We start from the raw sequence: 144179 nt of genomic DNA, 5'->3' as shown, positions 1-144179 counted from the left end.
AATGTTCTTGCTCACTATTCTGTTAATGGGGATTGTGTACTCATGGCCCTCTGCCTCCCAGCTTCTGAGTCTAGTGTGTTCTGTATGTCATATGTTTTGCTCTACATCACCTGAGACATGAAAATCAACGTTTTTAGTGGTTTCCAAGCCAAAAATAAAACCACTCATATAAAGATTTTCATTTTTGCTTTTACACTTTTAATTGCTAAGCATCCTTTTTGTTCTCTGAATTTTCCTTTTTTTCCCAGCATTTTAAACCATATTCTTAGGGTGAAATATATTCTCTTATCACTCAGAGAATATTAATGATGTTATTTTCTATTTGTTTTATGGGCTTGCTTCTGCTCATTTTCAAGTGTTAGCACTTACAAGCTAATCAAAGGCTGTGTGGTTGTTCTCCATGTGTCTCTGCAGAACCATATTTCACCCTTTCGGCCCCTTGGAAGCTGAGTGCTGGGGATCATTGGGATCCCTAGCTCCCTAGCTTCCTGGTAAGTTCAACCAATGGAGGCATTGGCAGGAGATCAAGATGTAGTGAGAGAGGGAGACTAGCCATCTATTCTGGTTCACTCTCTGCCCAGCCTTTGTTGTCAGCAGCTGTGTTCTTCCATCACCAGGATTTCTTAACCTCAGCATGTTGACCTTTGGTGCCAGGGAGTTCTTTGTTGTAGAGTCTGTGCTGTGCATTGCAAGATGTTTAGTGTCATCCCTGGCCTGTACCTTCTAGATACCAGTAGCAACCTCCCCACTGCCAACATCTTCACATCAAAAAATGTTTCCAGACATTGCCAATGTCCCCAGGGTCGGGGAGGGAGGGAATTTGCCCCCAGTTGAGAACAACTGTTCTATTGCTGTGGCTGGTATAGCTCATCTTCCACAGTTCTAGCTCTGACTGGACTCTGGTAATACCATTCTCTCCTCTTGTACTTTCAGGTTTTCACACTCATGCTCTTCCCTGGGCTGGTCACCATTCTTTTTTGGTTCCTTTAAATCTTCTCACCCCTCTATAAGGAATCCCTTCATTAAAGTCTCTTTAGTGAATTCTTTTAGCATGTGCCATCTGTTTTCAGCTGAGACATGATTGTTCCAAAATTTCTGTGCAAACATGTGTGTTGTGTTGAGCATGATCTTCATTGGAGGGTAATCTGGATGAGCCACTGCCTTAGGAACCCAAATCTCAGTAACTTTAGGCATTTTGGGAGGGCTGGTCAGGGTCCTCAGAACACTTTTCTGATCTCCTGCTTGGAAGGTATATGCTTGATTACCAGTATTCTGGGAGTCTGGTAAGGGAAAAGGACTAAATTTCTCAGTATTCAGTATGGAAACTTTCACTTAATCTTTGTTTATTTATGATATCCTTGCTGCGAACTGTGCCCAGTGTTTTCAAGTCCAGAGACCTTCTGTTTTCACTCTCACCAGAGAACAAAGTTGATGTCTTCTGCACCAGTCTTCTTTATTTTAGCCCTAACTACCTTTATGCGCGCTCCCAAAGACATCTGGGATTACCAATTCTGGCTGGTTCCTTTAGGTCTCTGTTTAGAAATCTCTTCCTCTAAGAGCGTTTCCTGACCATCTAAGACAGTGCTAGGTACCAATTTTACCACCCTCTGCTTACCCGTTCTGTATATTCTTTCCTGTGTCCCCACCAACATTGCATACATTCTAAATCACTTACTAATATGAGTGTGTCAAATTTCTCAGGCTTTGGGGAAGAAAAATAATTAAGAACTACCTGTCCATGTAGTATTTAGAACAAGGTATCCTTACGACCCTCTTATACTGTCTCCTTCAATAAACTGGGTCTCCATGAGAGCAGGGACTGTGTCCTGATCACCACCGGATCCCCAGAGTTTAGCACAGTCCCTGCCACATAAATATACGTGAATGGATGAATGTTCAGTTACTACTGACTTCATGCTGACTATTCACTCATTACCACACAGCAAGTTCTGATTAAACGATGAGTCTTCCCAAGAAGTCAGATTTTTCTGGCTGATCTGACGACTGAGGGTCAAACAGGAGGAGAGCAACCCACAAGTCCAAGCTGAGATCCAGGTGGGTCCCCAGAGATTGGAGGTGTTTGGAATCATCCTTTTTGAGTCTGTCATCTTTCCCATTGTTCTGGGACTGCTCCATGCCTTTGAGATAATGCTTGGCTATTTGGATTAACACATAAGAAAAGAAGGTTTACAGGCAGGTAATAAAAGAAAAAAGTAATTTACTGACTATTGTCACCCCATTTTTGCGAATTTTGCAAATGAACAATTATGATAAATCTGTTTTGAGACGGTTTTGTGTGGCTTGTAGTTAAGGGAAAATCAAGACCTACGTAGATTGTATTTTTTTTTTCTATGAATTGCTGTCATTGAGGTGATCGGGAGAGATTTGACAATTAGTGTCAGCAAAACGTTTGACAAGAAGTTCAGAAACCAGGCCTTATTTAACCTAAGCCCAAATTCCAGTTGACTTTTCTAGGTGGAAAGTGGTATTTTCAGCATTCAATCAATGTGTCTGACTCTGGAAAGATGGCCTCAAAGACTCTTACATAAGGCATCCCTACTGGACACCATATGTCACAGAGATTTTCCCCCATCCCTAGCCTGGGGGCTGAGGCCATATATCACCTTCCAGACTGTGGACTTCTTAAAGACATTACCCAAACCAACCATTTTTCAGATGATAGATTTTACCTTCTGCTTTCTAACATTGGAGATTCTGTGCTTATGCCACGTTTAAACCCAGTCACAATTATCATTTTCCCCACTGACTCCACACAGGGTGATCGCATCCATGTTGCAGGTAGGATCCAGGTTGCTCTTCCTTTTAGCCAGATGCCACTCCTGCCGTGGTATCTTCCTCCACCTTTGCCAGCAACTCTGCTGGAGATGGCTGCAGCTCAGCTTCTTTGATGACATTTCTATCACTCTGTCTATGAAGATATATGCCAAGACCTTCCAGAAAGAGGGCCAAGAGAAAATACCTTGTGTTCAAAATATAACCTTCTCAACCGTGTTGGAAGGATTTCCAGGACAGATGGTCCATTCATGAGATATTGATCTTTCTGCTCTCATGGTCCCATTCTTACTGCAGTCATGAAGTCTGTCTCGAGTCTTCTGTGCAGTTTCTTTCTCCTCATTGCCATGCCTATATATCTCATCTGAATCACTTGTGTTTCTTATCCTCCATACCAAGCTGTTACTGTGCTCTTGCTGCCTCTTGAGAGAAACCACAGCAACACAGCCACTTGTGTTTGCTGCTTGCCTGGTTGCAACAATCTGCTGAAATGTTAGCTTCATGTGGCTTCTCCCTCTGCTCTGCCACTTCTGCACAGAACAGGCTGACATGATAAGAGCCCCATAGACTGCACAGCTGGCAAGACTCATTTCAGGGACACCAATCTCTTTGAAGCCTTCAATATAAATTTAAAATGAAAGAAATTAAGAAATGCAATTATCTTTTACCATAGATTCTCTAAAAGTTACAAAGAAAATAAAGGAAGAAAATTAAAGAAATTATTTTAGGTAAAAATGACCAAATCTATGACAAACATTTAAATGTTTCCTGTATCAGCCTTTTTGTCCGTCAAATGGCTCCCGGACAGGATGGCAAAGCAATCTTTCCAGAGCCAGAAATCTCTCCCAGATAGTTGGACTTAAGTTCTTTGCAAAAAGATTGGGATTCACCACTCTGAATAGCAAACAGTAAACATGGAATTGTTAGGATATAAATTAGGTGCAAAGCTCATTTATAGGCAATCCCTGCCAAACCTTCCACTTTCCATGTAAACCTTTACAAACTGGATAAAGAGCTGAAGTTCAACAGCCTCAGGATTTGCTAAAAGTGAGACTCTTTAATGGACTAAAAACTACTGACTCCCCCAATCCCCAGAGCTTACTTCACACCAAGAACATGTAAGCACTGCTCTTCACCACGGCCCTGCTTAACAGACTTACCTCCGAAAGGCAGCTTAAATCGCCAAGGAGAATACAAGAAATATATTCCCAGCAGAAGCAGGCAATTTAATTTTAGTCTTCCGTTAGTGAAAACAGCAGGATCTCAAACAAGGAACTTTTTGCAACTCAGGTAAGAATAGACCCTATTTTAAAAAGATGATGCATTTTGTTAATTGTGCTGTTAACTTTCTCTTGCTCTGCAAAGTGTTCTTATGTCAAATGCCACCCCCACACCCAAGTGAAAATAACTGCTGGTGGCAGCCTGTGAGGTCACACAGGATCCCTGCAGAGCTTCAAGCCAAGGCACTTGGTTTCAATGAGCAAGATAAGCAATCTCTTCCTGCCCTACGTGAAGTGAATGTCATTTGCTGAATGTCATGAAAGTCAGTAATATTCAGAGCAGCCTACCAATAATCATTCCAGTTTCCCTGAGCACAGTGCTGGGAAAAGCATGGTTGACTAGGCCTCTCACCTGCTCCTGTTAGCACAGAAGGACAGGTGTGGTTGTCAAATTTAATATCCTGTGAGGGGAAACGTCCAAGGCAAGAATCACATTGGAAAAAAGCATTGGCCTCTATATGGAAATAAGATAGTCCTAAAGGAAAACCAGCACATGAACTCAACAACAGGGCACATGTTTCGTGTTTTTCGTTCCCCTTTTGTCCTGTTTTCCTGGAATTCTTTGGTAGAGAATCAGGTGACTCAGTGCATTTGGCCACTGTTACATCTCTTAGATAGAAGAAGAGTTGGCTGGGTGCCAGCTGGCATTAATGTCACCAGTGTTGTAGCCTAAATACTGCTGGAAAATTATTCACAAGAAAAGGATTCATATCCCTATGTTAGAGTTCCAAGATTCTCTTTCGTTTCCTGGAAGGCTTATATACTTCTTACAAGGACCAAGAATTTTCATTGTTGGAATTTTAAGTCATTAGGTTCTGCTGCTATGACTAAGTCTCTGTCCAAGTGAGTAGGTCTTGGGCGGCAATGGTGAGCTGGAGCAGGAGTGGCTGGGAGAGCAGGCTCTGAAGCCCACCTCTCTGGGCTTAATCTCATTGCACTGCTCTCTCTCTACCTGAGTGACTTTGAACAATCTCTTTATGGTTCTATTTTCTCATCTATAATGTGGAAAAAAAAATAATAGTGCCTATTATTCATAGGGTTGTTGTGCAGATAACTTTTCCTCCAAAGATCGTTGACTCCCACATTTTTCTCAATCTTAGCAAATGGCACCCTATCCTTTAAGTTGTTCAAGCTAGAAGCCAGGAAGTCACCCTTCATCATTCTGTCATTCCCACTCCCTAGCCAACTTGTGATGAAGTCTGTCAATTCTACCTCTGTAACAAATCCACCGTCTCCTTACAGCTCTTATATCTTAGCCAATGATGCTTGCATTTTATTCCTCTAGGTCCACCTCTACTCCTCTACCATGGCACTAATCTAGGCTCTGTTACCTCTGGGCTGGTCTATGTAGGAGCCACCCTCACATGTCTCCCTGCTTCTACTCCTGCCTCCCTAAGCTACTCACTATGAAACAGCCCAAGTGATAGTCTAGAAACAGAAATTAGGTCACTGCCCTGCTTAGGAACTGCCTGTAACTCCCACTGCAGTTAATCCATGCCATGCTCTTCACTTTGGCCCTTGCCCCACCTCTAAGCTTATCTTGCTCACATCAGCCCTTCCCCATTCCTGGAGCATGCAAGGGTTGCTCCCTTCTTAGGGCCTTCACATCAATGTTTCCCTCTTTGGTCCCTGTCTTAGTTCATTCAGGCTGCTATAACAAAAATACCATAGACTGGGAGGTTTATAAACAACAAAAAATTCTTACAGTTCTGGAGTCTAGGGGTCCAAGACAAAAGTGTTGGCAGATTCCATCTGATGAAGACCTGCTTCCTGGTTCTCCCTGTGTCCTCACATGGCAGAGGGGGCAAAGGAGTTCTCTAGGGTCTCTTTTATAAGGGCATTAATCCCATTCATGAGGGCTCCACCTCATGACCTAATCACCTCTCAAAGGCTCCCACCTCCAAATACCATCACATTAGGGATTAGGTTTCAATATATGGATTTGGGAGAGACACAAATGTTCAATATACAGCAGTTGCTCAGACCTGACATGTCACTGCATAATTCAGATCTCAGCTCAAATACTGTCTTCTAAGAGAAGCCTTCCCTGACTACACTGTCTAAAGTAGAGCATCATGATTTCTCTTGCTTTATTTGATTCATGGTATTTATCAGAATCCAGATTCATCTTGTTTACTTATCCCATTACCCATTATCTGCTCTTGCAGTAGAAGATGGTGCTCTGTGAGAACAGCAATCCCATCAGTATTGTTCAATAGCATCCCTTCCAGAGCCCAAAACAGTGGCTAGAGGCCCTCCATAAATATTTGTTGAATGAGTAGCTAGAAAGTGGTTTGTATACAAGAAGTACTTAACAAACGTGAGTTGATTTTATGATGATTAAAAAGAAATACTCCTTTTGTCCTGGTCATTTGTGTTGGCAAAAGTTTAAATTTAAAGTCAATTTCATATATTTTCTAATAATAACATTAGCAGTTTGAGGTAGAGGGGAGGCAAGAAGAAGCCCACTGAGAGAGGTTGGAGCCTTTGTAGCAAGTCCTAAAGGTTCCAGTGTCACTGTTTTGCAAAGAGCATTTATATCAAGACTTGTCACTTGAGAAACAGTGCTTGAGTGGGGACAGCGTGTACCAGTCTTGGAAGGCATCCCAAGTGTAGTCCCAACCAGAAGTGTAGGCAGGGTTGGCCTAAATTTTAGAAACAATAACCAGCAGTATATCATTTATAGCTGTTTATCTAGACGAGTGTTTCTTTGGTATTCATCTGTCCTCTTGACTACCAGCTCAGATTTTCTCTAATTTTGGCAGCACAAGACACTTAAATGCCCCTTGGCATTCTATCCTACTCTTAGCTCTTGGGTCTTAGAAAGAGATAATTCAAGGAATTTTTGTTGAGTCGTTTACCAGCCAAGCATCATGTCAGCCTTGCTCATGACCACAGCATCAATTTCTCTGCTCCTGCTGGCACTGCGAGTCCCTCAGGGTACAGGTTTTCTCTCTTGAACTTCAGTTTCTCAGTAGGGGGTCTCCAGTCCCACTATTCGACACTCCAGGCTTTGTGCACCTTCATGGTCTCTGTCCATTATTTGGCCTAGTTGGCTTGGATAGATGTCTAAGGTCTTGGACACACTTTTGCCTGTTGCTTAGTAGTGCTTGCATCTTACCATTCTTTACTATGCCTGGAGCATCAGTGGTGTTCAGTAATGGCTACCATTTGAGCCACTCTTATCACATGCTCTGTACGATGTGCTGTATGTGCATCATCATTAATCCTTCAAACAACACTCCAAGCTGTTTATTATTTGTCCCTTTGCTTCAGAGGGTCTCAGTCCTTCTCCCACTTTTCCAATGTTTGCTAACTTTCCCCAGTTCTCTCTCCTTAGATTTGGTGCTTGTACTCCTTCTCAAAAAGCATTGTACTTCAAATCCTTCCTTGGAGAACCTGGAAACTTAACCTTCCTTAAAATCCTGTAGGGTAGGAATCATTAACCACGTTTTTCTAGAAAAAATAAAATAAGGCTTAATTCAGGTTAACCAAACAAATGCTTTAATTTGCATCCTTGATTCACTTAAAAAATAAAATTTATTATATCAAAATACCCTTTCATTATAGAGATTAAAAACAATAAAATTGAATCCCTCAAAACTACCATTATCATTTTTGTTTACATCCTTCCAAGCTTTTCCCTATACATATAGAATGGAGCTTTTGGTATTTCAGTAGTGTAGCTTGTTGTAATGAAATGTAATTACATTTTTTTAGGTCCTTCCACTTAAGTTTCAAAACTTCAAAGGAGGTCACACAGGAACAAAAGGAGGAGAAAGGGTTCAAACCCTTATCTTCTGTTCTCACTTGCCCTGCTTTTTGCATGATATCATGCAATGACAAGGAAAGGCTCACAGGAGGCAAACTCTGCAGTGTGATGTATGAATTTAGCATCTGTGAACTGGTGCCTTACGCTCTTCGCTATTATCTGGTGGTTTATTTGTTTTTTACTGTAAGAGAGATTCTTCCTTTCTTATCTACAAAAATCTTCTACATCACTTTTTGTGTGTGTGTGAGCAAGATTGGCCCTGTGCTAACATCCGTTGCCAATCTTCCTCTTTTTGCTTGGGGAAGATTGTCCCTGAGCCAACATCTATGCCAATGTTCCCTCATTTTATATGTGGGATGCTGCCACGGCTTGATGAACGGTATGTAGGTCTGTGCCCCGGATCCGAATCAGGGAATCCTGGTCATGTAAGCAGAGTATGCAAACTCAACCACCTCACCACCAGGCTGGCCCTGCTCCATCACTTTTTAGATTCATCTAAGCCCCAAAACACAACATAGGATAGATAGGCTAATGTCTTGCAAGAAAATTGGAGTAGACAATGAAATGTGGCTTTTAGCTACAGACTCCTGTCTCTCTCATTTTTCAGCAGTGTGATCTTGCACGAGTTCCTTTCCTTTTCCAAGCCTCAGTTCTACTACGTGAAAATGGAGGTAATCGTACCTATGTTGAAGACAGTTTGTGGAGATGAAATGAGAAGTATAAAAGAGCATCTAGTGGAGTGTCAGACACAAGGGAGGCCTTAATAAAAGGCAGGTATTGTTTTTATACAATTCCATTCATCTCAGATTAAGACAAAGAGAAAATCCAGCATAAAATGTGGTATTCAGCAAGATTTAATCATTCGGGCACTTAGTTCTAAATTCTGGACATGTTCAAGTTAGATTCTTTGGATATAGAGAAAATCAACATCAACTTCTCTACTTTCTCCAGTATACAAGTCATCCTGTTTCTTATAGAGTTGGCCATGAAAATACCATTCTTTGGAGACTAAGGCTTTAACCAGGATTTCTTGGTGAGAAAAGCTGATATTTGCATTAATAAGTTAAACTCTGTGGTTCTCTGTAAATAGGGAAGCAATCTGATTTAATGAATTCGAATAGAGAATTGAACTCTATTAATCCTTTTATCCAGAAAATTTTCCCAACAGATTCTTTTGCACGACTGCTACATCAAGCTATTTCCATGGCACAAAACTCATCTCTCTATATAGTTGGAAACCGAGTGATCTAGCCAGTGACTCTGTGTCAATGTAACTTTGCTGAAAAGGATTTCAACTTACAGTATATATAAGCGTAGTTCTACCCTTTCTTCATAATCCAAGCTCAACATTCCATAAATGACTGGGGAGCCTACTGGAAGAATTGCATCTTACCAATTCCAAGGATAGAGCGATCTCCTTTAAAAGAATGCTAAAGAAAGAGATTTAGAACATTTCTCAACATCTTATGGTACTTGACTAGTAAATTTGTTCATTCAATTACAAATATATATATATATATATGTATGTGTATGTGTGTATGTATAGATACAAATATATGTGTGTGTGTATATGAGTGTATGTATAATATATATTATTGTATCTATTATAGACATCTTATCTGTATGTGTGTGTATATGTATATATAGTATACATACAAATAAAACATGTTCCTGTCATCAAGGAGCTTACAAGCTACTGAGAGACAAACATACAAATGTCATTTGAAGAATAAAAATGTTACTTAAAATCAATCGGTATGACTCCCAGTAAAAGAAGTGTAGACATTAAAATTGGCCTCAAGGAAGTCTTCACAGAGAACAAAATGTGAGCTGAGACTTGACTGATAAAGAGCATGGAGAGAGGATGGTGTCTCGAAACTGAGCAATGTGTTTGAGGGGTGGTACACTAAACAAAGTGGTAAGGGCCAGCACACAAAGGATTTATGTTATCTACAAAGGTGTGTAGGCTTTTATTTTAGGCAAATAGGAACATTAAACTGAAAAGCATTGACATGAACAGATTTCCATTTAGGAACAGTGCTGTCCAATAAAACTTCCTATGATAATGAAAATTGTTCTATATCTGCACTGTTCAATATGGTGGCCACTAGCCACATGTGGCTATTGACTGCCTGAAATGTGGCTAGTGACACTGAGAAAATTAATTTTAAATTTCAATTAAATGTATGTTTACATAGCCACATATGGCTAGGGGCTATCGTTTTGGGCAGTGCAGTTTTTGAAAGATCCATCTTGGCCCTATCTGAGGATAGATTGCAGATATGACCTAAATAGAGAAACCCCGAAGGAGGTTGTTTTAAAAGTCCAGGAGGCTGGACTATTGAAGGCTAGAGCAGGGTAGTAGCAGCTGAGAAGTAAAGGATGGGCGCCTTGAGGGAGAGCCTTGCACCCCCAATTCCTGGCTCAAAGACTAACACAGTTGATATAAGAAATTAGAGTTGAATGGATTGATTGGATATGAATAAAAAATTGCTCAAAATTAAACTTCTCCTGGGCTGATTAATATCACATTTTCCTCTCTTCAAAGTACACAGGTAAGGGAGAGGAAAATGTCAAGTTGCTCTCTAAACATTTGCATGCTTGGTCTCCAAAGGTTGGGAGCAGGAGGAAAGGGGGCCCGTTGAAAGAAGAAAACAGTTGACAGCCTCCTCTGAGACTGTAAAGGGCACAGAGATAGGGGTTGCGTGGGGCCCACAAGTCAAGCACTCGGTTCCCACTCTTTCAAAGCTCTCTGGAGAGCAGCAGGGCTTCAGATGCAGAGATGATAGTGTGTCCAGGGAGGTGGACATCAGGCCCCAGTGCTCTCAGCTTCGATAATGACCCCTGTTCCCAAGTTTGGTATAGATGTCCAAAATAGGTTGGCACGACTGCATTCTTTCTGGAGGTCTCAGGTGAGAATCCATTTCCTTGCTTTTTCCAGCCTCTAGAGGCGACCCTCATTCCTTGGCTTGTGGCCAGAAGTCTAACATCTTCAAACCTCTCACTCTTTCTCGCTCTTTCTCTGCTGCTATTGTTGTATCTTCTCTTCTTACTTTCACCCTCTTGCCTCCCTCTTGTAAGGACTCTTGTGATTACATTGGGCCCATGCAGTTAATAATTATCTAGGATAATCTCCCCATCTCAAGATCCTTAACATTTGCAAAGTTGCTTTTACCCTGTAAGATAACATCTCGCAGATTCTGTTTTCAGGATGTAAACATCTTTAGGGGGGCTATTATTCTGTCCACCACACCAACCTACACAGGTAAAATTTTATTTTAATGACATATAAGAAAACCTGCAGATTTTGCATTGTATTAAAATTAAATTGTATCAATACAACTTGAAGTAAATAAACCATTTTCTATGACTTGAATATTCTTTAAGAGCTAAAGAGTTTTAAGAGTTTTAAAAGTTTAGTTTAAGCTAAAGTCTTAGTTTAAGCTAAGAGTTTAAGAGTTTTATCAATATTTATTATGTTGGCATTTGACTTATAATGCCCAACTATTTCTTTTCCCTTCAAGTTGTGTGACCTTGAAGAGGTCGGACTTTTAAGAGCCTCAGTTTCCTCGTGTATAAGACAAAGGAGTTGGGTTGGCCCATCTCTGAGGTCCCATTCAGCTAGGATATTATCTATACTCTATTCTATTATTCTATTTTACTTCAGAATTACATTTTAAAAACCAGCGGAAGTTCTGGTTTCTCCCCAGAGCAGCAAAGGCCAGACTGTCTTTGATATGGTTTTTGCTCTGTTCTGTGTGCCTAAAGCAGCTGAGTTTGTCGTTTGGGACTAGAAAAACAATGCATAACTCAATTTTACCCATATAGGCTCATAAATAATTGGCACAACCTTTGTAACTAGCCTTGATAAATAACAGCTCTCTGGGGCTGTTTTCATAGCAAATAATGCTGCACCTATCACTTATGGTGGGTAATAAGAGATGCTATACTTGCATAAATCCTAAGGGTATGAATTATCATCCAAAATGTTTTATTGTTTCTCTGTTTTCCATAATGTCATATTTCATAGGAAATATTAAATTTCAAGTGAATGTTCAGTATCTTATACTTCCTGGAAACCATTTAAAATGAAATACTAAAGGAGGCAAACTTTTAAAAGGTAGTGTTTTTGTTTTTGTTTTATTGGGCAAGGGACTCAAGCAGAGAAAAATACCATTTTGGGGTACTTGCTATTTGAAATCTCAAGTTACTAGTCTAAAACTGGTAAGTAGACCTCAGAATTCATTGCATCCACTAAACTTATTCTTTTGGTTTTAGTGTGCTCTATCCTCAACTTAACTTTATTTGGAATATGTCTAACAAAATCTGATAATATGTTGCACAAGAAATCTGATCATGAATTTAACTAGTTGCCCTGAGCACAATGTGAAGATATTGGTACTCTGTTGTATCTTCTTTCTCGTTTATATTACCTATTGGCAGCCAAAGGTCATTGTGAGATTGTGATTTATAATAAGAAATATATATTTGGTCTTTGTCCATTTTTCCTGGCATAGAGGTCCTAAAACCCTTGCAATTTCCTAGGTGGTAAGAACCACGTTTTATTATGTTAATGAGGTAAAATTTGGAACTTGCCTAAGGATGGGGGCTGGTTGCCAGGAGAACCAACCATATGATTAGAGGATTGGAACTTTCAGTCCCACCCCCTTGACCTCCAGGGATGGGAGAGAGACTAGAGGTTAAATCAATTGTCATGGCCAATGATTTAATCAATGACGCCTATGTAATGAAGCCTCCATAAAAACTGAACAAGATGGGTTTGAGAGAGCTTGCAAGTTGGTGAACCAGAAGCTTTCAAGTGCCAGCGTTCTGGGTCCCAAACTCCACCAGTGCAGAAGCTCCTTTGTCCGAGAATTCACCCTATGCATCTCTTCATCTGGCTGTTTATTTGTATCTTTTAATGTCATTTGTAATAAACTGGTAGTCTAGTGTGTACACTGCTTTCTGATTTCTGTGAACCACTCTAGCAAATTAATCGAACTCAAGGAAGGGGGTCATGGGAATTTCTAATTTATAGTCAGTTGGTCAGGATTACAAGTAACAACCTGGACTTGTGATTGGCATCTGAAGTGGAGGGCAGTCTTGTGGGATGGAGCCTTAAGCTGTGAGATCTGATGCTACTGCTGGGTGGATAGTGTCAGAATTGAGTTGAATTGTAAGACACCCAGTTGGTGTCCAAGAATTGTTTGGTGGTGAGAGGAAAACCCCCCACATGTTGGAATCGGTAGCCAGAATCTTAGCCATTAACATCCTTCTAAGAAAAGTTACTATGTTTGCTTAGAATTCACAATTTAAACAACCAAATTGTAACAATTCTTCTCTCTCCAGGAAGACCCAATACCAAGTGTTCTGCTTCATTATCTTCCGTGATTGAGAAGGAAGGAAGAGGGAGGGGGAAAGTAGGGGTCTGCGACTGGATGATCATTGTACAGCAAATCATTGAACAGTTCCCTCGCAGCAGTGTTTCACTATAGATTATTTGTTTATATTGCTGTGATATTTAAATACCTTTAATATTCATTGCATGTGATCACCTTCTTATTAAGTTCTCATTATTCACTTAAATATTTATTGAATACCTACTTTGTGTCAGACTGTGCTAAGCTCTGGAGATTCAATGGTGGGCAAATGGGGTAGAGCCCTGTTCTTGCGGCTCTCACATTTTGGTGGGAGAGACAGAGATATTAACCCTGGAATTACACAATTGCATTTAAAATTGCTTTATCATGCTAAGATCAATATGTTAAACCAAGATAACGATGAAAGAAAACAGGATTTTTATGACATATCAATTTATATCGGTAATATAAATCATTTCATAAACACTAGGTCTTGGGTGTCCATGTGACTACACTCAGAGTTTTTCCTCTAAATTATTTTATTGCAAAGGGAATTTGGCATAACAGAGAAAATTCAACATCTTTAGAAGCAGCACAGGAAAATAATGATTAGTAAAACAATCTTTGCCCAAGATTTCAGATTCGTTAAGTAGTGATATGTGGCACATTCTAATTAACATCCTGAAATCGAAACTTCTAATCAGGTATAATAGAACAATAAATGTTAAATGCTGCCAGATATTTTATTGGACATACAGAGCAATTATAGAGATGTCTCATTTTCCTACCTACATGTTTGTTTTATGTAAAGTGTTTATATCTGTTACCAAAGTGGCCTTTGTCTAAATCCATTTGGTTAGCTCCAGGCAGCACTGTAAATCATTTTTGTTGGGACTACTTTTCTTTCTTTCTGTATGTCATAAGATAAAAAGCCTGAGTTGTTATTTGGACAAGGTCAGACTTATGCATACAAGATACTGGTGGGACCTTCTGTGTGTTCTAGGAGAAGAACAATTGTATTTGTGTCCAAGCTTGAACTAAATCATTAGTACTTTTCATATATATATATATATATATATATATATATATATATATATATGAAAAAAAATCTACGGTAGTAGGTAGAGTCTGTGTTTTCACTGTGAATCCATTCTTATTCTTTTCTTAGCTTCCTAGAGATTTAAGGATAAATTCTTTTCTAGCCACAATTCCTAACCTCCCACCTCCAATCATAGCAGAACTTGCCATCTTATTGACAAGTGCAAGCACCTTAACTGAATTTGTTGAGAGAATAAGAGGAAAAGGAGGAAGCCCTGAAATTTTTACTAAAGCTTCTTAAGAAACTTTACTCTGAGCATACAGATCCTAAATAGGTAACTGAAGGACCCCCTCACACCTCTTTTCTGTAAGCCCTATGCTCTTTCAAAGCACATCTCAAATTCTACTTCCTACAAGAAACGTTTTCTCTCCTCCCCAGTGAGAGCATTGGCCTGTCTTGTGAACTCATGTATCATTCATTGTTTATACCTCTTTTATGGGTACACAGTATGTGCTACCTGCACTTTCTTTTTAGAAAAATAATTATAAATTCTAAAATGACAAACACCCTTGATCTATAGCCCAGCTAGAATATAAGCTTTTCTAAGTCAAGAGTCATGTTTTTAAAGTTTCTCTCCCCAGCTAACAAAACATGGCCCTGGATATGACAAGTGTTCAGAAAGATATTTGTGTTTCTTGATTAGGAGGAAGAGGAGAGGGAGGAGGTAGATGAGAGGAGAAGAAGGGGAAAAAGAAGAAAAAGAAGAAAAGATAGAGAAAGAATAAAAGAAACAAGAGCGAGGAGGGAGCTGATATGTGGACAAATACATATAATCTGCTCACCCAGAGCCCAGCTTTGGCCTCTACCACCACATCCTATGTGAGCCATAGTGTGTTCTCACTTAGCTTCCCTTCCTCTATCTGTGAATGGGGATAATGGTATTGTCTACACCACAGACTCCTGTAAGGATTAAATAAGTCACCAAATCATGGTGCCCAGCACATTGCATTCAATCAATGCTAGGGTTTTTCTATTATTTTGATTTGATTCTTTATAAATTAATGGTATTGTTAATCATATGAGCCAAACATGTCTATATTTTAAGGATTTTGGAAAAGATTTACCAAAAAAGTATAGGGCCAGAAGGAAGTTGGTGAATGATAGAGAAGACTAAGGTAGAACATTAAACGAAGAGAGAAAATGTATTTAAGCATTGGGAGCAAAATATTTCCAGCTTACAGTATTTGGTTTATTATTATTACTATTTATTTCTAGGTGGGCAGGAATCAGAGCTGGGATGAGGAGATGGCACAGGAAGTCACTTATAGGGCTACTTAGTTATGCCCTGTTACTACGGAAACCAAGTGGATAGAATAGTTGTCAGCACCACGGACACACGTGGTCATTAAATGTGTTTCTGCATGGGTTGTGAAAGAGCACCTTTAGGCAGGACTAGTGACACAGGGGACTGGCAGAATGGAGTAGAATTTGCACCTAGTGCTGTGTGTTAGTCAGGATGTCAACAGTATGCACGTTGCACAATCAAATTATGAAAATCAGAGGAGGGTTTATTTACAAAGGAGCTATTTTGAAGGTGTGAACAAGGAACTCTGGGCTAGGGAGAGGGGAGCAATTACCACCAACCATAGGCCTGAAGAAATTGGAAGGAACTAGAAGGCAAGAGCCATGTAGAGAGGACCACTAGGAGAAGAGCAGGGAGAAGATGATGGGAGATATCCAACATGTGCTGCCAGGGATTGGTTCCTTCCTTCATCATATTTACCTCTGTTAAATCTGTGAACATGCTCAACCACTATCCCAGCCTGCTTCCAACTCTCCTGTCTGAGCCTGGCAATGAACAACTGAATTCAGTGGTCTTTGTCTCATCTGTCCCCAGCCATACTGTGCTTCACAGAAGCTCCAGATTAAACTTCCTCTCTTCTACTCAGTTTCTATAACCCATCTCTTGAGAGCCTTCCCTTAACTTCTTCGGATTGAATCACTTCTTATTCCCATTCTGTCCCACAGATCTGGGATGCAATTAAGAGAGAAAGGAGACAATGATGTAGAACAAAGGCTCTGGAATTGGATTGCCAAATTTTGAAACCCATCTTTGGTTACTTCTTAGCTATATGACCTTGGGCAAGTTTCCTCATTTGTAAAATGGAGATAATACCAGTACCTATCTCACTTGGTTGCAAATAGAATAGAAAAGAATTTAGGCCTGGCCTAATGTAAGAACTCAATAAACATTAGCTGCTATTACTACTCCTCATCCTCTACGCCAACTACTACCACCATTAGCATTCCTGCTCCATTTCTCATTTTTAACTATATTTGGTGAGACTTTGGAGGGCAGGGCCATGCCTTATGCATCTTTGAACGGTATTTGCTTTCTCTCACTCCTCCTGCTCAATGTGGTCTCTTTCCTGAGAATTTCATAGTCTGGTGGAGTTCATTACCACCACCATTGCACCATCTTAGAAGCAATGCAGGTGCTATGAAAACTTACACTCCTCCCCTTTCTCATATCCCCTGGCTCACTGCTCTGCTCATTAGTTAAAAGCTATCACCTGAGAATGATGACGGTGCTGAGAGCAGTGGTTTTCCATCCTGGTTCCACATTTGCATCACCTGGGGAGCTTTTTAAATACTGACACCCAAGCCCCACTCAGAAAGCTCCCCGGATATTATCCATGAGCAGCCACGGTCGAGAACTACCAAATGAAGAGGGCAGGAATATTTTAGTCTGGAAAGACATCTTGGATGTATGTCTGCAAAAGACGTGGAAGTCACAGTGGTGACCATTTGTAGTCACCACCCCTACGGCCACATGCTGAGGATCGTGTTGCAATTTTTCTGCATGGTTCTGCCATTGTGCAGACACATTTTTACCTCTGTTGGCAGCCACATCTCTCATGTCATTGTTTTCTCATGAGGATTATTCACCCAGTTTGCGCGTATAATTCTTTTTAGAAACATCTCAAATATCAAAGTTGGTTTTACTCATTTTTCAGGTGGAAAATTCTGATGCTGATTTATGTAGATAGCCTACTGCCAAGGAGTTGGTGCATAACCCCCTACTCCTGAAGTGTGGGCTGCCCACAGTGATATTCTTTCAAAGAATACGGTATGGAAAGGGAGGAAAAAGAGTAACTTCATGGTGGGGAAAGCTGACAAACACTACCTCAGCCAGGGGATCAAAGTTAACATCATCAATCATAAGTCATGTTGGTAGTTTGTACCCTTGAGGTGAAATGATGAGAATGTAACTTTATCTCTGGTCTTCGTCCCCCAAATCCGTAACTCCAGTCTCATCATGAGAAAAACATCAGACAATTCCTAATTGACAGAAATTCTACTAATACCCAACCAGTACCCCTCAAAACAGTCAAGTCCACCAAAAACAAGGGAAGTCTGAGAAACCATCACAGCCGAGAGGAGCTAAGGAGACCCAATGACTAAATGGAATGTGGGATTGGAGGACAGAAAAAAGACGTTAGGCAAAATCTAAGGAAATATGGATAATGCATAGGCTTTAGTTAATTAATAATGTGCCAATATAGGTTCCTTAATTGCGACAACTCTACGATACTAATGCGAAATGTTAACAGTACGGGAAACGGGGTGGAGTGTGTGGGAACTCTGTGTACCATCTTTGCAACGTATTCTAGGTATACAACTGTTCTAAAATAAAAGGCTCATTGAAAAAATCTGGTGCTGTTTTGAAAGTCATGGACTAGTCCTTTTAAGTGGCAGATGTTTCTACTTAACTTCAGATTCAGTCCGCCACTGTTATACCAGTGGTTTCAAACTTGCTTGGGTATTACAATCATCTGGAGGGTTTGTTAAACAGCTTACTGGATCCCACCTCACCCCTAGAGGTCCTTACTTGGAGGTCTGAGGTGGGGCTTGAGCATTTGCATTTCTAACAAATTCCCAGGTGACACTTACATCACTGGTCCACGGAGCAAACCCACTGCTATATAAAGGCAGTCTCAGAATTCAAATACAAGCTTCTGCTTGTCCCTCTTCATCAGCAAACAAGGTCAAGTGGTTTTATTGGAATGTATTTCCTCCTGTGGTACTCAGAGTTGATGCTATAAAACTGATGTGTAGGGGGGGCCAGCCCCATGGCTTAGCGGTTGGGTGCAGCATGGTCTGCTGCGGCAGCCCAGGTTTGGATCCTGGGCATGGACCTATACCACTCATTAAGCCATGTTATAGCAGTGACTCACATACGAAATAGAGGAGGCCTGGCACAGATGTTAGCTCAGGGCTAATCTTCCTCAAGCAAAAAAGAGAAAAGAAAATGAGGAAGATTGGCAACAGATATTAGCTCAGAGTCAAACTTTCTCACCAAGAAAACCACAAAAAACTGGTGTATAATAATTTTAGCATAATTCCAGTTGATTTCGTGTGCACATTTTTGGTAATTGGTAAATGCTGTTGTTATTATCTAGTTTGGCTTTTGAGTTATTTGTGACCGACAAATGGGAATTTCCCAATGAAGTGCAGCTTTACCTGCAAGTCTTCAAGAATGCAGTAAGAATTATAAAGAGAATTTGCAATTTGTCATCTGAAGAGTGCATGCCCTTAAACTAAAAAGTTGGGAAGAAGTCCGTATTTGGATGCTTTTGCTTGCAATTTTTGTCTGTCAGGATGAACTCAGGAGAGTGCGGGAGGGCTTATCCGTTGACAGATGTTGGAAGGTTCACAGCAAAGACCTGGATTTGGCTTGTTGGTGAATTGGCTTGTGGGGGACGGGAGCTCAGGATGAATACCTGCGAAAGACAGCTTCAGAGAGCCAGCATGAAGCCACCGATGTCCTGATTTGAAGCATCTTCCAGAACTATTTACTCAAAGACTTAGGGAATAATAACATCCATATCATTTCTTTAAATGGATTATGCAGTTGTGGGAGATGGTTTCAAAAAGGGAATTTCAGGTTAAATAAAGGAAAACCTGAGCTTTTTTTGAAGCTTCACATTTCAAAATACACTGGATTTAGTGAAGATAGATCATTGAAAACTTTTGACAGGTCTGTAAGTTCTTTTGTGAGCACAGTATCATTCCATTTCAGATCTTTACTAAAATGTTTTGAAATTTAGTGACTTTAGTAATTATAGGGTAGAATCCAGTATGACACTGTTTGTTATTACACTGATCTAGATCCTCCATAAAAAACGTTTAAGCCCACAAGCCAGGTACTAGTCCTTGCTCTCAAAAGCCAGGGTAGTAAAAAGCTCCCCTGCTGTTTGTTTGATTCTAGGGTTTGTTGCCAGTTTCTTGCAGTAATGGTCTATATTCAAACACCACGTTACTTTAGCCTGCAGCCCGCCATTCCTACTCATGCCACGTGCGAACTCTGCCCCTGACCTCTCTTTCAGCAGGACTGTGGTTTCCTCCCCCGGGGCTGCAGCAATTGCTTCCCCAGAGCAGCAGCTCCAGTGTGAGGAGGGAGCAGTCACACTGCGGGGGTGGAGCCACTCAGCTCATTCACCTACAAAAGGAGATGCTGGGAAGGAATGAAATAGCAATGGGAAAAAATAGCAACTGTCGACAGAGGGACTGACAGCTAGGATTGTCAAAAGTCCTCCCCCAGCCCTTCTTACACAAGTTTACTTTAATAATAATACAGAAAGCAGTGGTGAAATAGGCTCCATCTTTCAGGAGAATTGCTCCATCGTACCAAATACTTCTTGTCTTTTCCTGAGCTTCCAGGGTTCAACTCACCTTGCTTTTGTTCTTACTGCCCCTCTCCACTCTACTTTGCTTCTTTTCCTCTTTGGTGCCATATCCCTAAACCAGAAGAATAACAGGAGTATATAATAGTATGCGTTTAGCAACTTATTTTCTTCTTTTATACGTTGTTGCTATGATTAATGATCCAGGTTCAATTTTTAAGTATCTATTCTGGTCCCTTCTGTTGTCTGTTGTCCTTTTTTACTCTATATACAGTTGTGTGTGTCTACCACCCTTACTGTGCTTTCTGGCCCTCCACTGGTTTTCTCTGACCCTCATGACTACCAATGTATCATTAGACTCCTATCCAGGCACTCTAGCTAACCCCTCTACACTCCCCCCACCTTTTTCTCTATTTCTGTGCACCTGTGTCTACTTTTTATTATAGCATTAGAGTTACTGATGTTACAGGATTTAGTATAGTCCATTTCCCACTTTTTTTTAACTTTAGCAACTAAGTCCAGCTACTGCTTGCTGGTGAAGAACAACTTTCTAGTCATTTTTTCAGGTTGTACTAATTGCCCTGGAAATAGGACGATGGCACTGGGAAATGCCATCTCTCAGGAAGCAGAGGTGAAAACTTGAGAAATTTCTTTGCGTATTTATTTAGTGAGCAACATACAGAACAGAAGCATCCTAATATTAGAGGAACAATTTGGGCTCAGAATCAGAAAAAGAGGTTTCTAATCCTGGTCTTTCCATTTCCTAGCCATGCAACGTAAGTCGTATTTCCCAACCTTTTAGAAACTTCATGTTTTTTTCCATCTGAAAAATGGAACTGGTGTTTGTCCTACTTTCCTCCTAAAGTTGCTATGCAGATCAAATAAGATTTTGTATGTAAAAACAACTTGCTAACTGCAATTGCTTTTGTCAGTATAAACTGTACGGAAGCAAACTTTGTTCTTTTTTTTCTTAAACCAGACAGAGGTTACACGAGTTCCCAACTTTTCGTGCGTGTGTGTGAGGAAGATTGGCCCTGAATAACATCTGTTGCCAATCTCCCTCTTTTTCTTTTTTCTTTTTTTCTCCCAAAAGCCCCAGTACGTGGTTGTATATCCTAGCTGTAAGTCATTCTAGTTCTTCTATGTGGGACACTGCCACAGCATGGCTTCATGAGCGACGCATAGGTCCATGCCTAGGATCCAAACCAGTGAACCCCAGGCCATGGAGGTGGAATGTGCAAACTTAATCACTCGGCCATGGAGCTGGCCCCAAACTTGTTTTTTTAACCAAGAGCCAGCTAGCCTGTATTTGATCATGTTATGAGAGTTGTAACACTTTTCCATGATACCTGCTTTCTCCACTGCTATGATGCCAGGACACCCGGCTGGGTGTCTCTGGGTGCACACACACTGCAGCTTCTCCCCTCCCAAGAGAAAAATACGAGGTCACTGAACACACTCTTCAGGGCCCATTGGCCCATGTCTAGATAAGAGCACAGCCTTCGGGACCAGACACACCTGGGCTTGAATCCCAACTTGCCACAGCTGTGTGATCTTGGGCCAGTGCCCCAACTTCTCCAAGTTTGAGTTCTCTCACCTGTAAAACTGAGGCAACTGTTCCTTTAGGCTTCTTGACAGACACTGTTTCCAACTTCTAGTAAGCATTCCGTAGCCACAATATTGAACAATTAATAACACTGTTGCCTTGTTTTATACATGGAAACGACGAGCAAATAATAGTGAGAAGTGAGGCTGGGAATGAGGCCCCGAAGGCAGGTAGGAAGCATTACTTGCTGCAAACCTTGTTCAATTAATCAGAAAATGTATTTCAAGCCCTAATGTTTAAGCTTCTGATCCCTTTCTGTCCAGGGCTGACTGTTTATCAAGGTTCCCTGTCCTCCTTTGAGACGGGCATTCCCAGGCCTTAAGCTTGAGATACCCCCTTGTTGACAGTAGGAAAGATTTGACAGGTGGTGTTGCAGCGTTGAACAGTTCTGGGGTCACGAGCTGGGATTTTCCACGTCTTTCAATGCAGAGGCAACTCTGAAAGCTTGACAGATGCCTGCCACTGCTGTTACCATAGAGAGCTCCAACCCTGCTTTGTAACAATGGAGTCGAGATGTGAATTGTTACACGGTGAAACAAAGAGATGGTTTGAGGTGACAAATGTGTGAGAAGAGCTGTGCTCTACACTGCTCTTAATCAACAGGGACAAAAGGCCAATGATGGAAATACTCTGAGGGAGACACTGACAGTGCAGAGTAAGCCTCTTTGACAAGTCTTGCTCTGTCAGTTTTAGACAAATTAGCAAGTTCAAATAGGTGGCAACGAATCCTGTCTTTCCAGCTATGGTGAGGCTCGGGCTCAGTGTGATAATTTTAACTGCTCACCTGATCAAAATGCCTGAAAGCCGCGTCCATTCCTCCAGAGGAGCGTTTAAAGGAGTGGAAATGTATCCGCTGGGGCCTGCCAATCTTCCCCGTCACGTGCTACCTTTGACTGGCATGTGACATTCTTCTTCACAGTAAGTGGGATGCTGAGAACTAGCTTCTGGTCCTTAAAGGAAATGTGAAGAGCCCAAGACATTTTAAAAAGAAGCCATTTTTCTAAATAAGAGAGCCTGCTACTTGCTCTTACTTCTCAATTTCAGTATGTTCCTGGAACACTCAGTACCAGATTTCCGAAACTTTTGAGTTACTCTTGGGTAAATAGCATCCTATGTTTCCTCTGCCTTGGGTATATTCATCCGAGACTGTAGAAACGAAATACAGAGAATTAAATTTCTTATGTCAGCCTTGGCTCTTACTGCTGGTAACTTGATGGCTGAGAAATATCCTTTAGTTTATTCATTACCTCATCATTTCCTCTTTGGGTCCCAGCCAGTGCTTGACTGCCTGTCTCATGAATACAGCGCTTGGATTTCTGTGTGGATGACACTGCTGTGAGTTGTGGAATGAGACTTATGAGTAGAAACAAAAAGAAGCCCTTCTTTTTGGACTTTGCAATAGTAAATGCTTGTCTGTACACTGAAATAAATAATGACTTGATCTTTGCATTGAGGTTATGCAACACATACAAAAAAGGGTTCGGAACTAGCCAAGTCCCAGATTGGTTGATGCTTTTGTAGACTTTCTTCACTCTGGTTCCAGAACAGTTGATCGACTCCATTAAGAACTCAAACTGCTGCTCTGGGTGTTTTCATCCCTAGCTGACCCCACTATGACTCTTCTAAGATATCTCCACTTCCTTCTGTCCTTTATCTACATTTCTTAACAGATACCCTAACCTCCTACTTTACTGAAAAGTCAAACAAAGCCTTTCATTTCTTTCACTTCTATCAAGTAAGATGACAGTGCACTTATTCTTCTTCCTTGCTGATCCCCTAAAAGAAAAGAGTCAGCAAGAGATGGCCCATGGGCCAAACAATCTGGCCTGCCACTCATTTTTATAAAGTTTTATTAGAAAATAGTCATGTTTGTTCATTTATGTATTGGCTATGTCTGCTTTTGTGATACAATAGCAGAACTGAATAGTTGGGACAGAGAACATGTGGCCAGCAAAGCCTGAAATATTTACCATCTGGCCCTTGACAGAACAAGTTTGCCAACCGCTGCTCTAAAGAAACAGAGATGGTCTTCCTTACAGGGACCCCCATCCCAGTCCACAGATCCCACCTCCTCCTGATGCCTCTGTTATCTGTCACCATCCATCCCCTCTCTTCTCATATCTTCAATTTCTTCTTTCTATTCATTCTTCTTCCAGTGTTCATCCTGAGTTGCTCTCATTAAAGATGCTGGTTCAGTTCCTAACAGTGACATAACAGTTTCTGGTGGAACAGTGTCTGCAGAATAGAATAACCTCAGGTTGTCTCCAAGAGCCAGCGTTCTGCAGAGCCCCTCCAGTCCAGGTAGTCCGCCCTGGTGCTGAGGTGCCCAAGATGCTCCCACCCTCGAGCCAAATGGAATAATACTCCGACACCTCCATGCTGTCACTTAGGACAATGACCTGAAATAGCCTCTTCCCATTTATTTGTTTGCTCTCCTAATCCTACCTATCTTCCAAAATTGAGCTGAAATAACACCTTTTCACACACAATATTTTAACTCTTTAAATCTAATCCCTCTCATCTAATACAACCACTTACAAGCATTTTACTGGTACCTCACATATTTATCACATTCTACTTTGTGTTTCAGTTGTCTATTTTCTCCTCCCTCTCCTCACTAAGCAATGGCAGAATCTTTGCCTTATTTATCCTTGATTCTTTACAATACATAGTGCTATTTAGATCCTACCTAGATCTGTTGCATTAGTTTGGATTTCCCTTACCAGAAATGAGCAACCTTTGTGAATAAAGGATTTGGGGCTTCCTAAGCCATTTTCTCTGAAATAACATGTATGAAAACCTTAAGAATAGACGCCATGCATATCTCAGGTTTTGTCTTTTGAGTATTATGTCAGCTTTTACAAATTTCAGTATCTGTTTATGGTATTTGAAAAAATATGATAATCCTGCTTGATTTTTCATGTCAGTCCTGTTATTCTATAAATCTGTGTCTTACGTGGAAATGCCAGGATGGTTATATACAACTGAACATTTTTCTTTACAACTGTAGAGTTTTAAGGCCGAATTTGCATGATAATGTCTACGGAATTTCATTTATCTTTCCTGGTGAGTGCATCAGTTTAAGTTTTGAATTGATAATGAGCACTGCCTCTTCAAGGGAATCAGCTGGAGAAAATACCGACGTATGCCAGCGTTGAGGTTTTGTTTTTTTTTTTTTCTGATTTCAGAACGATGGTTGTAAATGCCCTTTAGAGGTTATTCTTGATGGCATATTTTGTATGAAATTTAGCTCGTCAGCTTGAATCTCTCCTTAGATCCGCCATCTCTGCTTTGGGTTGTTAAGTAATTTAATGCCTCCTGATGGTTGGGCTTTAACTTAGCGGGTGGCAGTCTGGTCTTTGGAAGCCAGAGTCACAGCTCCAGTCCTCACGGAGGGCAGCACGCTTCTGTTTCATGGCCACAGCCTGAGCCATAACCCTGAACAGCTGTCCGGAAACATGGGCAATCTAAAATACGGAAAGCTGGTCAGCAGTGGGGCTGGGTCTCTACAAATTATTTTTTGGGGGGGAAAAACACCCCCACTTGAGACGTATTTATCACTCTCAACATTATTAAGGAAGGTGGAAGACAAACATCTGGTATCTTAAAAGAAATATTTGTTAAATTCTACCTTAGTGACAGTTTCTTTTGGGAGGGTTCTTGAACTTCTGATTTGGGTCTACTATCATTTAAATATGGTTAAATCAGTCTAGATAATTTAGATAAAAGCAGAATGGAGACATAGGGGCCCAAAGTGACACTTCTTTTTTAAAACGCTAATGTGCACCTAATCAAAGAAGCAGTGATATAAGCACTACTTGGCATCAAATCATAGTTTTAAGCTGGAATCAACTAGAGAGATCAACTCTCCTTTAAGCCCAAAGGGATGAGTTGCTTGATTCCAGGTAACAGAACTGGCAACAGCCCAGTATTAAACCCAGACTTCTTTCCTCCAAGTCCAGGGCTCTTCCTGTTAGGCCATAGGACACTTCCCCAGCCCTTGGAGAGTTTCTTTGTGTTCCACGAGAATGAGGTCTGATCTACAAATTGAAGGCGTGACTCTACCATGTTTCCCTGGAATCTTCCTATAAATATCTTTTAAATACCACATGGGGATCATCGTCATTCTTGGGTATTTACACCGTCAATCCAAAATAGCTGACATTTACTGAGTGCTGACTATGAGGCAGGAGGCCCTGTTCTAAGAACTTATGCATACTAACTCATTTAATCCTCAGAAAAGCCAATGCCACAGGCATGGTTATTATCTCTGTCCCATAAATAAAGAAGGCTTGGCAGACTCTGGCAATCTGACACTACACCCATACTGCCTGTCACGTGATATTGCAGCAAGTACACCCACCTCATCAGGAGCTCCACAGAACCGTGTGGGCTGATCCTGCCCATTGTGTGGCCATGCACTAAGTTCTTATTCTTTCTCAAGGGCCATTAAAAGTGTTGCTCTGGGGGGCCAGCCCCATGGTCAAGTGGTTAAATTTCCACACACTCACTTCCGTGGCCCTGGGTTCACAGGTTCAGATCCTATGTGCAGACCTACTCCACTCATCAGCCATGCTGTGGAGGCATCCCACATACAAAGCAGAGGAAGGTTGGCAACGGATCTTAGCTCAGGGAGAATCTTCCTCACACATACACACAAAAAATGTTGCTCTGAGCCTGTCACCTCCTTGCTTGCATGTGGAAACTCAGATTGTCCCAAAGCGCGGTTGCTAGTGGCCACCAGATTAGAATTCCTTCACCTTCAAGAGGGATTCTCTCTGCCTGTTAATTCAAAGTGACATAAGTATGTCATCAGATATCCTCCAATCCCTGTGCTGCAATAAATTTGTCTAAAACAGTCAGATTGTTCCCAGTCAGATATCAGTGTCTTTGTGTGGAAGCTTAAGTATAAATGTACAAAGGTGTAAGATGATTCAAGAATGTCCGTCCAGTCTGTCTGTCCCTGTCCTGAACTCTCAGGAGGATTAACTTGTTTCACAATTATTTCTATCTAGATTTTCTAGAAGCAAATGAATTTCTCCAAAGAATTCTGCAATCACCTAAACTGGCACCTTCCTTGGGCATTAGGAAGGTTTTTTGTATTTGGGTTTTTTTTGCATTGTGATACAGTCTTAGCAGGAGGAAGGCCTTAGGGCAGTGGGAGCAGATGGCTGTGTTGATGTTTGCTCAGGAAGGTTGAGAGTTTCTATAAATGAAGGTGAACTGGAGGGTGGGAGAAACAGCGGAAGTAGACATGGCAGAGGCAGGCTACAGACCTAACATGGATTGGGATAGAACTGAAGGTTCCCACTGAGTGAGTGGCTGTCAGTACGACACGGGCAGAAACTCTCAAGCTCATGGATGTGATAGAGCGTATCATAGCTTAGAGTCACACAACCAGAGTCCTGAGTTTCAGAGGTTGATAAAATGTTTTAATTTTCTCCAAATCACATCTGTTTATTAATTCCTAAATCAAACTGCAATTTGTGTGCTTTTTTTCTAGGCTGGAAATGTATGCTTTGAGACCAATTCAAGTAAATTATCCTGTACCACCCCATTCCTGGAAAACAAATAGAACTACATTTGGATAGATGTTTTGCCTCAATTTTATTTGGTCTTAAACCTGCTTGTTTGTGTTCTTACGTGGCCGACTCTTCATAGGAAATCCCAGTTAGTCCACAGATTCTTCTTAAGTGCTTTCTCTTCCCTCCTCCCTCCCACAGATCCAAAATTTCTCAGAGGAAAATTCAACAACTATAGCTGGTGTGGAAGGGATTGAAAACTCCAAAAACATGCTCTCTCAGAACTGGGAACAATTTCAGAGGTCACTTGCTGACAGCAAAGCTCGTGAGGATCTTCATGAAATGGTTTAGATTAGTGGCCAGTAGAAGTAGCCCACCCTGGGAAAGATTAGCAACTACGTACCAGATGTTATTAACAATACTTCCAAATTTATTGAGAGACTAGCGTGCCTTCCAAAGTCAAGCTATCTGTGCATATTTGGAGAGAGAGAGAATGAACAAAGGAAAGATGGAAGGAATATGGAAAACTTTTTTCTTAGCAGTTAGAATAGGACGCTCCCTTCTGGAAAAGATCCTCTCTGACTAGTTTTATAAACTCACTTCTGTTGGAGGCTGAGCCCTCAAGGGGCCTATAGAATGGGCTGGTGCTCAGATTGAGAGCCCAGGTGAGCTACACTGAGTGAGAGGCCTAGTCTTGTAAGGTGAGCAATGGTGGGAGAAGGGAGAGAGATGAAAGCCCCAGGGCAGTGCAGAGAGGGAACTGGACAAGGAGAGGTGTCTAAAGGGGATTCCACAATTGCTTTTGGTATGGGAAATTTTCAAATACATGTGGGAGAGTAGCTTCATGTACCCTCAGGTAACCATCACCTAGCTTCAACGATTATCAACACATGGCCAATCTAAACTCTGACTCCCCCACCTTGTCCCTCACTTTTTAAAGCAAATGCCAGCAGCACATTTCATCCATAAATATTTCAAGATGCATTTCCAAAATATACAGCTTTTTTTAACCAAAACCCAGTATTATCAACAGAGAAAACTCCTAGCAATTCCCTACTATCATCAAATATAAATCTTCAGACTGTCTCATCAATGTAACTTTTATTGCATAACAGAGAGAGATGCACCAATAACAAGTTTACAGCTTGATGAATTCTCACAAGTGAATACATTTACGTGACTAGGACCCTGATGAAGAAGCAGACTATCACCAGCAGCCAAGAAGCAGGACCCCCTCCAACGACTATCGCACGCAAAGGTAAGCCCTATCCTGATTTTGGATTTTATATAAGTGGAATCATGCAGTATGTACTCTGTGTTCAGTTCAACATTATGTTTGTAAGACTAAATTTTTTAAAATGTATTTGAGAATGTTCCATGTGCACTTGAGAAGAACATGTATTCAGCTTCTAAGGATGGAATATTCTACAAATGTCTGTTAGGTCCATTTGGTCTAGTGTATGGTTCAAGTCCATTGTTTTCTTATTAGTCTTTCTGTCTGGATGATCTATCCATTGCTGAAAGTGGGGTATTGAAGTCCCCTACCATTACTGTATTGTCCTGCATTGCTCCCTTCAGATCTGTCACCATTTGCTTAATATATTTAGGTGTTCCAATGTTGAGTGTGTATATATTTACAATTGTTAGATCTTCTTGATGAATTGACCTTCTTGATTACATAATGACCTTCTTTGTCTCTTGTTATCATTTTTAGCTTAAAGTCTATTTGTATGATCTAAATATAGCTAGTCCTGCTTTCTTTTAGTTTCCACTTGGATAGAACGTATTTTTCCAACCTCTTCACTTTGAGCTTCTGTGTGTCTTTAAAGCCAAAGTGAGTCTCTTGTAGGCAGCATTAATTGGGTCTAAAAAGAATAGCCATCCAGTCATGCTGTGCTTTGTGATTGGTGAGTTCAATCCATTGACATTTAGAGTTATTATTGATATGTGAGGAATTACTAATGCCATCTTATTAATTGCTTTCTGGCTGTTTTGTATTTCCATTGTTTCTTTTTCCCTGTCTCTGCCTACCTTTGTAACCTGATGATTTCCCATGATGGTCTGCTCTGTTTTCCCTTTCTTTTGTGCATCTGCTCTAGGTTTTTGCTTTGTGGTTACCAAGAGGCTTACCTTACGTAAAACATCTCGAAGTATATTTGAAATAAGATCCATGAATGGTACTTGGTCGATATACCTCTTACATTGCTTTTCATTTATGTTTCCCCTACTTTACTTGTTAAATTTACCATTTGCTTGTTGAAACTGAGACATCTGTCTCATAGAATTTTTTACATGCTGGAATTTGCTGATTCCTTCTCTGGTGGTAAACATGTTTCCCTATATCTGTATCTCATGAAAAGTGAGTTAGAACCAGAGTCTTGATCTGAATCAGGTTTGACTTTTTAGCAAGAATGTAAAGAATTTCAAAAGTGGTTCCTCTCTCTCTCTCTCTCTTAAAAGACCATCAATAAATTTTACATCATTCTTTAATCCAGGTGGACAAGTAGATCCTTTACTTGGGGAAGCTCAGGGAGGAGGATGCGAATAGAGCCAATATCTGGGATACACATATATAAAAGAAAAAAAGATCATATAAAAATGTTAGTGGTGTGTTAAAGTGAAGACATTATGGATGTGTCATCAATGTGGTTATATTTTATAGTGGAAACATTTAAAAACCAATAAAAACTGTCATGCTTAAGGAAGAAGTTTTCCTGGCTTGCTTCTCCCTGTCAGCCATATTTCCACAGAGGGAGAGAGAGCACCGGCTGGTGGGGCATCCTGGTCCGCCCATCAGGCCATCCATCTCCTTCACCTTCACTGTGTTTCCCATGCAAATTTCTGTCTTCATTTGGTTTCCCAAATTGGCTATCCTGTGGGGAGAGGACAGAATTCTAATCCACTTGACTGATATATTTCGAACATTCTGTAATGTGTTACTCTGTCTTTGTGGAATATATGCCTAATTTTCTGGGGTCTGACATCCTTGGGTGAACTGATAAAAGTGATTTTATGAAACTCTACCACTGAGCTCCAGACTCTGAGCTGGGGGTTCTACAGCAAAGTGCTGAAAGGCTGAGAGTTTTCTTCCAAAAGGTCCATCAGCCTCTCTCTTTTTCACATCTTCACTGGAAAAATGACAGGCATTCAAGTTTAGGAGCCATATGATGAAAGATACCATGTTTCCTGTCTGGAAACATCTGCTGGAGGCATCTAAATTAATTATTAGTACAACTTTTCCTAATCAGAAGCTTTGGACAAGAATATACAAACAAGAGGTCTTTGTTTCTGGAAATTCCCATAAATAGTATATGCTAGCTATGAAAGTCAGTGGTACTTGACCTATTTAGATGCTGGTCTAATAAGAGAGGTTAAGTAATAAACACTTGTTTGTTCACCGTGTGTGTTTTGGTTTGTTTTTTTCTCATAGCAAATCATTGTTTTGGGTATAAATCAGGTATCCTGCAGGTAAGGGTCTTTATGTAGGATAACTGAGGGAGTTGATGCTATAGATATATTGTAACTAATAGGCAAATTGTACAAAGTTTTATTTGCATGTATATTTTTCTGGGAAAAGCATAGATTTCCTCAGGTTTTCAACGGGGCTCGTAATCAAAAAAGATTAAGAACAGAAATTTTGGGTGCTCCTAGGTCAATGATATATAAAATGAGGTTTGGATGGTAGAGGGGTGATGACCCTAGAAAATGAGAATCAATGTGACTGTATTCACCCCTAATCAAGGTCTGTGAGGATATTAGGTTTAGAGCTTGTTTGAGAAGCTTTGCACAGACATAGAAGCTGTGACTTGCCCTGAAGGGAGTCACTAATGAGAATCCAGTAGGTGAACTCATGCTCACCTACATGAGCACCACTCCCAGATCCTTCTTTCTAGCTTTCCTCCCATGTGGTCTCCTGACTCTGCTATCTTAAGTCTCATCTCTTTTTATGCGAAAGTAGTCTGCATTACTCTTGGAAGAGACCATTTATTGCCTCCCTACTACTGGGAAGTATTGAACAAGAAATAAAGTAAAGAAAGAGATGAAAATGGCTCTACCAAAGGTAATGATTTTGTAACCAAGGTGAATTTTATAATCTAATGGAGAGAAAATGACTTTTGAACAGGAAGTCAAGATAGCAAATGTTTATTTAGCTTTCTGCCCTTAGCCAGCAAGTTTAGATTTAGGTCTCAGCAAATATATTCATCGCGTAGTTTAAAGGGCTGTGAAATTCCTGGACACTAGCCATATTCAGATGGAGTCAGGGTCTAAAACAGAGGGTGCAAAATGACCAACCTTGGACTGAGCCCAAGCCCACAGACTTGGGAAGGGGGGTAAAGCATCATATGTTCATATTTAATAAGTTTGAAGATAGCATATAAATGCAGCTTCTCTCAAAAAATAGAAGACTTCTTAGCACTGATATGGCAATAAGCGACGCGAGCTGGGGATGCCAGTGTGCCACAATCTACTCCTATCCAGCCTGCATTTCTCGTTGTGTTACCTGGGTTTTAAATTAAACATTTGGGACCAATTAGGACTTTGTGTGCAAAACGTGGATTTTATTCTGGAGGCAAGGGGGAGTTATGAAAGTATTTTAATTGAAAAAAGTGGCATGATGCAGTTCATGGAGAATGGACTAGAGGGAAGTAAAACAGGAGGTAGGAAAATCAATTGAGGAGATTACTGTAGTAATCCAGACAGGAAACCATGAGAATCGAACTGAGGCACAGTTGCTTGAACTAGAGAGGAGACACTATTGAGAGCTGTTAGGGAGGTAGAAGCTACGGGACTTAGTATCTAGATGGAGGATTGATTAGGGGTTCAATCCAGGAGGACTTGAGTGACAAGTGGGAAGGTTCAGACATGCAGTATTATAGGTAATATAGACTGAAACATTTGGAGAGCATTACCCATTCTACCTTTTGAAATGAGAAGACACTTCCAAATAAATGTAGCTAGAGTGTGTTGTACAAAGCCAAGGAGAAAGGTTATGTAATGACTTGAATACACTTTTGATCTAGGTTCCAACAGCCAATGCTGGTCTGCAGACTACTTCTCAGGCTATGTGGAAGGTTAAACTAACCATCATCATTACCTTCATTATCTTTCAAACTTTCAAAGAGGTATCATACTCTGGGGACTTACAGCATCGATTATCCAATAGAAGGGTGAATCAGACTCCTCGGTTGTTTTCAAAAATCAGAGATGCCCAGACTCTCTGAATCAGCATCTCCAGGGAGGGCCTGGACGTGTGCCTCACCCAAGAGCTCCTCGGGTGGTTATTATTGCTTGTGTGCCTACCCTCTACTAATCTTTTATCTGACCTACTGCCCTTTTGTTTGTTGCTGCCAAGTTACAATTATTGAGTATTACTCGATGTCAACTTAGAATACCTTCTTCTTCCCTACTTGAAGTATTTTCATTCTCATTATCCCTCTCACCTATTTATAAGAATCTTTTTCTGTTTGTGGAATATCAACTCCCCCCAAGGAAAGAATAAAATGTATTCTTTTCAATTTTTATTGTTCAATTAATAATTTGTTAAGCATTGACAAAGGAAATCAGAATTGTGGGGGGAAAATCCATTGGCAAGTTTAGTTTGATACTCATCTGCAGTGAATTGTTCTTGGCACATTTCTTTCCTGTTCTTCTCAAGCTGAGCAGAAGAGTATGTAATAGAAGAAGGAACATGACTCACTGCTGATATAATTTAAAACAGGATGCAAAATGAGATGAGAGAACCCTTGTTTTATTTCAGCTCAGATACAGCTCCGCGAATACCTTCCTGCCACCATTGATTTTGTATTATAGGTAGAGAGGCACCTTTTGGTATTTTAACTCAGCCTTAACATAGTGAACAGAAGCAGAAAAATGACAAAACTGTCTGCTTACACAGTGTCCTGCTCCCAGAGACAGCTAATCTTGGACACATCATGAAATCATCGGTGACCACATAGCAGGTTATATGATGCATTTGCTCATGGGTCCAGCTTCTCTTGGGTTAGAAAGAATTCCTCAGTAGACTAAAGAGTATGGTTAGCTATTTGTGTTCATTAGATTCTCTTTACACGTATTTGAAGTATTTGATCCTGAAACTCTTTTTCACTACATGGAGAGTATTTACTTGGGAGAAGACTGAAAACCTGAGCACATCTAAGACTCCCTCCAGACTTTTAATGGCATCTCAAAAAGTGTTTATGCAAAGATTGTTTGTATGTGGAATATACAAATAATCCTCTCACACTGTCTCAAACACTAAGCCCAGCACTCCTCACTTCTTTCTGGAAAAAGAAAAGGGAAATGTGCTCCCATCTCCAGGAGTAGCAGAGGAAACATTCACAGTTCGACCAACTGGTTCTTCACTGTCTTCCCTCAGTAGGCTTTCATTTCTTAGTTCTGAAGCCTTGTAATTACTGAAGCAGCAGGAAGTCTACTGACTGATGGCATCTGGCTGTCTGAAGGAATGCTACGGCCTCTGAAAAGGGAGGACTGAGGAGGAAATGATTTTCTGTGCTTAATCTGCATGCTTCCAAGAAGTATGCCAAAGCTGCTGATGACAGGTGAAATACTGAGCATCACTTTCTTTTGTGAGGGGAAAAAGAGGCTCTGGTTGTGAAAGGGCATTTTGACTAGTTACTACTACTTGATGCCCCGTTGAGCCTGGTTTCTGTCCTGCATACTCCTTTACAAGGAAGCGTTCTCCACTAGTGTCCATGAGCTAAACTGAATGGCTTGTCACCCTGGGGGTGTGTGTTTGTGTGAGAGATGTTGTAAAAGAAGATGTGAATTTTGGCTTATTCAATGTGCTATCTTATTTGAGATAAGAATACTAGCATTTCCCCATATTTTTACCTTTGGAACTCTAACCAGGCATATGATGATCAGATTGAACCTGTCTGAGGCAGAATGGATAGCAATTGAAGAGCCCAGGATCTGGAACCAAACTTCCTGGTTCCTAATCCTGTCTCCACTGCCTACTACCTCTGTGGCCTTGGTCAAGTTACATAATATCTCTTTGCTTTTATTTCCTCATCAATAAACAGGTATGATGGTAAATACAAATCCCATAAAATTGTGGTGAGCACTGCATACATTACTACATGTAGTAAAAAGCATGTAATTGGCACATAGTGAATATTCAATAAACTTTAGCTCTTATTAGAGTTCAGACAGTCAAAAATGAAGGGTAGCAGTCATTCATAAATCAGGAAGTAAGACCAAAAATGATTACTCTCACATAAGAATGCTTAGGTTTATGGAAGCCAAAATTTAAGTGATGTGACATAAAATATTCTGCAGATTGTTTCAGTCAGGCTCTTCAAAATCCTTTAAAATTGAGTGTTAAAATGTCCCTGGAAATCATCTACGTGATTCTCATTTTAGAGCTAAGGAAACTGGATTTCAGAGAGGTAGAATAACTTGGGTCAAATGACAGCACCAAACATCCCCCGAGGAGACTACTGAACAACAGAAGGGAAGGTGGGATTATGAGCGAAACAGCTTTCCACCCCTCACTCAGCCTAACTCTTTAGGACACCAGCTGAATGTAACCAGAGCCAGCAGAAGCAGGACTGGAAATCCAACCAGCAAGAAAGAGGAGCCAGGAACTTGAGGAAATCCAATTAGAATATAAAGATTTTATGGGACTGGGTTTGTTCATTCCACAAACACTTACTAGCCACCCAATATACATGTTGTGTTTTGATGAGAAAGCTCGGGGTCACTTCTCTTATATACATGAAGTCTTGAGCCTCAGATCCCTTCTGTCTCCATTCATGTCTTAGGGCACATAGCAGTAATCACTGATTAAAAGGATCTCCCCCTACAACAGTGTGACACTGGAGGAAAATACGGAGTTTCAAGTCTCCAGATATGTCTCAGCTCTGCCACATATAGCTGTTTAATCTTGACATAAACCTTTATCCCTTCATTTTCTTTGTTTATAAAGTAGGGACAATGTAAAATGGGCTCTCAGAGGATAGAGAGTTGAGGTGAGATATTCTGAGAATCCATTTCAAGGGGCCCTACCAGTCTGGTTTATTCTTCACTCCTCAAGTTCTTCTGATGGGAGTCTTTAGGCTGAATAACAGCTGACCTGAAACCATTTGTTTTCTCAGCTCACATTCTGGGTATCCAAGGCACTCTCCTGCCCATTGCCCTGGGTACTCTTATAGTCTTTTTTGTTGCTAGGGTACAGTCATTAGAGATTGAGCCCTCTAGCTTTTCCCTGTTGCTGTGTGGGCTGTGTCCCACTCTGGTGCTCCTCACATTTGGATGCTGGGATACTAGGCAACAGAAGACGCCTATGAATTTGAAGAGGGAAATCTTCAGAACTGAGATTCCAGAAGCACCCAGAGCCATCTGGGGACATTTATAATACTGACTCTCCAGAACAACTGTTCCAAGAGACTACACACAGAAATTAAGAGAGCACTGGATGAGACTATAGAAAGGAAAAATCAAAACTGTCCTTTACCTCTCTAGAATTTTCCGACTATTTTGTGATGTGAGTTGTTATGGTAACAAGAGCAGAAATTAGAGAAGATATGGAAAAGAAGGAAGGGCACCTGGCTTTATAAATGTCTGATAAATGTACTTTTTCACCCAGAGTTTGAGCCGTTTCACATGTTCAAATGATGCATGCCTGTTAGGCATCATGAGACGAAAAAAGTTTCCTAAGACTCTGATTGGAGTTTCTCTGTTACTCCTAGAACAACAGGGAAGCCAAGGCCACTAAAAGAAGTAGGACTGGAGGGGAGAGGAAGAATACTACCTACCTCACTAGGCGATTTTGAAGATTAAATAATGAAAGAGAAAGCACTGGAAAAACTATAAGTACTTCATGAATACGACTTGGTATGAAAACCATGAAAGACTCAAAGACAATACATGGATTAAAAAACGTATTATATATACTAAATATTTTAAGATTAGGTATGTAATGTAACATAAATTGTAGGTGCTTGTTGTAGTTACCTTCTAAAATTTCCTATTTTTGGTCAGCCATTTCATGTAATGTATAGATAAACGATTTAGTGATTTTACCATACTTTTATACTTTTTGTTATACTTATTGAGAGAGATGCTCATTAAGGCTAAACTTATTTTTTTGCTGAATAGCATGGAATTCTATTTCTCACTTATTTTCTGGGTGATGGGTTACTTTTGGACACATTATATAACTTGATCCCTGTTAGAATTTGTGAGATATTCAGGACAGATGGCATTGTCCCCAGTTTGGTGACAAGGAAATCAAGGTTCACAGAGGATGAGGTGCAAGTCACTTGCCCAGAATTGATGAAGTTCGTAAGAAGTGGGGTTGGAATTTGTATACAGACTTTCTAACTCCAAATTCAGAATTCTTTCTACTACATTATGCTCATCTTGGTAACTTCTCCTTGGTAAATAAAAATTTTGCACCTTCTGGGCTGCACAGTAATCCATTGGTCTGAATGAAGCTGGACAGATTGACAATCCATAATTCTGAAGCTGTTTATGCTATGTGTGATTCAATAAATTGTCACCATTGTCATTAAGAGTTCTGTACATGAAGAAGCACTCACTTCCCAGGAAAATTCAAGTGATATAATTACAAAAGAACATTCACTTACCTAAAGCTATACTATAATCTCACGGTTCTCAAAGTGTGATACCCAGACCAGCCACATGAACATCAACTGGGAGCTTGTTAGAAGTGCAAATCCTCAGGCCCCACCCCAGATGTGCCTAATCAGATGCTCTGAGTGTGGGGCCCAGCAATCGGTGTTTTCACAAGCTTTCAGGTAGTTCTGGTGCAGACTCAAATTTGGGAATCACTTCCATAATCAAAGGGAAGATTGGCATTCTATAACTAAAGAAATGATGCCCCAGCATTTTCACCCCCAGCCAACGTTTGGATATAGGTGTGTATCCATTGAGTGTCATACTTTGTAACAAGCAAATGCTGAGGGAAGGGAGGAAATGGAATTTGGTGGCTGTATCCACCTGCCCATATCCATTCATATGTTAAATATATATATATTTTTTAAGGCGATAGTTCCCATATTAAAGAGCTTTCTTATTATTTGGGCTATTAAAGGACTTTTTTCCTCTATTCTTACTCTTCTTCACTTAAAATTTTGAAACATTCTCTGGATTTTGCCTGAAATCCACAAAGCAAATCCCAGATAGTGATGACAAAGTATTCCTCCTTCGCTTCCTCTAGGAAGTGAAGCTACTTCACGGATGCAGCTAGCTATAATTTAGCAATCCAGGGGTTGCTGACCACCCCTTTCCCCACACTCCTTTTTCAACAGCAGAACCAGGGTGAGTTGTTTCAAAGTATCAGGAAAGGTGTTTGAAATCACACCTCCAAGCCCATGGCTACGAGGCCATCTTTGTTCAGTTGACTCGCCATGAGTAGAAGCTAGAAGCTCCTTTACATCATCTCACTTTTCTTTTGGAAAATTTCATCTTCCTGAGGGCTTAAAAGGATCGTTTAACATTTATATCCTCATTTCTGAAAAAGTTGTGAAACAACCTTAATCTTAGTGAATTTCATTTTTTCACTGTTATTTTCTTTATTTCTGTGTAACTCGGATTGCAAAAATGAGTTCTTCATTGCTAATTATTAAAACATTAGTATAAATTGTTTAGCAACTATGCATTGCTCTCTGATACCTTAAATGTAAATCTCATTCATTAAATGTGCCAGGAATATGCCATAACTTTAAAACAAGAAACAATATTTAAATTGTCTACTGTTAGGCTTCACTTCCAAGAAAAATGGGCTTTGGTCTTCATTTTAATTTGAAGCTCTCAATATTTCAGAAGCTAGGCTGCGTGTCACAGTCATATCCCTGACCATAAATGGGAGTAGATGCATCGTGATTCTGCTATGCAATTATGGTCCCATTATGTTCCATTACAGCAGGAACAGTGCCAATTTTAGTATCAGCGAATAAAACAAGTAATGAGTGTACATCCTAAGAGCCTATATGTGTCCTGCCTCATGACGTAAGCTGGGGCCCAAGATTGAGACAGAGAGAAAGAAAAATATGCCACGTGCAAATGAACAATTAGGGTGAGTATGTATGTATGTATGTGTAATGAGGCTAGTTATCCAAGCTCTGCCACAACCTAGACAGGAGCTGAAAAAGTGCTGTACTTGGAGACAGAAAATTTAAGTTCAAATTTCAGCTCTTCAGTTTCTTAGATGTGTAACCTTGGGCAACTTCCTCAACGATTTGGAACCCTGAGGGTCAATGGAGAGTACTGACTTCCTTAGAGATTTATTAGGAGAAAGATACTAGCTCATGGAGAAGAATGACCTTCACCAGCTTTCTAAGAGCTCAACACGCTGTGGCAGATATTGCACAATGGCTCTCTGTGCTCCACTCCAAGCTCTTTGTCTTGCTTTATCACATGCTACAAACGAGAATGTTCTAGTCAACTTCCCCAGACTCTTACAGCTCTAGTTCTGCAGGTGACCCAGTTACTGCCCTGAACAGAAATACCTGAACAAGATTGGGAAGGTAGAAAACAGAGGTTGAACTGCTGCTTCTCTTTCTGCTGCCAAGTACACCATGAAGGCATATGCTTTCTCTCCAGCAGCTATAACAGAAATTTCAGCATTCAGACCCCAGTTTGATGGGTTTCAAGGGGTAGCAAATGAAACCATTTTGATGCCACAGATCACAGAAGAGTTCATCCTAGAGCCAAGAGTTATAGCCAATTCTCTGGCTTCCTGAGAGTAGCGGTGGCATCGATCTTTCGATGGCTCAGTTCAGTGGTGACGTGGTCACTCCACACCAAAGCTCTACTGAGAGTCTGCCCTCTAACCCTCACAATGGCTCTGTAAGCACTTAATCTCTAATTAAATCGCATTCTGCTTACACTAGCTGGAATGGTTTCTCTTTTTACGGCTAAGCTCTGATGCATATAAGACAGTAAAGTTTTAAGGAAAATGATTTTTTAGCTTTATTGAATAATTGACAAAATTATACATATTTAAAGTGTACAATGTGATTTCATATACATGTACATCATGAAATGATCATCACAACCCATAACATATCCATCACCTCACGTAGTTAACTCTCTTGTGTGCATAGTAAGAAAGCTTAAGGTCTACTGTCAGCAAATTTCAAGTACACAATACTTATTAATTATAGTCACCATGCTGTACATTAGAACCTTGGAAGTTATTTATCTTATAACTGTAAGTTTCTACCCTTTGACCTATACTTTCCCACTTCCCCTCCCCTCTAGCCTCTGGAAACCACCATTCTACTCTGTTTCTATGAAATCAACTCTTTTTTTTTTTTTTTTAAGATTTCACATACAAGTGATAAGTGACACCATAGATTATTTGTCTCTATCTGCTCTGTGTAGTTTATTTCACTTAGCATAATGCCCTCCAGGTTCATCCATGTTGTTGCAAATGGTAGGATTTGCTTCTTTTTATGGCTGAAAGATATTCCATTGTGTGTGCCTGTATCTATCTATCTATCTATCTATCTGTCTATCTATCTATCTATATATATGATATATCTATATTAGTACGTATATATCAAATTTTCTTTATTCATGAGAAGACAACCTACAGAATGGGAGAAAATATTTGCAAACCATATGTCTGATAAGGGGTTAATATCTACAATATACAACGAACTCTTACAACTCAGTAGCAAAAAAACAAATAATATCATTCAAAACTGGGCATGAGATCTGAATAGACATTTTTCCAAAGACATAAAAATGGCCCATGGGTACATCAAAGGTGCTTGGCATCACTAATCATCAAGGAAATGCAAATCAAAACCACAGTGAGACAATACCTCACACCTGTTAGAATGGCTCTTATCAAAAAGACAGGAGGTAACAAATGTTGGTGAAGATATGGAGAAAAGCAAACCCTTGTGCACTGTTGGTAGGAATGTAAATTAGTAAAGCCATTGTGGAAAACAGTGTGGAGCCTCCTAAAAAATATTCAAAATAGAACTACCATATGCTCCAGCAATCCCACTACTGGGTATATATCTGAGGGAAATTAATTCAGTATTTCAAAGAGATTTCTGCACTCCCATGTTCATGGCAGCATTATCCAAAATAACCAAGATATGGAAACAACCTACGTGTCTGTCGACAGATGAAAATAAGTTTTAATAACAAGTATTAGAACCATCTTTTGCTGGAGAATATATAAGATTTGTTATTTATAAGTTACATTTCTGGCTATTTGTTTTGTCCAGTATCTTCTGATTACCTTCTCTGCATTTTGATACATTCTCACATCGTGAATCTGTCTTTCCAAGGAAGAATTAAAAACAAAAATTTCCACAGAATCTCTTGTAGTGAGGGTTGTGAGTATGCAACGTAGGTTCCAGTCATTAGGTGTGCCTGCAGGAGACATGGATGCAGAAGAGAGGAACATGAGGAGGTAGCTGAGCCCAGTGAGAGCTATCATTTGGCAAGTGCAGAAGCATCTGTCCTTCTGGGGCTTATGGTGTCCAGTGCCAAGCATGACCAGCATCTAGCAGCAGATAGCGGCAGAGCTGATGCTTTCACTATAACCATCCAGCAGTATATCTAGTTGAATGTTCTTTCCAGCTATGTGGTTCCTTGTCAAGCAGCAACTACACCTGCTTTTCAGGCTCTCCCAGAGATTCATCAAGCTACCTAACATCCTTTGATAAATTTTGTTCAGCCTGAGCTAGCCAGTGTGAATTCTGTTCTTTGCAATGGAAAATCCTGATTTATAGAAAGGGTCAATATGCAGTCTTTTTGTCTTGTGATTCTTACCCAGCTTATCTCTGTGCTAGATTCTATAGCATTTTTCCATGGCTCATAGAATTAAAAAATTTTGGGCTAGAAGAAATCTTAGAAAAACCATCCAGTAACCACCTCACTTACAGATGTGGAATCTTAAGTCAAGAAAGATGAATTGGCTTGAAGAATAGTAGGTATGAATTCAGAGCCCAAACCAAAGTCTCTTTGGTACCAATCTGGTGTTCATTCCACTATGCAACACTCTCTACCAGACAGAATATGCTGAGTTGCACAGGAGAGGATATATGCCAGAGAACTCGATATGAGACCATTCAGGGGTCTTCATTTAAGAATGCTTTAAGTAAAGCATCCTCAGAGAAGAATATAAATTACACTGTCTCGGTCCAGTGCTATCTCAGCTTCAATATTTTAACAAGCACTCTTTCTTAGTACATCTTACCCCAGAACTCTCAAAATTTTGAATCAGAAACCTACAACTTTAACAATGGCAAGTGACAGCTTATAAAGGGTAGCAACCTGTAATCATCTCTGAAATTACGTATGGTTTTCCAAATTAAACTCTGTAGTGCATTCATGCTATGTTTAAAGGATATATCGTGACCAATTGATAAATTTCTGGTGGCAAATCTTATCTGCAGACTCATTCCAAGTTAACAGTTAAACTACTTAACTATTTAGTAATTTGTATTGTACACAACTCAATATTCTCCTATTTACATTTAAGAAAATTTTATTATAAAATTACCACATTCTCATTGTTAAAAATTATGGAAATATAAAAAGCAAAAATATTAAAGCCATCCTGCTGTATAATCTCAGTTCTCAGGCTGGTATGGCTCTTTCCTGGCAATATATAATCTCCACCACCTGCATATCCGCTGTATGGTGGAGTTAGCCCCTTTCTGGGCTCCTCTAAAGGTTGTGCTCCTCTGAGATATTCGGGCAGATAACTCACTTCTCCACTGAGCCCTACTTTGTACTTGCACTAGCTCCTAACATTCATCTTCTACTTTGCCATGGCCCTCCATTCACTTTGGGCCTGGAGCGCTCCCACCTTCCCTTGTATGAGATGGTTACTGCCGTTCCAGTCTCAGAGAAGCAGGACAGGGAAGACCACGCTTCTCCTCTCTCCCCAGTCCTAGCCTTTAATCCCCACTCTACCAGTGGCACAAGGGTGTCATGTATGATGGACTTTTTGAAAGTTTTGGGACAACTCAAAGGGATTACATTATAGGGAGAAAATCCCTTAAAACTAGATATTAAACATGATTGTTCCCAGAGTCGGAAAAGATGTGAACTTTCTAAGAGGGTCATCTCGTGGGCACCCCAGTGTTGCTTTCCTGCCTTGATTCATAGTCTCTCTCTCTCTCTGTGTCTCTCTGTCTCTCTGCATGTGTCTCACTCTCTCTGTCTCTCTCTGTCCATTTCTGTGTGTGTGTGTGTGTGTGTGTCTTTCTCTCTCTCTCTCACACACACACACACACACAGAGGAGACACTCAAGCTCTCAACTGACTTTGCCCAGAAGGGACTGTTATCTCATTCCATCACATTTCATTGGCCCTAACCAGCCATATGTCCCGGGATCTAATGGTAAGGGAAGCTGCAAAACATAATCTTCCTTTGGGTCCAGGAAGAGGAGCTGGTGTTATGACCTCTGCCATTCATGTTAAGAAGGAAAAGAAAGTGCTTCCAAAGTCAACATAACCTGCAAAGATTTTTCTTGCCCAAATATACCTTTTTACATTATTATACACAAAGATTTCAGTTCTTTTGTCCCCTTTCTACTTCCAGATTATATCCAGGGCCCTACACCTAATAGTACTTTTTTTTTTTTTAAATATAACCTCTAGGAGGGAAGGAATTTTTTTCCTGCTTTTCTTTTTCTTCCCACTACTGAATCTTCAGTGTCTAGAATGCTGCTTAGCAAGTGGTAGGATTTCAAGAACTGTTTCTTGTTAAATGAATATAGAATAAGGCCCATTAAAGCCATCTTGATAAAATAACCTCAGAATGCAGAACAGATAAAAAACAGCTATTATTTTTTTTAAATATTTCTTGCTAAACATAAGTTTGAACTTTATAAAATTACTAATTTTCAATTATTTTTGAACTATAAAACTTGCAACTTTATATAGTTCAACTCATATTTATATGCATATGGTATTTGAATTATGTTTTAAACGTACTTGTGTGTGACATGTAGTGTCATGAACTATTATCCCATATCAGTACATGTATCAATTACCTTATCGTTTTGAGGGCAGCATTATATTTGGTTGTATAAATATGCCGTAATTTAATCAATGTTCCTGTTAAGGACCAGTTAAGTAGTTTACTATTTTTCACTATTAGAAATAATGGTGTAATAAAAATCTTTGTATGTGTAAGTGTGAGAGAGTGCTTCTGTGCCACTTATAGGTATGTCCTCTGAGAAGGAACCATTAACCACCTCCCCTGTCATAGTGAAGGTCTGAGAGGGGACACATCAGCTTGGGTTAATCCTTTGAACCCTCTTGAGAGCAGTGTTTTCTTGGCTTATCCAAGCATACCAGCTGGCCACACTCCAGCTTCTCCATGTCAGTGTAAACGCTGAATAAAGGCTAACACACCTGAAATCTAGAGGATTTTGTACTCATACTAAGTAGTAGATGAGCAGAAAAATCTCCAGAGGTTCCAGATGCTGCTGGAAATTACAGTCAAGGCTGGTGGCTCCAACAGGAAACAACATAATCAGCTGTAGAGGCTTCATGTCCAGGAGCACATTTTGCAGATGGCAACCTTAAGACTAGAACATTCAGGACACACTTGAGTCTCACTCCAGTTGGGAGAGACCAACAGAAGGCAGCCAGTAAAATGTGATCAGATCTCATGTGTTGCCCTGCTGAATGCAGTTGACAAGGGCAGATCGTATCTCAGGGTGAAGCTTAGTAGTTACAAGCTTGGGCTCTAGGGGCAGATTGTCTGGGTATAAAATCTGGCTCTCTTGTTTACTAGCTATTCATGACCCGGGAAAGTTACTCAGCTCTTTGTGTCTGTTCCATCATCAACTGTAAAATGAAGATAATAATAGTTCTTACTTCATAGGGTTATTGTAGGAATCAGATGTGATCTTTCCTCTAAAGTGCTTAGAGCAGTGCCTGGTGCCTTGGGGTCAGTAAATGTTATCTACTTTAGTTAATGGTGTGGTGTATTCCTTGGATGCTTAACACACAATAATGCAGAAGGAAGAAAACTTTTCATCCTTTTCATGTTGGTGTTCCAATTAAATTCTCCTAATGAGGAACGCCAATAATCTAAATGATAAGAGCAAGAATATTTGAGCAGGCATAAAACACTGACAGGTGGACAATACGCAGTCTGCATCCACATCCTCCCCCTCCTCCATCCGCCACTTATTTGTTTCTAAAAACAAAGCTTTGTTAATTTGCCTTTGAGGTGCTTGTCCTACCTTACCTTGTACTCTTTCTAACACAGATGTAAACAAATATGTAGTATGTGGAGGACCATGGGAAGAAATATTTTAAAAGAAAAACACACTAAATTTTGCTTCCTGTAGCCTATGCCTTTTTCCAGAAGGCACATAGGCTATATTTTATCTATTTGACACTCGCTTGTTAACTGCCTACCATGTGCCACGTCCAGTGCTCGTCACCTAGACGGAAGAGGAATACTGCTAAGATTTAGTCTCTGCCCTCAAAGGAGCTCACAGTTTGGTGAAGAAGGCAAATAAGGACACAAACAACATGAAAGAATTCAACGAAGGGAGTTGGGGCCTCAGAATTGGGAGTGGTCGGGGTAGGCTGAGCCTAGAGCTGTAGTCTAGTTCTTCTCCGAGGGGGCCACCTGTCAGTGCATCCAGTGGTCGTGGTCAGTGATGACAATTTTGCTTGGGCTTGAAAATGGAAGAATATGTCTAATGGAGAAATTGGTTAAAAATAAGTATTTATTTTTGCTTGTAATTATAGTAGATTTCATGACTACAGTGGAAAATTTAGAAGGAAAAAAAGATGTAAAAATAGCCATTAATCTCATTTCAGAGGTAACCACGGATCACACCTTGATGTATTCTCTAAATTTTTAATGTCTGTGTACACACACATACCTTACAAATTATCTTTAAATCCCTTATGCTGAAGAATAGAAGGGCTAATTTTACGGGCAACACAATATATGTGTTATTTTGTGTGTGTGTCTGCATGTGTGAGGAAGATTGGCCTTGAGCTAACATCTGTTGACAATCTTCCACTTTTTGCTCGAGGAAGATCGTTGCTGAGCCTAAAGTTTGCATATTTTAAAGTCAAATTTTGACTTATTTGAGAAGCCATTTTTTTTATTGTGGCAAGATATACATAACAAAATTTATCATTTTAACAATTTTTTTAATCGAGATAACATAGGTTTATAACATTCTATAAATATCAGGTGTACATCATTATATTTCAGTTCCTGTGTAGACTACATCACATTCACCACACAAAGACGAATTACCATCCATCACCACGCACATGTGCTCTGTCACCCGTTTCGTCCTCCTTCCTTACCTCTCCCCCACTTCCCCTCTGGTAACCACCAATCTAATTTCTGTCCCTATGTGTTTGTTTGTTGTTGTTTTTGTTTTAATCTTCTATTTATGAGTGAAATCATGTGGTATTTGACTTTCTCGCTCTGACCTATTTTGCTTAGCATAATATCCTCAAGGTCTATCCATGTTGTCACGAATGGCAAGATTTCATCTTCTTTTTATAGCTCGTTAGTATTCCATTGTGTATATATACTACTTCTTCTTTGTCCATTCATCCATTGATGGGCACCTTGGTTGTTTACAAGTCTTGGCTATTGTGAATAATGCTGCAAAGAACATAGGGGTGTGTGTATCTTTACACATTTGTATTGTTGTGTTCTTTGGATAAATACCCAGAAGTGGAATAGTTAGATCATATGGTAGTTCTATTCTTAATTTTTTGAGAAATCTCCATACTGTTTTCCATAGTGGCTGCACCAGTTTACATTCCCACCAGCAGTGTATGAGAGTACGTTTTTCTCCACACCTTCTCCAACACTTGTGATTTCTTGTCTTATAGATATAAGTTAGTTATATAGTTAGTTATAGCCATTCTGATGGGCATGAGGTGATATCTCATTGTAGTTTTGATTTGCATTTCCCTAATAATTAGTGATGCTGAACATCTTTTCATGTGCCTGTTGGCCAGCTGTATATCTTCTTTGCAAAAGTGTCTGTTCAGATCTTTTGCCCATTTTTTAATTGGGTTGTTTTTTGTTGTTGAGATATATGAGTTATTCATGTATTTTTGGATATTAACCTTATCAGATATATGGTTTTCAAATATCTTCTCTCAATTGTTAACTTGCCGTTTCATCTTATTGATGGTTTCCTTTGCTATGCAAAAGTTTTTAGTTTGATGTAGTCCCATTTATTAGTTTTTTCTTTTGTTTCACTTGCCTGGTGAGATGTGAATAAATTTAGTCAAAGAGTGAAAGACCTGTACACTGAAAATTATAAAACATCATTTAAAGAAATCAAAGAAGAAACAAAGAAATGAAAAGATATTCCAAGCTCATGGATTGGAAGAATTAACATAGTTAAAATGTCCATACTTCCTATAATAATCTACAGATTCAGTACAATCCCTATCAAAGTCCCAATGATATTTTTCACAGAAATAGAAGAAAGAATCTTAAAATTTATAAGGATCAACAAAAGACCCTGAATAGCCAGAGAAATTCTGGAAAAAAAGAAAAAAGCTAGAGGTATCACACTCCCTGACTTCAAAAAACATTACAAAGCTATAATAATCAAAACAGCATGGTACTGGCACAAAAACAGACACACAGATCAATGGAACAGAATTGAGATCCAGAAATAAATCCATCTAACTACGGACAACTAATTTTCGACAAGGGAGACAGGAACGTACAATGAAGAAAAGAAAGTCTCTTCAATAAATGGTATTGGGAAAACCGAACAGCCACATGCAAAAGAATGAAAGTAGACCATTATTTTACAAAATATACAAAAATTAACTCAAAATGGATTAAAGACTTGAATGTAAGACCTGAAACCATAAAACTTCTAGAAGAAAACATAGGCAATATGCTCTTTGACATTGTTCTTAGCAGCATCTTTTCAAATATCATTTAAACAATTTTTAAGTGTACAGTTTAGTGGCATTAAGGATATTCACATTGTTGTGCAACCATCACCATCATCCATCTCCAGAACTTTTCACCATCCCAAAGAGAAACTCTGTACACATTAAACAATAATTTAATTTTCCTTTCCCCACTGAGCCCCCGGTAACCTCTATCCTACTTTATGTCTTTATAAATTTGCCTATTCTAGGTATCTTATATAAGTGGAATCATATAATGTCCTTTTCTGTCTGGCTTGTTTCATTTAACATAATATTTTCAAGGTTCATCCATGTTGTAGCATGAATCAGAGTTTCATTCCTTCTTAAGAACAAATTATATTCCATCGTATGTATAGACCACATTTTGTTTATCCATCCATCTGTGGATGGGCATTTGTATCGTTGAGTAGACACTTTTAAACCCATGTGGACTCACTGAACTGATATAGGTCCACTTTTGTCAGTTGTGTTTTGTCAGAGCCTGCTTCATCTGTGTTTATTTATTTATTTTTTTGAGGAAGATTAGCCCTGAGCTAACAACTGCCAATCCTCCTCTTTTTGCTGAGGAAGGCCGGCCCTGAGCCCATGCCCATCTTCCTCTGCTTTATACATGGGATGCCTACCACAGCATGGCTTTTGCCAAGCAGTGCCACGTCCACACCTGGGATCCAAACCGGCGAACCCCGGGCCACCGAGAAGCGGAACGTGCGAACTTAACCGCTGCGCCACCGGGCCGGCCCCCATCTGTGTTTAGATGAAAGGGAAAAGAGCTGTCAAGACTTAAGTCAGTATGGAGGCGAGCCAATTACTGCGAATCGACACATGAAGGAATTTTTTTAAAAGCCACTTGACCCAAGTATAAACCAAGCTCTCTTTAAGGATTTAGAAAAATAGCCTGATGAAGAGAGCATTATTGATGATATTTGATTGAATTAGGGGAAATATACAGCTCTTTACCAGAAGAATGATGTGTGTTTTGGTATATTTCAGATATTGCGCATTTCATAGATGTCTACTGGAGCCAAATCAATTTTGATAGGAACTAAAAATTTAGCTTGAATCAAAAAAACCAGTACACTCTTTTGATTTAAAGCTACTAGAAATATTTGGATATATAATAACCCTCTTCAAAAGCCTTCAATAAACAACGCTAGCAAAATGTTGACAGTTGTTAAGTAACAGATATATAAGGAGTTCGTTGTACTATTCTCTACTTTTGTGTATGTTTGAAAATTTTCATAATTAAATTTTTTTTAAAAGAGTCAAAATAAATTTACATGGCCTTGGGCAATATACCAATACCACCTTGGTGGGAAAACAATGGAATGTGTTGATTTTTTGGAAAAACTGTGTTGCAGCAGTCTTCTTACTGTGCCAGAGAACTTTGCTGTAATTCTGGCTTGGTATCCAAGTCTTTTTCTTTTCTATGTCAGAAATTGGTATAAAAAATAATATATATATATGTATATACAGCAGCCCTCAAGAGCCTTGATAGGTGTGTTCAGAGCTAACATGTCCTATTGAACCGGGAGCTGAAACCTGACCTATTTCCAAAGCATCACTCAGAGCAGAGTCCCAAACAAACTGTCTTGGTTAGTTTGTGAGCCTAGACAGGCTTTGTGAACATGTCCATGAACCAAATAAATACTTCACGACTGTTAAAAACAGAATTCTAGGGCATCCATTATATATCATTTTAAAGCATACTTAACTTCTAAATGTTTAACAGCCTGAAAGGTTGGCAGGTTTGAAAACTCATGTTCTTCATCCCAGGGCAGGCAGAGTCAAACGTTTTTGAGTAACCTTTTTTTTTCCTGTCAAGTCCTCACCTATTCAGTGCCTTAAATTACACTCTATTACATGAGAGATGGAAGTGCTAATTGTAAGGACGTAACAATAATGCAGCTAGAATCATGCGTGATTCCAGCTTCTGCTAATATTTAGAGCTCTTTGAAGGATATAATAAAATAGCTGGGAGTGATGGATGAGGAAAATGCCAGCCTCTTATTTAATGATTTAGTGGGCTGAAAACAGGTTGAGTCTAGTATTAATGCTGAAAAGAGTCAAGAGACCGAAGGTGTGCCTTGTCAGGTTTGAGGACTACCATGTGGACCAGTACTTTAAGTGGGAGACGATACAAAAACCAAGGCAGGAGTTGAGAGATATAGGCCCTCACTTTTTGGAGAAATTTATCTAGACATTCATGTAGTGAGTACATTGTCGGGTTAGCAGACTTACAACTAATTAGCCCTTCGATTTGCATCGAGGACTCCCTTTTGTGGCTTATTAGAGCACAGTACTAGGGTTTAGGTTATATGGTAAAGAGGCATATGCTTTGCCTTCAAATTAATCTGCAAGCAGAGAAATGAGTTCTGAAACGATGAGAGCCCTGAGTTTGAAACACACACACACAGGGTTGTCTTTGGATTTGGGCCCATATAAATTACGGGAAGATTTTCTTTAGAGTGGTGTTAGAACTCTAGATTTCAAGTAGCGGAAACCAAACCTTTACTAGCCTAGATAGAAAACAGCTGGCAAATGCTGACACACGGAAAAGGCAAGGGTAGAACTGAGTTGAGGATAATGGAACCAGGACTGGATGCTGTTAGACCTTTTTCTCTCTCAGCCTCTCATGCATATTTCAATCTCTCTCTCTCAATCTCTCTCTCTAGTCATTTTTTGATGTGGGAAATATACATAACATAAAACTTAGCATTTTAAGAGTACAGTTCAGCAGCATTAAGTACGCGCCCATTGTTCAACCATAACAACTAATCACTGCCAGCCCTTTCTCATCATCTCAAATGGAAACCCTGCATCCACTCCCCATTCTTCCCCTCTCCCACCCTGTGGTAACCACTATTCTATTCTCTGTCTCTATAAATTTGCCTATTTTAGGTACCTCTTATAAGTGGAATCATAAAATATGTGTCGTTTGGTATCTGGATTACTTCACTTAGCATAATGTTTTCAAGGTTCATCACTTTCAGAGCTTCATTGCTTTTTTAAGGCTGAATAACATGCCATTGTATATATACATCACATTTTGTTTATCCACTCATCTGTTGATGGACATTTGGGTTGTTTTCATCTTTTAGCTATTGTGAATAGTGCTGCTATGAATATTGGTGTAGAAGTATCTGTTTGAGTCTCTGCTTTCACTTCTTTTGGGTATATGTCTAGGAGTGGAATGGCTGGGTCATATGGTAATTCTGTTTACCTTCTTGAGGAATTCTTTCTCTTTCATGTTTGCCGCATTCTCTCAGAATAACATGTATACAAGGATACAAACCATGGCTTCCAGCATCTCCAGGTTCACATACTCACAGTGTTGGGACCAGAGAGAAGAGAACTATTTTCTCCTAACTCAAGGTCCAAAAACCTGGGAAGAAAAACTAATTGGCTAATTTGGCTCTTACACCCTCATCTGAAACAGTCACTGTTGAAGGGCAGGGGTAGGGTGTGGAGAAGGATTATTGGACACTCCAATTATTGCACTGAGTAGAGACAGGTTTCCACCCCTTAGCTGGGAAAGTGGGGTGATGTAAGAAAATTTCAGTTCCTATTTGGCACATGTGTCTAAATCTGGGAGGAGGGGAGTACAATTCCCAAAAGGAAGAGGGAAGGTGCAGCTTGGACATGGCTACTGGAAAGAAATCCACGTGAGCTAAGCGATCTCAAATCTGAAAACATCAAAATAGGTTTTTTTGCTATAATTTATAGTTAATATAGCCAGTCAAAGTATGTACACACACACACACGGAAAGGAACCTGTTTGAGACAATTTAGGACATTTCCTGTAACAATCCATAGTAAATCTCTTTGAACATTTGCTTAATATGTAAAGTGGCATTTTTCAGGGAAAAAGCCTGTGAAAATCTTCATATATTACTTCATATAGATAAATAGTTGAAGGTTGCATTTAAAGAAAAACTGTGCTTCTGATATGAGCTTATTTTTCAGCTTTAGTACCATCACTGACACATTTCCAAACTATATTAGGGCAGCAGAGAATACAAGCTGCTTACCTTGATTTTCATCTACTTGTTTTATTTCTACTCTTAGCCGTACCTATTCAAATTATGTGAAATAGATGGAAAGTGCCTGTAAATATCCAACAAGAACTGTGTTAGTAGTAATTTCTTACTCCTACTGGGTTTGGAACACAAAACCAAAAGTTGGTAAATTATTCAGTTGTTTCATCAAACCAAACTTAGTAAACTGTTGATCTGATTTCAAGATTTATGAGATTTCTTATGCTTTTAGCACTTGTATTTTGTATTTGTACTTTCAGCAAAAAGAGCTCTCTTCTCTTAAGTACATAATACAAGTCCAAGAATATATTTCTTATTTATTCTCTAGCATCTCATCCCAAATAATCAGTATTTCTTCTCATAATGATATTATTACAGTATTTTTTTTTACTATTTTTCATTTTTGATTCACTCTGCAACTTGCATTTTCCATTTTAAACATTGTTTCAGTTTTAGGCTTCCATTTAGTAATCATTCATTTCCTATCATTTATTCCTCTCATAGGTCATTCCCTCTATATCTTAGTTATCCCCACATAATTAAAAAGCATAATGTTCCAAAGAATGTCTTGATCACATTAATTTATTGGCATTCTTGATAACTGCTTTTTCACAAACAAAAGGGGAAGATAATATAGTTCAGAGAAGGAAAGCAAAGAGACCTAAATTGATAATGACCATTCATTTCCTCATAAAAACAGTACTTATCTAGTTATAAATTAACTTATAGAATTAACTTTTTATATATTATGGTCTCTCTGTCTTCCTCCATCTCTCTCTAATTCTCTCCTGTCCTCCCCACCTCTCTCCCAAATGTCAACAGTTAAATTTTCTAGAAAAATAAAATCTATCTTTTTAAGATGATTATCTAAGTCTCTTCGATTTAAACAAGCAGATCCCCAAGGAAGGATTGATTGAGTCTGTCTTTTTTCCTTGAAGTTGTATTTGGGAAGGAGATGGGCTTTTTTTAACCTGGATTTGGCTAGGAAACCTCAGATTTCTGCTGTCACCAGACTCACCCAGCAACTTTCCTATGTAGAGGCAGTCTTTGGAGAAAGGGACACAGCGAAATGAAGGATAGTTGTAAAGCAAGGGGGCATATGAAGAGGGAAGAGAAAGACTTTGAAAGTGTCAAGCACTTATGGTAACATTCTGTCTCTGTATCAAGAAATTTCAGTGTTTTCAAGTAATCAATCGAATGTTAGTAACTAATTCCCATTGCTTCTCTTTCCCTCTCTCCTTTTCATATTAGTCACTTCTTTTCTCCCTTGGTTAACCCCACTGATTCCATTGATTTCCTTCTCACCAACTAATGACAATAATTTTGAAAGGTACATTCTAAGTTGGCATCCTGATCTCTATTCTTCAATCATGACATAGTGCTCATCATCCCTTTTTAATCCAGAAGCTCATATTGGGCTTCCTTTCTGATGGCTTTGCCTCTCTTGTTGAAGACAAGCCACGCTTCTTGCCACACAGTGTACTGAATGTTCCCATAATCTTAGGCCCATCCCATTTAAGAGAAATCTCCTTTGCAAAACGAGGAAAATAATTGCCCAGATACAGTTCTTCATACACTTGGTGGAAGCTATGACCTTCAGATTTTTCTTGATGATTTAATACAAGGACTTTAACATTTTTAATGGATTCCATTTCCTACTCTTTTACTTATTTCTGTTTCTTTCCCTAAGGCTTCTCATTTTTTAAGATAAAGAGCAAAAGCCAGACATATCACACTAATAGTATTCTGGCCAATGTAGATCTAATGAGAAGGTTCCCACAACACTTAAGTGCTAATTATTACTGTATTCTGTCATGAATCCTTTTTAAAATATTACAGGAAACCCAGATTTGTGATTTCCAGTACTCTCACTTTTATGATTCCTTTTGAACTCCCCACACATCCATTTCCAGGGAGACTATTAGCCTTTGTATAGTCTCATGATCTTTTTTTTCTTAGAATCTCTTCAGAAAAGTGTTTCCTGTAGCTGAGCCTAGAGAGAGAAGAAGGCAATTCCCCCTACCCTCCTCAGCCAGTTTGGAAGGAAACTTGAATTGCAAGGTATCCACTGGCTTGGAAGGGTGGTAAACAGGACTGGCTACCTAATTTTCAGGACCCAGTGCAAAATGAAAATGCAGAGCCCCTTGGTCAAAAGTTAAGAATTTCAAGATGGTAGAAGCAAAAGTATTAAGCCAAGCATGGGGCCCTTCTAAACACAGGTGACTACATAGGTCATGTGCTTCTGAAGCCAGCCCTGGTGGTGAGAAGGCCTGGGGAGAACACAGAGGTGTTATACTGTGTGTCTCTTCCTGCTTCTCTAGATCCAACTCATTTGTGCAGGATGAGTGAGTGAGCAAAATTTCCCAGCAATTAGCATATTAAAATGTATTCCCCCAGTATGTGAGGCGTGTTTATTTCCTTTCCAATTCATTTCAATGCATGGTTCCCTGTCTCCTTATCACAGGCAGTCAGGTAATTTTCCCCCGCCCCTAGACCTGAATTTACTTTCACTGAATTGTTTTTCTTATAAAATACTGTTCTTTCCTAGAAATACAAGTAATTGCGCAAAGAGAGTACATGGAATATGTGTGGTTTGTCTATTACAAGCAAAGCTTTTAGATGCAAATCTGTATAAAATACAGTCTTGCCCTTAGGGGCTTCTTGCTTGAGGAGACAAGGCAAAAATAAATGAAGTCCTAAATAAACATCACCTTAAAACCCCTATAGAAGACAACTCTGTGGCACGTAGAAGTGGTGATGTTGCATTGACTTTGCCCAATTCTGTTTTAATTCTCAGTTGTGATTTGCTGAGACAGGGTGAGGCCAGCCCCTTTCCAAGCACTATTTTGTCTGTCTCAGTCCTTTGTTTATTCTCAAGTAGGTAGTAAATAACTTGGGGATCAGTCCTTACACTCATTCAGTAACTCCACTTGTCCTATCATAGTTTGTTGTTAGTGCTGTTGAGTTGATTCTGACTCCTAACAACACTGTGTACAGCAGAGCAGAACTCTGTCTGATCTTTTTGTACCATCCTCTCACCTTCCAGTGCTATAGTAGACAATGCTCTGCTTCTATTTATGGGTTTTTTATGGCCAGTTTTTTCAAAAGTGGGTGGCCAGGTCTTTCTTCCTAGTCTTTCTAGTCTAGTCTAGTCTGGAACCTATCCACCATGGGTGACCCTGCTGGTATTTGAAATATTGGTAACATCACAGCAACACACAGCTGCCACAGTATGATGATCAACAGATGGGTGGTGTGGTTCCCTGACTGGGAAAGGAAACTGGACCCTGGCAGTAAGAGTGCCAAATCTTAACCACTAGACTACCAGGGCTGGCCCTATCATAGTGCAGAGCTATAATAGAGGTGGCATCATAGAGCTGAAGGACCACTAGATTAGGAACCTAAAGATTGTGTTTAGTCCATCTCACCAGCTAATGGAGCTTGGGACACATCTTTCACCTTCTTCAAGCCTTGATTTCCTCATCAGCTAAAGTAAGGTTGGTAATGCCTTCCTGCCCGAGTTAGCAAATCTACCATGAGAATCAAATAAGATTAATCCAATACTCATGTTTAGGGATTTTCCTTCTATGAGTGATACAATATGAGAAATACAGACGTTCCCAGGCATGGTCCCAATGCCCAAGGACCTTATAATCTATAAAAGAGAGACAAATACAGGATTAAACAACTATAAAAGAAGTGGGAAATAATAAACCCCATAAGAGAGTTCACACTGGTTAACAAATTCAGAGCATGGAAGGCAGGGAAGGCAGTATAAGAGAGGAGCATCGGAGTTGAGCCTTGAGTAGCCTTTGTCACAAAGGTGGACGGTTGAGAAAACATATTCTAAGGAATGGAAAAGATATTAGCAGGGATACGTGAGAGTCTGCAACATTTGGTGAACCTTAAAGATCATTTTGACTAGAATCTAAAAATTATGAGGGGAAGCGAAAGTTAGGGTCAGTCATGGAGGGCCTTGACCATCTGACTGCTGAGGTAGAAGTTTTTTCAGCATATACAGTATAGAGACTTTGGAAGAAAGACGTATTATCAGATCAAATGAGATGTTGTATATGGAAGCAAGTTAAAACAAGTGAGGTTCTGGTATAGTAGGTACTCAGCAAATTCTTATGACTTGTTAGATGGATTATGTGCCCACTCATGGTGTCAATGTGCCAGTTGATGGTAGCAGTCTGGTGTTCCCCGAAGTAGTACCTACTCCTGCCAAATAATGTAGCATTTAATTCTGTCTTCCAGGGGACCAGAAAAAATCAATCTCACTTGTTATTTCAATGGCTAGAGCAATGGAAAATAACTCACATGTACAAAAGTCTTATAGATGCCAGAACCTTGAGAACTTTGCCAGTATGATTATAAAATCATTCCAAAGATGGCTGTGCCAAAGTTATCAGTGAGAGTATATCAGTGAGAGTGACTAATAATAAAAATGATAATAACAAGAACAATAACTACCTTCCGTGGTGCGCTTGCTATTTCCCAGGAACTGTATAATTGCCTTAACCACGTTATTAAATTTAGCCATCACACCAGTCCTCTAATATAGATTTTATATTCTCTTTGCAGGTGAAGAAAGTGACATTTAGAGAGATTAAGTAACCTGAACAAGACCACACAGCTATAAGGCATTAGTGCTGATTTTCCAGCCTAAAGTGTTTTTATAATCCAGAGCGTGAGCTCTTAACAACCTTGCTATTTGTTTTAATTTTTATTCTCTATGTTTCCTAAGTTTTCTACAATGAAACATATATTACTCATGGATTTAAATAACAAACTCATCCCATTTTTTAAAAATTACCTTAAAGAACAAGATTTGCCACTGGTCTGATGCTGATTACGGCTTCTGCTTAGACATTTTAGGGTTAAATTTCTTTTAAATGGAAGGATCTTTTCGTCTTCTTCATCATGCCTGCCAAGACCACATTTTGAAACTCTAAGGAAACTCTTCTAAGCTATTTTACTTCTATGTGGTTCTGACTCAAAGTCTAAAGTGCAATATTAAAAAATCTTTCACCCTAGCTTCTGTGGAAATATAAGATACGCCATCCTGTGGGGATGTAGTTCTGGTAGTGATGGTGAGAGGGCCACTGCTTATAGGGTCAGACACCCTGCTGTCCATTATCTGAGTGTACAGAACAGGTGAGGACTTCCCTGTCTTTCTCTCTCAGCATAGTTCACATGCATCTGGTTGTCCTGCCCGTTCCATGACCTTGAGACCCCAGAAAGTGGAGGAGGAGGAACAGCCAATGCACAGAAGTCTTCCTCACTAAGGACCACTGAATGATGAATATAGATGCAGCTTCGGGGATGGCCTCCTCCAATTATTGCCATTACAGATAAGGAAGCAAAGTGACTTGATTGAGGTCTCCCAGTGAATTAATGAGAGATTCAACAAGATGTTCCTCTCTAAACTACAAGACATGCAGAAATAAATACAACAAACTTAGACAAGTGTACAGATATGGTGAGGGACAGAAAAGTGGAGTCAAGGATCAAGAAAAGTACTTTAATACCGTGTAAAGTGAACTCAGAACTACTAGATGTTTCATTCAGTTTGTCTGTGTGTTTATTTTATAGAATCCTATTAAAAAATTAAGTTCAGGCTTCAATTTCCACGCATGTGCGAAGGCTAGTGCTGGTGTATTCAATAAGATGCAAGACACTTTTAACCCCCAAACTTTAAATTAAAAAAAAAATTCCTTTAAATCACCTGATTGTGCTTATTTTGCTTCTACTCAGAGTCAGTGTCTTTGTTCACCTGTCAGTCTCATTTGGTGGGCAAGCTGTCTTCAGAATCTTCCTCCTCACCAACTGTCTCGTTGATTGTCATTTGCGTTTGTTAGTCATACGTCCTTGGGTGAATGGTGGGTGGCAATTAGCAGCTTCTCTTCAAGATACCTCCTGCTGTACGTGGCCTCCTTGTCACTTTGTTAGGAAAATGGCTATATATCAACCGTCATCTTCCGGTGATCTGCCTTTCTGAAGATAGGATTGGCATCTCATTTCTAATTATAGTCATTAAAAATTGCATTGCTGGGAGAAGCAGCATCCTCATTAGGCATGTGATTTGTTCCTGTAATGTTCATTAAAATCTTGTTTCAGCTGGAGGAAGTAGCAAGTTTTCTAGTAGGCGTACCAGAAAAACACATGTGGAATCTGTAGGTAGCAGCTGTTAGAAAAAGAGAAAATAAAGTTTAGTAACATGCAACAAACAAAGGCTGAAAATATTTTGGAGCTCAAACTGGTTCCTACTCATTCTTGGCATTCTTTGATCCTAGAGAATGATGGACTACTAGATATTAGCAAATAATTTTCAAGTTCATATGAAAAACATTTTTCTGAAATTAAAGCTTTAGATGTCTATAGTTCTTTGATTTTGACAAGTAAGAATTAAAATAAAATTAGCTATTTCCATTGTTATCAAGAACAACATAAAATGTCTAGGACCATACAATTAGATCTACTCACTACTTAGACTAGATTGCCTTCTACACCATCCGTTAGTACTCAAGGATCACCACAATCCCCTAAATTCCAGCCCTAGGGAAGTGTGTGGGGAGAGCGGATTGATCTGCCCCTCGTGCCTCTTTTCAATTTGCTTCCTCTTCTGAGGATTTTAGGTAGAACCTTAAAAAATCCGGATCTTCCCCACCAATCCCTAGTCAGCCCCTACTCTACACCTCCATAGTTAGAATGATTACTTGGTAACTTCATATTTAAAGAAATATAGATATCTGGCTGTTGAATGGAACTTGAGAAATGATTAAAGAGTGGCTGTGTGGTTTTGTGACGTTATACAAAATTGACTAATTCCTTAGACCTTTCTACTAGTCATTTCCAGAACTTTGTTCATTGCATTGTTCATTTTGCTGGTCAGTGGTTAATGAGAATGCAAGTTGATCCCATTTTATGTGTTAGATATCATCCTAAAAATTCTGTATTTGTGCATTAAACCTTATTTCTAATTTATGATATTAAAATTCTGAGTTCACTTCCCAAGGAGGAAAATGATAACCCAAATGACTTAAAATCCCAAAGTTGAAGAAATATTCTGCTTTTGTGTAATCTATGTGTATTTAACTCAAAAAAGTAATAAAATGGCAAGTCAACCTTTATTATAATTGTATATTCATTTAAAACTGCAGACACACTAGAACACAGATTACAGCACATATATACTGCCTATTGGAGATAGGATATCTCCCTGAGCTTGAGAAAAAAAGTCAGGGCTTTGCATAGAAATAAAAGATTTTCCAGAAAAGAAACTATCATGAACTAATGCATGAAATTAGGGACTATGGACTTTAAAAGCCCATTTGTGCACAGTGGTTCTCATTCAATATTTTATGGCTAAGAAAGCAACATAATTCAAACAGGAACAAAATATTTCACTTCCTTTGATCACCTATATGAGTCTAGGTATTTCTGAAGCAATCAGTGCACCCACAGAAGCAGAGCACAGCAAAACCCGGCAGCTTCTAAGATCACACCTAAGTGGTTACCATTATCTTTCTTTATGATGAATATTTTTTGATGCTGCCATTAAATGACCTTAAGAGTATTCTCTCCACATTCCACTTCATTTCATACATATTTATTTTCACAATGACAAGGATAACTTGTCCATCTTTAACCTTAGAAAGAAACCTCTGTCCTAAATTGAAAATATCAAGACAATTTTAATTACTTCTTATATATTCATCTATGACATTCAAATGATTGTTATTAAATTTTAAGTCAAAACCAGGAAAACATTAGACATACCCTGATTGCAATACTTGTATCATTCATAATTGTGCCCCTCTCCCTGGACAAGTTTCTTGATGGGACAATGACACAGACTTTTCTGTACCTTTAGTTTTCTATTTGGACTCGATATTTTTGGGAGAATAAGAAACAAGGACTTAAATGAGAAGATTATACAAATTCATAATATTAAGTCATACTGGCTTATTTTACATTTTACCAGAAACTTTTCCCCCCACATCTTACTACTGTGGTTATCATGTCACTGATTCGCCTTTACAGAGGAAACTTCCATATTAAATCTTTAAGAGAATGGGAAGTGACAGGTGAGAAAAATCGGCCTGCTCTGATTGTTACAGTTTATATATAAAAGCCTTAGGGGACCCTTACAAAGCCCCGAATGCTGTTGTCACTGTGATAATGGCAAGCGTCCTGCTGAGGAGTATTTTCTCCTGGCTGGTTCTGTTTCTAGGGGGATTTTGGGGTCAGGGGCCAACAGCTGTGAGGCCTGATTTAGCAGATTCCATTCTGGGATGGAGTGATCTGGAATACACTGTTACCCCAACTCAGAAGTCATCTGGCTGTGTCTTTGCAAGACTAGTTGCCTCTGCTGTTTGTCTACAATCCTTACAAAGCTGAAAAAGCACACTTTTAAACACAAGCACTTCCTCTCAATGCTAAATCCTTTTGCATTTAAAAGAAAATATAGTCATATTACGTAGGATTCAAGAATCATTGGACAGTTCACCAACAGAATTTAAAGAAGCAATTTAATTTTTTAACTTGACCAACTTTTCCTCCTTTTATTTTCTCTGACACTTAACTGCTATTGGTATTCCTCACAATGAGCATGCCTTAACTCAAAGTGTGCATGCACTGAATAATACATGAGTCTGTGGCAAGATGAGTTAGAAGTATGCTAAAAAAGAACAGCAATAGTTGCAAAGAATTTTAAATCTTAGATTAAAGCACAGAAGAATTTTATATAAGGCCTGGGTAAGACTTTACTTGGTTTAGTAAATTATTTGTATTATGTTTTCTGTGTATTCTTAACCACGATTCTGTGTAGACTACTCTCATGGGAAGTTTATTTTTCTTAGCTGGGCAGACTGGGAATTAATGAAGAGATCTCTTCACCCATATAGACCAATTATCTGGACTCAGACAATAATCTCTATTTCTCATTAAGACAGATAAAGTCAGCTTCAAACACACTTGTCCAATTCTTTCATGTCGGCCTAGTGTGCATAAAAGTCTTCTGCTCCTAACTTGCCCATGCAGAGATCTCATGTCATTGTCACTTGTCACTACTTCTGCTCATAAACTGCTTGTTCGAGATGTCATAGAAGATTTGCCAAAGCTTTTTCTTTTTTCCCTTTAGCATTCACATGTTTCACAGAAACAACTTGGACAAAAGGAATATTCATTTTCTATCAGGAGGACGAAACCATTAGGTAACCTTATTCCTAGCAAAACTATACCCAGAGGCAATTCTTCTTAGCATTCAAAGTGATTAAAAAATTAGAAATTGGGAATAATTTCCCTCCCCCCTTTTTTATATATGTTGTTTCCCTTTTAGAAGATAGAGTGTCTTACTTCAAAAACAAAGATCTTCTGAATCTATCGTATCCTTGCAAAAATGGTAAAATGATGTAAAAGTTAGTAAAGGTTACCTAAAACAATACCTCCCGTGCCACTCCCCACCTCATTTTATCCCATTTCAGGACCTTACAAGCTTCCAAAAAGAAGAAAATACCAAATCTAGAACATTCTTGTCATGACAGATTAAGGAAAGACTCCTCTAAAGAAATAGAACCCCCTAAACTACAGGAACCCTAAATTAAACAGCTTTTTAATGTGGGAGTCCTTGTTTTTACTAGAACTTGGAGGAATGTCTGTCTATATTGTCTATGCTTAATGCTGTTGTGTGCATAGTATCATTTCAGTGTGGGGAGAAAAGGAAAAGAACAGTTACCTAACATGTGTGTGTCATCTGACATCCAGGGCTGCTCCCATCCAATGATTGATCAAACACTGGAAGCCCCAGTGATCTAGCATGTTCAACAGCAGAGGCAGATGGTGGTGTGGGAACCACCATGGGTGGTTGGGTGAACATGGGAGTTGGAATCAGAGGCACCTTGATTCACATCCCACCTCTCACTAGCTGGGTGACATCAAGCAAGCTTCTTAACTTCAGCACATTTCACTTTCTATATCTTTAAAATCAGGATATCAACATCATACATAGACAGGATGATTTGTATCTTTAGTTGCTAATCCCCAGGGACCCTAACATTGGAAGAATTTACTGAGTATCCCATTTGTGTGGGAATACTTATAGACTATCTGCCCCTCCATATTTTGAAGAATATTGACAGTGACTAGGAATTCACAGTCGTGATTTTTAGACACAATAAAAGAATAGCTCATCTGATTGATTTTTATTGACACCGCAATGAGCTCTTAAATTTTCTTGTGTCCATACCCGGAACTATGCATATAGGAACCTCAAAGCAGACTCCCTGAGACTCTCCCTAAATCCTCGTGGAAAGGGCACTGAGACAATGAGACAATCCCAAGAGAACAAGAATCTACACAAATGCCAGGTAGAATATGTGGAAGAAAATGAATCTTTAACCAGCCTCCTGTTGTGGTCAAGAGTTTCTGAGGGTTATTTATATCCTAGAGGCCATTCTGGGCAGATGTACATATTTTTACCTCTAACTAGGGCTTTTGTACCAAATCCCAATGAGGTCAAAAGATATCTTCTGAGCAATATCTGCTTTGGGGGAAAACTCGGAGAAACAGTGACTATTTCACAGCTGCCTAAAACCCTTTAGAGAACAAAGCATGACTAGAAGTAGGAAGTGGGGGGACAACAAGAGAGAGGCAAAAACAATTTGGCCTAAACAAGAAAAAGCTAAAAAGAGATTTTACTTGCCCTTATTCCTATGAACAAATATTGCAGGACTGACGATTAAACTACTAGTGGTTTTTTCTCATTTTCCACTGAAGATAGGAAAAAATGAACCTGAACCAATTCGACCACTTATGAAATTGAGGTATAACGCTGACCCTATACAAGTCATCTTAACCTCTCCAGCTCTGTTTCCTCATCTGTACAAGGCTAAGAGCAGCCTGTGACCCCCAAGATTACTTCTGTTCTAATTTGTAATTCATTTCCCATAGTAGTTGAGACTTTAGAATATGTTGCAGATAACTTATGAAGGCCCTTTCACTGGAAAGTTCTAAGCAATAATAATGACTGTCTTTATGAGATGTTTAGCATGGAATGTTGCCTAAAGGTATGAAGAAAGAGTCTATGGCATCTAAATGTTCCCTTTAACCTGTATGGAATGCACAGGAACATGGTGAAAGCCTTCATGGTAATCTGAGAAGATTTCCAGGAGGAGGTGAGTTCTGAGCTAGTTTGGAGGATCTGCTGGAAAGGACTGGAGAGGGGAGCATATTGCTGAGAAAAAATAGGATTAAGCCAGGCAAATACTGGACTTGATGAATGGAAGGCAGAAAAGCCCAGATGGCTTTCACACATTCCTCTGTGTTAGGAAGGATTCTGTGTTTGTAATAATCTAATTGTGCCATAGCTTCAGCTCAACATCCTTGAGCACCTTCCCCCACAGAGCTACAGATTCCTCATCTGTAAAATATGGGTAACAAAACCCACCTCTATTGGGCTATTGAAAAATTAAACAATGTAAGATCGATAGAGTGTCCAGCATTGCGCCTGTATTGTAGTAGGAGAACAACAAATATTAGTTACCTCCCTTGCGTCCCTGGGACAAGCCAAACATCCTACTGGGAACTGCAAATACAACTCCACTCCTTAGGAAAGGGCGAGGTGGTGCAGGAGCAAGGAGCTTGGGCTGGGAATTAGAGACCAGATTTGGGATCTTAGATGAGGGTTCTAACCAGCTTTGTGACCACAAGCATGTGAATCACAATTGTTAGATTCTGTTTTCTTGTTCTAAAAATTTTGAGTTTGTGGTAGATGATCCCTAAGTTCCCTTATAGCTCTAACATCCTAGATTCAGTCCCTGCCCTTATAACGTTACTAGCATCCAAGGACACCACACATGTATAAGAATTTAGTGCCAATCCAGGCTGAGAAAAAGACAACATGAAACAATGGCACGGTGTGTAGCTTTCCAGCTTAGGAATGATAGAAACCAGCTGGGAGGAAACAGAAATCCGAAAACTTGTGATGTCTTGCTTTGAACATATGAAAGGCGTTAGTCTACGTGATTCACTCAACAGACACTCATTGAGTGCCTATGTTCCAAGCGCTGTACCAAGCCTGGGGATACAGAGAGAAATAGCACAGGCTCCCTCTCTGAGCTGCTCCCAGTCTATGGGGAATCTGGTCATCATAGGGCAGAGTGATAAGCACAATGAGGTGTATGCAAGGCATGCTATAGGAGCACAAAGAGTGTAGACCCAACCCAGAATAGAGGGAAGGAAGCTTTTGAAAACTTCCAGATGAAGTGACAGGTCAACTGAGGTATAAAGGGTGACTGGGAATTGGACACCTTGTGCTTTAGAGAGCAACAGAGCTTTACAGCAGAAGTCCTGGCAGGGAGGCAGAACATCCACAGCTGGGCTGATGCCCTCGAAGGCAGCAGGCCTCAGTCAGCTTCTGAGGTTCCCCGAGCGGACTTTAACCCTAGAGATACCCCTTCTTCTGGCACCAACCTTCCCTTTCAACAAGACTTTACACCAAACGTAATAATTTCAAACACTTTGTGGCAATCAAGATTTTGGTTGCCAAAAAGAAAAACAAATTCAGGCCAACTTAAAGGAAACAAAGTATGCTTTAGAATATTGGGTAGCTCACAGAACCAAAGAAGAGACAGGAGAAGTCCTGAATAACAGTAGGAACCAAGGGAAGCAAGACACAGCCAAGGTCACCCAACAAGACTAGTCTACTTTGAATCATCCCCACAGGACACCTGTGGCCATGCCCTGGACTCTGCTGCCCCTGGACACTTGCACTTACTACCAGACTCTCACTTCAGCCCCATCGAAATGAATAATCTCTCTTCTTGTACCTTTGTTTCGTTCCCATGCCTACGCCATAGTTTCCACAAAGCTTGTGGGGAAACATCTGCCCTGAAGGAACTTGCCTTTCATCTGTTTACAGAGATTGGACAGCCAGGAAAACACACACACATCCACTAAACCTCATGTCCTGCCTGGCTGACAGAGGTGTTTTGAGCATTTGTAGTAATAGGTATTAATATACTGAAGCAAAGTATTATGTAAGTATAAAGTATTACTAACATCAGTGATTAACTTTAGTTAGTAACAATTATAAATCATCTCATTTATGCTCTAACAGGGAACAGTTATCATTTTCTCTGAAAAGAGCTAAATTAGCTGCATTTTGAAGTGAGGCTGACTGTCATTACAATATAATATGCTACACCTCTCCTTCAAAAGGACCATTTGCATATTTAAATTTAAATGAAGTATGAATAGACCTATTATATCAATGTCCTAAATAACAGCATTATTACTATATGTCTTCTACTGTTTATAGACATTATGCTAAGTATTTTGAATAATATTTTAAAGATCATTACAATTTCTTATAAAATATCTGGAAATATCCATAAGGATAAAAATTATTGTATTCATTGATTTATAGCATTTATATAAATTTGGTGTTCTACTCAGTGCCTTTGATGTCAAGTTATTATGAGAACTGAGATCCATTTGTATTAAGTAAGTTAGATCAGCTGTTGTAACCAACCAGGAAAATCCCAACAGTTTAAAATGTTAATGGAAAATTTCTTGCTCACTTCACAGTCCAACATGGGCCAACACAGTCACAGGTTCCTTCTATCTAGAAGCTCGGCTTGACCCTAAGGCCTCAGAGAGATAGAAAAAAGAAAGAGATAAAATATAAAAGAATACAGGGGTGGTTTTAAATATTTATATTGATTTATTTTATCCTGAAAGCAAAGATAAGGTTTCTGGATCAGAGATCAGACGTATTATTCCTTACAGCAATAAATGAGCTGGTTTCCTTATGCCCCATTTTGAGTTATATAGAGAGGAAAGACAGACTCTGCAGATGAAAATGGGATTTTTGTTTGTTTGTTTTTGGCCATTGGAGAAGAACTTTGAAATTATGAAACTGGGAGCTGATATAGGAGCTACATACCTACCCCAACTCCCCTCTAGGAGAGGGAGAGAAATTTATCGTTCTAATGTAAATAAATCTCTTCTTTTCTTCTAAAGGATTTGTTTTCATTATAAAGATAAGTTTTCCTTATCTTGGCTTGGGAGTGGCACACATCACTCTTACCCGCATTACCTTGGTCAGAACTCAGTCAGGTGGCAATACCTAACAGCAAGACCACCTAGAAAATGTAGTCTTCCTGTGCTCCCAAAAAGAAAATTATATCAGGTTCAATAAGCACATGTGGAAATTTTCCTGTGTTTGTGGGGAAAAGTAGGAAGCCTGGTGCAGGCCATAATTCAGAAATGCCATTAAGCTCCAAATTGGTGTGCAGTTACCAGGTGCCATAATCACTAGACAAAGAAATTTAGTAGATAAGAGTGGCAACAGTGTGTGCTCCTGGGGAATAAAGGCAAGAGAAATGGTCCAGTTCAGGTCTGGACCCCCATCTCTTAAGCATGGAACCATTATATTTTCCCCAGTTCTACGTGTTTCCGTTGAGGCATCCTCAATACCTAAAGACAGCATATTTCAAGGTTCTAATGACTGAGGGGATGCTCACACTGTAGGAAACCCATCATTTTCCTTCAAATGATTCTTCCATAGAGAGAAGAGTGAGAAAGATGATTTCAATAAAATGAATGTCTTGAGTCACCAGAGGTACTGGGGCCTGGCTTACGCAACCCTAACGTGGGCGAGCAGTACTGAGAGTGGAGGTGGCATCAGCAGAGGGCAGGTCTGCACCATGGATGGGTTCTGGCAGGGCCTCCACAGGAAGTTGTGTGGTGTGTGCCATACATAAAAGTGCCCAGATGAGCAGGCAAGAGGGAGCCCAAATCCAGCCTGCAGGTAGCTCACCAAGCCCTCTCTGGCACATGATGTATCTGCCTGGGGGAAGGGGAGCCTTCTGAGTTGCCCAAAAGTTGTCCCATTTGTTAAGTTGTACACTCATGGAGCGATCAGCCCGAGGGGGTGCCCTTTTATTTTTGCCCATCTAGAGGAAAAGGCATCTTTTCTTGATATTCACGAAGGTATCAAATAGTGCAGACCTGAACCCTAAGCAGTAAATGAGAGCAGCCTGGGAGGCAGCAGCAGCAACAGCTTTATAAAATACAGCACAGGGAGTGCTGGCTGCAGAAGTCATAAGATGCCAAGAAGAAAAAAGCGAGCAAAACAAGAGTGCAGGAGAAAACAATTCATTCGTATAGGCTGAGTGGCAGTAACAGAGAGACTCCCAACATTCAGTGGCTTGTAGAATAACTTCCTTCCTTTCTTATATAACAGTCCTGGATGGGCGTTCCAGGTCAGAGGCAGCACGTTGTTATTCACACATTGTTATACAGGAGATGCCAATATCTGAGCCACTGGATTTTAAGATCACCACAGTCATATCCAACGCAATCAGAAGGAAGAGGGAAAGATCATGGAAGACCACACTCAGGAGGATTTTATGAGTCAGGAACTCGAAGGAACATCACTTCCACTGGCTAGAACCCAGTCACATGACCACACCTAACTTCAAAAGAGGCTGGGAAATGTAGTCTCTGTTCGGTTAACAGCTCACAGTCTCTGTCACGTGGATTTACAGAGATTCTCAGCAACAACGTAAGAGTAAATCAGAGGGAGCCCTTTGCTTTAATAATTCGAAAAGGGTGAGAACAAAGAAGGACAGTTGGGTGACCTCTGTACTCTCAACCCTCTGTGTGGGGCAGGGCTGGCTGACAGGGCTAAATTCACACTTCATCAGAACTATATGTGCAATTTTGTTCCTCAGTGTGCCCGGCTGATCAAAACCACTTTTGTTTTCAAACACTATTTAGGAACTGTGGTAGGGAGAATAATGGCCCCAGAAGATATTCACATCCTAATTCCCAGAACCTGTGAATATGTTACATTACATGGCAAAGGGGAATTAAGGTTGTAGGTGGATATAAAATTGGGAGATGATCTTGGATTATCCAGGTGGGCCCAATATAAACACAAAGGTCCATGACAGTCAAAGAGAGACAGAAGGAGGTCAGAGTGATGCCATGTGAGGAAGACTTGACCCACTGTTGCTGGCTTTGAAAATGGAACAAGGGGGCCATAATCAAAGGAATGTGGGTGGTAGCCTCTTGAAGCTGAAAAAGGCAAGGAAATGGATTCACCCCTAGAAGGTCTCGAGTGATACACAGTCCTGCTGATACCCTGCTTTTAACCCAGTGAGATCTATGTTGGGCTTCTGACCTAAAGAACTGTAAGATAATAAATTTACGTTGTTTTAAGCCACTAAACTTGCAGTAATTTGTTACAGCAGGAACTGCGATAGGTCATTGCTTATATAAAACATACCAGAATGGGAGAAGTCTACTGAAATACTGGTCACTAGAAAAGCAGCCCAGATGGAGGTGACTAGCTCCGTAAGACTTACTCAGACAGAGGAAAGTTCCCAAGAGGTGCTACTACTGTCTAAATGTTTCCTAAACTTGATGAGGTATCACTACGTCATCGTCTTGTGCCTGAGATGTGATTTTTATTTGCTTTTTAAATAAAGAGCTTCCATAGGAGCTAGAGAAGCAACATCCCCCAGGGTCCAACAGAAAACGGATGTTGGGTAACATCAGAACACACCTCGGCTTACCCTGAATCCTTTTGACCTGTATATGTCAAAATTTTAGGAGTTGAGAAAAGCCATCAAGGTATGAAATTGAAATCTATTGTCAACTAAATCTCTTACTTTGTACCAAACATGCGCTCCAAGTGGGTAAGTGCATCTATGCCTCCAACTCTAAAGCTTCCAATTTACTGCCTCAAAAGAACATTATGAACAACTGCTCTTCTTCTCTTATTGTTTTACAGTCTCAGTTCTTCTTCTCACTGTGGGCAGTCTTAATCCTTACTGCAAAGTGTTGCATTGTTTCTACCTGGGAGGAAGCTGGTAGCAGGTCTAACAGATCCGTGGCTCCTGGGTAATACTGCCTGGTTGCTGTCCAAACCATTTTGCAATAGGGTTTTTAGTCAGTGTTGAACTTTCAAAAGAAAGGTGCTAGATAGATAAAGACAGAGAACATGTAAATATATTCCAGTCTACTGGCCCAAATAATGATAAACTAGAAATATTTCAATAGAGTGAAAAGCTAAGAACTTTATTTAAAATTATTATGCTCCTTCTGGAAAGTTAATAAAAAGAAGCCAGAGAACTGAATTACAAGAGTCTTTTGTGTTGCCACTCATCTCTCAAGCTGACAGAATGTCCTAGTTTTTCATAAAGTACCTTGATATGGCTAGAGTTTGACTTGATTCCATCAAGAAATAATAAACTGTGCAGTGAAGAGAAAAAATATTACAGGCAAAATTAAGCCTAGTTTTTGTGTAACAATTTTCACATCCAAGGAGCACACAACAAGAAGATAATTTGATTTTCTTTCACTATTATAAAGTATTTAGTTCCCAGGAAACTGTCTTGAGGCAGTGCCACCACATTGGTGAAAAGTTCCAGCCAAATTAATTTCCTTCTGGCATAAATCAGACCAAGAGTTGATTTTCTTTTCCAATGTGGTCTATTTAAATTTAAAAGTATTATTCCAAAGTGAGTAATTAGTTTTAAAGTGAAATCTTAAGGGCATGCATATGAAAACAAAGTTCACATAAAGAAATAATGATTATTAAAAACAATTTTGAAAATAATTATTTAACTTTTCATTTTCATGACACCTTTTGTACAAGAATTTTAAGGTTCTTCAGAACATCAAAAAAAGGCTAGAACCTACTCTTGCTAGATTCGCAAAAAGTAAGGCTGATGCAGTGCAAATACACGCAATAAATGTCCATTTGCACTACTATTTCTGAAGCTTTGAATCGAAAATTAGAAGTGGCTTTCTTTATGTGCTTTAGAAATCTATCTCATTGTTTTATAACCACATTCCATACATATATGTATAGTGCTCCCACCCACCCGTTTCCCCAGCCCATACCTACTCGAGAGGCAAGAAAAATAAACCATGTCACAACCATAGTCATCTGCTGTCTTGTAGGCCTCATTTGGGAAATCCCTAAACCTCAGGCACACCAATCCTTCTCTTCCTGTTCAAAAACCCTGGGTTCTCTTCCAAACCATTCCAAGCCATTCTAGCCTTCCTTTGCCACCTTGGAGTAAATGGCAGGCACTGTAGTTAGCTATCATAACACAACCTCCTTGGCTGCCTCTATTATAGAAGATGCAGAAGCTAAACACTAGAGTTCCTGGCCTGCCTTTGAGCTGACATGACTGTGCAACACAGTTCTGACCAATGATATGTGAACAGAAGTCTCCTGGTGCCACATTTCCTCTTTCTCCTTCCCATCTGGAACACCAACAGGATGTATTGAAGGTAATAGCCATCTTGTGCCCATGCTAGGTGTGGCAGACAGATTGTAAGGTGGCTCCCATGATCTCCACTTCCTGGTATTCATGCCTTTGTGCAGTCCCCTCCCCTTGAGTGTGGGAGGGATCTGTGACTTGCTTCTAACCAACAGATTACAGCAAAGATGATGGGATGTCACTTCTGTGATTATGTTACATAAGATTGTAGCATCTTTCTGAGAGACTCTTGCTGGTTTTGATGAAGCAAGTGGCTGTGTTGTGGACATATATGTAGTAAGGAACTAGAGGGAGCCTCTGGCCAATAACCAGCTAAAAACTATAGTGGCCTCCAGCCAACAGCTGGCGAAAAAACTGAGGCCCTCCGTTGAACACTCCACAAAGAACTGAATGCTGCCAACAACTGTGTAAGCTTGGAAGCAGTTTTTTTCCCCAGTCGAACTTTCAAATGAGAATCCAGCCCCAGCCAACATCTTGCTTGCAGTCTTGCAGAGGACCCAGCTAAATCATTCCCAGACTCCTGACTCACAGAAACTGTAAGATAATAAAGGTGGTTGTTTTAAGCTGTTAAGTTTGTGGTAACATTGTTACACAGCAATAGATAACTAGTACACCAGAGACGAAGGAGAAGATAGAGGATCCTAGTTCCTTGAAGGCACTTAGAGCTGGTGCTCCAGCTCTGAGCCACCTATTTTGGATTTTTATTTAATGAAATAAGAAGTTTCAAAGCCCTATATACTTAAGCTATTTAGTTTTTCAAGTTTTCTGTGGTTTGAACTTAAAAGCAATCCTTACTGGTACAAGGTAGCTTGTAACTCAAGTTGCTTCCTCAATTCTGAGCACAACCTTCCTCTTGTTTACGAAAAGTCTCTGGTTTGAAAGGTTGGAGCCTCTGTTCCCATGGCTGTCTCAAGACATGCCCCCAAGTGGTATGGTTCTAGCTCTTCTTTTACCCTAATAATTGTCCAGGTGAGTTGAGAAAAGGACCCTCCTTCATCGAATGTTAAAAGAGGAAAAGAAGGAAATGGAAAAAGAAAGGGAGAAATGGAAAGAGGAAGGGAAGGCTAACTTTTTTTAGTGCCCAAACTATGGGTCTAGACTTTCTGAGTTTATTATAAACATGTAAACATGATTATAACATATCACATATTACAACTTTGATCAGACTAGATGTTTTTAGTTGTGATATTTTTCCTTTCTACCCAAACCTCCAAATTTGACACAAAACCCCCTAGAATATTCTTTTCTACCTACCTACTTCCTATTGCAAGTCCTTATCACTCCTAACATGTTAAGTCTTTAACCTTTGAGAGATCAGGGCTCCAATTTTTCCCAGTGACTTGAATATTTCGTTCTTAAAATTTACTGCCAGCCCTCTAACCCCCTGAGTATTATCCTGCTGTCATACAAAATGAAGACCATTAGACCCAGAGGGGTGCTCACTTAACGCTGAGCAATCTGGCCACAGAGGTGAGCCTTTTAATTATCTTCTTGTATCCCGGTGAGGTATTAGCTCCATTATAGAGACAAGGAAACTGAGGTTCAGAATCATAAATTTTTAGCTTTAGAAGAGACTTCTAAGAGGATCCAATGCTCTTCTCACTGTACAACAGAGGTGTTTGGGAATAAAATGAATTATGAATACAATTTGACTTTGTGTAACAGCTCCAACATTTACAGCCCTGTGGGCTTGGGAAAATCCTTTACCCTTCCTGAGCTCTTCTATCTGATGCATGAAATGTCTTGCCTACTCCCTAGTGCTGTGGTGCACACTGAAAGGATTCATGAATATGGATGATTTTGAAAGCTCAAAGCACTATAGACTACTTAAACTGCAGGAACATTGGGACCCACACACTCGAATACACACTGTACACTAAAGCTGTACACTCTCCCGTGTTTAATGAGACTGCATAAACACACAAAAGGCCAAAGTCCATCATCTTCAAATGGAAGTTACACTAATAATATTTACAAATACAATTTCCCAAACATAAATATTTTGAACACTTTTAGTTTTTACATTTTGGGGTTTTTTAATTGTCTCGATTTTGTAGATTTGTCTGCTCTTCCAGAGATATTTCGTCTGGATATTGCAGTTTTTACTCTGCGTGATTGGATCTCTGCTTCATAAAGAAAGGCACTAATCAGTATTGGTTTACAGCTGCCTTCAGATACCACTTATTTAATTCTCAGGAACGCTGGACACAAATTATATTTATAAGCTCTCTTATTCAAAATATCTGTCATGACTATATGACATTTTTGTAGTGGGGTAGTTGCTCGCATATTGAACATTTTAAAATAAAACAGACAATAGTCAAAAGAAGACAGCTTGAGCCTAGAATTTATGGATAATAGACAAACCAAGGACTTGAAAAGTTGACTTGTCCTCCCTTGGGCTTTAGTCTAATCAAGGAACGCCACTTGGCAACTGATATCTAAGGATATTCAACATGGGTTCTGACTAGAACGATTTATTCTCTAGGTGAATTTCCAGCAACATAGGCAAACATGAAGAAAATTAGTCTAAAAAATCCTTCAGGATTATTCCATGCCTCTATTATAAAAAAAAAAAAAACATTTAAAATTAACCTAAGATTTTGCTTTGTATTGGTCACTGTGGAGTATACCAAAAGAAGAGTTTAGCTTTTCGTTGTTGTTTAGTAAGCAGTACATAAATATAGGGCTTGTTATGGTTCTCAGCCCTCAGAAGCTTAGCCTCAAACAGCAAAACAAACGTGAAGCCTCCTCAACTCTCTGGACCCTACAGCTTTCTCTTTCTATTTTAGTTATTGCTAAAGTCCCAATTTGGAATTTTCCTTTTTATTGCTTTAAGGGTAGAACTGTGTATGTGTAGGGGGTGCGGGAGGCAGCACAAAACAGTCCGTGAAAATCTGTAATTTATGCCTCCTGATGTCCCAGTCTTCCCCGAGAATCCATAAATTGATGTCCTTATCCCTCCGCAGTGTTAACCAATTCATCATGAGATGTCATCATGCCTCAGAAGGGAGCAATTCACAGAACCCAGAAAAATGCTTGCCCTGTTTCTGTCATGCTGTTAGCCTTTGCTGTGAGAACCTAGACATTAGAGGCACACTGGGCTTATCCTGGAGACCATCTTTCCCCCGGTGCCTGGGTGCTGTGAGGGTGAGTAGCTAGACTAGGGCATGCTCTCTGCTTCTTCCTGCCTATTTCACCTGTTTCCGTCTGCCACGAGATGCTGCTTGATGGAACATTGGATCAAAAGTGTCAAAAATTAGAAAAACGGGGGCCAGCCCTGTGGCGTAGTATGTAAGTTCACACACTCAACTTCGGTGGCCTGGGGTTCGTGGGTTTGGATCCCAGGTGTGGACTTCCACACCTCTCATAGCTGTACTGCGGCGGCGGCCCACATACAAAATAGAGGAAGATTGGCATGGATGTTAGCCCCGTGACAATCTTCCTCAAACAAAAGGAGGAAGATTGGCACAGATGTTAGCTCAGAGCCAATCTTCCTCACCCTCTCAAAAAAATTAGAAAACAGAGGCATCAGATAGATAAAGCATGTAAGGTAACAAGCACATTGCCTTACACATTAAGTGCTCAGTGAATTTTAGCTGTTTTGTTATTTTCAATGATCAGAGTAGCACTTTCCTTTAACCATTCTTGCTGCTTTATGTCCAGCTAAAAGTTGCTTGGCATGCAGGCTATGAAGCATTCATCCACAATCCACAAGTGTGGACATTTCACCTGCTAGTTGTTCAGTCTGGAGCCCAGAACAATTCCTACCATGTTTTAACACATGGTCATTTGCCCTGCCACGAGAAATGAGATCAATAACTCTTCAAATGCCTACATTCAAAGAAATGCGATGTGTTGAAAGTAAAATGTAAATAGTATTCCTGAGTAGCAATTTTCTATGGCATATAATTCTTGGGATAGTGACATATAATTTGAGATGGTAGCAGAGGATTTCTATCACTGTCATAAAATACTGGGCATTTACACAAAAAAAATAGTGCAAATAAAATGCAATTCTGCCTATAAAACTACTTCATTCTTTGGTAATTTTGTATGCAAAAGAACTATCTTTTCTGTGTACTTGTGGATTATTTTATCATGTAACCATTTGAAGATGCCAATAGTATTGGCAATGAAAAATATAGAGATGTTTATGGGAGCTGACCTAACATCAGTGATTACAGGGATCTGTACTACTTTGTTCATTTTCCATAACATTCAAAAAACAAGAAGAAGGGAAGCAAAGTGTTGGTCATTGGCAGCTGAGTTTGTTAGGCAAGTCTGTGTGTGTGTGTGTGTGTGTGTGTGTGTGTGTGTGTGTGTTTAGACATTGCTTGACCACCATCTTGAAAAGTGGCTGATGTTTGTTTTCATTTATTTCTTGATCTTATTATGTGATTTTAGATCTTTGGAATTACTGTTATTTTTCTAAGACTGATTCATACTCTCTCCCCTTCTATTTTAAATGTAATTCCAACGTCAATACTCTACTCTGTCCTTGAAAGAGATGATTGATAAGTATGTTCTTACTGGATTCCTTGCAGGAAAAAATAAGAACTTACTATGAAATGAAAAACAAGTTAAAATGTTGAAAATAGAATTTTAAAAATCTTTCTAGCTTTGTGAAGAGAAGGTTATTGTTATTCACATATTTATTTATGACTGAAAGAAAACACAGTTGCTCGAGAAAGCAATGTCCTTGTTTTAGGGCAGGAAATGGCCCTAGAGAAAAGGAGGTGTGTTTCTCATTAAGCCCTTAAGCCCCAGCATCCTTCACCATACCTTTCCCTCAAGTCTCAATCAAACCCTGGAAGTCTCTAATACCCTTGTTAAAGCTTCTCATCTAATTGTTTGATAACAATATAAGATAGTAAAGGGCCAGCCCTGTGGCCTTGTAGTTAAGTTCGGCACTCCACTTCAGCAGCTTGGGTTCAGCTCCCAGACACGGATCTACACCACTTGTTGGTGGCCATGCTGTGGCGGTGACCCACATATGAAATAGAGGACGATTGGCACAGATGTTAGCTTGGGGTGAATATTCTTCAAGTAAAAAGAAGATTGGCAACAGATGTTAGCTCAGGGTGAATCTTCCTCAGAACAACAACAAGAACAAAAATGTATATATAAGATGTATATAAGATAATAAGGAATAAGCTCTTTCAGAAGGAAGGTAGATAGTAAAAACTGCTCTACAAAATGAAAAAATATCAACTTAGGTACTTACTCAAGGTGGGAGACAATTGCCAAGGATGAAAAGCAGAGGGTCTCCTCCAGCAGCTCAGAGTTTAGAACAGGGATTGGCATATTTTTTCTGTAAAAGGCCACATAGGAAATATTTTAAGCTTTGTGGGTGATATGATCTCTGTAGCCTTTGCAGCCTGAGTATTCAACACTATAGTAGCACTCGATACTGCCTTTGTACTTTGTAGAATAAAAGCTGCCACAGATGATAAATAAATGAAGCAATGTGCCTGTGTTCTGACAATATTTTATTTTTGGACATTGAAATTTGAATCTCATATCATTTTCACCTGTCACAAAATAATGATTTTGAAATTTTTTTCAGGGGCCGGCCCCATGGCCTAGAGGTTAAATTCATGCACTCGGCTCCAGCAGGCAGGGCTTTGCTGGTTCGGATCCTGGGCACAGATATGGCACTGCTCATCAGGCCATGCTGAGGTGGCGTCCCACATAGCACAACCAGAGGCACTCATAACTAGAGTATACAATTATATACTGGGGGGCTTTGGGGAGAAGAAAAAAACAAAAGAAGATTGACAACAGTTGTTAGCTCAGGTGCCAATCTTTGAAAAAAATAAAAATAAAAAAGAATTTAAAAAATGCAATCTTACCTTTAAAAAAGGTTTTTTTCAACGAAAACATAAGAATCTTTCTTAGTTCACAGGTTGTGCAAAAACAGATGGTGGGTCAGACATGCCACTCCTCTGGTCTAGGGAGTTGGAAAGGGGCCTTATTTCACAGTCAGATGTCAGGGTTAGAATTACCAATGGAAAGGTAATGCTTCTCTTCTTTAAGAGTGGAGAATCATATTTTTCCTCTTAAGATATTTAAAAATTTGTTACAAAAGCTTTTGGTGCTGTCATTTGCAGACTTTTTATATGATAGAATTTTTCTTATTCAGGCCCATGAGGAGACCAGATGTAGGCGAGTCAGAGAAAATGGCGGATGATTCTAGCTGAGGAAGGAGCTAGAAGGGCTTTGCCTTCAATTAGTTCCATAGAAGAATAGCCTCCCAGTGGTTAAGACGGGAAAAAATTGGCCATGGCCAGAATATTCAGCTCAACTGTTAAGGGATTTTTTTTATGCCAGAGTTTAGAACAAGTTCTGAAAGTATCTGGCTTCAAGATACATAATTTAAGTGTGTTAGAATAGGATATTCTCGTCAAATCTTGGAGGTAGCTAGGGCTAAATTAAACAATGATTAATAACAGTCAAAAACTTGGGGAAAATGGAACAATTTTTTACCCTAGGCCTTGCTTAAAAGCTTGCTGTTAATGTAAATTCTTTAAGCCTAGTTCTGAAAATGGTACTAAATATAGACATGTCAAGGAAGTACTATATTTTGACTTAAAAATGAAAAGCTATTTTATCCGCTTTCCTTCCCTACTTCCCCTCCTGTTCTTCCCTTTCCTCTTCTTTCCTCCTCCTCCCTCATTTACTCCCCACTTTTGCCTTCTCTCTCTCACTCAGTGTGAGCCACTGAAATCTGATAACTGATAAAGTGGTGTCCAAACCGAGATAATCAATGGAATAACCTAGGGCCATCTTATTAAAATATGAATTCCCTGGTCCCAAACCAACTGAATCAGAATCTGGAGGGTTGGTATGAGATCATCTGTTGTTTCGGGGTTTTTCACAAGTTCTCCAGGTGATTCTCGGTGATGAACACCAGGATTTAGGAAGCACTGCATTAGAGCAGTGGTTCTCAAACTTGAATGAACAGGATGATCTACAGTGCTGATTAAAACAGATTGCTGGGCTCCAGTCCTGTGGGTCTGAAATGGGGTTTAAGAATACTCATTTCTAAACAAATTCTCGGGTGCTACTAGTTCTGCTGGTCTGAAGACTACATGCTTCTAGAGAACTGCTGTAGGCCATATGACCCAGACTCCTACTATCGCCAGTTGGCCACTTACCCACTTAGGCTTGAGTGCAGCCTCAAGTTTTGAACTACTTTTTAAAAGTTTCATCCGCAATCATAAATACATAAGGACTTGAACCAAGCATCAAGCCCACCACATAGTTCCTAAAGATAAATATTAAAAGTAGGAGCTGTGTTGCTTAAACATTCACTTAACAGAAATTCCACTTAACAAAGCGGCATGACACCATGTCAGTGACTCTCATGGCCAGTCTGATCAGGGCGCTCTGGAGTCGAAATGTTTCCATAGGCATTTGCTCTTGTTTGGGGCATCTGAGTTCTCTCACTGCCTAGAGAGGGCCTTGGGGTTTCTCAGAATCAAAGCATGGTGGCAAATTAGACTTGATTTAATTTCTGCGTAAATTTGAGACCAAAATGACACGAAATCTTTCCATAAAAGAAATGTCTCAATGTAGGTCATTATTTTTATGTTCTTTGATGATTCAGTGGGATCATTAAGATTCCAACCCCCTCAGTGCTTAAATTAAATGTTGAAAACAGTTTCTAGAATTTGAAACGTAGCGATGGCTACTTGTCTGTACCTGCTATTGTTTGTGTCTCAAACATAGGAGATTTGTTGCCAGCAGGAGCTAGAGGATGAGGGGACTGTGACATTTGAGTTACCTATTGTTTATCTCATTTAACACCCACAATAACTCCATTAGGAAAATGGTAAGGAAGCTAAGGCTCAGTGAGATGAACTCTCCCAAGGACACATAAACAGCAAGTTTTGTGCAGGATTCATGCACAGTTCTGTCAGGCTCTGCCATGTTTGCTGATACCTAGACTCAAAGTTCTCTGACAGACACGGAATCTGTTGAAAATAATGATAAGCCAAAATAGAATCATAAAATAACACAGAATCTTCTTAATTTCTTATCAGAACTTGACTTTATTTGAATCACCTTGATTTTTAGGACTGCTCACATACATCAACATATTTATTTTTACAGATATTTTATAAATAAATTCTGACTTTCAATTCATCGTCAGGATATGTAAAACTTCCTATGCAGGCAGTGAAGAAAGTCATCAAGATCTAGAGAAATGTCTTGGAACACGCTGATTCTACTGAGCTGTGTTTACCTTGGAGAGACACTTCTGTAAATGACATGATCCTCTGCCAAAATGTCAACCTCATCCTCTCCATCCCAAAGTTCTTGAAAATGAGAGAGGTTCCAAAGGGGCAAGGTACGGGGACAGCTGGCAGGAGGATAGAGGGAGTAGACGAAGTGTGCTCTAGGAAGGCTGATGGGGGTACGTATCGGAAGCACACCTGCCATCAATCATGCAGCCTCAAAGGGTCTCCCTGAGAAGGAGCCATGGTCAGAGGCTCCATAGACTCCAGCAAACCCATGAAAGGCAGTAGCAGTGCAACGATGTTTTCATCTGACGTGGATACCTGGGTGATTGGAAATATTAAAACACTAATTTGAAATCGACAGCTTCCAGAATTTGTAGCCAAGCTCCATTTGCTAGAAACACAACTCTGGATATCAGCAGACTTGTTTTGCTTGAAATAAGAATTCCACATCTGCCTATAAATATTTATCATTGAAGAGGTCTATTTCTTAATAATTAATCTCCTCATAAGCTTTTGATTTAAAAAAAATGTAAATTTTACTGAGTGCTTATTTTGTTCCAGGGATAACACGCAGAGTGTTTTAATGCGTCATTTCATTTAATCCTCACAACAACCCCTGAGACAAGTGCCATTATTATCTTCCCCATTTGACAGATGGGGACATGGAAGCTAGTGTGGTTAAGGAGTTTGTCCAAGGTCAAACAGGAAGTAGTAAAGCTGGGATTCAAATCCAGGCAATTGGATTCCAGGGCCTACCTCCCTAATTACACCACTCTGCCTCTCAATGTCTATGGAGGCTTAGAGCAGTAGTTCTCAATCCCCTATGCACAATGGGATTATCTGGGACACTGTATTTGGGGGCAAAAGAACTTGACGCTTGAATCTCAGCTTAAGAGTTCTGACTTCATTGATAGAAAGTGGCACCAGCTGTTTTCAAAAGCTCTCCAGAGAATCTAATGTGCAGCCAGTACTTGAGCTTCAAAGGTACTGATGCCTGTGTCCACCCCCCCACCCCCACCCCTAGGTTGTAGTTTAATTGGTCTGGGATGTGACCTGGGCTTTGAGATTTTTCAAAGATCTTTGCCCTACTCCTCACCCCCCAGGTGATTCTAATATGCAGACAAGTTTAGGAACCTCCACTCTTGTGGCTCTCACACTGCTCAGTATCAGAATCACCTGAAGAACTTGATAAGCATACAAAAGCCCAAGCCTTAGCCTACTTCCCTGGGCCTGGGCCCCTGTGGATCTCAAACTTTAATGTGTGTTAAAATCATCTGCAGAGCTTGTTAAATGACAATTTCCTGGGCACCACCCAAGAGATTCTCATTCATTAGGTCAGGGTGGGCTCAAAAATTTGTATTTTTAATAAGCTCACAGGTGATGTCATTGCTGCTGGTCCAGGATCACAAGGAACTGAAATTTTATCCCCAGGGACATTGGTCAGTGTCTGGAGGCATTTTCTGTTGTCCCGGTGGGGATAATAGAAGAGTGCTGTTGGCTTCTAGAGGGTAGAGGTGAGGGTGCTGCTAAATATCCTACAAGGCACAGGAGAGCCTCCTAAAATGATGATCCTGCCCAAAACATCAGCAGTGCCAGGGTTGAGAACCCCTGCTCTAGTCTAGACTTTAGAGAGACATTTAGATCATTATAAACAAGAGAATTTGAATATAGATTTGGAGCAAAGATCTAGAACTCTTGAATTAGTATCATTTCTCAAATTAAGTTGTAGACCCAACTGCATGGCTTAGATATATGTACAGCTTGTAAAACATTGTGATTTCTACTTCAAAACAGAAGACTAACAGTGTTTTACACATGGAAAGGAATTTGTTCTTTGGAAAAATTTTTGCTATAGTGTAAATCATAGCCTTTGGGTGTCTTCCAGTGGGTTCCAAATTCTCTTGAGTTTGCTCTGTATAGAAAAATCTGAACTTAAACCGTGAAAGAACGATTTTTTTTTTTTAATATAAGTAGTGAACATAGGATCTCATTAAAAAGCTAGCGTTCATTATGTATTTTAAATAAAATCTAAAATACTTTGAAAAATATCTATTTTGTAAAGTGAAATCCTTGAGTATTTATCCAACATTGATTACATTGTTTTATGTTTAAGAGATTTACTAGTGGTAAGGATATAGGAATTTTAAGAAAAGACCTGTCGTCAGTGGATTGAAAGCTGAGTTGTGTTAGGTCTCTGTGATGCGAAGCAGTAAGTAAGAAATGCCTTGAGGGGGGCAAATATGTTCTGGCAATGTGGATGCTTTTGAGAGCATCCGTTGGGGAGAGAATGCTTTGTGGAAAACATAAAATCAAGACTGGACTCAGATCAGCATGAGCAAAATCTAGAAACTAGATAACTAGTCTGGAGGTAAGGAGTGGTTGAGGCAAAAAACAGGGTGTCCCTATCAGGGAGGACATGATCCTGAGGAGAGGCATCTGCCCTGTCCAGTGGTTCAGGCACTGGACCAGGAGCCACTCCTAGGTTAGTACCCCACCCCTTCTGCAGTGGAAGGGGACAAGTGAGTGAGGGACTGTGTGCAGAATTCTGGGAGTGTGGGGAGATTTTGACACTTTATTGTGAACTTTATCTCGAGTCTCAACCAAGACTTAGTGGCAGACCACTAAGGGATGCAACTAAAGCAAAGTTTGGATCTGATATCTCTACTGGGCAAACCCAACCATCTGCACTTTAGAAGTAAAACACAAGCTCAGGGACTGGGCCAAAATTTCAGAACAAGTTAAAATTAGGCAGAATATTGGTAGCCATCACCCACCATCTACTTAATGCATTTTCCTCTGACAAGTGTGCCATTTAAGGTTTGTGTTCCATTGTTTAAATGTCATAATTATACATCTATTTTAGTGATACCAAATACCAGTGAAGACGGATATTTCTCCACAGAGTTTCTTCTTTGTCATCTGTCTATTGAGCTCTTTTCCAGTTCTTTGTAGTCTTTTAGATACTGTGTGGGTGAAGAAATATTAGTTCTAATAACCCAAGGTTCCCATTGAGCTAAAATGAAAAGATACAATTAGGTGAGATCTATTGGCAAGATGGTCTATTTGTCCAGGGTGAGCAGGCAGAGCGTTCACCTCCTGCCCTTAGAAGCTGCATGATCGTCAGCATTTCAATAGCAGCTGGGCCTTTTCCCTTCATTAGGATGTATTTTTTACATCTATTGATTACTTTGAGATGATTGTGTGAATAAATTCCTCCATTCTTCCCATAAGGTGAGGCAGGTTAGAGGACAATTTCTTTTGTTGTCAAGTTATTGCTTTGCAATAGAAATTGCAGCAAAAGGCTCTTGCTTGATATTTATTCTTATTTTCTCTGAGACTAAAAAGTTAAATAAACCTGCATTCTTTGAGACCTGCTGGCAGAATTCTGACACTCATTTGAGCTATGGAATCTCAGAAGCATTTGGTTGTTTTAAAGCCAACAAAGGACTTAAGCCAGTCACCTGGAGGTTAGTAAATACCTGTCTCTATTTCTCTATGACTCTCTTGGAGAATTGTTCTTCCCATCATCCTCTTAGGGTAGACAAGCCCTCTGCCTTGTTTTTGGATTCAAGATGATGCCACAAATAGAGGTTTTTACTGTGTGAATGAATGAAGTGGAAATAGCATTTTACCCATCAGCCCTGCCTCCAAGTGCTTACTGAGCAAGACGCTGCTCCAGGCGCTGTGGAGATGTGAAGGTGAGCTAGATCCTTCAAAGAGTGGAGCATTCACTGGGGGAAGTAGGCATGCCTGCGTTAAGGCACTTGACAAATTCCTGGTTGACTGCCTTCTCTGGAAGGAAGTTGGATCCCTTGAAAATAGTCAGGCACAAACTTCTAGAAACTGAGGGACAAAAACCAAAGGGTTTTTCTACTACCCCTTTATTCTCTGTTCAAAATAACAGTGAACAACTTTTAGGTACCTCCAGTTGGTTTTAACTCTTTGTAAGGTTTTGCTTCTTGCAAATATCTGAGTAGCTCTGGATTTGGAGATTGGGAACGGGAGGAAGGAAGAGGCAACATGATAGTTCCCTGGGTGGAAATGGGAGGCCATGGGAAGAGTTCACCATGTTACCTCATTTAGCTGGGTTCACTGAGAACGTATCCCGCTGCACACAGACACACAACATAATTCTTAGACACAAGTAATTCCCCCAGGAATTTTGCCAGTATTACATGCCCATTTGTTGCACCATGCAAACATTTTCTCCTGGGAAAGATGAAAAAAATATTTTTGTGTTTGACTTTCTAGATAGATAATAGCCACAACTGCTAAACCCATTTGTTTTTCATAAGAGGAAAAAAAGAGCCCATAATTGTTTAGTGAATGTCAGGAGGTGTATTTAGGCTCTTTTTAGGGCCATATAGGGGTCTCCTGAACCAATGCCCTGTATAGTTCCTTTGTTCAAAGTGAGTTGCACTGCCACCTGGGCATATGCCACAAATCAGTGCTAGATATATAATGTTTAGGATAGACACGTAGCCAAAACCAGAAGCAGAAAAAAAAAAGCCTTAGAAAAAAGTTAACCTTTATGTCAAGTGACATCTTTTTCAGTATGTACACAGTCGTACTTGAAATGTTTCTCCTGAAGCCTCCTGTTGATACATGCATAATGTGGACAGAGTTTTAAAAGAAAGAATCCAAACGTAAGTCCTTGGAGCGCACAAATTCAAGACCATGGATAGTTTGTAGATATCTTTCTTGGGATTCATAGTGAATGAAAAAGCATGAGATAGAAAGGTTTAAATATGTGGAGTAATAAAAAAAAGTATTTTTTAAAACTAAATATTAAAGCTATACATACATATGTAGTTAAAATAGCTAACTGTTTAAATATATTTATTTAAATTTTTTTCCTGATAAGCCTCTGGCAAAATAACCCAGAAAATCAGAGTTTTAAACAATTGGAATTTCTGTTAGTAGCTAACAAGTTGTCACTAAGCCATTGTGAGTTAGTTGAAGTGTCTAGAAACTTGGGCATTTTAGAAATATGATGGTATTTGTTTGTTTGTTTTAGGAAACAAGGCTTTTAATGTAGTAAAAAGGTTTACTAATTTCTTGTAATATCATCATGGTAGGAAGGTTTCTGCATGGAGATAATAAATTGACATCATCTGTTTTGCTTTCCCACGCACAGCTGCATCACACCCCTTCTGGTTATGCTGTGTGTGTCTTTGAAGCTTTATTTTCCTGTGGGTATAAAGTAAGATTTCCTTCCTTGTCCTCATCCATCCTACTTTACAGAATAAACTCTAAGCAAGGTGGTGATCATACTTGTGTGTGCATCCAGGTCTGTATCCCATTTTGAAATTTTAGAATCCGCTAACTGCACTGCAATGATCACAGTACAAATTCTGTGACCTTACATTGTTTTCATATAACCTTCACCAAAAGCATCACATATGGCTAGAGTATCTGGAAGGTCAGGGTTTGTCTTGTGCCTATCGGTTACCCAAGCTTCAATCAGTTCCATGGAGTGTTTGCCATCGTGTAGGAAATGTTGAAGTTGTATCCTAGACTGAAAAGCGAAGGAAATCATGGTTATAAGGGAACAGACATGCAGAGGTAAGTCCCTGGGAGGTTGTAAAGAAAGCTTATTAAATCTCTTATTGAGATCGTGCCTATGCTGAAGAGAAATGGACATTTAAATGATTTTTTTCCCTCAAACACAACCCTAGCCATAGCTCTCTCCATAAGTATACTGGTCAAATTCATTTCATTTTGAAAAACTACAGGTGTATATAAAGCCACTATATCTTTAAAAAATATAAATAAGTTTTCTTGACAAATTCAAAAATGTGAGACATAGAACAGAGTTTTCTTCAATTATATAGTTCCAGTTTCCACAGTGATGCAAGTGAATAGTTTCCCCGTTGTCATTTCACACATCAGTCCTGTTGACACTTACCACCAACACTTTTTTCCTAAGTGCCAGGGGTTTGACTTTAGAGATTTTTCTGACTCAGTCTTCAAGTGCCACTCATATTATATTATTAAAGAAGGTGAAAATAATTCAGCTAATGAAACATTCTTTAAAGCTATCCATCCAACTAAGTTTAAAGAATTCATTCAAGAGATTAAATTGCAAAAAAGAAAAATAGTCCTAAATAAGACTAAGACAAAAATGGCAAATTATCTCACTATCCTTTCCTAGGGACATGTAAGAACTAACACTGATGTGGTGAGAAATAGCTGTCAGTTTTGTTAAAGCAAATTTTGACTCATTGCTAGTTATTATCTCTCTTTCTCTCTCTGAATTTTAAAGAGAAGGATTTGACCTTGCATGCCATAATCTGAATGTAGTCAAGCCTAAAACGCTGTTATTTTACTACTTTAAACATTTATGTTTATCAAACATAAACAAAACACTGGTCAGAATATTTTAACAATTTAAATGTCTTATGTCATAAGTTCATGCAGAAATCATACACTAATACTTTGTATTAATTTAAAACATAACTAACACAGCCTTTCCAGGATTACCAACTCCATTTAAATGACCAAGACCTGGATAGGGAAATATCTCTTCCACATCATCTGGACAGCTGGTACAGCACCATCAGTGTGTGTAGTGATAGCCACACCTGTCACTGAATACCCCCGTCTTTTCATTGGAGTTATTCACTGCTGGTTCTTCTATAAGACCCAGTCCTTGGCAAACAAGTATCAGATATAAGAGATACACAAATAGAACAATGCCTGAAAGAGACTCAGAACTTAGTGAATGAGCTATATGGCCTTGAGTTAGTCATTTGATCTCTCTGCATTTGTTTCCTTATGTTATTTTCCCTATTAACTTTAGAGAGTTACTGTGAGCAATAAATGAGATAAGAATTCAATGTAGATATTCAGAACAACCCCTCCCGATACCATCCCTTGAAAAGCTAGATATAATATTATTTTAATCTTTTTATTAATGTACAGGCAAAATTAGTGATTGTTTTTGGAGCTCGGCACTATGAAAACTTTACCCATACATGCCAGTGCAAGGGGCAAGGAACACAGCTGGGTCATACGCTGGGTGGAGAACTTAAGACCAGAGACCCCACTTCCCTCCCAGACCCGAGATTTCTAAAAGGAGCCCTCTCTTAGTGAATTAGAAGGACGCACACATACACACACTGCTTGACATAAGGAGGTAGCTGAGATACATGCATTAGCTCTGGGTGGAATGGAAAAAAAGAATTTCCCCTAAGAATTCCTAACCACAAGCTTACTCTCATGAAGGTTTGGGACTGGAATTCATATAACCTGTAAGGATTGAAAAACTCTGAGATAAAATATAGTTTAAAGTCTCAGGCCCTTGACAGAAGTAAACACAAGTCTCTGAAGAAATTCACTTTAAGCCCAAGCCTCAAAGTCCCACAGATAAAGTTTCCAGAACTGTGAGCTCAAAATCACAAATCACTAAACACACAGGGGGAATAAAGCTCCCATGAGAAAGAATCAGCCAAAAACAACAACTACTAAGTCTGACTCCAAAGTACTGAAAATATTCAAATAATGAAATGCAGAACATATTTATTATGAATTAAAGAGGAAAGAAAGAAGAAGGAACAAAACGCAATCAGATGATAGTGAAATGATACACTCAAAATATGGAGAGTAAATAGGTGTCAACCTGGCAATCTGTACCCCTAGAAAAGCTATTTGGAAAAATGAAGATGAAGTAAAAGTATTTTAAAGGAAGAAAACTGGGAGTATTTAGAACCAACAGACTCTTGGTAAAGGAACATCTAAAGAATGTTCTGCAGGGAGAAGGAAAATGATTCTAACATACATGTTGGAAGTAAGAAAGTTATAATGGAATGTTCTAGAGTCTTTGAAATGTTCAGGAAAATGGTAACTATATAGATTAACTTCTAAACTTAATTGTTATAGATGCACATTTAAATTTCTAGAGAAACTCTCAGAAAAGAACAGAAATAGAGTAAAATTTCCAAACTAGATGAAGAAAAAATTTGATGAGGAAAAAATCCCTCCAATATAAAAGAAGGCAAGAAAAAGAGAGAAACACAGAAGTGGAACAAATTTTACGAGGCAAAGAGGATACAAATGAGTGCAAATATATCAGCCATCACAATCAATGTAAAGAGACAAGGGCTCCAGTTAAAAGCAAGGGTCTTTAGATTATTTTTAAATTAACTATACATTGTTTATTAGTATAATAATAATAATAAGAGCACTGAAAGGTAGTGAGTAAAAAGTTGGGAAAACATATACTAGGCAAAGATTAACGAAAGCAAAGTTGGTAGTGCTAAAGTGATACCAAAAAAATAGACTTTTAAGACAAAAGCAATATCTAAGATAAAGAGGGTCACAGGAATATACAATTTTCAATTCCCCAAAAGAGAGAATAATTCTGAAGTTGCATATACCTAAAACATAGTTTTAAAATATAGAGAGTAAAATATGGAAAAATTACAAGGATGAGATAAATCCACCAGCACAGAGAGAGATTATGTCATACCAATTTCAGTAATTGACTTAAAAAGTAGATAAAAGAGGCTGGGACCCAGGCCTCTGCTAAGAGCTGGTGCTGGTGTTCAGGAGTTCAGAAGAAGCACCCTGCAGATCTGGGACTCAGACCACCGTGGAAGGGCACACCAGCCAGCTTGTGCTGGTGTCTCTGAGGAGACAAGGTGAGGCTGATTATGGGACCATAAAAAAAAAAGAAAAAACAGAAACAAAAACCCCTGGAAATTGGAACCAAAAATGTCACTGTCAAAGTGAAGAAACATTGCTGGGGCGTCCTTAACAGGAACAGGAAGCAAAAACAGAAGGAACAGTTTCCCTTTCCTTCCTCCAGTCTTTTTGCCTCCCTTCAGCAGCCATTGGAAGAAACTAACAGGGAATCCAATGGAAAGAAAAATTATGGTTTGAAGAGCATCCATCCCAGCACCACAAAGCAAAGTAGAGAAGAGTGATTCTGGAACTAAGAGAAAATAGTTCCGTAGTCTTGGGTATTTGTATTAGAGAAGAAAAACTTCTGAAGATAAATGAGCTAAAAATCCACTTTAAGAAGTTAGAGAAAAACAGAATAACTCTAAAGAAATTAGATGGACATAGTTAATAAAGATAAAAGTAAAAATTAGTGAAATATAAAATAATGATTCAGCAGACAATGAACAAAGTCAAAATATAGTTCTTCAAAAAGACTAAGGAAATTGACAGACTGGTGAGAAAAATGAAAAACAAAAAGAAGCATAGATAATTTGGGAAAAGAAAAAAGAAGACATAACTACAGATGCTGCAGAAATCAACCAGAGGGTATTATGAAAAACTGTATGCCGAAAACTTTTTAAACATTTGAGATGGTCAAGTTACTAAAACAGACTCAGGAACAAGTAAGAACTCTAAGTAGTCTACAGCCATTGAAGAAATGAAATTTGTAGTCAGTTTTCCCCACAAATCAAACAGCAGGCTCAGGTGGTTTTATAGGACAGTTCTACTTCTATTCAAGACAATTTCTTCAATTCAAGGAAAACGTCATTCAAATTTCACGTAAACTCTTTAAAGGAATATTAAAAAAGGAAATAATCCACTTCTGGTTTTATGAATATAACACCACCAAAATCACAAGAAGAAAAAGAAAAGATACAGGCTGTTCAAACAAAACAAATTCAACAATGTATATGAAAGACAATATATATTGAGTAATGAAATGCTAAAAGTATTCTCTTTAACGTAAGGAGCAGTATGTTCACTGGTGTTCAGCTTTGGACTGGAGGTCTTAAAATAATATGATGAGAAGAAAATGATAGAAGAAGAGTAAAGGAAGGGGAAAAACTGTCATACAGATGATATGATCTTTTACATAGGAATACAATTGTATTACAATACAAAGGAATATACAAATTATTGGAATTCTTACGGAAATTTGTCAAGATATAAGATTAGTACACAAAAACCAATTGTATTTCTATACACCAGCAACAAACACTTAGAAAATTCAATTTTTTAAAAAGGTACTATTTACAAAAGCAGTTGAAAATGGATGGTACTTAGGAATACATATATCAAAAAATATGCAAACCTTCTGTAGAGAAAATAATAAAACTAGATCAAAAGACATTAAAGACATTTTAAATAAATGGAGATACGTGTTCTATTCATCTATCGGAAGAGTTAATATTGTAAAGGTGAAAATCCTTCCTCAAATTAATATACATATTTACTGGAATTACAGATTTAAAAAAAGATTCAAAACTTAGATGGAAGATCAGAGAACCAAGATAGTTCTAAAGACGAAGACTCAAGTAGAGAGAATTTTCCTACCAGAATAATACATAACAACTAAAACTGTGTAATCGGTGCAGAGAGAGAGAGCAATGGAACAGAATGAAAAAACAAGATAATGATATATTTACATATGAAAATTTGATGTAAGACACAAAATTCAGGATTAATGTAAAAGGACTGATTATTCAATAAATGGTTCTAGGATAATTGCTTATCTATAAGGGAAAAATTCAAAACTGATCCTTAACTCATACCTTCAGTTTCTGATGTATCAAATCTTAAATATGAAAGGCAAAACATTAAAAATTTTAGAAGAAAATATAGGAGAAAGACCTCTCCAGCCTTGGGGATTTCTTAAACAAAAATTATGTAAACTATAACCAATATTAAGAAATTCAACTTCATTACAATTAAGAACCATTCATTAAAAAGACCCTGTAAAGAGTGTAGAAGACAAACCACAAACTGGAAAAATAAATTTGTGATTCATATAACACAGAACATAAAAAGGAATAGTGCCTATAACATAAAACTTTGTGTGTCAATAGAAAAATACAAGTAATCAATTTTTCTTTGTATTGAATAGTCATGTCACATGAGTAACATGAATAGCCAATAAATATCAAAAGATTTTCTACCTCGTTACCACCAGGGAACGTGTAAATAATGATACACCAGACTGGAAAAAAAGTAAAATCTGACAAAACCAAATGATGAGGACATAAAACTATAGAATCTCTTAGAGCAGGTGAGAGTATACATTGGTCCAATTATCCTGTGGAACAATTTATCTACCAGTCAAGTTGAACGTGTGTATCAGTACTCCTTACTTGAGCAATTCTACTCTGAATCTTTGCACATGTCCACCAGGAAACGTACCAGCATGTCCATAGAGGCATTGTTCATAATAGCAACAAACACTAGAAACAACTCAATTATCCATTGAAAGTAGAATGGATAAATTGCAGTACAATCATTCAATGAAACACTGTGCTATAATCAAAATGAACTACAGCTATGTGCACCAACATAAATAAATTTCAGGAAAAAAATAATTTTGAGCTCAAAAAGCAAATTGCAGAAGAATGCAGAAGTGTAGTTCCATTCACATAAAGTTCAAAAATAGGCAAATCTAAACAACATATTGTTCAGGAACACATGCATGTGATTAAAATATAAAGAAAAGGAATGGAGAGATTATCACAAAATTCAGGATAATGATTGCCTCTAGGAAGGGGAGAGGGGTGTGCTGTCATGGAGGGGCACAGGGTAGCCTTCAGAAATATTCGTAATGTTGTATTTCACAAGCTGGCTGATGAGCACAAGTTTGTTCCTTTTATTTTTATGTTATTTCATACAGATATACACCTTTACTCTGTGTGATGTCCTCACAATAAAATTTTTTATAAAATTAAATTTAAAACAATAATTTACTTTTTATATTAGATACTTGGTTTGGGTTTTATAAAGGAACTAATAGATTGGTTTAATATTTTTACTTATAGTGTGGTAATTTTCACTACCTCCTTTCACTGGTGCTTCTCAAACTTTTGTTTTATAGAGGTTTTTGTTTGTTTTTTATCCTAGAACAGTGCCTTTCACAAAGTAGTTGCTCAATAAATATTTGTTGAGTGAATGAATGAATGACATGTTTAAAGTTTAAAAAACAGAGAATAAAAACTAAAAGCTATGGTTAAGAACAGAGTAAATATTTGTAAGGGCATTTCATGTAGACAAAACAACAGCAAGTGATGAAGACAGAAATTAATTATACTAGGGAGCAGAACAGAGCAATGGTAGGGTGCATGGATTTTGGAGTCTGAAAGATGTGAATTCAAATTCATCTCTGCTGGTTACTGGATTTGAAATCTCAACCAAATTACAAAGCTTCTCCTTTATTTTTCTGGCTATTTGTAAGATCTTTGTCTCCGATTTTCAGCAGTTTCACTATGGTATATGTAGGTTTCTCTCCTGCTTGGGACTCATATTGTCTGAGCATGAAGATTCTTGTCTTTCATCAATTCTTGACATTCTCATCCATTATCTCTTTAAACATTGATGATTCTTTCCATCTAAAATTGATTTTAGACACATAGTGAATCTTCTCTTTCTCTCCTCCGTCTCCTCCTCCTTTATCTTTCCTCAGCTCCATCTTTGATTTCAATGATTTTCTGTTCAGTTGTGTCTAATCTGCTGTTTGACTTTCCCATGGAGGCTTTAATTGCAATAATCACATATTTCCAGTCTACAAGTTCAATTTGTTGTCTTAAGTCTCTTTTTTCATGGTGTCTTGTTGTTATATCTTTATTCATTTCATGATCAACGGGACTTTGCCTAGGGGAATCTTTTCTGGTTTGGGCTGAAAGGTTTCTCTCTAAAGTGGTTTTGTGCTTACTTCTGACAGAGGAGTCAGGCATATTGCCAGCCCAGATCCCTTTTTCAATACTTTCTTAGCTGGGCTTTCCCATTCTATGTGGGTAGCATAGATGTGAATCTCAAACTCTAGGAAAAAATGCCCCCCAGGGTAAGGTATTCTCAGGGAAGCCCTTTTTGTTTCCTCCATCTGGGGCCAGCCAAGAAAGACAACTTCTCTGCTCCTTATCAGTGCTAAAGGGCAGATTCCCACACCCTAGCCCCCTACCCCCTGCTAAATTTCCCTTTTACTGAGGGTGCAGTTATTCAAAGGTCCCTGCTTTTCACAAGAATTTCAATTCAATTTCCTATGATAAATTCATTTCCTCCATGAGTCCCAGGGCTTTAACTTCTGGTTTTTCATGCCTATTATACATCTAACCCTCAGGGCTTTCTGGCTGATTTCATTTCCAAACTTGTACTTGCCTTCTGGGGATTTCCCATACTTTCTCGCAAACTCAGCCATGCAATTCAAGGTGTTTTGCACAGGGAAGGGCCTTAGGGTGTCTACTCTTCCTTGCTGCATACAATGGAAATCTCCTACTTACCTAATATTGGGACCAACCATCTGGCTTACTGATATTTGACCATTTTTGACCTATAAGATTTTATATATTTCATAATATTATGTTTCTTAAATATTTAATTTAAATATTGTCTAACCCTCAGAGTTAATATGAGGATTAAAATGAGATAATGTATATAAAGTTCTTATCAATGCGGACATGTAATAAACAATAAATGGCAGCTTAATCTTATAAACACATATATGTCCATAAATGCATAGAATATTATGGAAGAATACATATCACAAATATACATATGGTTAGTAGGATTTGCCTCGAGGGAAGGGAACTGAATTGCTGGAAACAGGCAAGGGAAGAGACAATTTTCCCTGTAAATCCTTTGGTAACTTGAATTTTGAGTGATTTGCACATATATCCTATTCAAAAATTACTTTAAAAATGAAAAATTATAAACCCATCAAACGACCTAATGTAATATATGTAAGGCACAGCACAAGATTTGGGGATAGTTTCTCAATTTTATGCTATATATTTCTGTGTTGTTTGAATTTTTTTAATAAATATGTTCATATGCTGTGTTTATAATTTAAAAATTAAAGCTAAAAAGATCACTTTGGACATAAGTATGTATGGGCATGATACTTTATTTTTACCCATTTTCATGACAGAACCAAGGTTACCATTAGCTTAAAGACAACCAGTGGGCAACTCAGTCTAATTTGGTGTAAAGAGCAACAATAAAAAAATGCAAAACAAAGTAACTTTAAAAACTGAACTTTAGAGATAGCAGAGATATTTTATAGTTATAAATTATGTTCTGTGCTTTGAATATTTTAGAGAAGATATTTAGCCTCAGAGTAAAGGAAATCATTGTCAAGGCATGGTAGAAAACTGAGACATTGTTTTGTTGTGGTGGTGGTTTCTCTTAAAACAAAGGAGCAACTGCTTTTTAAAACAAGCTCACACCATGATTTCTGTGTATGGTGTGGTACTGATGACATTTACAAAAAATATGCTAATGGATTTTTCAAACTGCATCCTGTTGGGATCTTTGCCTAAGAAATATGAGGCCATTAAAAGAAGTTATCACAGCCGCCTAATGGCTGAACATCTTTCTAAGGAGTCACCTAATAAGGCAGGGAGGAGAGACCACTGTGTATCTCTGGATTATTGGAATTTGCCTTAAATTGATACTTGAGGCATTTCAGATAATGTGGTATTCTGTTGACTTTTTTCCTCCATTCAGTCCATATCAAGGTTTCCTAACCTCTGCACTACTGGCATTTCAGGCCTGATAATTCTTTGCTGTGGGGTGCTTGTCCTATGCGTTATATGATGTGTAGCAGCATCCTTAGTTTCTATCCCTAGATGCTAGTAGCACTTCCTCTCCTCAATTTTTCTCCAGACATTGCTAAACGTCCCCTGGCTGACAAGATTGTTCCTGATTGAGAGAGATTCGAGCAATATACATCTTGCTAAGTGTTTTGGCCTGAGCCTAGATTGGTGAGCTAAGTGTCAAGATTGGGAATAAATACCTTTAGGATCTTTCTGTGGCTTAATGAAGAGGAGAAAACTCCTCTCACAGCTTAGCCTGGTTCTCTCTTAGAAATAAACCAAATGGAACCAGCGGCTACATCCCATTGGTCAAAACAAATGCCACTGTCCTCCCACTGTGGTTTATGAAATGTCACCTTGAAAGGTCTTCCTTCTATATTATAGACAAAGTCCACCTGCAAATAATACGTGGGCATTCTTTTGAGTATAACTATATATAAACTGGAGAGCACAGAAGTTCTTATGCCATATTCCACACCTTGGCTACTTAAGAAGAATAACAGTAACTCTGTCTTCTCTGGCAAATAGACCCATCTGCACACAGCACAGCTTAGAAAGGCTTAGCTTGTTCCTAATTCAGCTGGTGTATCTTGGTCAATTTAAAAGTTCTGGGTGGAGGATTTCTATTTAAAACATTGCTATCAACTCATACCATGTTCATTTGCAAATTGCTTAAAACTTTGCACTTAAGAGTATTAATTTTGTAAAAGTCTACCTTGGAATGAAAAGATAGAGTAATTTGGCAAAATTTCTTTTTTAACAGAGTGGATTATATATTCATATTAATCTATTAACTTTTCTCCCTTTTTCTACCTTCTTTAAAGAATAATAAACATTTTTAGGCAAAATTGAATTACCTTTAGAGACCCTTGCTGTGAGCATAGGGAATAAACTATATTTTACAAAGTCCATTGTCAAGGATCAACATTAAGAAGTAAATAATCTTATTCAACTGGATGTCAGCTTTTATTATTTAAATTTCACTGAGTATGCTTGAATGGCATACTTTTTAAAATTAAAACACCTAAAATTATTCAGGGTTATTTTTAAAGTACATATAAAAAGTAAAAATTAATAATTTTGAAACAGTTGATTTACATTTGGATGAATTTATATAAATTCACTTTATATAAAGTGCTTTAATAAGCACTTTAACTTATTTTAAAAATTTCATAACATGTTATGGTTTAATATCTTAAAATGCATCACTTCGGAAGAGTGACGTCAGCATCATGGTGGAGTGAGCTTCCCCATAATCTCTCCCCTCCAACAAACAATGAAAAGGACATTCATACTCCAACAGAGGACATTCAAACACAACACAGAAAACTTCAAAGAGCCCCACTCAGCCATACAATGGAGAACAGAGAGGCTGGAGTCCCCCTCAGAGGAGGTGGAATGGGATGAGAGAAAATTTCGCTCCCTCCCCTAAACACTGCAATCTGGGTGGCCAGCCCCATGGCCAAGTGGTTAGGTTCACATGCTCCACTTCAACGGCCCAGAGTTTCACTGGTTTGGATCCTGGGCCAGAACATGGCACCACTCATCAGGCCACATTGAGGCGGCATCCCACATGCCACAAATAGAAGGACCCATAACTAAAATATACAACTATGTCCTGGGGGGATTTGGGGAGAAAAAAAAGCAGGGAAAAAAAAAGAAGATTGGCAACAGTTGTTAGCTCAGGTGCCAATCTTTAGAAAAAAAGAAAGACTGCAATCCGGGACTGCAGGAGGCCTCTGAGAGAGATGGAATGGGGGAGGGGACGTTCATTCATGGGAACACCAAGGATCCCTGAGGGCTCTTGCAGCCTAGAGGGAAGCCCTCTACCAGGGCAAAAGCTTTCACAGGGGGAGGGGGAGGGGGCGACATTATCAAGCCAACACCCCAGGAGAGCAGATAACAAGAGGAGAGTGAGATAACCCAGCGAGCACACAGGAGAAATCGCCCCTCCCCCCACCCACCCAACCCAACTCCACTGCCTGGGATCTTGCAGAAAGCAGGGGGGTCAGAATACCCAGCTCTTGACCCCCACCCAGTGGCGATAGGCAATAACTGCGACCAAATAACACCAGGATGCAAAAAACCAGCCACTCCCTCTAGCAATATCAAACATCATATTAGATCTCCAGACCGGAGAGAAAATAACAAGTACCCAGAAATCATTCCTGAGGACACAGAAATGTGTGATCTAAATGACGAAGAATTCAAAATAGCTATCAAAAAATCTCAATGAGTTAAAAGAGAATGTAGAGAAGCAATTCAATGAATTCAGAAGCTATTTGACAAAAGAGATTGAAACTATAAAGAGGAATCAATCAGAAATATTAGAGATGAAAGAAACAATGGGAGAAATAAAACAAAATATGGATTCCCTGAATGCTCATGGGGACATCATAAAGAAGTGTATCAGCATAATCTAAGATAGACAAGTTGAAATGCTCCAGATAGAGGAGGAGAGAGAACTAAGACTAAAAGGAAATGAAAAAAGTCTCCAAGAAATAGCTGACTCAATTAGAAAATGAAACATAAGAATTATAGGCATTTCAGAAGGAGAAGAGAAGAAGAATGCAGCAGAAAGCTTGTTCAAAGAAATAATAGTGAGAACTTCCCGAAGCTAGGGAAAGAAATGGAAATCCATGTGGAAGAGACTATCAGATCTCCTAAATATGTCAATGTAAAAAGACCTACTGCAAGGCATAGAGTAGTGAAACTGGCAAAAGGCAATGACAAAGAAAGAATACTAAGGGCAGCAAGGCAGAAGAAAATAACCTACAAAGGAACCCCTATGAGACTTTCAGCAGATTTCTCTGCAGAAAACTTACAGGCTAGGAGAGACTGACATGACATATTCAAATCTTTGGAGGACAAAAACTTTCAGCCAAGAATACTCTATCCAGAGAAAATATCCTGTAGAGAAGATGGAGAAATAAAAACTTTTCCAGACAAACATAAGCTAAGGGAGTTCATTGCCGCAAGACCTCCTCTACAAGAAATCCTCAAGAAGGCCCTCACACCTGAAAAAAAAGGGAGAAAAGGGTTGCAAAGCATGGAGTAAGGAGATAAACAGGTAGAGAGAATCAGAGCAGGATAGGAAATACTACGTATAACATTGAAGACAAAGGGAAGGAAAACATCAAAAGCAAAGATAATCTTGTCATAACACAAGATGGAATAAGATGTGAGAAAAACAACTTAGGAGGGAGGAGGGAAGGGACTGAATTGGTTTAGTCTAAGGAAATAAGAGGCCATCAGAAAAGGGACTATCTTATCCAGGAGATTTTGAACACAAACCTCATGGTAACCACTAAACAAAAAAGCAGAAGAGAGACACAAATAATAAATAAGGAGATACAAAGAAACACAACATAAAAACTACATAACTTGACTGGTAGACCAAAATACACAGGCTGAGAAACAAAGGAAATGCAGGAGAACCAGAATATGAGGGATAAAATGCCAGAATTAAGCCCTCATATATCAATAATCACCCTAAACATAAATGGATTGAATTATCCAATCAAAAGACACAGAGTGGCAAGATGGATTAAAGAACAAGACCCAACAATATGCCGCCTCTAGGAAACACACCTCAGCTCCAGTGACAAACACAGGTTCAGAGTGAAGGGATGGATGATGAAACTCCAAGCTAATGACAAACAACAGAAAGCAGGTGTTGCCATACTTACATCAGACAAAGTAGACTTCAAGATAAGACAGGTAAAGGGAGACAAAGAGGGGTAGTATGTAATGATCAAAAGAACATTCCATCAAGTAGAAATAACACTTGTAATTATCTATGCACCCAACACAGGAGCACCAAAGTACACAAAGCAAATATTAACAAACCTAAAAGAAGACATTAACAATAACACAATAATAGTAGGGGACCTCAACACTCCACTCACATCAATGGATACATCATCCAGACAGAAAATCAACATGGAAACAGTGGAATTAAATGAAAAGCTAAATCCGTTGGACTTAACAGACATATATAGAACACTCCATCCAAAAACAACAGAATACACATTCTTCTCAAGCGCACATGAAACATTCTCAAGGATAGACCATATGTTAGGAAACAAGGCAAGCCTCAATAAATCTAAAGGGATTGAAATAATAACAAGCATCTTTTCTGATCACAATGCTATAAAGCTACAAATTAATTACAAGGAAAATGCTGAGAAAGGGACAAAGATGTGGAGACTAAACAACATGCTATTGAACAAGCAATGGATCATAGAAGAAATTAAAGGAGAAATCAAAAAATATCTGGGGACAAATGAAAATGAAAACATACCATACCAACTCATATGGGATGCAGCAAAAGACATATTAAGAGTGAGATTCATCGCAATACAGGCTCACCTTAACAAACAAGAAAAACCCCAAATAAGCAATCTCAAACTAGAGAAAGAAGAACAAACAAAGCCAAAAGTCAGCAGAAGGAGAGAAATAATAAAAATCAGAGTGGAATAAATGCTAGTGAAACAAATAGAGCAGTAGAAAGGATCAATGAAACAAAGAGCTGGTTCTTTGAGAAGATAAATAAAATTGACAAACCCCTAGCCAGACTTATAAAGAAAAAAGAGAGAAAGCTCAGATAAATAAAATTAGAAATGAAAGGTAGAAATAACAATGGATACCACAGAAATACAACAAATTATAAGAGAATACTATGAAGTGCTATATGCCAACAAAATGGACAATCTAGAAGAAATGGATAAATTCTTAGACCCTTACAACCTCCCAAAGCTGAATCAAGAAGAAATAGAGAATCTGAATAGACAAATCACAAGTAAAGAGATTGAAACGGTAATCAAAAGCATACCGAAAAATAAAATCCCAGGACCGGATGGCTTCCCTGGGGAATTCTACCAAACTTTCAGAGAGGATTTAATACCTATCCTTCTCAAGCTATTCCAAAAAATTAGGAAAGATGGAATGCTTCCTAACACATTCTATGAGGCCAACATCACTCTGATACCAAAGCCTGACAAGGACAACACAAGAAAGGAAAACTACAGGCCAATATCACTGATGACTATAGATGCAAAAATCCTCCACAAAATATTGGCAACTCGAATACAGCAATATGTCAAAAAGATCATACATCATGATCAAGTGGGATTTATACCAAGGACACAGGGATGGGTAAACATGTGCAAATCAATCAATCAATGTGACACACCACATTAATAAAATGAGAAATACAAACCACATGATCATCTCAATAGATGCAGAGAAAGCGTTTGACAAGATCCAACAGCCATTTATGATAAAAACTCTTAAAAAATAAGGATAGAAGGAAATTACCTCAACATAATAAAGACCATATATGACAAAACCACAGCCAACATCATACTCGATGGGGAAAACTGAATGCCATCCCTCTGAGAACAGAAACAAGACAAGGATACCCACTCTCACCACTCTTATTCAACATAGTACTGGAGGTTTTGCCAGAGCAATTAGGCAAGAGAAAGGAATGAAAGGAATCCAAATAGGGAGTGAAGAAGTGAAACTCCCACTGTTTGCAGACAACATTATCTTATATATAGAAAGCCCTAAAGAATCCATAGGAAAAGTATTAGAAATAATTAACAATTACAGTAAAGTGTCAGCGTACAAAATCAACTTACAAAAATCTGTTGCATTTCTATACTCTAATAAACAACTTACAGAAAGAGAACTTGAGAATACAATTGCATCTACAATTACAACAAAAAGAATAAAGTACCTAGGAATAAATTTAACTAAGGAGGTGAAGGACTTATACAATGAAAACTATAAGACATTATTGAAAGAAATAGATAATGACATAAAGAGATGGAAAGAGATTCCATGCACAGGGGCTAGAAGAATAAACATAGTTAAAATGTCCATACTACCCAAAGCAATCTACAGATTCAATGCAATCCCCATGAGAATCCCAATGACATTCTTCACGGAAATAGAACAAAGGATCCTAAATTCATATGGGGCAACCAAAGACCATGATTGCTAAAGCAATCCTGAGAAAAAAGAACAAAGCTGGAGGCATCACAATCCCCGACTTCAAAATGTACTACAAAGCCATAGCCAATCAAACATCATGGTACTGGTACAAAACCAGGCAGACAGATCAGTGCAACAGAACTGAAAGCCCAGAAATAAAATCACACATCTACAGACAGCTAATCTTTGACAAAGGTGCCAAGAACATATAAGGGAGAAAAGACAGTCTATTCGATAAACAGTGTTGGGAAAACTGGACAGCCACATGCAAAAGAATGAAAGTAGACCATTATCTCATGCTGTACGCAAAAATAAACTCAAAATGGATCAAAGACTTGAAGATAAGTCAGGAATCCATAAAACTCCTTGAAGATAATCTAGGTAGTACACTCTTTGGCATTGAACTTAAAAGGATCTTTTTGAATACCATGTCTTCTCAGACAAGCAAAACAAAAGAAAAAATCAACAAGTGGGAGTTCATCACACTACAGAGCTTCTTCAAGGCAAAAGAAACCAGGATCAAAACAAAAAGACAACCCACCAATTGGGAGAAAGTATTTATAAATCATTTATCCAATAAGGGGTTAATCTCCATAATATGTAAGGAACTTACACAACTGAACAACAAAAAAACAGCCTGATCAAAAAATAGGCAGAGGATATGAACAGACATTTTTCCAAAGATATACAGAGGGCCAGTAAACATGTGAAAAGATGTTCAACATCACTAATCATCAGGGGAATGCAAATCAAAACTACTCCAAGATACCACCTTATACCTGTTAAAAATGGCTATAATCACTAAGACTAAAAATAACAAATGTTGGAGAGGGTGTGGAGAAAAGGGAACCCTCATACACTGCTGGTGGGAATGTAAACTGTTGCAGCCACTTTGGAAAACAGTATGGAGATTCCTCAAAAAACTAAAAATAGAACTATCATATGACCCAGCTATCCCACTACTGGGTATCTACCCAAACAACTTGAAATCAACAATCCAAAGTAACATATGCACCCCTATGTTCATTGCAGCACTATTCACAATAGTCAAGATGTGGAAGCAATCCAAGTGCCCATTGACCGATGATTGGATAGAGAAGACGTGTTATATATATACAATGGAATACTACTCAGCCATAAAAAAAGACAAAATCATCCCATTTGCAACAACATGGATGGACCTGGAGGGTATTATGCTAAGCAAAATAAGCCAGACTGAGAAAGACAAACACCACATGATTTCACTCATAGGTGGAATATAAACAAATACACGGTCAAAGAAAACAGTTGAAGGGAAATGGGGTAAGAAGTGGGCACAGGGGTGAAAGGGAGCACTTACGTGGTCACAGTCAAGAAATAAGGTACAACTGAAATTTCACAATGATGTAAACTATTATGAAATCCAATTAAAGAAATAAAAATTTTTAAAAATTTAAAAAGAAAAAACAATCCATCACTTCATGAAAATGCAAAATGACTTAAGACTTAGCCATCTGAGGATAAGACAGTTTTATTTTTCCAATAAATCCAAAATTTCTTTAGTCTTTTCCACCTGTAACTGAATCGATCAATTTGCTCCTGCCTCTCATGTTCAGTATGATTCTGCAAAACAGTCTTGGAATACTGTGTCATTTGTCAATAATGGGGGTGGAAATATCACTTGCCTTCTCTTTTATTTGTAAAATATTAGCCTCAAAATTCTTTTTCAGGGTCAGCAATTGTGATAGTAGACTGAATACATATGAACTGAACACATTTATAAGTTTATAAGATCTTAGGTTTCTGAAGAGTATTTGTCCCCGTTTCTTTCCTGAAACTCTCCCCTGTTCTTTTCCCTCTATGAAGGAGGTTCTCCCTTCTCTCTCCTCACTATAATCTGTCACCAAGAGGCAGCAGGAAAAGATGTGACCTAAAGATCACACACTCATTCTGAGTTTAAGTACCCATACTTTAGCATATGAGGGGCAAAAAGAGAATGCAAATAAACGGATTTACAGAAAACTAAGAATTAGCTACATAAAGGACATTGTATGCTTTCCTTTTGTCTTTTCCGTCACTACAAAGAGTAGGCGCTGGTAATTAGATCACATTTTCTAAAACATGAGATGGTAGCAAAAATGGAGATAACCCTTAATACCTTTTGGTCTAGAAAAGTCCTAGAAGGGATTGCCTCTAAACTGATAACGGGCAAGTTATACACGATGGTGACTTCCACTCACCTGGAGGGGCCACTGCCTATATCCCAATAGTGAAGCCAAGAGCCCCTTCTATCATCTTCCTGGCCAGAAGACCTCAGGGAAGTTGGTGTCTTTATCATTCAACCTAACCAAACAGTGGTTTGACCTTGGGCAAATTTCTTGACCTCTCTGAATCTGTTTTAATTCCTAGGATGTTATATGGGTCAAATCATAGACTGTTTGTAATATGTCGTAATTGCATCATAGCACTCAACAATGACAGAGAGGTGAAGAACCCTAACTGTTGATGACTGCCCCATAGTTCCATTTCCCTTCCTTGTCATTCCTACCAGTTCACCCTGTATGCAAAAAAAAGAAAGTGGAAACATGAACAGATGCTGAATTGAAAAAAACAAAATCGATTCACAAGATACACATTCTTGATTTGGGTTTACTGCTCTGCAATTGAGTGCAGTTTATGAGCTACTGTGCTTTGGACTGCTCTCCTTTTCTCTCCTCTATTATTATGGTCATAGGTTATTTAGCAACACTCACATGTGAGTTAGGTTCTTTAGGAAACTGACCCCTGATGATGTGTTTCCAAAGGGAATGATGCTCACTTCCGATATGGAGGCTAGATGTGGCAGTTAAACAGAATGCAGCAGCTCCCTAATACCCAGGTTGCCAGTGAGAGTGCCTGTCTTTCTGCTCCTTCCTCCTGTGAGCTCCTGGTGAGGAATTAGCTTGCCAGTGGCAGTAATGCTCCCCTCAGCCACTTGTACCATTCAATCAGGAGAGCCCCAGGGGAGTTACAGGAGCTGGGCCCTCCGTCTGCATGAACCATCCTTGGCACTGTGCCTGAATGCTTCCTCCTGCTTCCCTTACCTGTGATGAAATTGTCAATTTCCTCATTTATTGTCAGGTCTCAGGTTTAATTTCTTTCCCTCTGGTTTCTAGTTTATAGCTATCTCTTATCCAGCAATCTGGAAATGTTAACTTCAGTGCAACTAATGGGAAATTTCTCATGTTTATATATTTCATTGTATACTAACTCTGAGTAAGGAAATTTATGATCCGTTTCTTCAAGAAATTTCAGCCTTTTGCCTGCATAAAATTGTTTATAGTAATTTTTCCGTCCTTCTGTCACATCAATAAGTGATGGACATTGATTGATTATAGTATAGAGTGTTCAGAAACCTGGAAATTTTCATTTCTATGAAAGGGTGGGCACAAGCAAGGGAATAACAAGGTCAGAGATCAAAGTGAAATTTCCGAGATTCAGCAATTGTTAAGGAATGATTATATTCCAGCCATCATTTTTAAAGTTTGAGTTCCAAGATTTTTCCATTAAGATTTGCTTTTAGCATAAGTCAGTTTTCATGAATATGTAATGAATTTCAGTTTATCATTAGTTCCACCATTAAGTAAAACATCATCATACCAGAAGAAAACTTCTTTTATGACTCCCAGAAAAGTCTATTAAACTGAGATTCTAAAGCTCCAGCAGGTTTTATTTCTAATCATGTTGTGCCTTCAACACAGAGGGTTGGGGGCAACCCCCAGCCTATACTCTCTATGGCATGTAAATCATCTAGGTGGAAGAAAGAAAAGTAGAAAAACTGCTGGTTTCTGGTGCTATTCAACTGCAAAGAACTATATTCAGGGAACAGAAAACATTTTGGTTTTCAGGATAAATTAAAATTCATTGTTATTTCTTTTGAGAGTGGAGAATTATAACTTGAAGACATATAAGAAGTGACGATTAAAAAAATATATTACACTCATAGTAAGGTATCCAGAGTTGGCCAGAGCAGCGCCCGTTTCTAACAGGTGTGCAGGAATCTTGTAGCCAAATCTACCCTGAATATAATCGTAGACACTTAGTAAATCTAAATATATAACTCCCAGCTCTTGGCTGAGCCAGAAAACTTTTAAAGGCTGCCTGCCAACTCGTTATATGAAAAGGGGCATGTGGCAGCCAGAGACTCCAGGGCAAATTTTTTAGGAGAAAGAAGTAACCTGGAATCCAGACCTTTGGAAAAGACACCAATTTAGTAGTGGGAGATTATGAACATTTTAGCTGACGCCCTGAGCGCCCCCTCCTCTCATCCCACTCTCAGAAAAATGATGGGGTGGGGAGAGGAAGAGCGTTGGAAAGGGAAATGGCCTCAGCTTCATGGGTTCCCTCACCTTGAAAGACCGTGGACTCCACCATTCCAAATTGATCCGAAATAAGGCCATTGATCACACAGCAGTTTTGCTTCAAAGATTTCAAAACAATTTGCCACAGTTTTCAGGTAATAATAATTTTATCATTTGTATAGCTAAAAAATATTATCACCAGTGGTAATTACATTTTTCAGCTGCCAAATGTCAAAACTTTTACCTTACTTAGAGGAAGTTTGGCCTGGGTAAGATGATCAAGAGGATTCTTTGTCTTTTTCTCCAAAGGAAACAAAACTTCCAAGTTTAGTATAGTAAACTCAGAGATATTTTTCTCATCTCCCTGTGTCCCTATTGTCTTCATCAGAATGCCCAAAACATCTTCCTTTGCCAAGAACTGAATCCAGTCATCTAAGAAGTCAAGAGTCGTAAGTTTCCAATAAGCACCCAGGACAGCTACATAAAAAGAACAAAAAGGAGATGTCTCCCTCTTGTACTATTTCCAACGTGGTCCTTCCCTCCTTCCTCTCGTGTATCCATCATTTCAAGATGGGTGCTCTAAGCCTATTTTATAGTTAAAATTTTTCAGGTAAATAGAAAAATAGCGTGTTATATGTTTAACATGGGTTCTTTTCTTTTTCACATATGGAATTTCACATTTGCTTTGAAATAAATAAAAAGCTTTCAGTCTGGGGAAGGAAAATGGCCAAATGATTCCCAATACAATGGGAGATGAAGTCCAGAGCACCACTTTCAACAGTACAAGAATGTGGTTTTGAGTAAACCACAACATAGCTTGCCTATGCATCTGTTCAATGGGCATTAGAATTTTGTTCCAGGTATTTAGTTCTAGAGAAATAGTTAATCTTTTCCATTGCAGCAATGCTTAATTAGCTGTGCCCTGAGGATACCACCAATTGTCTCTGTAAGTTCATTGTAAGTTGTGTGGGCATTGTGATAAGGTGTGGTACCATACATGGGAAAGCCACATAGCCCAAGCGTACAAGTTAACCTGTCAAGTTCTTGCTGCAACCTCTCTCATCATAGCCAGAAGCACATTCTCTTCAGAAGAGCAACTGAACCCAAAACTCTAGGCCAGCTTAGTACATTGTCAAGTTTATTTAATTTTAAAGATATTTGCATTTATCCTCCCCAGTCTTAGTGTAGGTAAATCTCTTAAGTAACTAGATGAATAATTTTTAACCTTTCTTCATAATATCATTGTTCTGAATACACACAAACTTTAAGAATGGATTATGAGAAAAGCATAAAAATGAAATTTTATCTAGTTTCTGAGAAACGAATAATGTTTATACCACAGTGTTCTACCACAGAGGCGGTTTTTATTTTTTTCCTAAAACATAACATAAATCATAAAATTGTTCACAAAATAACCTAGGTGTCATTTATCAATCCTATCAGACATTTGAAATATTTATCTCATTTGCAGAATGTATCCATTGGGAGGAAAAATTATACATTCCACTGTAACATTCAGCATCATTTTTTTTCCCTGCTGCTGAAAATGAAAACAGAGTTTACTTTTCATTGGAGCAAATACATTATAAACTCTGTTAAAGGCGAAACTTGGGGATTACACATCTGAGAAAATAAATTTCCTTTAATTTGTTTAAAATGTTCTCTTAGTATGTGGGAGGGAGCTGACTGGGTAATAAATACCACAGCATCCACTATTTATTAAATCTGACTTCTTAAAAATGAGTGTAAGTCTAAAGAAGACCCACATGTTGAGTGGGCTACCAGCGATCGGTGTCAAAGGAAAAGAAGTAACTATAAAGGGGAGAGGGAGCTAGATGTGTGTAAAGAAACCAAAGAAGAAATTGTTAGAAACTTGGAGCAAGGTGCCATGAAGGGCTCTATTTTCTCTTTTCCTTGGGGCGATGGCATCTTTGTTGTCTGAAACTTCAGCCCAGCTTGGTAGGACTAAAGTCTTTTCTTGAAGAAGAGAAGGTCACAGACAAGACCTTCTTGCTCAGAGTAGGTGGCTGAGTCTGCCGTTCTTAGTCACACTCTTGCAACCTATTTGCATCCTAACTCAGATGGTGCAGATTCTGTTCCTATGTTCTCCGGCCGTGTTAGGAGAGCATAAATGGGAAAGATACAGAAAAGGACAGAAAGGTGAATCCTAGGGAGAAATAGTAAGATGTCTGAAAGGCGAGCCTTTTGAAATTAAACATCCTGCCTTCGTTTGTCAGCCACTTCAAATATGTCGCAGATATTCCCCAGTCAGAATTACCCACTTCCTCCTCCGTGCGCCCACAGGATTTTGTTCTTACCTCGAGTGGAGCACTTATGACACTGTGTTATTGCTTGTTCACTTGCCTCCCATTCCCAGCAACACTTAGGTTTCTCAAGGGACCATCTCTATGTAGTCATAGTTGTCTCTTCAGCACCTAGAAAAGGGTCTGTACACAGTAGTTGCTTAACGCATATTGGTTGACTAAACAATCAAGTACAAAAATAAATTTGACTGTACCCAGAGGTTATGTCACCTATTCCCCCTGTATTCTCAGTACCAGGCACAGGTCTTGACTAGCAAGGTCTTAGTATAAACTAGTAGGTAAGAAAGATTCAAGACTCTGATGGCAAGTAGAGCCGAGTTGAGCCCCAGCTTTACCACACATGAGCTATGTGAGCTGGAACAAAGTACTTTACGTCTCTGTGCTTCAGTTTTCTCACCTATAAAATGGGGTTAATGATAGATTAACCAGGTAACACATACAGGAAAGGCCTTGGTGCAGTACAGTTTGACTAAGGCCTCACTTAAACATCAGCAAATCTTGTAGTAAAGTCTATAAGATTGATGTTAATTCTTCACTCTATATTTAGCCTGAATGTTCATTTAATTTTTGAGGTCCAAAATTCCATGAGAAAAAGGCTAATGTGATCATAAAAAGCTTTGCATATCTGGCATGTTATCCATGAAACAGTTGTGAGATATGGAATTACCCCAAAATCAAGGGGCTATAAAAGTCACAAACATTGACTGCCTCCAGTTAACTCTAGGTGTTCATTTAGCCGGCCCCACTGTTCACATGGTCACTGTCCATTGCCTTCGCCCCCAGCTCACCAAATCCTTTCTATGAGGTGAAAAGGCAGTGAGCTAGCATATCACAAGTTAAATTTGTTTACCACTTGATATCCCAGAGGCATTCTCAGAGCCTCATACACTGGAGCTTTAGTTTCACCACATTCTGTTGCCTGACACAGAAAATGTGATTCTTGCTTTTCAGACATCACTGGAGTTTGGATTAAGTAATCTGACCTGAGACAGTAAATATTTTTGTAAGGAAATATTTAACTTTCTGTTGAATGATAATTAGTGGTTGGATCATCCTAGCCCAGGGTCCAGGTCTGCCTTAACTAACTGGGCACACTTGGGTTCATCTTTTAACTTCTCTGAGCTTTAATGTCTTTATTTGTAAAATGTGAGTAATAGTCTCTGCTCCTCTTAACTCACGTAACTTTTGTGAAGATCATATAACATCACATACCTGAAACATTTTTAGAAGATGTAAAACAAATGTTAAATATTAAATCCTACATCAAGTGCCTCATGTCGGTTGCCTCTGTCTTTAAAAGGGTCTCTCTTTCGAAGCATTGCTGGAACATAAACAAATGTTGCAGCAGTTTGCTTTGGAGGAATCTTTTCTCAATCGGCTCAAAGATTAATCAGTTCTCAAAGTTATCTAGCATGATTATATTGACTTAACAAATGAGGAAACTGGAACACAGAAGTGCTCTAACTTGCTCTGATTTCCTACCGCAGGCTAGTGTGGTGGCTTCTACATCAAGAAACCAAGCCTAATGCTTTTCTGTTTACTGCACCAACCGCAGAATTAGGAGGCCTTTGTATTTTATGTGTAGAGAAATAAACCCAGAAGTAATGGGCTGACACAAATAGGCCGCCTGTTTTCCCAGAACTGAATCTTTTGAATATTCAGTTAAATATAGATGATTTAGCAAAAGGGAAAGATACAGAGAAGTGACATTTATTCGAGGCAGCGTCGGGGATTTGGAGCTCTGTAACTGTCTCCTTGAAGGAAGAAGCTCTCTGGAAAGCTTGTGTTGAAGTGCATACGGAACTGGTAGAACCCTGTTTGCACTTGCCTGTTCCTACTGCAGATGGCACCTGAGCTGTAATTGAGGCTGTGGCTGTTGCAGGTCCTGGAAGGTCCTTCATTGTCTGTCACAGCCAAGAGAAGCAGCAGCCGCTGAGAGAACACAGGAGACAATGCCAGCAGCTACCCTGGAGCAGTGGTCATTAAGCAATATCTCGCAGCCTAAACAGAGTGTTTGGGTATGCCACCCAGCAGCAGGCCTGCAACCATTTCTAGCGTAAATAGAGATTCAGTTTTTCTCTTTGAATATCAACAGGGACAAGCAATTAATTTATTGACTGATTAATGGTGTATGTTCAGCTCTATTATCGAAGATAATCATTCAGTCAGGTTTAATGAGACACTCTGCCTTCATTAAAGTCAGAATCATTAATAAATAAATATATGATTGGATTTCACAGAAGTTGTACCTCATACTAGAGACTAGGCTAAGTCAACATTTCCCTGAAACAAACACTTAGAAAAAAAAACTGAAAAAAATGGAGTTAATTCAACAGATGATCATTTTTCTCTGGAGTCAAAAATCACCAGTGTCCAAGAAGGACATAAAAGATGATCCTTTGAGATGTAGGGAGAAAGTACTAGAATTTCCATTAATATTTCCTTTTAATCTGAAAAAATAAGCAAGAAATTACCCTGGACACATTAATGTGTGCTGACACTGGTGCCCTCACTCTGACTACATCCCCCGCTGTCTTTTGTCATGAGGTATGCTGAGGTTTTCTACAATGCCACAGGTGACAGTGCTCTCATGCATTCGTTCAGCTTCACATTCAACAGATATTCACTGAGTGTCTCCTATGTGCCAGACCCCACTTGGGGTCCCTAGGATACCTCAACATTTCTGCCTGCATGGAAAATACATTCTGACAAGGGCAATGAGCTCAGCTAAGTGGACGTAGGAATTATATTGTTTAGTTGTAATTAATTTAACTAATTCTTCTCAAGCACACACACAACATTCTCCAGGATAAATTACATGTTAGGTCTTAACAAATTTAAGAAGATAGAAATCATATAAACTATCTTTTTGACCACAATGAAAATGACTAGAAATCAATAACAGTAATAAAATGGGAAAATTCACAAATATATGGAAACAAAACAGCACACTCTTGAACAACTGTTGGGCTGAAGAGAAAATCAACAGGGAATTGAAATAATATCTTGAGACAAGTGAAATGAAAACAAAACATACCAAAAATTACAGGATACAGCAAAAGCAATTTATAGTGATTTTTTAAAAGTTTATCATGATAAACACCTATATTTAAAAAAAGGAAAGATCTCAAATAAACAAGCCAGCTTTTAAACCTCAAGGAACTAGAAAATGAAGAACAAACTAAGCCCAAGGAAGGAAATGATAAAAATTAGAGCAGAAATAGAGAATAGAAAAAAATCAACAAAACTGAGTTGGTTTTTTCAAAAGATGAAAAAAAGTCAACAAACCCTTAGCTAGACTACAAAAAAAGAGAGAGAAGACTCAAAAAATATATAATCATAAACGAAAGAGGAGACATTACAATGGATGCCTCAGAAACAAAAAAGATTATAAGGGATTATTATGAACAATTATGTACCAACAAATGGATAACCTAGAAGAAACTGGTAAAATCCTAGACACATACAACCTACCAAGACTGAGTCAAGAAGAAAAAGAAAGATTGAACAGACCAGACCAATAATGCGGGAGGGGGAAAAGGGGAGATGTTGGTCAAAGGATACGTTTCAGTTACACAAGATGAAGAGTTCTGAGGGTCTAATGTACAGCAATGTGACTATAGATAACAATAGTGTATTGTATACTTGAAATTTGCTAAGAGGGTAGATCTTGTGTTCTCACCACAAAAAAAGAACATGATAACTATGTGAGTTGATGGATATCTTAATTAGCTTGATTGTAATTATTTTACAATATATACATATATCAAAAATCAAGTTCCACACCTTCAATATATACAATTTTTATTTGTCAGTTATACCTCAGTAAAGCTGAAAAAAAAAGAACAAAAAAGGCCTTCAAAGTGTGGCATAAACATATGTTAAACTAAGATTTACAACTATAATGAAACACATTCCATCATTTTATACTCACTAACAATAATCTAGTGAGAAGTAAATGGTTTTTGTACCTTTAATTAATAAAATATTGTTTTAAAAATGCTACTTTCTTTTAGTTAATTCATCATTAAGTCTATTTTGCCTGTTTCACGATGTGCCTAATGTATTAATTATAGTATTCACTTCATGTAATTTACAAATAAATAGAAGAACATGCATTGAAAATGCATGCTTTTTAATTTTTTGTGTGTACAGCTGCAAACGTAGACTCCTGGACTATCTAACAAGCATGGTGGTGAATTTGTATATCCTGTTTCCTGCTGTAGAGTTTAGCCGGATATTAGATTCCCTGTGTTACAAAAGATCCCTAAACACAGAGGAAACTAGTCTCAGAGAAAGACTCCTGATGGCTTGCTCAAACTTCTTGGCTGTTTCCATTCATTTGTTACACATGAAATTATATGAAAGAACATTGGTAATTTCAAAGTACTAAAGAGTTGAGAAAGTAGGTCTATCTACCGCAAGCTGCATAGTCTCTCTTTTTCTCCCTCTCTCTTCATTCTGCATGCTGGATATTAGAAATATTTAAATGTTGAATCTCACACCCATGAAGATGGCTATCACCCGCAAAAAACAAGAAATAACGAGAACTGGTGAGGATGTGGAGAAATTAGAAGACTTGTGGTTTACTGGTGGGAATACAAAATGACGCAGCCACTGTGGAAGACAATATGTATGGTGGTTCCTCAAAATATTTGGACCAGCCCTGGTGGCCTAGTGGTTAAGTTCAGTGTACTCCACTTCAGTGGCCCGGGTTCAGTGCCCGGTGCAGACCTACACCATTTATCTGTCAGTGGCCATGCTGTGGTGGGGCTCACATACAAAAAAAGGAATATTGGCAATAGATGTTAGCTCAGGGCAAATATTCCTCAGCAAAAGAAAAGAAAGAAAATTAAACATACAATTACCATGTGATCTAGCAATTTCACTTCTAGACATATACTCAAAAGAGTTGATAGCAGCAACTCAAACAGATATTTGTACACCTTTGTTCACAGAAGCAGTATTCACAAGAGCCAAAAGGCGGAAACAACCCAAATGTTCATTGATGGATGAATATAAACAAATAGTAGTATATACATATAATGGAATATTATTCAACCTTTAAAAAGAGTGAAATTCTGATATATGCCACAACATGGATGACCCTTGAAAACTTTATGCTAAGTAAAATAAGCCAGACACAAAAGGACAGATGTTATACAATTCCACTTATAATTGCCATTCCTAGAATAGGTAAATTCATACAGAAAAAAAGTAAGTGGTGTAAAAGAAAGTGGCTACAGGGGCTGGAAGGAGAGAGGAGTGTGGATTTACTGTTTAATGGCTACAGAGTTTCTGTTTGGGATGATGGAAAAGTTCTAGAGATGGACAGCAGAGATGATTGCACTGCAATGTGAGAGTACTTAATGTCACTGAATTGTACACTCAAAAAGCACAAAGGAGGGGCCAGCCTGGTGGTGTAGTGGTTAAGTTCACACGCTCCACTTCAGCAGCCCAGGGTTTGCAGTTTTGGATCCCGGGAGTGGACCTAGCACCACTTGTCAAGCCATGCTGTGGTGCCATCCCACATAAAATAGAGGAAGACTGGCACAGATGTTGGCTCAGGGCCAATCTTCCTCACACACACAACAAAGCACTAAGGGGCTGACCTTGTGGCATAGTGGTTGAGTTCAGTGTGCTCCACTTCAGTGGCCTGGATGCACTGGTTTAGATCCCGGGCGAAGATCTACACCCCAGTCAACCATGCTGTGGCGGTGACCCACATAGAAAATAGAGGAGGACTGGCACAGATGTTAGCTCAGGATGAATCTTCCTCAGCAAAAAAAAAAAAGAAACCAGCATTAAAATGGTAACTTTTATGTTTGTGTATTTTGCTGGAATTATTTTCTGAAATGCTGAATCTGTGGTCTTTATTTTCACAACCTCTTAGCCCATTTTCCACAGAACAGACATTTTTAAATGTCTCTTTGCTGTTGAAAGCTCCCCAGAGGCTTTCCTTTATACTTCACATGGAATCCAGAATGCTTTTCAGGGCCCCTGGTCCCATAGGGCCTGGCTCTCTTTCCTACCACTTCCCCTCACTCACTCTGCTCCAGCCACACTAGCCTTGCTGTACCCTAAATGTACCCTAACTGTACCCTCAGTCCTGCTCAAGGTCTTTACACTTCCTTTCCCCTGCCTGAAATACTCTTACCCTGAGTTTCACCCCACTTGTCCCTGCCTATTAATCAAGTCTCTACTGAAGTGTCACCTTCTCAGAGAGGACTTCCCTGACCACCGGCCTAAGCCAGCACCTCCCTCACCCCTACCCAATCTTTCTCTATCTTCTCACCCCACTTTATCTTCTTCAAATCACTTGCCATTATCAAAATTATAGTATTTATTGATTGATTTGCCTTTTTATTATCTAATTCCCTTCCTAGAATGAGGGCAGAGACTTCTCATCACCATATCATCAGCATCTAAAACAGTGCCCGATGCCCACCTCCAATGACCGGTGGAGGAGGGGGCACGGCCATTTCATCCAATGCAGGCCAACGCACAAGGGCCATTTAGCTTCAGAGCAAGCCATGGGGTCATGTCCTCGGGGATGACTCACAGTGCCACTTCTCCCTGTGCCCACATTGGTTCCCTTCCCTCCCTTTCACAGGTGCTGATGCCAAAACAGTCCCAAATGAACAACCTGTATGCTCAACTCCATCTCAGCTCCACATCCCTGGGAAGCAACCTACAGCAACTCATATGCATAAAATAAATATGAAAGAAGCACATTCCAAATGTGTCCCCTTGAGTTATAGATGACCAAATGTAGTTTGTGAAAGCCTAACACCAATCAGACACTTTAGAGTATTGCTGGTGGGGCTGGAGAAAGCTCCAGTGGTGGCAGATTTTTCCCACCTGGGGAGGGTTGTCCATGACCTTTGGGTCTAGGGTTGTGTTCATTTCATTACTTTACTATACTTGTGTGCCTCCTATGTTGCCTGCCCCCTAATTGGTAAGCAGAGATGAAATAAAGCAAAGGATTTACCCTTGGAAGTGGTAGGTGCCTGCTGGTACCATGAGGGGAGCGGGCCCAAGGAAAGACACCTACTTGGTGCGGTGCACACCGCAGGGGAGATGCCTTGGGCACTTTGCTAAGAGGGAAGGTCCAAGCTTTAACAGCTCACCGATGAGCTTCAGGGGACCCGGAGTTTCCCCAAAATTACAAGCAAAATGTTGTGCGCATGCACGTTTTCCAGGAATCCAGATAATCAAAGGGGCCAATACCAATATAGTAAAAATGGTTGAGAAGACCTTGAGCTTTGAGAACTTTTGTCTCCAATTGTGTCCTGTAAGATTTCCCTATCTTGTCCTTCGTGCTTGCACTAGGGATTTATCAGCTGACAAATAAAATAAATAAATAAATAAAATAATAAATAAATAAATAAAATAAAATAAATAAATAAATAAGCCACCAGATTCAGATAACTGGTCTCATCTGCCCCTTGAGTTTGTAGGTTTGTGTTTGTTCTAGATTCTTGGCTTAAAGGATTGACCATAGCAGTTTACTTTTACTGTTTCATCTATTCTCCTTCTTGAATTTTATCTTGTAGTTTATTTTTCCCTTTTTGTCTCATATATCTTATTATCTTTTACTTTTCAAATGAGGAAAAGCTAGTACAAGGAAGATAGCCTCAAGCACAGCCCTGCTTGAATAAGGAATGAATTTTTACTCCTCAATTTACTCCTCAGGGGCTCTCTCAGGGTAGCAAACACAATTGCCAGGTTAGTAGCAAGCGTTTGGAGTAAAATCAGATTCCAGGAAAGCCTCATTTTAAACTGACTGGGCCCCGATGTGCACACTAACATGAAAACACACAAGCACACACACAAACAAGGAAGAATTTGTGCCTTCCTGTCACACCACCGTTTCCAAAACAAATTATAAATGCAAACATTAAATCTACTCTTCCCCACCTCTAAAAGTGGATTTGAAGATGAACTCTCTATTTTTTCTTGGAGATGGCCAATATTTATTAGCTAATTTGGGCATTTAGCCATATTAGACTGACCCCGAGGAAATCATGAAGCAGTCAGCTTGTTGGGTGTCTTGACATCTCCTTTCCTGAATATCAAACATTTGGCATCTACTATGTGCAGACATGGATAAAGCATAATTTCTACCCTCAAGATACGCAGAATTTATTATGACATGCGAGCCTGTTCTTGGAGCCCTGTGACTGGCACTGATAAAATACGAGAGCAAATTGTGTCTAATTGCGTATGCAAGGCCATGTGTATATGTAACTTTAGCCCCTAAATCTAATGACTTCTTGGTTGCTTCTTCACTCGTTCTTACTGACACTCATTACTCATGAATGGTCCTATCATTGGTGTCTCCATTTCAGGGTCTCCAGCTCAGACAAGTTCCGTAGAGTGGTGTTAACATCAATCTTTATATGTCAAAGAACCAGTCCCTAGATATTTAAACTCTGAAACTTTTTCTGCCGTAATATTTAGTTCTAGCTTTATATTTGGAAAGCAACTTCCTAGCATACTACAGATGGAGAGTTCCTCTACAATGTAAATGTCTCTTACAAGGGTAAGTAAATTCTACTTTTCAGTTTCTTTTCTGTCTGCAAAGTACCTAGCCTCAAATAATCATCATGCCAAAGAGACATATCTTGGGGTGGCCATTTCCAGGTCCCCACACTACCAACATTTTTTTTGAGATGACCTTTGTATCTATATTTGTAATTATGTTTAATTGATTTGGCCCCTTGTTTTCTTGGGTATTTACACTGGGCTATGTTTATGCTTCTTCAACGCATTTTTAACAAATGTTTTATTATGTGATTATGCGTAGATTAGATCAAGAGGGTAGACTGTGGGCATATGTGTGTAACAATCTTCCCATTAGATATCCTTAAAATATTGTAAAATATATATTTGAAGATAAAACTGCAAAACAATGCAAGGGAAGTCTTAATGTGTAAAAATTTAAAATGATATGAGTATATACTTATCCCCAAACTCAGAGTTGTATATATTAAATATGTTCAGCTCTTTATATGCCAATCATACCTCAATAAAGTAGTTTAAAACAAAAAGAATTTAGAATGGTAAATAATGTGACCACGTGGAACTGGATGAGGAGTGGAGTCAATAAATGATGAGGTTGTTAACATGTTCAGTGGAAGGGGAAAGGCAAGAATTGATTCTAAACAAGAAGATAAAAACATAGCTTCAACATGCGCTTCAAAATGTTATTGTAAACACTTAAAGATAGATACAGGGTGCATAACTTCAAGATGACTAGAAAGAAAGAAAATAGAATACTTCACAATTAAAATAACAAACCTTAATCCAACAAAACACAAGGAAAAGAAACAAAAAGAAGACAGCACGGTGTATGAAGATTAAGTTTGGCTTCATATGACAGAATACCCAAAATACCAGTGAGTCAAGCATTTAAGAAATGCATTCAAGAACAACAGAACAACAGCAGAGCTAGGCAATCCAAAACAGGTAAGGGTGCTCCAAACTCTCAGGAACACAGGCTCCTTCTATTTCTCAGAATACTCCAAACGTGTGACTTGTTTCTGTAAGGCCGCTTCATGATGTAAGAAGGCTTCTGGAGCTCAAGCGTGATATCTGTGTTGCACACCAAATCAAGAAGAAAACATAAAACAATGAAAAGGTGTATACTTTTCAGTCAGTCAGACTTCCTATAAGCAATTTTCCCAAGGGAAACAAGGGACGGAGATAAAGGGGGGAGTCTCACACACACACACACACACACACACACACACACACACACACCCCTAGAGTGGTCTGAACAATTACCTGGGCCACTGGGAGAATGAACAACTGCTTTATCCCCAGTTTTGGTTTCCTATGTTAACGCAAATAATCCATAACCAGTCTATAAATGAATATTGGGGTGAGTTTATTCTGAGCCAAAATGCGAGGACCATTTAACCCAGGGCCTTCCTTCCCCAAAGAAGGAAGGGCACCAAAGATGTGGGGTGTACAGAGTGGTTATATACCCTCAAAGAGGATGATTCCCATATGATTGAAATGTCCCTTTTGCAATAGTCACGAGACTGCTCTGTCAGCACAGTGATTGATGGACACAGCAGGTAGTAGGTCTGTTGTCTTGAGCTAGGTGGTCACAGGTGAGCGCAGCAATCAGTTCCTAGCCTAGGGAGAGATGCTTATCCTTAAGGAAATGCCAATGTGGGGGCAAGTGGCACCTTTATCTTAAGGCCATTTGTTTTTGTCTGTGAGACAGCAAATGCTTAAAGCAGATTCAAAATGCATACTCAATGGTCATGTCAGGCCCTTTTGGCAAAACAAAGTCAGGCCGAATTAGTTTTACACCTAATGGCTTCCTCATATACTCCAATATATCCTATTGCTTGCCACTTATTTGTCACCTAACATCTAGGTTTTTACAAAACAAAGACGTCAGACAGGCCACTCATTAAGACAGAGAAACTCAACTACCTGATGCATGACTTGATGCCAACTCTGACCCAAGTCAGGGTGGTGGTGGGAGGGACAGGTCAGCAATGCCCCGAAGCTCGCTAGAGCAGACAGACCTGTGACCTGTGTCAGCCTTGTTAGATTCGTTGTGTCCTTTTCTTTCCTGACATTATTTTTTGAGTATGGCACAAACCCCTACCAAACTCCTCCCTAGACCACCCATGAAAGTAAACCTACTTGGAGTCCATAGCTGCCCCCATCTTCCGATGACTGTTCATACCTCTGAATGTGGTATCTCTCATTAGAATACCATTACCATAAACTGAGGCTCCCACAACTGGAGCGACGGAGAAGGCATTATGCAGATTGCTGCTCTCACCAAGAGTTTTCATTCTACTTGGTTAAATCCCTTCCTTTCTTTTGTCTGTCTTAACATTTGTAGTTTCAAAAATGCAAACCATTCCTCAGTTATATTCTCCCTTTGTTTTAACTCCGCCTCTTTAAAGGTCCGCTGATTTATCTATACTAACTAAACTAATTGCTGTACCCACTCCATTCGAAGAATATTCCTATAATTCCCTCTGATTCCTCCCTCTGATAAACATTTCCCATGTAACATAGATCTATGTAAATGTCAAGAGAAATATCTGGCAAGATGTACACCCAACGCTTAACAGTGGTCACCTCTGAAGAGAAGAGTAAGATTGGGAAGTGGAGCACAGTAGTGAAGAACTTTCACTTTTTAGTCAATATACTTCTGAATTAATTTATTACAATGAACATATCTCTTGTGCTATGTTTTTAAAAGACAGAAAGTAAAAAATTTTTACAATTTTGCATTGCCCCTCAATGCTTTTGAGTTAGATTTTTCTGAAAAGTTTTGGGGATTTTTTTGGTTGCTTGCTTTATTTTCCTTTTTTATTCCTCTGTTTAGATAACTGGACAGTTGCTTCAAGTCAGAGAAACAGGGAGAGAGAGAGAAAGAGAGAGACAAAGAAGCCCAATCTTATTTTAGTTACATAGTTACAGCTAATATCTGGGGCTTGGGATCTGAGGTCCGTAGAGTGAATGAAAAAAATACCCTCAACCTGCCTCACAATGTAACTGATTTATGAAGCACGAGAAACGAATTCAAGCTGACACATGCTATGATGGTCCATAGAATACCACCTCAAAGCCAGAAATTGTGGAAATTACTCTGAGGTGAGACTTCAACCTATGAGAAGAATATACTTTTTGTGACTAGATATTTCAGGCAAACAGCTAGATTACGTGAATTCAATTGGAAAAAAGGTCAACAAACTTCTACAGGCATAGACTGAAAGTTAGTTTCCAAGCCAGCCTGCATTGGCATGCATTTCTTCATGGAGTCCTTCTTGAATGGGGAGATAAGCTGGGGTTCATTGGCTCTGAATGCGTCTAAGTCTGCTCTACTTTCCCCCTGAGACAGGAGCCCCAGATAACGCCATCAGCAAGTGAGATGGCTCTATGATGGCGTCATCCCGTACTTGTCGTTCTGCCTCCTCTTCTGGCTGCCGGCACTTCCTCCAGGTCTCTCCTTGCCACATCCCTCACGCTGAGGTTGGTGTGGTTCTCCCATTGTGCTCTCACGGCTTTCCAGGGGCTGGTCAGGAGTCAGGAGGGAAGCGATTGCTGCCTGCATAGACGAGGGAGGGCAGGATCCAGAGTCCTTCGCAGGGGCAGCTTTCCCACAGTGCTGGGAGTTACACAGACTTACCTTGGTTCTTTTATTGTGTGCCCGATGGGTAACTGAGGATCCTGCATGTGGGGAGACTAGAAGAGAGGAAGTGGGAGAACAACATTCTTGTGGCACAGGTCATTTTGTTGGCTTTGTGGACAGCTGGAAGCAACTTTGGGAGCAGGAGGTGCATTCTTTCCTGTTTTTTGTTTTTGGACTTTGGTTCTATCAATTAGGATATCTTCATCTGTAAGGAAAATACTGACTCAACTGGCTTAAACAACAAGGAAATTTATTTTCAGTCTTAACAAGAAACCTGGAGATAAGATGGTTCTTCCACAGTTGGCTAATTCAGTGGTTCGAAGTCCTCATCAGGAACATTAGTTCCTCCTCTTTCTGCTCCTGACATCCTTAGCATGTTGGCTTTTTTTTTTTTTTTTGAGGAAGATTAGCCCTGAGCTAATTACTGCCAATCCTCCTGTTTGTGCTGAGGAAGACTGGCCCTGAGCTAACATCCATACCCATCTTCCTCTACTTTATACGTGGGACACCCACCACACCACGGCTTTTGCTAAAAGGTGCCATGTCCGCACCCGGGATCTGAATGAGCGAACCCTGGGCCGCTGAGAAGCGGAACGTGGGAACTTAACCATGTGCCACTGGGCTGGCCCCGAGCTTGTTGACTTTGTCCTTAGAAACAGCTCCCCTCATGGTGACAAGATGCTACCACAGTTCCAAACTTTACATCTGGACACTACAACCAACATATGAAAGGTATTTTGTCTCATGTGTCTCTTTTACAAAACAATGAAATGGGGCAGCCCAGTGTCCGAGTGGTTAAGTTCATGTGCTACACTTCCGTGGCCCAGGGTTTCACCGGTTTGGGTCCTGGGCATGGACATGACACCGATCATCAGGCCATGTTGAGGCGGCGTCCCACATAGCACAACCTGAGGGACCTATAACTAGAATATACAACTATGCACTGGGGGGCTTCGGGGAGAAGAAAAAGAAAGGAAAAAAAAGGGACTAGTAACAGTTGTTAGCTCAGGTGCCAATCTTTAAAAAAAAAACAATGAAATCTTTCCCAGACACTCCCTTAGCACACTTATTGGTCAGATCATGTCTCCTTGCCTTTGTCTAACACAGTCACTGCCAGGGGAGTGAGATTACTAGAATTGTCTTAGATTTGTTGGGAGTTAGCCTGAGCTGGGAGAGGGTCACCCTCCCTGAGAAATAAACACCTATACAAAACTGGGCTCATTTAAAAAGAAGAAGAAGATATGGATATTAGAGAGGCAAACATAATTTTCTGCTACAATGGTTGATTGTATGGAAATAATAACAATAATAATAATGTTTACTAAATATGCACTATGAGCTTGGCACAGAGCTGCCTAAACACTTTCTATGAAATATCTTAAATTTATGAGACAGGTGCTAATATCAGCTCCAATTTGTAGATTAGGAAATAAGCTTAAAGACTGTAAATAACGTGTCCCAAAAGATAGGAAGTAGAAACGGGCAGAAGCTGTGTTCTTAACGACTTCACAGTGTATACTCCTTCATGTGTTCTAAAATGGTCTCTCATGTACTTTTTTTTCTTATTTGTATATTTGCTTTAAGAATGCTTGCTCTTTTGAATTTATTGTGATAAAGGCTGGAGAAGTTACAAGCTATTCTCTATTGCAAACCATACCTAAAGTACAAACCTGGATATCTGGGGTTTTCATGAAGGACAAAGCCCCCAGTGCTATTTCCTCTACAGTTCCTTCATTCCATTCTCATTTTCCTCACTTCTCATACATCCAATGAAAAAAGCTGGAAATAGCAATCTCTATATTTTAATTATTATTCCCCTACGCCCTCCCCTTTTATCATCAGATCCATATTATGAGTTGACTTACCGCTTAAGCGTCACAACAAAGCACATTCTTTCACAACATATTCCGTCTGCCAAAACCCGGAGTCTCAGTAGGGGATACTGCCAGTGACTTAATTTGATGTCCTTCTGCCAGAAGCTCCTTCTAGGCCCCTGCACAAGATGGAGTTGTGGAGGTCCGAAGGCCCTACTCCGGGAAACACATAATGAGGAAGTGTAAATTTCATTATGTATGACATTTTGTTGTCTGAGCCTTGCTACAGGCTATTAATACCTAGCACCAGACTGCAAGACAGGATTTCATAAGCACAAAATTTACTTAAAGCTGTAGTTTTTTTTAAGTTTTTGTTTGCATTTGTTGCTCACTCTTCAGATGTGTTTAAGTTTCTGAGAGGGAAGGTTAAACTTTGCAGGTGATTCATCAAAGCTTCTGGTCTCCAATCTGATAAATGGGGGGGTTAAGTACTGAATTTGGATATATCTGAGTGAGCTTCAAAGTCAACGATGAATCATCTGAACGTGTTTAATTTAGGATTTCTTTGGAATTTAAAACATTACAGTTGTGTGTGTGTGTGTGTGTGTGTGTGCGTGTGTGTTTAACACGGCGGGTGAGACCAAACACTGAGAACATTTTTTGAAGTATGCCATTTGATGCGGAGATGGAAAACCGTCATTTTAAAATCGTACCAAGTCTTCTGCCTTGTTAGGAACAAAAGCTTAAATTATTCCTGAGAAAGCCTCTTGTTGGATAATGGGAAAAGTTGGTCTGGTCCAAAATGCTTGGTTTGTCAGTAAGAAAGCAATTGAAGAGGCTTCCCCAAGGTCACCCTGGTCATTAGTATCAGCACTGAAGCAGGACCCTGTTTCTACTTCTCAGACCAAGGCCCTTTCCCTTCACGCACACTGCCGCCTGTTACTCCTCAGCTCGGAAGGGCCCTGTACTTAGGGTTTAATGTTCTACAGTCACCATCCTGAAATTCTTAATATTTTTATCTCTGAATTTGTAACTGAAGTCCAATGGAATGATGCCTAAACAAGTTCAAGTTGGTTTTCTGACCCTTGCAACTAAAAGAGATTTGACATATTTTATAGACCTTTATAGGCCTATGAAATATCCACATGGGAATGGTACACTAGTTATCAAGTGCTCCTATCATGTCAGAATTTGATTTGAAGACGGTGGTAACCTATGAGACTTATTTGCATGAAATTTTAAATCTTAGGATGACCTCTCTTCACTCTCTAGCATGTTGGCATGTAAGCTGCTTCATCTTTAAATATATGAAAATTGATGGATTGCAGCCTTTTGGAGACAGAAAGCACCAGAAACTAAAACCTCATATTCGGAGCAAAAACAATTGAATTATTTGTCCAAAGGAGATGGATATTTGTCTTAAACACTGACATTAGGAATAATACAATTAAAAGGAAAGTAGCTTCCATCTGGAACAGACTTTGACACACGCTATCCCGTTAATCCAAAGGAGATAAGTAGTACATTGCAATGAAGAAAACAAAATCTAAAAGGTAAAAATGTCAGCTGTTTTTCTGCAAAGAAAGAACACACATTTTTTGAAAGTTAAGATGAGCCAAAATAATGAAGTTTTCTTCAATGAGAGAAAGCCTTTATGGCAGGCTCGCAAATTTGTCAAGGCTGCCAAATCCCTGCTGTTATCTGTGCTGGCATTTAGCTCACAGGCCCTCAGGCCCTGCCTGGCTCAGATGAAAGGCTTTGCTGTGCTGTAGACCTTGTGAAACAGTGTTTGGAGAGATCCCGCCCTGGGACTCCGCAAAGCCTCTGTTCTCCTCTCATCCAAGTTCCTGCTAAGTAATCTTAATAAAGTTGCACTCAGCATTCCCCTCGGAAGGCGAGCGGCCGCAGCTCTTCCGTGCTTGGTACAAGCCCGTGCTGCTTGCACCTGTACTAAGGTTCAGCTCTTTTCCCTTAAGTGTGGGTGGTTTTTTCCCATTACTTTCAAATTGAAAAGATTTCTTAGCATTTGAGAAAGAAAAAAAATCACTTCTATCTCATCTGCTGTGGTTCAGTGTCATTCTGCAAGCACTTACAAATTTTTCTCCCAAACAAATGGAACTGTTAACTCTAAATCTCATGAAAGTACAAGGAAAGACTAGGGCTTTTTCCTGGAATTTTCAAAATCCTCTGTTGCACATACTGTAAGTCAGCACATCCTTTTAACATCCTTTTAACCCACAAGTCCAGGGTGAGTAGCAATAGGATACCAGTCACCGTTGTTTAAAAAGCGAACTACAGCTCTCAATATATTCAATCTCATATAACTGTTTAGTCACTAACACTAACATTGCTTAGCGAGTCTTTCTTGTTGACCAACTAAAGTAAATTCTTCTTTTTGTGATACAACAGAATTTTTATAATATTCCTCCCCAAGAGCAAGTGTGTTCCACCTAAGTCATTCGTAGTCTAGGTAGAGTGTGTGTGTGAATGGTCGGGGGTAGGAGGGCAGGAGGTGTTCTTAGATTTTTACAAGCGTTGGACATTAGCCACTGTTTCATGCTCAAAGAAAATCAAATCACAAGAACACTTTCTTCTATCTTCCTCACTACTCACAATTTACATCAATTGTCAAAGAAAGAATTACAAGATTGAAGATTGATTACACTATGCGAGTTTCAGAGATAAGATGTATTCTGATTTAAAAAAAAACAAAAACAAAGAAAACCAGCCTTCCATATTACACACCCTGGCTCCAGGAGGAAAGCCACCCCTAGACCTTGAGAGGAATCTTGTAGAAATATTTCTGTAATAAATAATGATTCTAGCCTGACTTCTACTTAGTATTCAGGTCAGATTAAAATGACCTTGTAAATCAGTCAACAAATATGTATTACGCATTTACAGGAAAGAAGATTGCAGATGACACTGTCAACTGGAAATCTGACACACAACACGGAAGATGCTTCTTGGTTATCATAACTTTCATGAGATGGACAATCAACTCATAAAAACAGTACATACATTGCCATAGCACCCAGGAAAGTATGTCTGTCTCCAGGAGACACAAAAATGGCCCTGGGATTTTACCCTAAGGAACCCCAGAATTCCCCGGCAATTACATGCTCCAATGTGCCTAACGATTGCAGAAGAGGCTTCCTCTAAACCTCTCAGTTCTAACTCAAGTCTGAAAGGCCAGGGGCCACATGGTACATCATCTTCAACCCTTCTGAAGGTTCTGGGTGGCAGAATCGGCATTCAACAGAGCCAGTCATGGGCACAACAGTGAAGTAAACAAAGATGGACTTTGATGCCGTCCCCTCTTCCATTCACCAGCATCCCTCCAGGCCTTCTGCGTCTCCCTACTTTGCATTCCACTCCTCTCCTCAGAAGACTAACTAAATCACTCCATGAAGAACTACTGATCCGTGCTAGTATGTCCATTTCAATTGTGATCCTCCACAGAGAGGTTTGGTGGGATTTCCAGTATCATTTCTGGAAGTATAAAATAATGAAAAAGAGAACACACATTTGGAGTCAGGGAAACCTGGGTTCAGATTCAATTCCTGCACTTTGTATATGAGTGATCTTAGGCAAGATACCTAAATTGTCTGAGTCTTATGTTATTTTCTATAAAATGGGTAGTGATAATATTAATCTATCTCATTTAAGACAATTTATGCAGGAGTGTTTTTTTAACCTTTTAAGATAATTGTAGATTTGCATACAGATGTAAGATATATTACAGAGGGAATCCATGTACCCTTCACTCTGATTTCCCCCAATGGTAATATCTTGAATAACCATAGAACAACATCACAACCAGGAAACTGACATTTATACAATCCACCAACTTTATTTAGATTTCACGAATTTTTTAATACATTTCTGTACGTGTGTATTTAATTCTATGTATTTTATCCTGTGTGCAGATTTGTGTGACTACTACCATAGTCACGATACAGAACAATTTCATTATAAGGATCCTTCTTGCTACCCTGTTATAGCCACAGCTACCTACCTCCTCTCTCTGGCAACCACTAATCTGTCCTCCATCTCTATAAGTTTCCTATGGCAAGAATGATATTTAAAGAAATCTTACAGTATATCACTTTTTGAGATTGACTTTTTCCACTCAGCATAATTCATTTGAGATCTGTCCAATCTGTTGCAGGTATTAATAGCTCCTTTTTATTGCGTGAGCAGTATTCCATGGTGCTGGTATACTAGTTTGTTTAACCATTCACTTGTTGAAGGACTTTTGGAGTTGTTTCCAGTGTTTGGCCATTATGAATAAAGCTGCTCTAAACATTCATGTACAGGTTTTTGTGTGAACTCTAGTTTTCATTTCCCTGGGATAAACGCCCAAAAATGTAGTTGCTGGGTCATATGTTAAGCACACATTTAGTTTTGGAAGAAACTACCATACTCTTCCCCAAAGTGACTGTTCCATTCTACATTCCCACCAGCACTGTATGACCACTCCAGTTTCTCTGTGTCTTCACCAGCATTTGGTGTTACGACATTTTTATTTTAGCCATTCTGATAAGTGTGTAATAGTTCATTGTAGTTTTAACTTGCATTTTCCTAATGGTTAATGGTGTTGAACAACTTACCATGTGCTTCTTTGCCACCTGTATATCCACTTCAGTTAAATGTCTCTTCATATCTTTTGCCCATTTTCTAATTGAATTGTTTGGGTTTTCTACTGTTGGATTTTGAGAGTTCTTCGTATGTTCTATATATTTGTCCTTTGTTAAATATGTGATTTGAAAATATTTTTACCCAATCCGTAGCTTGTCTTTCCATCATCTTCACAGGGTCTTTTGCAGAGAAAAAGTTTTTAACTTTGATGAGGTCCAATTTATCAATTTTCCTGATATGGATTTTGTATTGAATGTCAAGTCTAAGAATGTTTTGCTTAGCCCGAGATCCTGAATATTTTCTCCTATGTTGTAAGAGTATTTTATTAAAAAAGAATTTTGCAGGTGTCAGTGGTCACATCTTCTCAACAGCTTATTTGTCAATATTGTTCTATCCTTCTCAGAGGCTCTCTGAGGCCAAAGTCTATTAAGAAAGCTCTAGGGGTGCCTGCCTGGTGGCGCAGTAGTTAAGTTCGCATGTTCCCCTTCGGCAGCCCGGGGTCCACTGGTTCGGATCCCAAGTAGATTAGTTCGTAAACTCTGCTTCTGTAGCCCAGGGTCTTGCAGGTTCGGATCTTGGGTAAGGACATGGCACCACTCATCAAGCCATGCTGAGGTGGCGTCCCACATAGCACAACCAAAGGACCTACAACTAGAATATACAACTATGTACTGGGGGGCTTTGGGGAGAAGAAGAAAAATATATAAGACTGGCAACAGATGTTAGCTCAGGTGCCAATATTTAAGAAAAAAAAAAGAAAGCTCTAAAGCAGTTCCATTCTGGTCTAGGGTCTTAGAAAAGCCAGAAGCCAATAGCCTGTGTTTTAAAGCCACAAACTATGAAGGTAATGTGCTATTGTTTTAAGTAAATCTTGCAAATGTTGGGTGCCTACTATGAGTTAACCAATTTCTAGACCCAGGGGAAACAAAGATGAGTAAGACCAGGTCCCTGCTCTCAAGGAGCTCAAAATTAAGCCAAGAAGATTGTGCCAGAACAGCATGGAAACTCACCCAAATGGCATTTAATAATAAAATGGTGGTTTCCTAAATTCAACAAGCATTTATTGAGCACCAACTGTGTACCAAACATTATATCTGGGAATGCAAAGATGAATCATATTTAGGCCCTGCCCTGAGAAGCTTATTGTCAGTGGAAGAAAGAGAGACATGTAAGAAATATCCACAACATGAGAACATGACGGTGCACTGGGAAAAGCATACAATTTGAAGTCAGGAAAATCTCAGCTCTGACACTTACAAGGTGTATGAACTTGGACAAGTTACATAATATCTGTGAGTCTGCATCATCCCTTACAAAATGGAGATGTTAATACATAATTTGCAGTTTTTTATGAGTAGTAGGCAAAAATGTTATGCAGAGAATCTTTCACAGAAAATAAACATAAATACAACTCAGACAGCACCTCTTAGTAAAGGAAAGTGCAAAGTTCACAAGTGACAAAGTAGAATGAGTGACTAATAAATACTTACTGGAAAGAGAGGATATTAGGAAAAGTTCCAAAGAGGAGTGAATACTAAGTGGCCAGACAGAGAGGTGCGGTTGGGTGTTTCAAACAGGATCAACAACATGGGTCATATGAGCAAAACCGTATCTAGTTCAGTTTCACTCAGAAGAAGTGAGAGGGAATGGAGAGAGCTGGGGAGATAAAGCAAGAGAGGCAGCCAGGCCCCAGTGGAACCAGGGGTGGTCCTTCCCCACCCCACAGGGAATGGACATTTTGGAAGGTGATTGTTGCTGGCAGATGACAGTAGGGACAAGGGATGCTAAACATCCAGCTGTGCAGGGCAAAGTGACATACAGTGAATAAGTATCCCACCCAAAATGTCAGTGATACTCCTGTTGAAAAGCTGGATGAGACTATGAGGAGTGGTGTAATAATTTTGATAATGATGATGATAATTACTATAATGATGATAATAGCAACCACAGCTTAATAGCCCTTACCGCATGCCAGACACTCTGCAAAGCACTAGAAATACAGCGTCACCTTTAATCTTTAAAAAACCTTGATGAGGGGCCGGCCCTGTGGCCCAGTGGTTGGGTTCTTACACTCCACTTCAGCCACCCAGGGTTTCGCCCATTGGAATCCTGGGTGTGGACGTGGCACGGCTCATCGGGCCAAGCTGAGGAGGAGTCCCACATACCACAACTAGAAGGACCCATAACTAAAATATATATACAACTATGTACTGGGGGGCTTTGGGGAGAAAAAGGAAAAATAAAATCTTTAAATAAAAACAAAAACCTTGATGAAATACATACTATTCTTATTCTCATCTCAGAGATGATGAAACCTAGAGATCAAACAACTTGCCCCAAATCACAAAGATAGTAAGTGACGAAGTGAAGAGTAGGGCCCAATTCAGTCTGATTCCAGAACTTACTCTCTTGAGCTCTATGGCATTTTGTAGAGTCTCGATCCAGGATGTACAGAGTAAACAATATTACTAATGCCCATTTGTACCCTAGACCAATTAAATCAGCCTTGGGATTGGATCCCAGGCATCAGGATTTTTTCAAAGCTTCCTAGTTGATTCAAATGGCAGCCAGCTTTGAGAACCACTGCCCTTCTCCAAGGCCAGTCAGAGACCAGAGTCAAGGGGTTTTATGCAGGGAAGAGAAGTTACCATATTTGTGCTTTAGAAAGAGTGAACCCTAGTTCTGGATGGAATAAGGAAAATGAATTTGAGGGGGCATTTACAAAAGGTAGGAAGACCTATGAGAGGGCACTTGCAAAAGTTCTACCAAAAGATGCTAAGGGTTTGGGTGAAGATCACAATGAAAACAAACAGCAGGTAATTATTGGAAGGGAAGGTCAACAGGATTTGGTAAAGGATGGGATGTGTATGAGGTGATAGGAAGTAAGAAGTACAGGATGGTTCCCAGGTTTCTCATCCTTGCACATTGTCCATGAATTTACTCTAGTTTTCTTAGTGCTAATGGAGTCCCTAACAGCCAACATATATACAGACTAGAGGAATAGCTTTGGTTGTTTTGTTTGGGGCCAGGGACACATTTGGTCAGGAGGAAGATCAGAGAGACGCATGAGAGAAGATGGAGACTTTGGTGCCTGTGCAGCCTCCAGAGATGCCTGATGAATAGTTGAAAAAACAATCTGAGCTTAAGTTAAAAGTCTCACTGAAAACAGTCATTAGCAAGTCGGCACTCATCGCGACTTTTCCTATCCCGGCAACAAGATCACGCAGGTTTCCATCTGGACTTGTTAAAAAATTTCTTTTTAATTCAACCTCAATTGTTTTTGTCCTATTGCAAGTCCCCTTTAGAACTGTAAAGGGCACATCTAAATATATATACTGTGATCCGTCAATGGATCCATCAATGGATTTCCGCTAATGGATCATGAGTTTCTGGACTTTGTTCAACAAACCACAGCCTGTAGAATCCCTTATATTTAAATGGCACTTTTCAATCTGCAAAACCCTTGCCCATTCATCAAGTCACCTGATTCTTACAAAATCTCTTCCAAACGAGGAAACTCAGACTTAAATTGCTGAGACGACTTGACCAAACTGACACAGGTAGTAAGCGGAAGAGCTGGTCCTCACGTTCCTTTCTTTTGACTCCTAAGCCAGCACTGAGTGGAAACTGGGCTGCAATACATCCCAACTTTTCCCGGCACATCAGGCTCCCAGAATCAAACTTTGTGGACTCTGTTGCCTCAATATTCTGAGGGGGCGTTAGGGAAAATGGAAACTCCCAAGAATTTAGTTGAATGTTCAGTATTAGAGTGGACTAAGCTACTAGCATAGCACTAAGAAATTCTCGCATTCCTTCATGATTTAATTTGCGCATTTTGATTGATATTTTGCCTCATGCATATGAGAAAAGCAACGTCTAAGGCAATTCTTTCAAACTGTAAACTATATTCATCTTTATTCATGTGTTCTCTTTCTCTGCTAAAGGTCAGAGTTAACAAAGAAGGTGGCATCCATGATCAGTCTGAAATTATTGAAGACCTGCGATATGCTGCTGCAATCTCTGAACTGAAAAGCCCCCACTTGTTCTCCAGAAACAAAGAAAAGATGAGTCAAATGACACTGTACACAGCTTCAATTGTTTTTGTGGAGAACAATTTATTATTATCTCTTGTCTTGGGTAGCTGTCATCTGCTGGGGATTTGATGAATAGAGTGTGTAGACGTGTGGGCCTCAGTGAATTAGCCAGTGATTCAGACCTATTGGAAGGTCACATCTCATTTTTCATGCCTAGTTGAAAATCTGAAGTGCTAACAGTGTAGGATACCCAAAACTGCCTTGCAGCCCTTCACACAAATTATGTTTTTAATCAGTATTTTAATACTAAATTTATTCAATAATGAAATAAATATATTCAAAACCTAGTTGTTTCTTAAGATTTTAAGTTCTTTGTAAACTTTATTATGTTACAAATCTGACAAAGTTTAAAAATAATTTTAAGAGGTTTTTGATTAATGATTGGTCCGAATTTCAAACTAATTTAACTAGATCCCTTAGACATTTTAACCCTCATTTATAAATTTAACATTTTTGATTACTTTACATGCACTACTTCCATTCATATCCTACAGGCCATGCTCAAAGCAAGGAAACCTGGGAAATGCAGTCTCGACATAGGTGACTATGTCTCCAACTAAAGCACGAATAGATTCTATTTTTAAAAGGAAAAAGAAGACTGGGCGCTAAGGGGACATTAGCAGTCTCTGCCACATCCGTGTTGCCTCTGATAAGTTAGACCAGTAGCTGATCCTCCCAACCTTATTTTTTTCCCAGCAGCCTCTTGGGGTCCAGCACCTCTCTGTAATTACTACGGGAGCCTCAAGCACATATACACTCAGGATATGGCCCTGGCATTGGTACAGGGCTCCTAGGTCATGGCATCTTTCTGGTGGAATTGTTATGTAGAGACTGGAGCTATATGAAAGCACGGCTAAGGGATACAATTCTGCCAGGTATGTCAACTCTGCATAATCAACTATGTTCATAGCAATGTTCTTCAGAAGTATCTCCATATAGGGTCTTGAATATCGAGGATTTTCAAACTTGTCCCTCTGTGATCCTCTGTATTCAGAACCTTGGTTTGGGGGAGCTAAGAAGAGGCAAATTAGAAAATGAATGTGAGGTCAAAAATCTTCACTTAAAAAATAAAACAAAACTGGGTATTAAAGCCTTTTTGATGAAGGCTATTTCTGCCTAATTGACTCAGGCTGTGGAAGGAAAGTTTACATAGAGGTTAGTAGCTATATACGTTTAACAGCAAATCAGATCTGAACCCAAACAGTCAACTTATTTTCTTAAAGGTTTTTGATATTTTCTAAAAGATCACATTTCCAAACTACTATTTAGCTGGAGGGATTTTTTTTTCCCCATAGACTTTGCTTGGCATTTGAAAAAGTTATTTCTTTTTGATAGCTTAATAAATCTCTAGTCTTTCCTGTATCAATAACCTGAGCTCAAACGTAGGACAGAAAAACAAGGCTGATTGAGAAAGGCAAGAAGGAGCTACGTGAGGATAAAGCACAACGGAACAACCAAGTTTTTTCTCCTTTAACACAAATAAGGCTTTATTTTCAAAACATAAATCATTTCACACTGCTTTCCATTATTGCTACAAATTCCTGAATCTATCTACCAGGTGAAAAGTTATTGTATTTCAAACAAAAGCCTCCCATCAATATAGGAATAGGTAATTTATATTAGATTATTCTCAGAGGTTTTGCTACTATTTCTACATCAAGCTAGAGAGAGAGAACCATTACTTTTTACATCTTATTTTGTTTCCTTTCCACTTGGTTGAGCACGAGCCTTCAGATGTATGTTTCCTGAGCCTGCTTACTTGCTTTCAGGTGTTCTCCCTTCCACTCGTGCAGTTAGCACAGAGGGAGGAGAGCTAGCCTGTGCTAGGAAAGAGGTGGACTCAGCTTTTACCCTGGGCGGGTGTCAGGGGGTCTGGAAACTGCTCATGGCGTTGTCTGTAAGAACATATTTCAGTTTTCTGAGGAGAGCCTCCAAAAGTTTTCATTAGATTCTCAAAGGTACCTGTCACCGAAGGTAGGTTTAAAATTGTGTTCTTTATTCCTTCTCTTAATTCTAGAGGACATCACTTACCTCTAAGGAAGTGCCCACGTTCCACATCTCCTTTCTCCACCTGGGGGAGGTATGGTGAAGGCTGAGAGAAAGGCCAGGATAAGAAGGTTGGCTGTGAATAAAAAGAGATGTAGTGGTCAAAGCAGGAAGAGCCATCCCACCTCTCAGGCGTCTGCCATTCTGATCCAGCCAGGGCTCCTCCATGACATTTCTCCACTCAGTGCTTCAGGTTCTCCATTTGTAAAGTGTATGTTTTAGGCAGGAAAACACTACCTAGCCCTTGTTTCCTCAAGACGTGTATTTTAGACAGCAATTCCCAGGTAGGAGTAGACTAAACTCTTAGCCTTCTTGCAATATGCCTCAGGTATAGTAAGTGTTCCACGAAGGCTTACTGAATTGAATTAAGCATAAGAATTAGATATGTTTCATACTGTGTGTTTATCAGGTCACTTGGGATTTATAAAAAATCCTGTTCCTCTGATTTATTAAACAAGCAAAATTTCCCTTGGGCTTCAAGTACTGTGCAAAGTAACAAATTCAATTACATCTAGCAGCAAAATTCCCCATAGACAAAAATCACATTCGTACCTACTGGAGAATTCCTTTCACTTAACACAGGAATTAGCCCTATACATGCTGGATCTCCCTCCTTCAGTTCGTCTATAAACTTAGACATGTGGACATGTCCAGAAAAAAAGAATGACCCATAGAAAATGCCCAGCCTTTGCTCTGCTGAGATTTAAACCAAGGTATATTTATATCATGTTATTATTGGTTGTAGTTGATGTTTAACTAGATACATCCACTTAATGTTATGTATTTAATTGGTTTTTGTTCTTGTAGTTTTTTTCTCCTTAGAGTACAAAAGACTTCGAATAAACAAACTATGAATTAAATATCCTAATCCAGAGTAATTGATAAGGAGAACAGAAACAACAAATAGAAGGAAATTAAAAAGGAAGGAAATGTATGTAGTCCAAGAGCTTTATCTTATCTCTTGGGCTTTTATGTGTTCTGTTTGATATGACCACAAGTATTTGTTGAGCACCTACGGCAGGCTCTGTGCCAGGCATGAGAAGTACAATGAAGAATAAGACAAGGATCATGCCCTCAATCATTGGGGGACATAAATAACTAAAAACGTCAGAATCACAGACACAGAGAGTAGGATGGTGGTTGCCAGGGGCTGGGGTTGGGGGAAAATGAGGAGATGTTGGTTAAAGGGTGTAAGATGAATAAGTTCTGGGGATCTAAGGTATATCCTGGTGACTATAATTAACAATACTGTATTATATAATAGAAAGTTGCTGTGAAAGTAGAACTGTAATGTTCTCACTGTAACAACAACAAAATGGTAATTATGCGAGGTGATGGCTGTGTTAGCTAACCTTATTGTTGTAAACATTTCACAATACATATGCATATCAAATCATCACATTGTACACTTTAAACTTACATATGTTATATGTCAATTATATCTCAATAAAGCTGGAAAAAATGAGAATAGGATTTATGCAACTCACCTTCAATCTCAACACATTATTTTGTTCTGAATAACTCATCATATTTGCCACCAACTAGCCCCGTCCCACTTGCCAGACATACACACACCTGGGAATCCACATACTCATAACTGTCTTCTAAATATTTCAAGCATAAATATTTAATTCCATGACCAACTGCTAATGAGAACCACCTTCTCTCTCCACCCACCCAATCACCCCACTCCCACCATCTCCCTCCTGAAAACTGTCTAGAAAGCAATCCTCAACTTACAAGACAGCCAAGAAAGTTTTCCACTTTCAGGCAACAGCCAAGAGACATTTTGAATGTTTAATAGGTTAAGGTTTTAGGAAGAAGAAATTAAAACTTTGTTTAAAAATGCATATGCAGTTTTTTTATTCCTATTTAAAATTAAAGCAGATGTTCACATTGTAATAAAAAGAAATCTAAATGTCCAACAGTAGAGGAATAGTTAAATATTAATACCTATATATATTAAAATACCATGTAGCTGTTTAAAATTGTTTAGGAAAATAATTTAATGATGTGGAAAAATGCACAGTACTGCATGATAAATTAAGTGAAGGAAGCAAACCACAAAACAGGATATGAAAGAAGCAAAGCAGAAAACAGGATATTTTACTGCATTTATAAAGTATGTAAATGAATAGAAAAACATTGAAATATAAACTTCAAAATATTATGTGATGGGATTGTGAGTGATTTTTATTTCCTTTATACTTTTCTGTATTTTCCAAATTTTTAAGCACAAACATGTGTTGCTTCAAAGTAATTATAAAGGTCAAAATTATTTTAAAAAGAGGGGAAAAAGTTTTTCTATAGCTTACTCAAATACCAAGAATCTCAAAAAGCTATTGCTTTTGAATTTCACATTTGACTCAGGGAAAAAATGGAATGGCTGTTGATTGAAGTAAAGGGAATTGAATTATAGAATAACTTTCCCTCTTTCTTTAGGCAGAACCCAGCACCCTGCAGAGAATTCTCCACCTACCCCCATCAGTATGTCCCCTTTCCTTGTCCTTCCCTAGCTGCAGTTTGCGAGGCAGAGCAATCTACCCTCCCAAGAACTTATTAACATCGTTGGCCCATCTATCCCCCAGAGGTCCAGTGTCCAACGTCTCAGACCCCACAGGGAACAGCCTCTTTTAGTTCAGAGATAAAGACATGTATCTTCAGGGGAAAAAAATTAAAGAAAAAAGAAAAATACAGAAGCCTCTAGGGGGTTACATGTGCCTCTTACAAGTAAACAGTTATGCAAGGCGAAAACCTCCCGTATACCATGAACTGCTTCAATTCCACCTTCCTACTATACTGATAGCTACCTTGTCCTCTTAATTTTCAATGCCTTTTCTGTAAACTGAAACATCTGCCTAAAGACCTAACTCATGGATGACAGAATATGCACGTGCCCTTTGTTTTCCACTGGTCCTAATCTAGGGATCAAGGTTTAAAGACACATCCCAAAGGAAAATGTGAGAAAAGGCTCCAATGTCATTTGTTTATCAAAAAATAATACTAGCAGAAAGGGCCTGCCTTCCTAGTAGGGCATCTTGGATTCCACGTACGCCTGTGACCTAACATCTGGTACAGAAATTCTTCTTCAGGAGTTAAGTTTTACCATATTATTTCAGGATGATTTTCTTCCTGATTTTCTTCAGCTACCTCCTACTCTTCCTTTCCTCCTTCTAGGCACTTAGCCAATGATCAATTTCTACAACCTTATTAAAAGCTAGCTGTTAATGATGGACATTTGCCATAAAGTGTTAGCTTCTATATTATTTGCTCTGAGCACAAGAGCATCTTAAGAAGATACTCTTTTTTTTTTTTTTTTTTTGAGGAAGGTTAGCCCTGAGCTAACATCTGCTGCCAATCCTCCTCTTTTTGCTGAGGAAGCCTGGCCCTGAGCTAACATCCGTGCCCATCCCCTCTACTTTATATGTGGGACACCTACCACAGTATGGCCTGCCAAGCAGTGCCATGTCCACACCCGGGATCCCAACCGGCGAACCCTGGGTCGCTGAAGGAGAACATGCACATTTAACCGCTGCGCCACAGGGCTGGGCCCAAGAACATACTCTTTAGAACAACAAAAAAATCTCCAGTTCTAACAGGGATAGATTCCTAATGGTGGAATTCTAGATCCTATGAAAGCTGAGATGCAAAGAATACTTTGAGCAAGAGGTCCTCTTGTACACCCTCAAAGCATTCATCTCTGGAAACTTCCAGATCTGTCAGCAAGCCAGGGCTCTACCTCAGACTTGGAATCAGAAGTGCCTTGAGCTGTTTTTCCACAGGTGGGAATGAGTTTGGGTTGACCCAGCTCCTATGTTGGCGGTCCAGCATGTGATCAGTCATAGTGATCTGTAAGACCAAAAGTGTGCACTTAATTCCATCTCCTTGAGGAACCCTAGATGCTCTCACACTTTCTAAGGAAACTTCAACATTATCTGTCTCTCTGAGAAACACAGTTTACCCATAACTTTGACTTAATCACAATGAAGACTGTATCTTTGGCCAAAGGAGTTGGGCCACTTACATCAACTCTGGTATCACCACAATCTTTGTTAGATAAATGTCCTATCACAGACGTTGCAGGGTACCCAGCATAAGATCAACCAAACGTAGGAAGCCTACGAACCTCTATTACAGAAAAAGTTCAGGTTTGTAGTTTTCCATTTATTTACCTATCCATTAAACAAATATTTATTGAGAACCTACTATGTGTCAGGAATTGAATTCCTAGGTGCTAGGAATTCAGCAGTATGTGGTAGAGGTTAGTGAGAAAAATCTCCCTGCTCTAATAGAATCTCTGTCTAAAAAGGGGAAACTGATGATAGCAAAATAAACCAGCACAATACGTATACATTAGTTGCTAATAATTGCTACAAGGAAAAATAAAGCAAGGAAGGGGAATAAAAAGATTCATGTCTTGGAGGGGGAAGGAGGGTATTACATTTTAAATACAATGACTAGGGAAGGTGTCCTTTGAGTAAAGGCCTGGAGCGGGGAGGAGGGGAGCCATGTAGATAGCTGGGCAGGAAGCATTACAAGAAGCAAGAACTGAAGTGCAAGAGCCCATAGGCATGGGCATTCCTCCTGTGTCTGAAGAGCGACAAAGAGGCCAGGGTGGCTAGAAGGGAGTGAGCAAGGGGAGGAAGTGGAAGAGGAGGTCAGAGAGGTCGAGGGGCAGGGCCACGCTGACCACGTAGGGATTTAAGTTTTGCTCTGAGAGACATGAGAAGGAGTCAGAGCAAACTTATTTTAACACATCACTCTAGTTGTTGTGTTGAGCATAAGTTGCAGCAAGGTAAGGGCAGGAGCACAGAGTCCAGATGGAAGATTTTTGCAAAAATCCAGACCAAATACGATGGTGAATTGGGCCAGCCAGGTAGCAAGTGGAAGCAGTAAGTTTTAAAACTACTCAACTAAACACGCCATTTATTCTTAATGATACCATATCTATACAGAAAAGAAAATGAGTGTTTGTTCCCTGCTGGAATATCCAACTCCAGGAGAATTTGAACAGGCTTTTATACTGATTGAATTAATTATAACACAATTGGTAAAACAACAGTCAAAGTGTTAACTACTATAAGGTGGGTGAGCAAATTTAAATATAATTTCCCATAACAAACACACAAGGAGTGACTATAGTTTCCCACATCCAGTAAGTAAACAAGCATTGTAGATTCAAGGTTAATAGCTGTCTAACAATAAACCATTGCAGTTAAAGTAGACTCTCTCAGGAAATTTCTTGCAAATAAACTAGCCAGCACTCATTTTATGATGACAAGATAGAAAAAAGATATAAATCTGACAAGAAAGCATCTTCATTCCAAACTGGCCAGTGTTTATAATCTGGGGATCTTTAAGATAGCCGATTTATAAACAGACCCCAGACTTCTTCCCTCACTTGAAAGGAGGTGGGACAGGAGGCTCTTTGGGAATTCAGACCCCTGGGGCCTAGACTGTCTCTACGCTTTCAAGATTCTTCATTCAAATGCTGATTGAACCTTGTGGCCTATATCACAAACCAACGCTAACACTCTCCAAGGCTGAATCAAAGAATCCAGGCCTCGCATTTCTCAGTGCTCTGCCTATGCTGTGTCCAGCCATAAGAAGCTCTCCCCAAACAGGGATGATGATCGGTAGGCCAACTGGACTTCCCCTTTGGGAATTCAAATTATGGAAAATCTGAAAGATTCGAACAACTGGCAACTGCAGAAATGGAGGGAAAGAAAGAGCAGCAGAGCTACACTCACAGGACGGGGCAGAAGTGCCTACAACCGCTGTGGATCCTGACCCGCCCCAGGGTCGGTCTCCATGAGGCTGCCACATCTCAGTCCTGTTTTCAGATTCCTCTCCCTTCCATCACATTAGGAATCCTTGCTTGAGGTACCATGAGTGAGCTGGCTTCTTGCACCTAGAAGTGCCTCCACAGAGACTGAGAAAAAGAGACTAAGACTGATTTCTAACTTATGACAGTGAGATACTTTAATAAAAAGAAAGAACGGTTTATCTTTAAGACTTACCTCACTAGCCCATGAACTGTATATTAGGAATGATTTTTCTGGAAGAGGTATGGGCTTGCTTTCAGACATTAATTCATATCAAGTCTATGGCCACTATGGAACAGAAAAAAAGGCAACTCAATCTTTCTTGTCCTCATAAGTTCTGTAATCAATTTAATTCCACTCTATAATTTACCTTTTTCAGGAAGCACATGGCCTTGTGAGTAAAACTATTTACTGATGGTCCATTCGTAAACGTGATATACATAGTAAGGTTATTAACTACTATTTACCAGTACTTTGTAGGTGTCAGGCCCTGTGCTAGGAGCTTTATGTACGTTATTGTAATTAATCCTCACAACAAACCTAAGAGGCCATTTTTATCCACTTTAAAGGAGGAGAGACCTATAGCTTAGAGAAGTTGCATGAGCTGCTAGAGTCACACAGCTAGTGAGTAAGAGCCAGGATTTGAATCCAGGTATGTCTGTCGGCCCCTTCCCTATTCCCCACCCACATCAAAAACCAAGAGGAACTCTGATGCTGGTGGTGTGGGTGGGCAGGGGCAGGGTTGTTGGGAGTGGTGACTTTCTGTGGGTACAGAGCTAGTGAGGAGCTGGAACACCATGAATGCCTGCTGCCAGCTGATATTTAGTCTCAAGATGCCCGAATGCCTCATGATGACCAGGCAGAGAAAGCAGGAAGTTTAGGGTCAAAGGGCACTAACCTGGTTAGGGCCAGGAGGACTCAGTCATACTGTTCAGATTGCTCAGTGGTTTATGTGGACAAACAAGAGAAAAGACCTACCCATGTGCCTGTCCTTTAACCTCAGGGATTAGTTTCTCTTCTGACTGCAAACTCTTTCAAAATGCATCACAGCCCTCATACAGACATTCTCTCTCTAAACTTTCCATTTTGTAGTCAATTCTACATCTAAATACCTCTTGCCTCTCAGCCACTTACACACAAAAGCCCATGTGGAATATCATAAAATATGACTAAGGGTATGTGTTTATTCCTCAGGGAAATTGTCTTACATGATTAAGCTTTTATGAAAATAGCAAGAATGACATAAAAAGCTTCTTGGCTCGGGGTGGCTAATTAGTAGCCCAGAGTCTTAGTTCTCAGGTAACATTTCAAGATAGTCAATTATTCATGGATAGCTTCCCCAGATTCAAAGGCTGAGTGCAAGCCCCAGATGACTTCAGGAAAGCCCGCAAGTTGTTCACCATGCACGTGACTGAATTAACCGTCTGAGAAAATGCATTCGACAGTAAAACTGTTTTGTGAGGCAGAACCTCAGTAAGTAATATAATTCGTGGCCCCCAGTAACTGTTTTGTCATCTGCCACCCTGCCACAACCACCACTGCCCCCTCAAAGCACAGGGCAGGTGTTCATGCCAGCAGCAGACTGGATGCGGGAAGAACAAAACGAAAAGTAAGTAACCTGCAGCTTGTGCATCTTCACAAATAGAAACGAAGCACCTGAGGTGCCGGGACGGAAAGGAGCCCAGTGTTGGTGTTACAGCACAGAAGGTCCACAGCCTGGGGACAGTCCATCAGAGCAGAGGACCACCCCTCTCCCTATAGTACCTTCTCCTCCCACCCCAGCCCCTTCCTGGCTAGCATCACAGTTAGCAAAAGAGGACCATGGATTTTCGTAAAGAAGGTTGTCAAGTCCTTTGGGTTTAAACAGTCTTCCTGAATATTTTCTCACGACAACAGCCATTTCCGTAGCCTCTGTTCCATTTCCACTCCTACTGGGTTTACTACAAGTCAGTTCTGACAATAACTACCCAGAACTAAAAACCAGAGGTTTAGGGGCAAAGTTCTCCATAAGCCCCCTCTCACCTCAGAGGCCAACTGCAAGTTCTACATGTCTCCAGGCCACTCACACTTCTGACTTGACTACCCATTTGAGGGTTCCCATGTTTCCTCTCAGTTTTGACAATTTCCAAGAACAACTCTCAGAATTCAGGAAGGCACTATATTTACAATTATAGTTTTATTATAAAGGATCCACATAGGGCAAATTCTAGAAGAGTCCTGGATGCAGAATTTCCATGCCCTCTCCCCATGCAGTCAGGATGTGTCACCCTCCTGGCACATCCATGTGTTCCCCAACCAGGAAACTCCACCAAGCCTCGGTGTCCAGTTTTTATTGGGGATTTCATTAGTTTTCATTATGTAGGCATGATTGATTAAATCATTGGCCATGGGATTGAAACTCAATCTCTAGCCCTACTCCCCTCTCTGGGCTGGCCCAAAATTCAAACTCTCTAATCACAAGTTTGGTCTTTCTGGTGATCAGCCTCCATCCTGAAGCTATCTGGAGGCCCAACATGAGTCACTTGATTAGCATAACAAAGGCATTCCTATCACTTAGAAAATCCCAAGGGGTTTTGAAGCTCTTCGCCAAGAACTAAAGACAAAGAGCAGATATATTATTTATTTTACCACGGCCCCCATTATCACATATATGATAATACTCCTTGAATTTATATCATCTTTGATCCCTAGACTTGAATATCCAGCTTCCTATTTGACATCTCCATTTGGCTGTCTCACAGGCCCTTCAAATTCAGTACAGATCAAATTAAATGGATTTTCCTCTAACACAATGTATCCATCAGGGTTCAACCAGAGAAACAGAACCACTAGATGCAACAGGTAATAAGATATTTACCATAGTGACTGCAATTGATGCAGGTATGGGAACTGGTTAAACCATCTATGTGAGGCTGTGGTCTTTGCACTTGGTGCTGGAGCCTTAAGTTAGCAGGGAAGGAAAGATGGATGTGAAGGAGGGTAGAGCCAGGAAAACTGAAACACGTGAAGATGAGCTGGAAGTCACATTGGTCTCTCACTGCTTCCAAGACTCCAACTTGCATGATGCGTCCTTCAACAGAAGGTGGCGCCCTTCATTATGGAGCTATACATGCATCTCATCCAGGAGTCAGAGAAGCTAAAGGAAGATTCAGCAGGAGCTAGAAGAGCTGCAAGCCTGGCTGCTGCCCCCACACTAACAAGGTGCACCTGTAGATAAATGACAACACTGATGAGCTGAAATGACCTCTGATGTTCCCACACCAATCTTCTGGCATACAAATATGGCTGCTGTTTCACTTGTGCTTTCCAAGTCTTACGCAAAATGGCTGTTGTTGCCTCTGCTAATTTGGAATTATTCAGGGAAGGGGAGTCTGAGAGATGTAGTTCTAACTTAGCTAAATTGATATAATACCAATCAACAGTGCACAAACCCAAGAAAAATTATTCCTCCTAACATTCTCCCATGTCTCACTGAATGGACCCCTCCTCTACCCAGACCTTTAAGTCATAAATATTGAGGAGACATCCTCAACTCCTCCTTCTCCCACATAGTCTTTTCAATTATACCTCCTAATTTTTGACTCCCTTGCTACCCACTACTCCTATCAAGTCGAAGCCACTATCAGGGTTTAATTTCCTCAATAGCCCCTTGGCTGGATTCTCCACACTGTAGGGGAGGAGGAATACTCCTCTAGGTTCTTCTGGCTGGTCTAAGAATTAAATTGACATGAGACAGAATAACGGGAGAAAGTCAAACAAATTTAATAGCATGTATATATGGGAGAAACCCAGGAAAACTGAGTAACTTACCAAAATGGCTGAAGCTACCACCTTAAATACCGTATTTAGTTAAAGACAAAGGAGGATGTTGGCGATAATGGTTTGGGACTTCCATGGGGAGGAAAGCATTCACGTGGAGATGTAAAAGCAAATGGTTGGTAAACTAATGTTTGCTGGGCCATCTATAATCAATGAGAGTGAACTGATAAAATGGGCTTTGTAGGTGCCTTCCTGTCTACCACACCTAGAGTTATTTATGTCAACAGCTCCTCTCTGGGACAGGCCCTTCATCCTAAACTCTTTTAGGCAGTTAGGGGGGAGGTCAAAGTTTGTTTCTGAGTCTTTTGTTCTCAAAAATAATCAAGCCAGAGAGACACATTTTGGGGTGGCAAATTCTGATCCCCCACAATACCAAAGGCAAAAATATAGTCTAAAATCATTTCCAAAGTGTGTAAGGCTCTTCACAATCTGCCTGTTGCTTACCTTACTGCCTCTCCTACACCTGGCCACACTGGGCAGATTTCAATTCCTCACATGTTCCATGATCTCTCTGCCCTCAGGGCCTTGGCACCTGCTTTGCCCTCTGATGGATCATTCTTCTCCTCACTCCTGGCCTGGCTAAAAGCTCCAACTCCTTTCTGACAGTGATAAAAGAGATGAAATTATGAAGCATTTGCCAGTGAAAAGACCAAAAGCTTCCCTTCTTCTTGTTCAAGGGAGAAAACACTTGTCAACATACAATTCACATGCATATCTTCTAAGTGGGGGACTGTCTCTTACTGGATCAATCTTGGGCCCTGCCTTTCTTGTGGCAGCTGGGGTAATGAGTCAGCTGACAATGGGAGAAAAAAGGCCAAAGACAATAAATTACTCTACCTTAAAAGGCCTAAATTGGAGAAGATAGAGAGGAAGAGTCAGGAAAATAAGGGAGCTAAGTTTGGGGAATAATTTTTTGGGTCCTTTACATGTAGAGGGTAAAGGGAGAAAAGAAAATAACAAAAAAGAGACTTTTAAGAAATGTTGCTTTCTAAGTGACATTACAACTGTTACCACAAAAAATTGGGATTCTCTTGCCTGATGCACATAAACAGCCACTTGATTATGGCATCACTTTTTGGGGAGAAATCAGCTTTATTCTGCGAGATCAATCTGCAGGGAGACACAGCATGTGTCCTCAGATCTGTCTCCCAGATTCAGGATTTAGGGTGAAATTTAAGAAGTTAGGGAGAACAGGCTGGCGCACAGAAAGGCTGGTGGGACAGGTTTTGATTGGTGGGTTTCAAGCATTTATGGTAAAGTTTTAAACATATATGTCAATGTTCTAAACATTTATGATGAAGTTCTAAACTTTCGTGATAAGGTTCTAAATGTTTCTGATGAGGTAGAGAAAGAATTTTAAGACCAGATCTGCCTGAATAAGGGACCCCTCACTTCAGATGAAAGTCCAACTTTTAAGTTCCAGTCATGTCCCAGTCCTTGGGAGGAGAATCTTTGGTTCTGTGGTTGTTTCAGGTCAAGATTTCTTCTGCACATGCTCTGCTATGTGACTTTGCTAATTTTCTGAAAGGCAATTCTTAATCACTCTGATGATAAGAAATAGGGTCAGTTCAACTGGTCCTGGAGAGCTGTGGTTATGCAAAGAAGTGGTTAAGAATCAGAATATTTGGATTTAAGTCCAATTTCTGTTACTTATTAGCTGTGTGACCTTAGGCAGTTACTTAATCTCCCTGTGGTTCAGTGTCCTTATTCATAAAACAGGGGCATTCATAGTTTCTACCCCATAAGAATGCTATGCCTCACACATCATACGTGCCTTGGTACTCATACCATGTTCTGTAGGAAATCCTTCTTTGGCATTTTGTCAAGAAACTGCACTAAAATTTTAATTTTCAATGATTTTTGGAAGCCAGACTGATATTTCTGGAAATGTGACACCACAACAAGACAGCGTCATGATGTGAGCCTTCTAATTGTATCTCAAAGATGACCTTGGCCAAGTCCCTCCATTACAGAATCTCACTCCCTCCCCCAATGTCTTGGCAACACTCATCTCATGTGACAGTTCTTTATTTGGTGTCTGATCCCCAGTGGGACATAAACTCCAAAAGGGCATGAACCATGTATCTCTTACTCATCCCTGTATCCCCAGCAGGTAGCAGAGTGCCTAGAAGCTAGTAGGTGCTCAATATACATTCGTTGAATGGATAAATGAATGAATGAATGAATGAATGAACAAATCAATCCATGGCTAAAGCCAGGACAGGAAATACGAAGCACTGTGCCTCTAACTCTTCACAGTTAATACATGTCTGTCCATTGGCTCCAGAGGAGGATCTGACACATGTCATGCCACCTCTTGGCATTGTATTGAAGGCAATCCCAGAACTAGGTTCGGGTGACATGAGAAGCCCATCAGCAATGCCATACACTGAGTTTGCGGCTATTTCCTTAACCCTTCCAGAATTGGCCAACATGTGACAATTGGGCAAGTATCAAAACACGTAAGATTTAGTAATGAGTAAAAGACCTTTTGCTTTGAAAATTTTCTTTAGATATTATCTTTCCATGTCATTATGATATAATATAGAAGTTAGAAAAGAATCAAGATAATTATATCATTGCTAAAAACCAAACCCAGAAAAGAGTAACAAAAAATTCATGATAATTATAAACCAAATATAAAAAATTTTAAAGAGTGGTAGATTACCCTGAGCTCAGCAAAATGGAGCTCAAGGCCATGAGCGGGTATTCCAGCACAGTGAAACTGGCTGTCTTCCCCCATCTGACTGTGGTGCGCTTGGCCATTGGCATGTTCTTCACTGCCTGGTTCTTCGTTTATGAGGTCACCTCCACCAAAGACACTCGGGCTACCTACAAAGAGCTCCCACTGTGCATGGACTTTGGAGCCCTCTTCTTGGTGCTCTGGGTTGGCATCTAGGTACGAGCTCCCAAGGGTTCCAATCAGGTGACTTCACTGAGTCCCTGCTTTTGTAAATTAATTTTTTATTATTGCTGGAAGTATCCCACCTGCTGCTCACAATAAATGCAGATGTGTGACAAAAAAAAGACAAAGATCCTATGACTTGATTATGACAGGAACTGTGTGAAGACAATGACTAAAAATGAGTGCTCTGGTAAACTGAAGACATGAAACTTAAATGGAATATTGCTGATTATCTCTAATTTGCAAGGCACCATTCACAGTTACTGAACTGAGGGATATTATCATTGACTGGCAGGCACTCTAGTCAGTACAAAACCCAGAAATGATGAATTTGATGTGATTGTAACTGACAATGTAAGTGTAACATACTCTTAATTAATTATATCACTGGACTTTAGCCTTTGGATATTGTCATGGAAATTTTATGAAGCCATTTTATCCTCAGTGACTCCTGCATATGCTGATTTTTTTAAACCAAGGAAGATCGGCTGTAATCGTCTCCTCCTCTAGCTGTTCTACCCTGAGTTCCCCTGTCTCATCAATATTTCTCCAGATTGTGAAACTTACACTTAATAAACTTGCTCAACACAGATTCAGAACTACTGAAATTTTTGTTTTTCTCTAATTTGCCCCCAAAGCAACCAAAATTATCAGCCATGACGGGTTAGTCACAGCTAAATTGTGTTTTGGATGTTACTGCACAGTCTTTCAAAACAAAATTTCTAAGAACCATTGATGAGGAATCTTGATTGACAGGCTAGGAGATACACATTGGCAAACTGTAAATATTTATTCAATTATACTAAGAGACTAAAATCTGGCCTATCTTTGTTAATATCGTTAATCAATTTTAAGGTTTACATTGTTTGCATGGGCTTGCAGATTCCTTGGGAAGTGGTAATAACTCACCAATTCACCCAACTACTTACTGAGCACTTCTCAAGGCAGCCCGTTCCCTCCAGAGAGGAGGAAATCACCTTCCCCTCTCCCCGCTTACCATTCCTGCCCTCTGGCAGTTCACTCGGTCCTGCAACCCGCTCTACTCTAGGGAAGGCTCCAAAAGGAGAGGAAATCACTCTCCTGAACCTCCCCTTCAGAATTTTCAGGGCAGCACATGGCTTGAACACTGGAGCAAAGAAGGCTATGTTCTGCGCTATCGCAGCGTGAGCTTCACAGAAGGAAGGGGAACTCTGTGATCCTCTCAGGGTGTACACGGGCTTCATGGGGCATTGCCCCTGGACTCAGCTCTGGCGGCCCAGGCCTCCTGTGCTAACAATAGAAGTTACCATTTGGGGCTTTCTCTGTATGCCAGGCAATTCACATACTTTACGACATTTAATAGTGCCAACAACGCTATGAGGGAGGTACTGGTATTATGTCTACTTTATAGATGTATAAACTGTGTCATAGAGAGTCTAAGCAGTTTGCCCAAGATGTTGCAAGAATCAGACTCAGAGCCATGTCTCTTAAATTCCCAAGTCTCTGCTTTTGATCACGATACCGTATTGAGGTCCCATTTCATACTAAAAATAAAAACAAAAATAAATCCATACATGCTAAGTCATTGGTTCCTTCAATATGACAAGAATGGCAAGCAGTAGGATATTTGAGTACATGAGGAAGCCATTTGGTGTAAACTTTATTCAGCCTGACTTTGTTTTTCCAAAAGGGCCTGACATGACCTTTGAGCTTGCATTTTATATCTATTTTAAGCATTTGTTATGTCTCACAGACAAGAACAAATGGCCTTAAGATAAAGGTGCAACTGTGGGCATCTCCTTAAGGATAAGCATCTCTCCCTAGGCTAGGAACTGATTGCTGCGCTCACCTGTGACCACGCAGCTCAAGACAACAGACCTGCCACTCTGCTCTGTCTACTGAGACAGCAGACCACTGCCTGCTGTGTCCATCAATTGCTGTGCCCAACAGAACAGTCCTGTGACTACTGTAAAAGGGACATTTCAATCATATGGGAAACACGCTCTTTGAGGGTACACAACCACTGTATACACCCCACTGTTTTAGTGCCCTTCCTTCCTCAGGGAAGGGAGGCCCCGGGCTATATGGTTCTCACGTTTTGGCTCAGAATAAGCTCACCCCAATTCTCATTTATAGATTGGTTATGGATTATTTG

Source organism: Equus quagga, chromosome 8 (assembly GCF_021613505.1).
Source record: "Equus quagga isolate Etosha38 chromosome 8, UCLA_HA_Equagga_1.0, whole genome shotgun sequence".
In the NCBI taxonomy this organism is placed as follows: Eukaryota; Metazoa; Chordata; class Mammalia; order Perissodactyla; family Equidae; genus Equus; species Equus quagga.
This window is presented reverse-complemented; position numbering follows the sequence as displayed.